Source organism: Meles meles, chromosome 9, assembly GCF_922984935.1.
Source record: "Meles meles chromosome 9, mMelMel3.1 paternal haplotype, whole genome shotgun sequence".
Lineage (NCBI taxonomy): Eukaryota > Metazoa > Chordata > Mammalia > Carnivora > Mustelidae > Meles > Meles meles.
The window spans coordinates 70,440,831-70,543,709 of record NC_060074.1 but is presented as its reverse complement, the minus strand read 5'-3'; the positions used below and the strand labels follow the sequence as shown (position 1 = coordinate 70,543,709).

Here is a 102,879-nt window from a genome sequence, read left to right as displayed (position 1 = left end):
CTAATTATGGCTTGGTCTTTCTAGGGGCCAGCCCCCATCCAGGAGCCCACCCCAAGTCACTTCATTAGAACAAAAGATGCTCCTATCATTTAGGACATTCCAAGGGATTTAGGAGCACCGTGTCAAGATCCAGGGTCAAAGACCAAGTATTTGAACGTGATGTACCTAGTGCTCTTATCCCACAGGAAATCATGAGAGTTTTAGGAGCTCTGTGCCAGGAGTGAGGGGCAGAGATCAATGTATATATTTTCTATTATTTTATAGGCTTCCAAATCCATGGCTTGCACTTGCTTCTCTTTTTAGCTCTGGGTTCAGATTAACGAGAGTCTCTTGGATATCTCATGGATATCCTCCTAGGTCCTTGTACCCAACACACCTAAAACTAAACTCATGGTTGTCCATCCCATACACATTCCCATTTTTTATATTCCTTATTCCGGTTCATCTTTCCAGTTACTAAAGCAGGAAAACTTAGTCATATGTGAATCATTCTGTCCTTCCCCTCCACTCCTTCAGTCAATCAGTTGCCTGGGCATGCTTATTTTACTACCTCTGCCATAGATTGATTTATTAATTTATTCTCCTTGTTAAGATAATGATTATGAAGTATTTCAAGTAAACAGTAGTAATAGAGGACAGCATCACAATAGCAACATATTCAACATAACTCAAGTAAACTTGCAAATTCAAACAAAGCCCCTTGAGAAACCCATTAAAATCTCATTCTCCTCTCCATGCCAAGGGTTATCACCATTTAAAATTTAGCATTTTTCATTGCCAAGCAAGACGTCATAGTTGTACTCCCCATCTAGAATATAAGTTGGTGGGTTTTTAAACTTTATGTAAGTAGTACTATACTGTTTATCCTGCTGTAACTAGCTTTTTTCACTCAATATTATTGAGATTTATCTGTGATGAATCATCTTTTTTCCTTTTAAATGTGGCTTAATGAATACACTGTAATTTATTAAAAATTATTAACTATACTATATTATTACATATGCATAATGCAAATATATGTATGTGTAGGTATAATTGCATTTATTTTTTACTCCACTTCTTGAGTTGAGATGGAATGATGACATACACGGTGCAGCATTTCGGCTACTTTAGTGTAACTGGAAAAATTCTATTCCTTCAAGGCAGGTAAAAACTATTTTCAATATTTTATACAGTTCTATCCAACCTTTTCCCTGCCACCGGATTCTTTATTTTTTCCCCTTTCTCTTACTTTCTCTAACAGGCCTTGGGTATAGTTGGCTCTTTTGGGACTACAGTTCACCCTCGAACAACATGGAGGTTAGGGGTGCTGACCCCTCGCGCAGTTGAAAATCCGCATACAACTTTGAATTCTGTATAACCTAACTACTAATGGCCTCATGTTGACTGGGAGCCTTCCTGATAACATCAACAGTCGATTAATTCATGTCTTATATAGGTATTATATACAGTATCCTTACAATAGAGTAAGCCAGAGAAAAGGAATGATATTGAGAAAATCATAAGGAAGAGAAAAAACATTTACAGTACTGTTCTGTATATACTGAAAAAAAAAAAATCTGTGTAAAGTGGATCCACATAGTTCAAACCCGTGTTGTTCAAGGGTCAACTGTATGTAGTTGATGTATGTCTGGATTACAGGATTAAAGGGTAGAAAAAAATTCCATTATAAGATAGTGAATCATGAAATAATGTATGAATATACTTCATGCTGAAGGTTGTTGCTCATCATTTAATGACACCACACCTTAATGGAATCAGGTAATTAGTATCATTTGCCAAGTAAGGCTACCTCATAAGTTTGCTAATTTATAATCAAGACAATTTCTAGCATTCTACACTATTCTAAGAAAGGTAGTTAAGAAAACACTTTCTAGCATTCAATATTCTTTGTAGATTAACAAGGTAGAAATACACAAGCCATCTTTTTTCAGAAAATTGTACTCAGAAATCTGTCAGTGCACACTAAGCTTCCTGGACTGACATGAAGATAGTTTCACAAGTGTCATGGGTAATTAGAAAATGTAGAATACCCAGGGATGTCAATAACCTCAATCAAAAGAATGGGATTCCTTGAATTATGAAAGGATGAGTCCTTTTGTATCATGATCATATCATTGGTGTGGAGCCTGAATGAAAATGAGGGTCTAACTCATTTGGGAAAAGTGATCTCGAGAGAGGTGAACTATTATAAGTTTGAAGAAATTTTATCACATGGTATTTATTGGTTAATTGTAGTTTTTTTATTCATCATTTTCCCACAAGATAATAGTCTTGACAATCTCCTTAGTATTAACCATCAACAATGTGTTACGTATTGGTGAGATCATTCAAACTACTATCCCTAACACAAGGAGCTCACATCCTAAGACTTGCTTTAAAAAATGATCTTCCTTATACATATGGACCTATTTTATCTACTTTATTGTGTATGTGTGTGTGTGTGTTTAATCACTATACCCAATGTGCGGCTCAAACTCACCACTCCGAAGTCAAGGGTCAGAATGTTCTACCAACTGAGCCAACCAGGCGCCCCTATTCTGTTTTTATCCTCTCTTTTTTCTTTTTTCCGTAATAGCTATGTGCATCTCTTAAACTGGTCATTTAAGTAAACTTGGTATGTTGATGGTGAAACTGCCAACATATGAGTTTGAATCCTGACTTTGCCTCTTACTTGAAAAATGACCCTGAACAAGTCCCATAGTCTTGCTGAACCCGTTTCCTCATCTATAAAGTGATAAACCTAAATTTATCTCCTAAGACTGTGAGGATTAAAAATGTGAAGTAGGTGGTACACAGTATAAGCCCCCAAATGTTCTTTTTGTAGATTAAGAAAAAATAAATTGATTTTTTAGGTGTATTTTTTTAAAAAGTAGGGAAGATGAAGTATGAATGGGGTTAAGTATGCCATATGTCAATGTCAACCACGATGTTTCTGAAATATGATAGTGATTATGTAAATAGAACAAACTTGATTTTGAAATCCAGTGTGAACAGGTTAAAGAGATCTGGGGGCTCGGTAAGAGGGTCACAATCATAGCAACTAAGGTTATGTCAAAGAGACATTGATTTAGGTCTAACTATAAAAAATCGATGATGGCAGAGTCCTGACAATTTCATATGGTCCACTTAACAGATACTCAGAGGAGGGAAGAAAGGCAGAAAGGGCGTGGCGCAGTTAACCAGGGCTGTCACTATTTTTAATACAGAATGGCTAGGCTCTTGCAGATGTGAATCAAGCATTTAGTAGCCTTTACTCTTTGAAGAGAAAAAGGGAATTGAAGAGTCAAAATTCATGTCATTGAAGGGTCAAAATTCATGTCATTGGGTATAGAACTCTGTTAGGCCCTTTGACATTCATGTTTCCAAAAGATTTAAGAAAACTACAAAAACACATTGAAGATTAAAAGAAAAAAGTTAGGAAAACTGAGGATAAGGGGAAATACAGTAACACCCAGATCTCCTATTGTGATATAAACAGTGGCTACCGCAGAGCCTCCTTCGTGAAATCCTCTTTGAAAGGAGAAAGTATACATGATATGAGCTTGGTGCTTCCCTTCCTGAGAGGCAGCCGCAGTTCTGGATTCTTATGTAATGTGGCAGTAGTTGCCATTGAGTCTGCCTTGGAGTGAGAAAATGGCTATCTTTTCATTAACACAAGCTGTGCTTCAAGATTTGACTACAGTACTGGATTAACTACAAAAGGTGTTCTGTCCAGGGACTATCTTCATTTTCAGCATTAATACTCTTTAGTGTGGTCTGCGAGGGTCCTCTGAGTCTGATTCTGTAGTAGTAGTACTTTTGGTATATATATCTCTTAACAGAATTACATTAGAAGCAGAATAGTTAGCTGTGGTAGATTCTTTTTTTTCTTTTTTTTTTTTAAGATTTTATTTATTTATTTGACAGAGAGAGAGATCACAAGTATGCAGAGAGGCAGCAGAGAGAGAGGGGGAAGCAGGCTTCCCACTGAGCAGAGAGCCCCATGTGGAGCTGGATCCCAGGACCCTGAGATTATGACATGAGCCGAAGGCAGAGGCTTAACCCCACTGGGGCACACAGGCGTCCCGATAGATTATTTTCTTTTCAGAAAAATTAGATGAAGTGTTTTTGCATCTTGTCAGAATGGTTTTTGGGACCAAAGAAGTTTGAAAAGGATTTCTTCATTCCATTTGTGAAGTGGTATCAATGAGGAAATAAATTCCTGTGGCCAAATACTTTGCTCTCTATGGGTGGCTGGACTAAGACTTTGTAAAAGAGGCATGGAGTTAGTATCTTAAGACCCATAAAACACATCACCATTCCTGGAAAAACAGCTGATGAAAATGCCTGAAAGCTCTCTTTTAGGGACAGAGCGATCCTCCATCCAACATATCCATGCCAGAAAAGTAACACTGTGCCTTCCCTTTATCTCCCACTCATTTTCACTTCTGTCGTCTTCAAGCCTCCCATTCCTCACCTCTCCAAATCAGCTTTTTCTATGATGCTTTAATTTTCCCTTAAAATTTAAGTATAAAATTATACAGCATTTATACTATTTACCTTTTATTCTTCTATTTAAATATGAGATCAAAGTTCTTACTATTAGGCAAGATCAACCCCATTCTTGGGATCCAGAATTTCAAGCCTTTTTTTTTTTGCATGTTTATGGTTTTTATTTCCTGGGGAAGTTCTGTCTTTTGTACAATTAAATGCCAAGTAACCACACAACGTTTTTGATCCTATATACACAGATCACAAGAACTGAGATGCAAATTTACTTAGTGTCTCACAAATGGGCTAAGAATTACTTTTAGTTAGCACACACAAAATCTAGTTCAGTTGCTTGGACTTTACAACGCAATTCCCCAGCACAAACTTTATCACACAAAATACAATAATCACAATAATTGAAACGCATATTCTTGAGTCAGCTTTCTAATAAACAGGGTTATTGTGGACTATATTTTCGCTTCTTGACTTTAACCTCTCTTGGCAATTAGATCTAAAGGTAATAGGCAGAAATGTCTTAGTTGGCAACACACATAAAGCCTGAGCATTCCTCCCAGACAACAGCAAGGTATCAAGGATGAAAAGGGCAAAGGAGTGTTAAAGTAATCCAATATGTGAAACGAGATTTTAAAGAATAACTAAAATGTTCCAAGAAAACAAAAAACTTCCCTGAGAATCACTAATTTAAAAAGCGTTGGCAATTGTTGATGGGCTTTCTCAGATGTCGACTTGTTACCAAGGCGATCAAGAAGCAGGGAATAATATATGTTTGAGCAGCAAAATGATTGTGAATGGATTAAAAAAAAGATTCTGTCTCTTTGAATATATATACTTGCCACGTACTAAATGAAATATAAGAGCCCGCTTTGGTACCACTGGCCAGAATGAAAGCTCTCCTCCAGTAAGTGAGGGGAACTGAGATTTTTGTTTTAAATGCCTGCCTCCAGGGTACGTACCAGTGGGAGACAGGTTGGAAACCTAGGGCTAAGGGGGATGGGAACGAGATGGCTCTGCCTGTGAACCTAAGAGCTGTTATGTGTGAGAAAAAATCCTCCTCCAGCCTCGGAGGGGGTGTCTCCCCCAATACCAGCTCCCTCCCCGCCCGGGCTAGTGGGGCGGGTCTGGTTTGCTCAGTAGCTGCAGCGGCCGTAGCAGCAGCCCCGGGGCTGAGCGGCGGCGGCCTCCTAGCAGCGCAGGGAAGCGGCGGCTCCGGGAGCGCGAGGCCCTGGGGAGATCCGGCGGAGATTGCCGCCGGGATGGAGGAAGCGTCGAGTGGAACCGGAGCCGCCGGGGATGGAGTTCCTCCCCAGCCCAGTTTCCTACAGCTTGGCTGGGCCTGCTCCAAGCACCTGCGAGGTGGAAGAGGCCTGCGTCTCGGGCCTGACAGCAGCAGCCGGCGAACGAGGCGGGCACAGCGGGGTAACAGTTGAGCCGTAGCCGCTCTCGGGAACCTATGCCGCCACGGCCGCTTATTGTCTCTCCCCTTCCACCCGGGGGCAAACAGGAAGCGCGCCGGCTGGCCGAGCGACGGACGGGTATCCGGGCCAATGAGCACTGGCGACTGAGAGTGTGGTGGCGAATGAGCGCGAAGAAGAGAGGCGGGACTTCCGGGCGGGCTGTCACCCTCTTCCCCCCTTTTGGGCTGGAGGCTCCACCTTTTGTGTTTCCCGCACAGTCAATCAAAATAGGAAAAAAAAATCCCCGGACCGCTCCGGCCGTGTCCGCCGCCGCTTCCCGCATCCTCTCCCGCCGCCGCCGCCTTCGCTCCTCACCATGTGTAAGGCGGCGGGGAGCCCCGCCTGAGGTGCCCTAAACACACTATGACCGGTACGTAAAGCCGAGAGAGAGCAACCCTTGCTGCTGCCGCCGCCGCTGCCGCCGCCGCCGACCACAGCCAGCCCGGGGCCGCCGCCACCGCCGCCGGCTCCCGGCCCCGTGTGTGCGACCGAGTGTCTGTGAGAGGCAGAAAGCCGCACTCCCCTCCGCCTCCCTCCCCTCCCGGCCATCCACCGTCCACCCCTTAAGCCCCAGCAACGCCGTGTCCCTGCCGGGCCCTGGGGCGGGCGGCCCGGTCCGCCGGGAGCGCATCCCCCCGTGTGCGGGCGCGGGCGGCGGGCGGGCGTGTGTGAGTGACTGACGGTGCGAGAGGAGCGAGCGCGAGTGAGAGCGAGCGGCGCGAAGGGAAAGGGGAGGAGAGGAGAGGAGAGGGGGCAGGGGCAGCGCGGGGAGGAGGAGGAGGAGGGAAAGAGGAGGAGGAGGAGGGTTACAGGCAGCGGCGGGCGGGGGCAGCAGTAGGAGGGGAGGAGGGATCCGCCGCCGCCGCCGCCGGGGGGCGGGTGGGGGAGGGGAAGGGGACTCGGTCCGGGCTTTCGGAGTAATTTCGCCTCGGCCCGCGGGCCCCCTCCCTCTCCTCCACCCGCCTTCCTCCCCACCCCCACCCCACCCCCCCCCGCGCTGTGCCTGCAGCTCCCGAAAAGCCCGTGAAACAAGAGGAAATGGCTGCCTTGGACGTGGACAGTGGCGGCGGCGGCGGCAGCGGCGGCGGCGGCCACGGCGAATATCTGCAGCAGCAGCAACAGCACGGAAACGGCGCGGTGGCGGCGGCGGCGGCCCAGGTGAGGAGCGGCTGAGCCCCGGCCCGGCTCCCCCCTAGCGCCGCTTTCTCCTCCCCTCGCCTCTCCCCTCCCTCCGCGCCTCTCTCCTCCCCTCCCCCCGCCCCGGGAGCTGCCCGCCCGAGGCGCCAACGCTCCGACCCCGCCCGCGCTGCCCCTCCCGCCGCCTTTTTGTGAGTGTGTGTGAGTGTGTGTGTGTGTGAGTGTGTGAGCGAGCCAGCGTGTGCGCCCTCCCGGGGGTGGGTTCCGGGCGGAAGGTGGAGGCCCGGCGCGCAGCCCGCCGCCCGCCTTCCCGCGGACGGTGGAGTTGGTGTGCGTGCGAGCGGGAGGACGCGAGCCGGAGTCGAGAAGGAGGAGGAGGAGGAGAGCGCGGGCTGGCGCTCGCCTGGGCTCAGCCTGCGGGGACCGAGGCGCACTTCCTGTGCGAGCGGCGGCCCGGCCCTAACCGCCACCCCTCCCCCTGTCTCCCTCTCTGAACCCGCCCATCGGGGGTAGGACACTCAGCCGTCACCGCTCGCCCTGCTGGCCGCTACCTGCAGCAAGATAGGGCCGCCATCGCCGGGCGACGACGAGGAGGAGGCGGCTGCCGCAGCCGGGGCCCCCGCCGCCGCCGGAGCGGTAAGTCTCGCGCGCTCGGCCCGCCCCCGCCAAGGCCCTGCGCCCGCCATCCCGGGCCTGCGGCGCGCCCGCCAGCCCAAAAGGCCTCCCCGGCGCCCGCGCCTTCCGCGATCTGCATGGATCGCGCTGCCGGGGCGCCCTTTTGGGCTCCTTCGCATGCCTGTGTGGATCAGAGGCCAGCCCAGGCTTTCTCTAAATTGTCACTGCGGCGCCTCGATCCAAATGCACTACAAAATGAAGTCAGAGAGGGCGGGGGTAGAGGACTCCAAAATGGATGTTTGAGCAATTCATATCAGTGCTGAAAACTCCTTCGCTGAACACTACAAAATTTTCAAGCACAGCCTATCGGCCATAGATAGTATCAACTACACAGGCAGTGTCTTTAGTTTCTAGTATTTTTGAACCTGGAGCTTTTTCTGCTGGAACTACTAGGTCTTACTGATTTAAAGCGTAAATTGCTAATAAGAAACCAAAAAAGGAATGAAGGTTTACTCTTTGAATTACCCTTTTGTATGCAGCAGTGAACACTTTGTGAGTGCTTTTTTTAGAGGCCATTGTAAATTGTTGTATTTTAGTTTTTGCAGACGACTTAAATTTACAGTTCTTCATAAGTGGAATAAGTGAAACATTCGATTAGCGATCGTTGAAATTGGCTAAGTTACTTAAATGATGCTTTGGCTTTTGAAATTGAGTATTAAGTGCCAGTGTTAGAAACAAAAGTACATGTAAGGAATTGTATTCACATGCATGCTAACGTATACCGTACTTACAGTTCAGTTCAGTTGACAAAGCTGTATTTTCATTTTATTGCGATTACTGGTCTGATAAGGTTTGGTGGGATTCTGTTTGTAGGGTTTTTAGTTTGGGGGCAGGGGGAGGAGCTGGTCAGTATGTTGTATGAGTGCGTAATACAAATTGATAGACAAAATTTTTAAGACTGTTAATTGTGATTTGTATCTGTGTGAATCATCGCTGTTGTATTAAACATGTAGACGTGTTCACTTATTAAAATACTAAAAAGCTGTCCCAGTCATTTTTGGTTTCTTCTGAGGTGGATTATAGGAATTGATTTGTGTAGTGGTATTTTGATTGGTCACTATAGACAAAAAAGTATGATATTTGCTATAATCTCCAGGAAATTATAGGTATGTCTAGGCACTAAAAGTGAAGCTGATGTTAAGCTGTACTGTTAAATATTTGTAATTTTAGAGCTTCAAATTATACTGTAGAGGGATATGAGTAGCTTTAATGTCTTAAAAGTATTCTTCAAAAGTTTTGTGCTTTTGTAAGCTGATTAAAATGTAAAAGTGTAAAATTATGTTTGTGAGAGGTATTGTTACTTCTAAACAAAACTTAGGGATTGGTAAGCCTTTTTTATGAATTATCCCTCTAGCCCCACAGTGCCAAAACAGATTGTTTATCTTAAAAACACTGCTCAAGTAAAAGTGCAAGGCAGATTGCTTCTACTTGTCTTTTACAGTATTTTCAGTTAGGATGAAAAACTTCTTGTGACTGCAACTTACCAAGTTTATATAGCTCACTGATGGGGGCGGGGAGAAGTGAAGGAGGAAGTATGGGTGAAAAATATGTATATGTCCTTGTATATGTGAATCTCAGCCCTGGGAATAGAAAACAGTCTCTGGTCTTATCCTACTGTGGTTATATACTTGTAGGGAGGTTGTTTCCATCCTCTTCAACTCCTCTCAGCTACGAAATCTCTACTGACATCACATTTCCCGCCAGATGAACATGAACTAGAATCAGTAGGAGCACTTTTTTTTTGTACGTTTGGTATGCATGCATAAAATTTTTCACTGAGTAGAATTAGTAGGACTGGCTTGAATATGTTTGCCTTAGCCACTTGGAAAATTAGTTTTCCAGTTTAAAAGTGAATTTCAGACATGTACATCCCCAAAAATGAAAGAGAATTTAAGTGATTTTTATGGACATTTTTTTCTATTTAAAAATGTGCTTAGATAATCGTACTGTAATCACTCAATTACTGGGAATCATGAGAGGTCTGGAGAGAAAGAGCTTTTTTTGGAGTTGTGATTTATTTTATTTTGCAATAATTTTTATTTATAAAAAAGTTGAAGAGGTAAAACTGAGTTACCTTCTGCCCTTCACCCAGCTTCCCCTAATGTCAGTATAACCATAGTGCATTTGTCAAAACCAGGAAACTAACAGTAATACAGTATTATTAACTATACTACAGACTTCATTCTTGTTTCACTTTTTTCCCCCACTAAGTCCCATTTTCTGTTCCAGGATCTAATCCAGGGTACTGCACTGCATATAGTATCATTGTGTTTAAAAGCAAATAGAAATATGCATATAAATTCAACTTTGTGCTAGTTTAGTTTGGTATTTTAAGATTGCAAGGGCATTGAAAAGCCAGTCAGCTGCACTGGAGATTTAAGTGTCTTGAATTTAGAATTAGCTATAATATGATATGGGTTCTTTCTGGATCCTGGCCAGGAATGGTTAGCTCCAGTACTGTGCTAAATAGGTCTGATCATAAACCATTCTCACCTATAATGTCCCACAGCATGGACTCCCAAAGTTGGTTTGATGGCAGGGCTCTTTTTTGTACTTTATTACTAAAAGTTGTATAGTTAATTTTAGTAGTCAGGAAATACAAGATGGGGAGTTTCATGCAGTAATAGTTTGTCTAATCTGTATTGATGTGAATTTCTGAGTTACTAATTTGCTTATTTCATTTATACCTTAAATTGTAATCAGTTAATTGGATAATTGTTTTTATTTGAAATTGGTTTTGAGTTCTTCATTGTTTCTTGAAGACTTTTAAGAAACTTGAGTAATTGCCTGAGATTGGTTCTTAGTTTGTTTCCACCTTAGCTTCATAGTTGTTTTTGTTTCCAGTAACACTCTGCCCTTGCCTTTTTCTGGCTTTCAAAAAGCCACTTGTGGAAACTGAGAAGTTAATAATCCTTTCCGAATGCTATGCAATAAGTGGTATGAATTTTTCTTTTTTCCTTTCCACAGGTATTATCTGAGAAGATAGCCTCTTTTTTTTTTCCCCATTCAATTGCCCCTCCCCCCTCCATTTTTATGCCTGGTTGCACGGGAGAATGCCCTTGTAATGAATTGCTATAGCAACGTCCCAGGGCTACTCTTGGTTTTGGTCCTTTTTACCCTGTTATCATGTGTTTATGTACAGAGGGAGACTTAAGAATATCTTCAGTTTCAACTTTTTACAATAATGCCAACTTCCATGTCAAATGGTGTTTTGTTAGTTGTCTGGTAAGAATATTAGAATTCCTGAAAGAAACACTGGTTGATTTTTCTTGAGGGTTATTTTGAACCTGAACCAAATACTAGTTCTTGCCTTAAATGTTTTTATGTCTCTCTTCTCTTATTTCTATAGTGTTTCCATAGCCTAACACCAAACATTTTTACAACTGTTCTTTGGTCTCAGATGATTTTCCGAGTCCTCTTTTAGTGGTGTGCTGCTGATAAAATTTCTCATACAAATGAAAGGGGATTGATCAGTTCTATCATTTTCTTTGCAATGATTTTAAAGTAAATACTTTTAAGTATTCATTCAATAAATATTTACTGGTCTTTATGCCAGAAGTTGTACTAGGCATTCAGATCATTCTGTGTTCTCATAATCTTACTAATCATAATGTTATCTTAGGATTGTATAGTGCTTTATAGTTTGTAAAGCATAACCCTTTCTTTTGGTTCTTAGGACCCCACTAGGTAATAATTTTCTCATTTTTAACATAAAAATGAGTCCTGCTCTAGATCACGCACAATTCCACAGTTCTAGCTAGGACTAGAAGTCAGTTCTGAGTCATTTCTTTTCTAGTGTAATGCATTCCCCAAGCATAATGGTAAAAATCACGAAGGTCTAATAGTTTTCTGACTTGGTGTTTTCTCTCCAATTCCATTAAAAAATTTAATACTTAGTAAAATTTTTAAAACAGTAAATTTATTTCATTTAAAAGATCCTTTTTGTTGCCTGTCTTTTTTGCTTTAAATTATTTGTTGCCGTTTTTCCTCCCTCTGGGTTTGTGCTTCATAAATATTTCTTGCATATGCATTTCACCTTGGGTTTATTCGGAAAAGTTCAAATACATTATGCTGTCTTAGGTTTGAGGATTTCCCTTCAATTAATGGCCTGCATTGTTGGGAAAAGTGGTACCACAGTTTATTTTTATTCAACTTCTGGAGAGGGGCTCTTGGGTAGTACTTAGACAGATTTGTCATTTGAGTAGCTATATTTCTTTTCACAGAATTTCTTGACTAAAAAGCTGTTCACTGATGGTTCAATATCTGCCCTTACTACAATTTTGGAAGAAAGTAATACTTTAGATGCCACAAATTTGGCTTTTTTTTAAGGATAGAAAAGGACAAAATGACAGTATTGTAAAATGATTTATACCTGAGATACTGTATCCTTTGGTATAAGTTGAGTAATTTTAAATTTTAGTGCTGGTCAAAAAAAATTCAACAGTCAGTTCTCTAGAGGTAAACAGCAACCTTAGGAAAATTAAGATTTTTTTTTTTTTTAGACATTATACTTTAGTGTAGATTTCAGTATAAGGTATAGATATAAATATTTTTATTTAAAATGCCAAGAGACTGAAGTGAAATATGAATTACTGTTCTGATATTGGGAAAGATGACTTAGGCTTGTAATTCCTGAACCAGATAGAAGTTGAAGAATGACATGGAACTTTAATGACTCATCTTTTCTTTAGAAATTTAAGTTTGATAAGTTTAAGTGTTTGTATTTAAAAGATGATTATTTTAGTTCAAGCCTGCACATTTGTATGGAGTTCCACAGTTTATCTGTCTTTAGTCTCTTCCGCCTTTCTTTCAGTCTCCTTCACAGGGCCTTAGTTTATAAAACACAGACCGGATTGCACCACTCACTTGCTCAAAAACCTTTTGCAGCTTTCATTTACTATCTGTAGGATGAAGTCCAAACTCCTTAGCACAGTCTTCAAAGCCATTAACTACAGGCGTTGATAAAATATCTAGTCTTGTTCCCCATTACTTTATTCTATGAATATGAGTCTTTTCTGGATCTTCTCGAACTCCAAACCACACATTCTTTAGTTTCCTTTTGTCTGTGGCTATTGTTTTTATACCTTTATTAATGCCTCTCTCTCTCTTTCCTAGCTGCCTATGGTGAAGTCATAAATTTTATTCTAAGATTACTTTATCTCTTGTGTGAAACCTTTTTTTTTCCCATCTCCATGTTCCTAAAAACCATTTTGATCATATGGCTAGTGCACACCACTATTCACATAGCAATAGCATGTATGTGTATATCTGCTTGGATGAATTGGGAACCATTTGAAACAGAAATTGTTTATTTCATGAGCTTACTCATACATTCATTTCTACTTGGCAAATATGCTCAAATCTCTTGAATCATTAAAATGTGGTTCATCCACTGAAATACATGCTTTTCAACCATGCATCTGCATGAAAATTAGGTAGTTCCTTTAAGAAACTCTTCAAATATTATAGAACGAGAAGATTTTTACTGAATTTTTTGGATTGGTTCCTACTGAGAGAACAGTGTATGTCTTTTGTGTGTTCATACACCTACTTTGAGAATGTGATGAAATCCTAGATTATCCCTCCATCCCCCAATTCCACTTTCTCAAAAAGTTGGTATGTTTATTTAGAGGATTCAGAGATCCTTTGAAGCCCAGGTGTGGGCCTAGGTTGAGAATGCTGGACTGGATATGCTTAAATTTTTATTGTGTAGTGATATGCAGAGTCACAGGAAGTTGCCTATAGATCTAGAAGGAAGTGGCATAGGAATGGCTTTATTTTGAGGGTGAGTAATTCATATAGGATCTCATTCCTCGTATCTTTACTCTTGGTCTTAGTGGGAGACAAGCTTAGTATAGAATTAAAAGGCCTGGCTTCTGGAATTAGACTTGGCCTAGTTTTAAATCCTGTCTTGGCCATTTGAGACCTGTGTGGTTTTGTTTCTCAGTTATTTCATTTGTGAAATGAAGATAGTAATAACCTGCCTCATGGGATTGTTGTAAGGCGTAAATGATACAAATCACTATCATGGTACTTGGCATTGAAAGAATGGCTCTGCTCTGCTTTCGGCTCAGGTCATGATCCCAGGGTTCTGGGATCGAGCCCCGCATCGGGCTCTCTGCTCCACGGGGAGCCTGCTTCCTCCTCTCTCTCTCTCTCTGCCTGCCTCTCTGCCTACTTGTGATTTCTGTCTGTCAAATAAATAAATAAAAATCTTTAAAAACAAAACAATGTAAAGAAAGAATGGCTCTGGTGTGAGACATTACTTTATTCCCTTAAAAAATTTCACTCTTTGACATTGTTGTATTAGATTTTATTGCTTCCTACTTTCCTTTGTTGGTATTTTTCCAGTGTTGCCTAATCCATAAAATATGAGCATGGTAACTTAGAATTCTATCACATCACAGAATGTACAGTGTATATGTCTATCATCATACTGCAAATTTAAATAGAGTAGTAGGTAAAACCATTGTCTATATCCTCCAGCTTTTAGAGTCTAGAAAAACCTTTCAAATGGAGTGACTTTGCCATGTGGTCATAGTTCAATAATCTTTCCTCATTAAAAATTTTTAAGGTCTCTTTCTCTCTCTCTCTCTCTCTCTCTTTTTGTAGTTCATGGGAAAAGTAAAGAATTTGATGGCTTGCTAATGGAATAGCCTTAGCAAAGAGTTTACTCTGGAGCACATTAATGCATGCCACAAAAGAGTAGTTTTTGACTTAAGGTTTACAGCAATAATACAAATACTGACTTTTCTAACTCAGATAACTTGATAATACTGTACTAGTTATGTTCCTTTTTGTATACAAATACAATGTACCTAATTAGTGATACGTATTTTAGTATGTTATATATATATATTTTTAACTCTTCAGTGTTTGAGATAATACTTGATTTGACCTGTCCTTGATTTTCTAGCCACTTACACTTCTGTTGATTTAACTATATGGATTAGAGATCATAGGTGAGGAATTAGAAGACCAGTTGGTAAAACAAAGATTACTCTGATTGAAATTTTTTTCCTGCTCAAATAGTTATCTTTGCAGTAACTAACAAAATTGGAAATAATGATTATTGTAGTTTATGTAGTACTGCTTCAGTATTTGAAGTCTGCTATGTAATTAAGAGAACTTTTAATTTCAGGTAGTAGAATTTCTGTCAGTTTTTAGATTTTTTTTTGATGACTGGTTTAAATATGCTGCAAGTAATAAATCATGTAACATTTTTTGTTTTCTTTATCCAGACAGGTGATTTGGCTTCTGCGCAATTAGGAGGAGCACCAAACCGATGGGAGGTTTTGTCAGCCACACCTACAACTATAAAAGATGAAGCTGGTAATCTAGTACAGATTCCAAGTGCTGCTACGTCGAGTGGGCAGTATGTCCTTCCCCTTCAGAATTTGCAGAATCAACAAATATTTTCAGTTGCACCAGGATCAGATTCATCAAATGGTACAGTGTCCAATGTTCAATATCAAGTAATACCACAGATTCAGTCAACAGATGGTCAGCAGGTTCAAATTGGCTTCACAGGCTCTTCAGATAATGGGGGTATAAATCAAGAAAGTGGCCAAATTCAGATCATTCCTGGCTCTAATCAGACCTTGCTTTCCTCTGGAACACCTCCTGCTAATATCCAGAATCTCATACCACAGACTGGTCAAGTCCAGGTTCAGGGAGTCGCAATTGGTGGTTCATCTTTTCCTGGCCAAACCCAAGTAGTTGCTAATGTGCCTCTTGGTCTGCCAGGAAATATTACCTTTGTACCAATCAATAGTGTTGATCTAGATTCTTTGGGACTCTCGGGCAGTTCTCAGACAATGACTGCAGGCATTAATGCCGATGGACATTTGATAAACACAGGACAAGCTATGGATAGTTCAGACAATTCAGAAAGGACTGGTGAGCGGGTTTCTCCTGATATTAATGAAACTAATACTGATACAGATTTATTTGTGCCAACGTCATCTTCATCACAGTTGCCTGTTACTATAGATAGTACAGGTATATTACAACAAAACACAAATAGCTTGACTACTTCTAGTGGGCAAGTCCATTCTTCAGATCTTCAGGGAAATTATATCCAGTCGCCTGTTTCTGAAGAGACACAGGCTCAGAATATTCAGGTTTCTACAGCACAGCCTGTTGTACAACATCTACAACTTCCAGAGTCTCAGCAGCCAACCAGTCAAGCCCAAATTGTGCAAGGTATTACACCACAGACAATCCATGGTGTGCAAGCCAGTGGTCAAAATATATCACAACAGGCTTTGCAAAATCTTCAGTTGCAGCTGAATCCTGGAACCTTTTTAATTCAGGCACAGACAGTGACCCCTTCTGGACAGATAACTTGGCAAACCTTTCAAGTACAAGGGGTCCAGAACTTGCAGAATTTGCAAATACAGAATACTGCTGCCCAACAAATAACTTTGACGCCTGTTCAGACACTCACGCTTGGTCAAGTTGCAGCAGGTGGAGCCTTGACTTCAACTCCAGTTAGTCTAAGCACTGGTCAGTTGCCAAATCTACAGACAGTTACAGTAAACTCTATAGATTCTACTGGTATACAGCTCCACCCAGGAGAGAATGCTGACAGTCCTGCAGGTGAGTCTTAAGTCATGTCATGCCATAGATCAGTGATTTGTTGACATGTAGGGATATTTTTTGCTTTAAGGTATTTTCAATACATCTGGCTATCTTTACAGGTGATGATACATTTCCTCATGTTTGTATGAAGTGTAGACATTAAGATGTCTTCCAGATTATTCTTAAAAGTTTTAAAGTCAAGGATTCATTTCTCCATTATGCCGTAAATTACGTGTTTAGTTTTTCCTTAATTTTGTATGTTTTCATATCTGATTGGTATTGTCAAGCATTACAGAATTTTTATTTGGCAGGTTAGGTATCTTGGTTTTGCTTCTTGTGTGTAAATTACATATTTTTGCATTATATTTGGTTGGGGAGTCAGATTGGCATGGTGAAAACATGGCACTGGGAGCCAAGACTATTTATGTTGTCTCACCCACTAGCTAGCTGTGTGATTGTGGTCAGATACCTTTTTTCTTTTAAGCTTGGTTTTCTCATTATATAAAATGGAATTATTGGACTAGGTAACTATATCCTAGAGTACTTTACAGACCTAAAATTCTTTTATTCTGTGAGAGTTTATTCTTCTAAGTGTATAGTGAATATTAAATTTAACTGTGCTAGATATATTGTTATTGATAGTATGGGTAGAAATTTCATAAGTCTACTCTTTGAATGTTGGCAGAAATTAAATAATATAGTTTAAAAGAGATGGTATCATCATTACCTTAATGTTCATTTAGATAACATGTTACGAATGTTTTGTTGTGCACTAAATTCTTAGTTTTATACTTCTTTGTATTTGGGTTCTTGTGACTGTAATTATTATAATCTTCCATTGAGTCCAAGATTCCAAGCTCTTACATTAGGACCCTTGAATTTGATTTATTGAAGTAATTCCTATCACAGTAGAGATTACGTTTTTTCTTTGGAGAAATTTGTCATCTATCCTTAGAAAATTGGCATTATTCTAAAGTCTCAGATCTGTACTTGGCAAGCCTTTAATTGCATTTGAGCTTTCTGAAGCAATGGTTCAGAGCACCCATTTTCAAAGCATGGTCTGTGGACTCTTGGTGGATCCCTGAGACCCTCTCAGAAATCTTTGATGTCAGATTACTTTTCTTAATACTGAAGTTATTTGCCTTTTTCATTGTGTTGATGTTTACACAAAATGGCTTGTTCCTTAGCAAAAATGAGATTAGTGGCACCAAACTATTTTGCTAGTTGTTACATTCTTCATGATCATGTATTTGCAGTTAAAAAAGAAAAATACTGTTTTCACTTAAGAATGACTTTGATGAACTAGTCAAAATAGTTATTTTTACTAAATCTTGACCCTTGAGTGCTGCATTTCCTTTTCTAAAAATTAGCTTTACTGAAATATATTCACATGCCATAAAATTCAAGCTTTGAAGTACATAATTCAGTGTTTTTTTTTTAAATGTAGTTACAGACTTGTACAGCCATCACCACTATCAAATTTTAGAATTTTTTCACAAAAAAACTCAAGCCCATCAGCAGTCCCTCCTCATTACCTCATTCCCCTTAATCCCTGGTAACCTTAACCTGTTTTCTGTCTCTTTGGATTTGCCTATTCTGGACTTGACTATTATTTCATATCAGTGGAATAATACGTTTTGTGGCTTTTTGTGTCTGACTTCCTTTATTTAGTATAATATTTTCAAGGTTTATCTGTATGGTAGCCTGTGTCAGTATTTCATTCCTTTTTTGTGGCTGAGTAATACTCCACAGTGAGGTAAATGAATAAAATGCAGTATATATATCCAGTTGAGGAACAGTGTTTCTACTTTTTGGTTATTATGAATAATGCTGTGAACATTTGTGGACAGTTTTTGTGTGGGCATAATTTTGTTTCTTTCGAGTATATACTAAGGAGTGGAATTGCTGGGTTGTATGGTAACTGTTGACATTTTGAGGGACTGCCAGACTTTTTCAAAAGTGACTACACCATTGAGTGTTCTAATTTCTCTACATTCCTACCAACCTTTACAATTGTCTTTCTTTTTGATTATAGCCATCCTAATGGGTGTGAAGTATCTCATTGTATTTTTGATATACTGTTCTTGGTACTTGTCTTTGCAATATTCTTTGTGATAAAATGGGAAGTATGCTTTAGCAAAGCATTTCTGCTGTATACCAAAGTAAGATGATTGTCTTAAAATTTTTTTCTTGATTGTACAGTTGTAGGAGTTGCAAGGTGAATTATATGCTGTTTTCATGAAAGGCTGTTTTTAACTTGAAAGAACAACTGACAGACTGGTTATTGAGAGATTTGTGTATTTAAGAGCAAATACTTTCTCAAAAAAAAAAGTAAGTGAGCTGGTTACTTAAAGGAAAAAGCCTTTTTTTATTTGCTACCAATGTTAAAATTTGGGTTTTCCAGTAAAAATTAGAATTTTGGAAAACTCAATACTACTATGAATTTGACAGCTTTTACTAATAAAATACTTTTCTGATGAGATGGATAGTGATATTAATAAATGGGATTTTTGGGAGGTGTACTGTATTATAAAGAAATGTGCCAAGATTTGGAAGATCTATATGATAACTCAGTGAACCAGTAGTCGTCAAATACCAGTTCATATTTCAAAATCATGCAGGGGTAAAAAGATCCATTCAGAGTTTGAGATAGACCAATAGCAAGCGTTTGGAAAGTTTTATCAATATGGTTTCAGGTTTTACGTTGCAACTGACCTATAAAGAAACTGCCACTTGTCAAGTTTGGTATATAGTATCAAAGAATGCTGAAAGGCAATAAAATTACCTCTTTTCCAACCATGTATATTTGTAAGACTAGATATTCTTTCTCTGCTTCACCCCAAGCCCCATGCTGCAAACAGAATGCGGAGGCAAAATAGGAGACTCTAGTTGTATTCTTTTAATCTAGACATTTTATAAGAGTTCTGGAAAAATGCAAAACATGGTCTTTCTTCTCATTAAGCTTTTGTTTTATATTTTTGGAAAATAGTAGTTTTTCATAAAAACGTCAATTTATGTTAACATGCAATGGATTTATTATTCTTAAAACAGAAAATTATAGTTTCTCATAATTTTTAATATGGTAGATACTAAATATGTAATCTATATGAACAAAAACTTTTGGAGACCTCAGTAGTATTTAAGAGTTTAGAAGGAGTTCTGAGACCAGAAAGTTGGAGAATATTGATAGATGGACATATTTCTAAAGATATAGCTGGTAGCTTTTTAAGCTTGGACAAAATTAATGTTATGGAGATCTATACATGTTAAAAGAAATCCTAGGAGTTTTATTTGTGATTTTTGTGGATTTATGAGATTGTTACAAATCACCAAATCTTCAGTACAGTGATTTATTTCTAAAATACTATCAAAATAGCAACATTGTATGAATTAGATACAAAATGGACTTTAAATTTTTTTTAAATTTTACTACAAATTTTAACATAGTTTCATTTTGTGTTTTAGAGAGAGAGCGAGCTGGTGTGGGGCAGAGGGGGCAGAGGGGGCGAGAGGAAATCTTAAGTAGGCGCCACATCCAGTGCAGAGCCAAGGCGGGGCTTGATCTCATGACCCTGAGATCATGACCTGAGCTGAAATCAAGAGTCAGATGCTTAACCAACTGGACCACCTAGGTGCCCTTAAGATGGACTTTTTAAAGTGGTAATATAGTATTGAATGGTGATAAGGAAGGGTAAAATAGGGATGTGCTCTGGGAGAACATTAAATGTGAATTTCGTCCCAGTTTTAAAAGGACTAGGGAAAAAATTGAGAAAATAAAAGTTAGGGGCGCCTGGGTGGCACAGTGGGTTAAAGCCTCTGCCTTCGGCTCAGATCATGATCACAGGGTCCTGGGATCGAGCCCCACATCAGGCCCTCTGCTTCCTCCTCTCTCTCTGCCTGCCTCTCTGCCTATGTGTGATCTCTATCTGTCAAATAAAATCTTAAAAAAAAAAAAGTTAAAGAGAAAGAACAAATGCTGCAAAGTACACAACAGCATGTTTAATAATGAAACCCAGGAAATTTTAATTTTGGGAAGATTTGGTGATAGGAGAACTGCCCTTGGTGTACTGTCTTTTTAAATTGGCAAGAAACAAGATAAATTACTTTAAGATGTATCTCACCTGAAAATAAGAATAAAAATTTTTTGTCTTTGTTAGAGCATAGTATGCCCAGAGGAAAGGCTTAATTAACACTTTTACATCATTGGTTTGAAATTTGTATTTGATAAGCATGGAAATAATGTAATATTTTTCATAATAAATGAGAAGACACAGATTTTTTTACTGGAACTCTGGAATTTCTTTGACTTTTTGTTTTTCTTAAGCTGCCCTTCAACAAAAATGACCTCTGCTTCAGCTTGTTTAAGGCAGTGAGTCTGACTCTGGACCCCTCCTCATGTTGGGTGTGTTTAGTGCCTCTGACCCTTTAGAAACCAGATCCCCATTTTCCTTGGGAGGTAGAGCAGCTCATCATGCCCCAAGCTGCAGTCCCACTCACTGTTAATATTTGTTTGTTTCTTTTTCATTGAGAAGATGCATGTAGATTTAGAGAACTTCTGTTTTTGAAGTTTTACTTTGTCTACCATTGCTGTGTGGTGGGAAGAGACAAAGTATGGATTTGTCTATCTTTCCAAAGCTTTTTCTAGTCAGAAAATTTCCCCAAAGTTCAAACCAAGACTTATTCAGTCTTCTCAAATTTCAGTCCTTTACAAGATTTTGTTTTATATGAGTACAAGTTTGTCCTTTAAGACTAGGAATATTTAAAATTCAGTCAGGTGTTTGAAGTAGGAAGAAAGGTTTATGGAAATCATTACTTCTTTAGAACAAAAAACCTGACGTTTGGTTGTGGACTTATTGGTAGCTGGGCTTTTTAAAATTAACAGTGAATGGAAGCATTACAAAAAGTTGGATTTTGGGGGTGCCTGGGTGGCTCAGTCATTAAGTGTTTGCCTTCAGCTCAGGTCATGATCCTAGGGTCCTGGCATCCAGCCCGGCATCAGGCTCCCTGCTCAATGGGAAGCCTGCTTCTCACTCTCACACTCCCCCTGCTGGTGTTCCCTCTTGCTGTGTCTGTCAAATAAATAAAGTCTTTTTAAAAAAAGTTGGATTTTTAAAACTTTTATAGTTAATTTAAGTATTCAGGAGCAAAAGGGAGAGAGAGATGTGTCAGCTACTGTATAGGTGTTTTTAGATATATCATCTGATGTAATTCTTTCTTGCAGTAATCCTGTTACTATTTAACATTTGGGTAGGGAAGGAAACTGGCCCAGAGCTTTTCACAACAGCCTTTGGTGTTTTGGTTGGTTGGGTCTTTTTTTGTTGTTGTTATTTGTTTTTTTGGTTTTTCTGGTTGTTGTTTTTCTATACCACACTGACTTGATGTTCTGCAATTTAATTTATATCAGTTTTTTTTTTCTTTCATTTTCTGGAGAAAGATATTAACTAGCCTTATGTATTTCTTTCATGGTAAGTGGAGGGAATGTCTTCTGGAACATCTTTATTGGTGATTCTAACAAAATAAACGTATTGGTTTTTGGTTTTGTCTAAGGAATCACATGTCAGAACTGGCTGATGATAGGAATGTACAAATACTGCTAAAAGGCCAAACCAAATGGTTGAAAAGCAGAGTGTATGGTGGAAATGCAGTATTTTTAGAGCTAAAGAAAGAATGGGAAAAAATGAATGCCATCCATGATGATTTAAAGTGATTGGTAGATCTTTTAGCCTTCTTACGCAAATAGGGGACCAATCTAGCTATTGTTTTATGTAGACCTTAAAGTTTTATTATTAAATACAACCTGAGAACCTTTTAGTTAGGTATTGTATAGTATATCCTGCTTTGTTCTAATTCTTAGTTCTTCATTTGGGAATCTGTACACTGTATATGCATGCCATGTTCTTTCACTAAATTTAAACATTTTTTTCTAAAAATTTCTAAAATTTTTATTTCAGAGCTTGAGAAAATCCTTCATATTCTGATTTTCTCAACAGTATTTTTTGTTCATTCAATTTTAGTGTTACCATAATTGTGTATTTTCCGTACTTTATTAAAGTTCACTTTATCTGGTTATAAAGTAAAAGATCTTTGTTATGGAAAATAAAAACATGAAAATTTTAATGTAGAAAGTGGAAATCTCTATAATCTCTCAGGAATCAAACTTGGTGTCATATGTTTTTAATATTGTAATTAATTATATTGCCTCTACAGTTCTTTTATCCTGTTTACTTTTTACTTTTTTTTTTTTTTTTTTTTAAATAGGATGAACATACCTGCTAAGTATTTAGGTCAGGAATTATAGCCTATTTAATAATCTGTTAATATAGACAAAAGTAACCCAATATGAGGAAGAGCCAAGGATCAGTCAGGTTCACTGTTTAAAACCAAGCTGGAGTAGGGCTCCCTTGTATTAAAGGGGAGCTTAGAAAAAAAATGGTGCTGCTTTATGTTACTCAAAGGTATGGCTTAAATGAGGCTTACTTCCACACTTACAGATGAGAAGAGGACACAAGGAAGTAGGACAGGAGCACAACCTGTGATCGGCATTTGCACCAGCCTGAAGCATTGAACTGTTAGCTCAGTGTCTGGATTTGTGATATCTCCATTATTTTCTCCAAAGCCAGTATAAAACCTGGGTCTGCACTGGGGCTAGAGAGACTTGATAGAAGAAGCACTTGTAAAAATTCCAGACATGGAGCTGTAATACAGAGGAAAATTTTACTCAAGATAAGCCTGAAAACTTAAATTCCAAAATACATGATAAAAAATCTATAAAGATAGCCAGTAAAATCAACAATTTGGAAATGAATTCACGTTGTATTAAAGAACAACGTATTGAAGTGTTTAATCATTGTTTTTGATTGTCAATCAGATAAAGCTGTAGCATTTTTAGAAAAGAAGTTGTAAAGCAAGGGTAGATATGTAAAAGAAACAATCAGAAATCCTAGAAATGAGAAACATTTGTTTCGAAAACACATTGGTGAACATATTGATATTTCTGAAATCAGGAGTACATGTTACAATCCATGGCATGTCAATGTTTAATTGACAGTGCTTTTTCTTTTTTTACTGCTAATTGTGTGTCTTGTCAGCATTGTCTTAGATTAGAGGATATAGAGAAATTCGCGGAGGGGTGAGAGGAAGGAGGAAACAGGACAACTTTTAGGCTAGACCTAGAAAAAGAGTGAGTCAATAGTAATATACTAAGGAATTTGCCCAAAATACAGAATAGAGATAATGAATGAGTAGTTAAGAGACTTGAAAGATAGAGAGCCACAACGCAGAAATTTTAGAAAAAGAGAGTAGATTGAATGGCAGGACAAGCAGTATTTGTTGAGATAATGGATGAGAATTTTGTGTTGAAGAAATATAGTTTGCAGATGAAAATTTTACTTCCAAGTATTAAGTAACATAAGCAGAAATAAGTTCACCGCTAAAATTATGGAGAAAGGTAATCTTAAATTTAGCAGAAAGAAAAGACAGATTAGCCACACACACAGATCCCAAAAGATGGTTTGGTAATATCTTCACAGTACCAACAGAAAATAACCAGCAGCCAAGAATTCTATATGCAATTAAACTTCTACTCAAGGGTTAGGATGTAGTGAAGACATTTTAATTCAAGGCCTGAGAATTTACAATTTCAAAGACCCTTACTAAACTAACTACTGAAGGATTAAGTGGAAGAATGTTTCCAGAGGAAATGAATGGGAAATGAGGAAATGATAGTGATCACAGAAGTGGCTAAAAAATTAAGTTTATTTTTTAATTTTTAAAAAGATTTTATTTATTAGATAGAGCGTGAGCAGGTGGTAAGGGCAGAGGGAGAGAGAGAAACAAGACTCCCTGCTTAGCAGGGAGCCGAATGGGGAAGGACCCAGAGATCACGACCTGAGCCAGAGTCAAGACACTTAACTGACTGAGCCACCCAGGCACTCAGAATTAACCGTTTCACTGACAATAAAATACTTGCAACTTTAAAAGTTGTAGGGAATTTCAAAAATACATAAAAGTAGAAAAATGTATAATGAACCTTAATGTAACTACCTTGCAGCTTCAACATTTATTAGTATTCTGTCATTCTTGTTTCCTCTGTTTCTGGCATTTAAAATTTTATTCTTGGTGGAGTATTTTATTTATTTTTGAAGATTGTATTTGTTAGAGGGTGTGTGTGCATGTGGGGAGAGAGGAGGCGGGTGGAGGGGAAGGGAGAAGGAGAGGGAAAGGGAGAGAATCTCAAGCAGACTGCTTGCCAAGCACTGCCCTCCATGGGGTTCAATCCCACGACCCTGAGATCAACCGACTGAGCCATATAGGGGTCCCTCTTGCTGGAGCATTTTATTTTATTTTATTTTTTTAAAGATTTTATTTATTTATTTGACAGAGAGAGAGAGAGAGATCACAAGGAGGAAGAGAGGCAGGCAGAGAGAGGAAGGGAAGCAGGCTCCCCACAGAGCAGAGAGCCGGATGTGAGGCTTAATCCCAGGAACCTGAGATCAGAAGGCAGAGGCTTTAACCCACTGAGCCACCCAGGCGCCCCGCTGGAGCATTTTAAAGTAGAATTTCAGAATTGTATAATTTTACCCAGAAATACTGGTGGAATGTTCAGTGTGTGGTTTGGGAGCCCCTGAGGCCCCTTTTTTGTGAGGTCAAAGCTATTTGCATAATAATACTAAGGTATTATTTGCCTTTTTTACTGTTGTGTTTTCCTGAGGCTACACAATGTGTGATAACACAACAGATTGAACACAGAAGCTGATAGGAGGATCTACTTGTTTACTAATAAGCTAGATATTAAAAGAGATGTGCAAAAACTTCCTGTTGTTTTTACTTTTTGAAAATCTATTTTCCATTAAAATGTTACTTATGTTACTATTTGAATTTGTTATTTTAAATTTAATAAGTACAGCTTTAAAATTTTCCCAGTTCTGATTCCTAACATGGTAATATGTATATATATGTCTACTTATGTAAACAAAAGCCCTTTGAAGTGTTCAAATATTTAAACAAGTTTTCCCATTTTTTATAAAGACATAATTTACATGCAGTAAAATGCATCGTTTTTAATGCATAATTCTCTACATTTTGACAACCACGTGTAGTTATATAATCACCACCATACTCAGGATACAGTATCATTTCATCATTCCTTCCAGTTCCCATGAGCCACTTCATAGTTCGCCACTCTCCCTTACCCTGTCCTCTGGCAAATAGGTATAATTCACATAACAAAAGTTCCTTGACATCCTCAGCAACTTTTTTTTTTTTTTTTCCTCAGCAACTTTTAAGTTAAAGTGACCATGAGTTTAGAAGAGTTAAATGTTTGAGACCTGCTCTGATGAATAAGGATTTTTAAAAATATTAACACAGTACCATTATTTACTATACCCTATATTTCTATTAATCTTTTAATATTACCCAATATTTTCTCAATGTTTAGTTTTCCCCAACTGATTAAAAAAAGTCTTAATAGTTGAAGGGGATTAAGAGGTACAGACTTCCAGTTGCAAAATAAATAAGTCATAGAGATGAAAGTACAGCATAGGGAGTATAAAATAGTAATGTTGTAATAACGTATGGTGTCAGATGGTACTAATTGTGATGAGCAATGAGTAATGTATAGAATTGTCAGAGCAATATATTGTATACCTAAAACTAATATAACACTGTCAATTATACTTCAGTTACAAATTTTTAAAAACTTTAAAAAAGGTGTTTTTAGAATTAATTTGTTCAAATTAGGATTTAAACAGGGACTGTGTATTTTATTGGTGTGCCTCTAGCTCTCTGCTTTTCAGCTAATGTATTACCAGCTTTTCATTGTCATTTGGATTCATTATTTCATTTGGGTTTGTAAAATGGTGATTTTTCTAAATTCTGAATCCTTTTGTGTTACAGCTTTGAATCTTCCAGCAAAAACTTTACCTCATTAGCTATTTGGTTACCCAAAAGTACAGTTTGTACAAGAAAGCCAGGATAAACTATTAAATTCATTCCTTTTATTTATGTTTTTGGAATGAGTTGTTATCCTGGCTTCTATCAGAGAATCTCCTTATTTTTTTTGGACTATCATTATGAACTCATCTTGCCAATTGTGTTTTAATATATAGCAGAATTCTTGGTAGTTAATGTTTATATTGTTGAAGAAGAAATGGAATGTTAAAGATGAAAACAGAGGAATCCAGGTGTGGGTAAAGGTCCTTGTCATTTTTGAGTAGTCTTTATAGAGAAACAGTTTGGGTTTTGTTTTTTATTTTTGTTTTTGTTTTTTTAGCAGAAATTTAAATTTTGATGTAAGCATCAAGAGAAAAAAATGCAATTTTTAACTTGTAAATTGGGGCAGGAGGTAGAAAATTATCAGTGCAATAGAAAATAGAAAAGGAGAAGAAATGTGGCAAGGAAAAAAAAATCATAGATACAGAAATTTCAGGACAGTTCTGAAAAGGAAACAGGAAAAAGATACTAGTAATACCACAGCCAGTTAAGTTGGTAAATTATTTGCTAGTATTCTGCTATATAATCTTCCAGTCTTTTTTCTGTGTATATTATATACTATTAAATGTCTTGATAAAATTGAGGTTATATACATAACAACTATGTAGCTTTTTTCCAAACAATGTATTGTGTGTATTTTCCCACAGTAATTTTCTACATGATTATTTGGTTTCATTACTAAGTATTTTGTATGGATGTTTCATGATTTAACTAATCCTCTATTGTCAGGTGTTTAGGTTCTCATTTTTTCTGTTACATAGAAATCTTTGCTCACATTTCTAATTACTTCTTATGCAGAAGTACTAGAAGTGGAATTGTTATTAGGTTAAAGAATGTTAACTGTTGAAGGCTTTTCTATATTTTGCGTAAATGCTCTTCCACCAGAGTTGTAGGAGTATCAGGTTTTCCATACTTTATTCATACTGGGATATCATTTTATCAAATGGGCAGAGTTTTGGAGAGTATCAGTGGAATCTAATACGTTCATTTATTATTGGGAAACTTGAACATTTTTGCCTGTTTATTGGCTGTTTCTGTTTTGTCATGTGATTTCATGGGTTTTTGTATGTTTTGCCCCCACTAATTTGTAACTTTTTTTTAAAAGACATTTTTATATGTTAAGGACATTAATTTTTGTTACCACAAATATTTTCTCCATTTGTTTGCCTTTAAGTTTGGGCGTGCTGAGTTTTGGGTACATGTAAGTTCTTACTAAATTTTATTTTATTTTATTTTTTTAAGATTTATTTGTTTGAGAGAGAGCAAACAAGCTCAAGCAGGGGAGGGAGATGGGGAGTGGGGGAGAGAGAATCTTAAGCAGATTCCCCGTTGATCAGGGAGCCCAACACAGGGCTTGATCTCATGACCCCGAGATCGTGACCTGAACTGAAACCAAGAGTCAGATGATTAACTAATTGAGCCACCCAGGCTCCCCTTACTAGATTTTTTTTGAGCAAAAAATTAGAAACGTTGAAGCAAAGTTTTCAAGGTTGTTTGTATTGATACATGGTCATCTGGTAGAATTCAAGAGTTTCTGTAAGACATTGGGAATTCAGATTTATAATTTTTATATCTAGAAAAATACCTAGAATATATTATATACCTTTCAAATAAAATCACCTTTAATGTATGTTTTTGGCAACACTTTTTATTTTCTTAGTATTCTATGGAAATACAGCGCTCACACATCCATGAGTAATTCTTTGAGGATGATACTTAAAGCCATCTCCTAAATCTTTAACATTGATAAATATAACAGCAGTATTGTTCTGTTGTAATTATACAGTTTAAATCATGCAATCTTATACAGGTCAACTAATTGAACTCATTAGATATATTTTGTTTTGTTTTGTTTTGAGAGCACACACATGAACATGCATACAGGCAGGGATAGGGAGAAAATTTCAAGCAGGTTTCACACTTGGGGGTACTGGATGTGGGGCTTGATCTCATGACCCTGAGATTATGACCTGAGCCAAAATCAAAAGTCAGAAGCCTAATGGACTGAGCCACGCAGATGCTCCTCATGAGATGCATCTTTAACAAATGGGGGCTCATGTCTGTTTTTAAATATTTATTTTTTAATAGTATATCCAATCTTAGTAACTGAAATTATTCCATAACATAGCCAGCAATAATAATGCAAGTTAGAATTCTGGATATAACAGAATGGAAATCACCTAATGTGTGATTTTTGTTAGTATGCTTTCATTGATACCTTGATCTATAGTGTCATATTTTAATCTAAGAGAATAACTTTATTAAAGCCAGCCTCTAAAATACTTAGTCATTTTAGTGGTTCTTGGAATAGTTTTTGTATTCAGCTTTATTTTATGAGGGTATTTGACGTGTGGTGCTTTTCATAAATCTCAAAAATTCTCTTCTGATAAATAGTAATGTCATCCTCCCAGCAACTTAGATAAGAGCAGTAGAGCAGTCTGTCATCATTCATTCAGTCAACAGATGCTTGAGGGTGTGCTGAAGTATTCCAAGTAATGTTTTTCTAGGTTCTTGCAGTAGTAAAGAGACAGTCTTCACACTCATGAATTTTGTGTTTTAGTGGATGAAGACAAATAGCAAACAGTAGTTTTAGATAACGAGTGTTGTGAAGAAAATGAAGTAGGGTTATGGAGTTGTAGGGAATATGGAAGAACTATGGAGGATGGTGGTTATCTTAGGTAGGATGCTTAAGAAATACCTCCTTATAAGGAAATGGAATTGAAGTACAGATCTGAACATTAAGAATGGAGCCTCTTATTGAGATCTAGAGGAAAGAGTATTCCTGGAAGAGAGAATGAATTAAGGTAGTTGGAGCTTAGTGAATGAGAGGTGTTAGAAGATGAGATTGAAAGTAGGCAGGGGCTGGATGATATAGGCCATGGTAAGGTATTTGGATTTTTATTTAAGATATTCTTGTTAATTTTTTATTCCAGAGAGAGAGCGAGCTCTGTGGGGAGGGTTGGAGGGAGAGAGAGTCCCAAGCTGACTCCACGCTAAACATGGAGCCCACAGATGTGGGGCTTGATCTCATGACCCTGAGATCATGACCTGAGCCAGAAGCAAGAGCCAGATGCTCAACCGACTATGCCACTGAGGTGCCCCTTAAAGATTTTATTTTTAAGTAATCTCAGGATGGGTCTCAAACTCACTACTTCCAAGATCAAGAGTCCCATGCTCTACAAACTGAGCCAGCCAGACACCCCTATTTATCTTTTTAATAGGAAAACAGTGGAGGATTTTGAGTATAGAAATTATGCCATTTTATTTATGTTTTAAAAGATCACTCTGGCAGATCCCTGTGGCAGGTGGGGTTGGTGGGAGTTGGAATGGCAGAAGTCAGCACAAGGTTCTTGTAATAATTAGGCAAAAGAGGATACTGAATTTGGCTAGGCTTGTAAAAAGGAAAGTCTGGGAGAGGGTAGGATAAAGGGAGAATTAGGACTTTTGTTTTGGCTTTGTTAAATATGAAATGCTTATTAGATATTCAAGTGGATGGCCTAGGTAAACAGTTGGATACTCTCTTAGGCTAGAGATAAAATTTTGGGAGTTGCTAATGTGTAGATGTGACAGGATGAAATTTTATTTGGCTGCATGATAAGCTCTGACAGGGAGCTTAAAAAAAATGCCAACAACTTGTGTTCACCTTTCTCCCAGTTCTAATGTAATTGCCATGCATGAGGTTGAGGAAAGATATATTTTAAAAGTCCCCAGGTGATTTTGAGGTACAGCTGGCTTGGAAATTAATAATGTAGCAGAGAAAGAATATAGCTAGAGAAGGGATTGGAAAGTAGTGTCATTCTGAACATCAAATTATTTTCCTCGATTTTTCATATGTAATGTTGAGCACAGAATCAAAGGTAACAGGGCATATGAGGAGAAGATCAAACAGCATGAGTGAGAACCGGCAGACAACAGAAATAAGATTTTTTGAAACTCTAGATACTAGAATTCTCCATAGACCAACACAAACTGTTTACTGTGGTCTACGTCTAAAGACAATCTTCAGCACTTTTTAACAGAGTTAGAGACTTTAACAATAATGACATGGCAGGTTTGTAAAAGAACCAAATAGAAATTCAGTAACTGAAACTTAAAACAGCCAAAATTGAGGGAAATCCTTGGAGCTGAATCCCATATATTTTAGCATTTAGGAGGTGAGGATTAGAGGAGGTGCCAGCAAAGCAAATAGAATTAACTTCCAGGAGAGAGTGAGACCCAGGAAGCCAAGTGAATAAACTGCTTAAGAATGGAGGAGAGGGGCGCCTGGGTGGCTCAGTGGGTTAAAGCCTCTGCATTCGGCTCGGGTCATGATCCCAGGGTCCTGGGATCGAGCCCCACATCGGGCTCTCTGCTCCGTGGGGAGCCTGCTTCCTCCTCTCTCTCTGCCTGCCTCTCTGCCTAGTTGTGATTTCTCTCTGTCAAATAAATAAAATAATAAAAAAAGAAAAGAATGGAGGATAGAGTTCTTAACTTTTCAGATATTGTGGAGGGTATATAAAGTGCAGAGAAATGGGATTCCCATTGTTGGTGACAGGTGGTTTCAATGGAGTGCTGGTGAGAAAGGCCTGAATAGAGTGACTGTAAAGGAGATTAAGGGAAGAGGAAGTACCAACAGTAATTACAGACTAATATTTAAGGTTTTTTTCTGTTAAGAGGAATTTTGAAATAGGAGATGGTAGCTGGAGGTGTACTTGAGGTCGAGACATTCTTGCGAATGTCTTAATAAAGAGTGAAAAATTGATGATGCAGAAAGAAGGTATAATAAAGGAAAATTTTTAAGAGGGCAAGTAAGATGAAATATAGGACCCAAGTATAGGAGCTGGCCACTGATGAAAGTAGGGCTAATCATGTTTTAACACAAAGGGTGTAAGATAGAGCTTTGGAGATGAAGACGTGTTGGTAGGAAGATAAGGTAATTTTTGTTATATTGCTTCTAATTTCCTTTTGTAGTAAGAAACAAGCTTAGATGGATGAGGTCAGGTGATAGAAATTTAAGAAGGAAGAAGATATGAAATGATTATCTGAGAGAACTAGAAAGTAAAATTATTGATGAAATGAAGAATTGCAGGGTTTACTGGGTGCCCACTTGAGTAATTAGCACAATTGTATTTTTTTTTTCTCCAGTACTTTTAGCAGCTTGGATGCTGGTGCAGGGTTAACTCTTCTCCGTTTCCCTATAGAAAGTTCTAAGTCCTTTTGGTTTTATCTCTGCCATATTTTTGTGATCTGTTCTTTGCCATTCTCATATTGTTAGTCTGGCTTTTACTGTTCTAGGCTATGGTTTATAACGTTTAATCTTTTTCCATACCTCAGTCTTTCCCCAGTGCATTTAAAGTTCTTTTAAAAAAATGTGTTTCTTGAATAAGCAGTACCGGCATTAGGCACAAATTCAGAAAGTGTAAAAGGATAATTATTGAAAAGTTCTTTTCCTTCCCTCCTTATTTTAACCCCCTAGTTCCCTATCTTAGAGGTAGCCATCATTACCAGGTTTTTTTTTTTTTTTTTTAAAGTTTATTATTGAAGTATAGATGATACCTTTTCTTCCCCACAGTGTATGGAATATCTGTAGTGGAATGATACAAACATTAACATACCTATATATTCTCTACCATTCTTGGAATTATACCATGCTATCCCCATTCTTCTGCATTTGAAATTTTGATGTTGGATCTCTTCATAAAAATATAAAGCTCTCACATTCTTAGCAGTGGCAGCAACAGTATTCTGTTGTTCTTGTCGTTCATTTAATAAGATCCTTATTGATGGGTATTTATTATCAGTCATACTTCAAGTAATATTGCTGTGAATATCCATATATATATATATATATATATATGTATTTTTTCTCTTAGAGAAAGTATGTATATCTGAAAGATATATATCTAGAAGCAAAATTCTGGAGTAGAGATTATAGTATATGGATTTTAAGTTTTGGAAGATACTGAAAATGGTTCCAGTATATTCTTTATTTACATAAGTTCTCTTCCCTAAACACAGGTCACACTGTTGATTTCCTTAAAATCTTCACTGACTTCTCTATTACTTTTATTTTTTCATTTCAGCAGTATTGTGTTATAATTGATAATGTAAAATTGTATTCCATTGCCTTTAAATTGAAGTCCGTTGAGTTCACAGATACTTAATAGAGTTCGTGCTGCTCCAGATGTTGGGGATACAAAGATGTACTAAAGTTTCATAATCTAATAGGTTAGACCAGTTTCTCAGTATCATCACTGATATTTTGGGCCTGATGATTGTTGTAGGGGGTCCCCTGGGCATTTAATTTTTAATTTAAAAATTTTTTTTATATGTTTAAAAGATTTTATTTATTTACTTGTCAGAGAGAGCACAAGCAGGGCGAGTGGAGAATCAGGCTCCTCACTGAACAAGAATCCCCGTGTGGGACTCATCCCCAGACCCTGGGATGATGACCTGACCTGAGCTGAAGGCAGACACTTAACCAACTGAGCCACCCAGGCGTCCCTCTCTTGTGCATTTTAGGATGTTCAGTAGCATCCCTCACGTCTATTTACTAAAATGTCAGTTAGCACTCCCTTCCTTATAGTCATAACAGTAAAAAATGGCTTCAGACATTGTCAAAGGTCCCCAGGAGGGCAAAACTCCTCTCTCTTCCCTTTGAGAACCATTGGGTTAGCAGACGTGTAGAAGACTGTAATACTACATGGTAATGGTATACTAATATTAAACTACAGTACTTTAGGAGCAGAGAGGAGTAAACCTGGTTGACATCTTTGAAGACTTTGCTTAGGTGCTGCCTTGTCCCATAGCTTTTTGTGACTCCTGCCTCCTTTAAATTATTGCTTGTTTACTAGCATCTATAACATGTTTATCTTCTTTTGGAATTTGGCAGTCATTTCATAATCATTTTTTTTTCCCAGTGTAGAATGCATCTTTATTTTTTTTTAAAATTTTGAATTCCTACTCATTTCTTACTCATTTCTATCTGCTTTTATTGAGAATGAATAAATGAAGAAATATCAGTAGTAGATACAGAATAAACAGATTTCTGTGGTAATATATAAGGTAAATTTTACCTGTTTGCTTCTGAAATAATTAACTTTGTTCAGATATTTGGGATGCAAGATACCTGTTTATTTCATACCACTCTGAATTGTGTAATTTTGTTAAACTTGTAGCTTTTCAGAGACTCGGCATTTAGAATTACGTTTCAGAAACCAACCTATAAACCTGTGGGGGGAAGGGGAAGCCAAGAGAAGCAAGGAATTTTAGACTTAGTCGTACTGAATGTGAGGGAGTTTAGAAGAATTAAGTGACTGCCTGAAGCTGAAGTCCTTTTTTTTTTTTTTTAAACACTATAGGTTTTGTGTATTTTAAGAATAACACGATGAAAGATTTTAAAAATATAAGTTCTCTATCTTTGAGCAATACTTACTGAAGTATTTGTGGATGAAGTGTTATACCTGGGATTTGTTTCAAAGTAATATGGAGGCAGTGTAGATACAGAAAAACCGAATTGTCCCAGAGTTGATTATTGAAATTGGGTGATGGGTACATTGGGGTTTATTACCTTGTTCTAATTCTGTATATATTTGAGTATTCTTTACTAAAAAGCTTTGGGAAATGTACGTCTTGTTCTGTCCTGTTTTTATTTAGGGAACGTTTTAGATGGCTAAGTTGTTTTTTGGTAGTTTGTTTTTGGATTGCTAAGTTTCTAAAAAAGAAATTTAATATGTAAGATGGGACTTAATTTTGGTGTCAGAAATCCTGTGATGTTTGGATTACTGAGCCTTGTTCATAGTAACAGCTTGGACAGGGTGTGAGAAATACTTAGTTGTTTCATAAGTGTCACACTATTTCAGTTATACAGGAATAAAATGCTAGACATTTCAAGAAGCAAATCCACAAGATTTGGTGATTAGCTATTGGAAATAAAGGATTAGTCCTTTGTTTTAAAAAAAAGTCATGTTGTTGGCAAGAGTTGGGAAGGGAAACTGATCTGGGGGAAGCAAAGTTTTTTGTTTTGTTTTTTTTTGTTTTTTGAAGATTTTACTTGAGAGAGAGAGAACAAGTCAGGGGGAGAGGCAGAGGAGAGGGAGGAGCAGACTCCCTGCTGAGCAAGGAGCTCTGTGGTGGGAGGGACTCTAACCCAGCACTCCAGGATCATGACCTGAAAAGGCAGACTCTTAAAACCAGCTGAGCCACCCAGGCACAGTGGGAAAGCAGTTTTAACGGATTGAATTTGTAATTCGAGGTTGAAATGACTGTTGGTAGCAGAGATGGAGGACTGGAATTCTGTAGAGGTGATGGACATGAAGTCATGAGAGTAGATAAAACTGAACAAGAGAGTTATTTAAAAAAAAAAAAAGGTGTTTGGGGAGATTTTTAGGGATGGGGAGTATAAGCTGCTTGTTAGCATCAATAAAACGTGTAGAAAACCATGTGTGTTTTCTACAATTTCTAGGACATTCTTGTAGGATTATAAAATTTTAGTGGGTGAGGGGCACCTGGGTGGCTCAGTCGGTTAAATGTCTGCCTTTGGCTCAGATCATGATCTTGCGGGTCCTGGGATTGAGACCCACCTTGTGCTTTCTGCTTGGCGGAGTGCGGGGGGGGGGGGGGGGACTGCTTCTCCCTCACCCCTGCCGCTTCTCTCTCTCTCTCTCAAATTAAAAAAAAAAAAAAAAAAGTTTTAGTGGTGATAATTTCTTTGGTTAGCAGAAAGACAAACATTTATCTGTCTCCTGATTTCTGGCATCAGATAATTTAGTTTGGATTCCATAGATTTGATTTGAGATGTTTTGTTGGTTTGGGTTTAGCGTTGTTTGATTTTTTTTCCCTCAGAAAAGCATCCACATAGATTGCTTATCAGTTCTGTTATCCCCTTTGCTTTACTTTAAAAGAGCTTATTTTATTCTATATTCTTAATTAATTAGAACACCAGACTTCAAAGATTTTGTAAAGAGGAACTAAATTCTATATGAAACCAGTCCACATATATACAAGTACATTTATTTCCTAAGCGAATTTGCTGTCTTACTTACATAAGCCCCTCCTTGTGATGGTTTTTTATAGCCTACCACATATAACTAATTCACTGTGATACTCTTTAGTTCCCACTATTTCATCTAATCCAGCCATTATCTTGGGTCCTCAAATACGCTAAAACTCCTTCTTTGGATGCTTATGTGAAGTTAGAATAGAATTTAGTAAGCGTTTATCTGTTGGAAGAAGAAGGTTTTAGCCTTAAACCTGTGAAAATAAAGCGTTGGGCTTGAAATAGTAATAACTTATATTTTGGTTAAATAAATAGACACTTGATTTTTACGTTACAGTGTTAATGGCAGCAAGTTAACTCACAGAGATGATAAGGAAATCTTTTTGAAAAATGGTAAAAAATATCCTGGGTTTCAAATAATATTATTTGTCTCCTTATTTTTCTTTCACCCCACTTTTGAGGAATTTGGCATTTCCTCTCCCATTTAATTTTTTTTCAGCCTGTACTTGTTTCAGCAGCCATAATCACTTAGGCTTGGTACAAGAAGTTAAAAAAGATTTGAAGTACTTGTTTGCCAAAATGAAGTAAAGGGAATAGTATTTGAGTTCTAGTCATATCTTTTCAGTTGCTTTTACCAGGTTCAGAAACCTGGTTGAAGAAAAAGTTATGTTCCATAGTAAGGAAACTATATGTATTCTAGGGTTCGAGTTTTAACTAGCTAGTAGTAGAAGTAGTTTACTACTTTATTATTTTGCATTTTGAAGTAGGTCTATATTGGCAAAAAAGAAAAAAAAATTAAAATTCTGATTCCTTACAGATGTAATTTGGAAATGTTTAAAATGTGATTTAAAAAAAAATGGAGCCACCCAAGTGGGTGGCTCAGTTGGTTGAAGGACTGCCTTTGGCTCAGGTCATGATCCTAGAGTCCAGGGATTGAGTCCTGCATTGGGCTCCCTGCTCAGCAGGGAGTCTGCTTCTCCTTCTGACCTTTCCCCTCTCCTGTCCTCTCTTTCTGTTTCTCTCTTTCTGAAATAAATAAATAAAAATAAAAATAAATACAATGAAAAATAGATATGGTAGTCATTAGTGCTACCTACCTAATATTTCTGATTTTCTTTCTGGGTACACCCAAGTTGGCTATAGCCATTTGGCTTACTTTGGCTGATGAAATATACCAAAGTGACTACTCTATTAGACTTAAACCCGAAGTGAGGAAAGCATGCAGTATAACCTCAGCTGACTTACGTTGGACGTGAATAAAAAGATAAACCACTGAAATTTCAGGGCTTACTTGCTTGCTACTACAACTTAATTTTGCCCTGCATTTCTAATATGGTAGTTACTAGCTCCCTGATACAGTTAAGCACTTAAATTGTGGCTAGACTGAATTCATATGTGAATAAATGTAAAATACAAAGTGGATTTGAAGATTTAGTATGGAAGAAAACTAAGAATGTAAAATACCTCAATTTCTATACTGTTTACAGGTTGAAATGTAATTTTGGGGGTGTATTGAAATATTAAAATTAATTCCACTGTTGTAAGTTTTTTTCTGTGGATTTCTGAAAATTTAGAATTTTACCTGTGATTTGTATTATGTTTCTGTTGGGCAACACCCCTGTGTAGCCTGTCCTGACTAAAATCAAAATTGATAAGTAGGGTATGCAATAGCATGCCCTAACAGAAAATCCTCAAATATGGTTGTCTTGGTTTGGGGATCAGGCAGCAAGGAAACTGATATTAGAGACTGGAAAGATGCAATGCAGAGATGCATCTGGTAAAACTTGCCTGCAGTAACTTGCATTTTTAGCTTTAGGGGATAAAGTTGGACAATGATTGTATTTTAACTGCTCTTGGCTACATTTGACAGGATACATATGGAGGAAGTGAGGTAGATGATTGGCTGGTTTGCACATAGGAATGAGAATCTATACAGAGGCCGAAATTTGGGGATTTGTAGGACTGGAAGAAGCAATTACTTTTCACCTTCAATCAGTAAGAGATGAGCTGAGAAGCCTTTGAGAAAATAATTAAAACTCTCTAATGGCAGGGATCCAAACAAAGTTATGACCATCATTCGATTGTTAAAATATCCAAATGGATTAAGGTGACTCAGAGTGATGGTCTGCTAATTCATTTTATGCAGGGTAAAGAGACTAAAGGTATGGATTCCCTACTAAAAGCAGGTAAAGGTAAGCCCAAGATACTCACATTTAAGTAGAGAGACGTAGACACAGTCTCATGTGACAGGAAAGCAAAGAAATCTAGTCAGTCTGAGAGATGTATTTAGGAAAAAAAGCCGTAGTCTCTATATTGGCACTTGGAAATAGCTAAAATCAAATAGATAAGAACTATCTTAAGTTTTTCAGGGAGTTTTGTAGCCAAAGAAACCACAAGAATGAAAAAAGGTGTGAAAAAAGATGGTAACTAATTGAGATTTAATGTTCTTGGTCCCTGCCCTCTAACCTGCCAGCAGGCTGAGAATTCTGCTTAGCTGAGGAGGCACACTCTGTCTACTTTACTTGTAGTGAGGAGGATAACAGACAGGGGAAAACCTCCTGGAGGACAGAGCTTAAGAAGCACAGAGAACACTGTCTGAGAAACTCCTCCCAGTGAGCAGTCAGAGTGTACCTGGTCCTCTGTTCAGCGGGGTTTATGAATTACCATGAATCACTGACTGTTGTGTCTTCTGTTCCTCTTCTTTTGAACAGAAGTATTTTTTAATATTTATTATACTCACCTTGTTTTACCTCATTTTTTATGGTTACTCTTACCTCATAAGTATGTTTATATATATATATATATATATCATTGTGTATTTTGTGTGTGGGCAGAGATCTGGACGTGATAGAGAGGTTATTTCCCTATCATCTACAGATCCTGATCTTTGAGCTTGATGCTTACTAGATGGGAGGTTTGGGTTATCTTCTGCAGGGAGGATACAGGTGTATTCCATTTGCAGGAAGGAGAATAGATTGAATGTTTGACCAGCAAGGGATCTTGGGAGTCCGGATTCTTCATAAATAGTCCAATTCTTTTCTCTTGCCTTTGCCTGTCATTTTGTAGTCAGGCATGGCCATGTGATCTATTATAGCCAGTAAAATGTGAATGGAAGTTTAAAAGCAGGATGTGATTTACTACATTTCCCTTTTATACTTCCATGTCAAGGCAGTCTTGGAAGCGTGTATTGGCTAGAGTTTAGGTTCCTAAAGGACTGATGAGCAGATCCCCCTCTGCCAACCTGAACTGGACATGTAAACTTAGTGAGAAATAAGTAATTTTGTTGTGTTAAGCCATTGAGATTTTGGGATTCTTTGTTACTATAGCACAGCCTTACTAGTCATGCTTGATGTGTTAGGTTATAATTTTAGTCACAGTAGGTACTCATTAAATGTTTGAATTGAAGACATTGGAATTTGAGGGCAAAGGAAAGTGTACAAATTCTAACACTGCTGAGATGTAGCTTTTTGGTTTATATTTCTTAAAATCGCCAAGCCCACGCAGTTGACTAAGTGCCCTCTTACATAGGTGATATGGCAAAGAGATTATGTAGGTAGAAGATAAAGGAAAACGTGGAAAACAATGAAACTTGTAATATACAACTAAAAAATGACTGTTCAAAGTTATGCATATGTGGTATGGTTTCCTATTTCTGATGATAGCAACTCAAATTAAGATAGTTGAAAATACAAAGAAAGTATTGTAAATAATCCTTGGGGGAAAATAGGCATTTCTTTTTTTCTTTTCTTTTTCCCTTTAGGATTTATTTATTTTTAGCGAGAGCGCGAGAATGAGTGGGTGCAGAGGGAGAGAATCCCCAAGCAGATTCCCCGCTAAGCATGGAGCTTGATCCCATGATCTATGAGATCATGACCTAAGCTGAAACCAAGGTTGGATGCTTAGTCAACTGAGCCACCCTGGTGCCCCAGAACAGGGATTTCTAAAACAGTTGAGGAAAGGCAATCTTTTGTTTAAATGAATTTTCTTTTTCTTTTGTTTTCTTTCTTTCTTTCTTCTTCTTTTTTTTTTTTTTTTTTTTGAGTGGGACAGGGGGAAAAAAAAACCCTAAACCATTTGTTTTTCTGCCCATATAGTGATAGCCGCATTAGGTTTAGTCCAGTGGTGAGTAGACATCCTTAAATGAAGTCTCAGTAGAACCCCAGTATATAAAACTGACTTTATGGGGCTGCTCTGATTTATATATCTTCTCTGCCAATGAATTTAAAGTTTATAATGTGCTTTAAGGATAGTTTGAAAGCCCCTAGAGTAGGTATAGGCACTGTATTTTGGGGGGTTTGGGTTTCTTAGGAGAAGCCTCAGATTCTTTAGGCTTAATTTTTCCAGTATTCATACCCAATTTTTAACAATCCTGGCTGATTTCCAGGTTTCAAATTGACTTAGAACATTAGAAAGGATGGTTGGTATGTGACTTGGGAGATGGAGAGAGTTGATACAGCTAGAGTTGGGAAGGAGGCAAAAAACCTGAATAGATACAAAAAAAACCCCAAAATTGGAATTCTGGACTTACTTTAGTGCAGTGTTCCAGAGGTTGTCTAATACCATAATTTATTTTTAATAATGAATTGGAGTCATTAAACAAAGATTAAATTACATTTTCAGGTGCCTGCCTAAGAAAGTAGGTAAGCGTGTAATTAATTCTGGAGAGATTTCCATTCAAAGTATGGTAGGTATCCTGTAGTTACCTCACAAACTACCATTCTAAACAGTTCATGCCCTGAAGGTTTTGAATTTTATAAGTTTTTGATGTTATTTTTAAAATGGTGTGCAAATAATTAAACATTGAAATAATAATAATACTCTTTTCCAATGTTTAAAAAAAAGCTTTTATAATTAAAACTTAATGAAAAGAGCCTCCAGGGTATTTAAATTTGAGAAAATGAATTTATATTATGCTATATGCTATTGCTGTTGTATTTAAAGAAGTTATGGTATTATTATGTCGTATCTAAAAAGCATAACTGAAATCTGTTCTGTGATGGCCCTTTTTTTTTTTCTTTCCTTTTGAGAGGAGAGGCGAGGGCAAAGAGAGAAGGAGAGAGAGAATTTTAAGTAGGCTCAGGGCTCAATGTCATGACCTGAGCCGAAATCAAGAGTCCAATGCCAAACTGAATGATGCCCCCGTAATGATTGTTTTTTTTAAAAAAGGAATAATTTTAAGAGATAATTGCAAACCATGTAATTTGGAAGAGAGTTGTCTTGCAACATGAAATGAGATTGGGTTAGTAATAAAACCAATACAGAGCTTTTTTTTTTTTTTTTTAACGTTCTTTTTAAGATTTTATTTATTTATTTGATGGAGAGAGCATGTGTGCACAAGCAGGGGGAGCAGTAGGCAGAGGGAGAGGGAGAAGCAGGCTCCCCGCTCAGCAGAGAACCCAAAGTGTGGGACCCAATCCCAGGATCCTAGGATCATGACCTGAGCCGAAGGCAGACACTTAACCATCTGAGCCACCCAGGTGCCCCTGTTCTTTTGCGTTCTTGATGAGTAACGTAAAAACAAAAAACAAAACAGAACAAAAATGTGTGTGTGTGTGTGTGTATGAACATGGAAGAAGATACATTTATTGGGTAGGTGGCATGAAAACTAAGAATAGGATTTGCCAGGTGAGGTTAAAAAAATACATATATAACTTACTGTTTGCTGTTTTTATATATCCCCCCCCTTTTACTAGACTGAAGAAAAAGATTAAAAAAAAAAAAAAGATGTATTTGAGAGTGAGAGCATGAGTTGAGGAGGGGCAAAGGGAGGAATCTCAAGCAGGCTACCCATTGGGCATTGGGCATGGAGCCCCATGGGGGCTTAATCTTACCCCTCCTATCCCCGACAAGATAATGACCTGAGCTGAAATCACAAGTTGGATGCTTAACTGACTGAGCCACCCAGATGCCCAGAAAAGATATTTTTTAAAGTGTAATTTTGTCCTTAACTACTTAGACTAGAAAGGTCTTTCCTTATATCAGGGACAGAATATTTAGATTAGGTGGTAAAGAGGTAAACTTCTGTAGGATCCAGTTTGTTATGGTCAGTTTGTTTTGAATGAAGAGCAGTGTTTTATCTCCCAGTTTAATTAATATTATTCATAATATGTGATTTCATTTCATCTTTAGTTGTATCCAAAAACTGAATCTACTTTTAGGATGCATGTTTTGGTACTGTTGAGATTTGAATAGTGAGAGTTGTGACAGCTCCTTGTAACAAATCACTTTCTTGTTGTTTCTTACTACTCAAGGATTATTGGGAACTATTATCCTTTTTGGTATTAACCTGGAGAAGTGGTGGAGAACAACTTTTTTCAAAACTTTGGAGTAACTTTAAAGTAGTCTTTTCTTAACCTGAAGGACAGAGGAAAACTAGTCTCTAAAACTTACAGGGGAAGGGACGAACCTTAGGAAGGAATACTGTCTGCAGTAATATACGATGTGTTCCTTTATGGTCATTCTCAACTTCTTATCTGTGACGTTGAAGATTTTATCTGTGAGGTTCTTATAATGAAGTCCTCTATGGTGGGAAGCAACAGGGAGATTTTTCCAGATTTTTTTTTAATTATGGTAAAAAGCACATAACATTAAATTTACCATCTTGACATATTTAAGTGTACAGTTCTGTAGTGTTTAAGTATACTCACACTGTTATGCAACAGATGTCTAAAACTTTTCATCTTACAAAACTGAAATTCTGTATCCATTTCCCCTTTCCACGTCCTAGCTCTTAGCAACCACCTTTCAACTTTGTTTCTGTAATTTTGACTACTTTGGATACTTCATATTAGAAGAATCATACAACACTTGTTCTTTTGTGAATGACTTATTTAACTTAGCATATAATGTTCTCAAGGTTCATCCATGTTGTAGCATGTAACGGGATTTCCTTCTTTTTAAAGGCTGTACAATATTCCACAATGTTGTATATACACAACATTTTCTTTATCCTACCCAGATTTTAAGTCACATTAATTTGATTACATATTCACATGTTGGGAGGCTAACTTAAGCTACTATTCCTGGGAACTAACCCTGGTAGAGAACTGATTTTTAGCAGTATTTGCAGTATGTTTTGCATAATTCTTTGTCTTATGTCCTGGCTCTATCCATCTTTTAATTATGTGCCTTCTAACTTCTTCAAACTATTAACCTTGTTTTCTTATGTAGAAAGTAAGGGAATATATATTAAGAGCTTCCAAGTAAATTAAAACAAAATTTTTTTATTAACATATAATGTATTATTAGCCCCAGGGGTACAGGTCTGTGAATCAGCAGGCTTATACACTTCACAGCACTCATCATAGCACATACCTTCCCCAGTGTCCATAACCCAACCACCCTCTCCATACCCCTTTCCCCCTGGCAATGTTTTATGAGATTAAGAGTCTCTTGTGGTTTGTCTCCCTCCTGATCCCATCTTGTTTCATTTTTTCCTTCCCTATCCCCAAGGCCCCAACTTTGCCTCTCAAATTCCTCATATCAGGGAGATCATATGATAATTGTCTTTCTCTTATTGACTTATTTTTCTCAGCATAGTGTCCTCTAGTTCCATCCATGTCGTTGCAAATTGCAAGATTTCTTGATGGCTACATAGTATTCCATTGTATGTATATACCACATCTTCTTTATCCAATCTGTTTTTCTTTTAAAGATTTTATTTATTTGACAGAGATCACAGATAGAGAAGCAGGCAGAGACAGAGAGAGAGAAGGAAGTAGGCTTCCTGCTGAGCAGAGAGCCTGATGTGGGGCTTGATTCCAGGACCCTGGGGTCATGACCTGAGCGGAAGGCAGAGGCTTTAACCCACTGAGCCACCCAGCCACCCCCTATCCATTCATGTGTTGATGGACATCTAAGTTCTTTCCATAGTTCTGACAAGTAAATCTTAAGTGCTGGTTATTATCATCATCATCTGATAGTGCTGGTTATTATCATCATCATCTGATAGAACACTGCTCCCTTAACAGAGACTTAAAGTTAATATTTTATTATTTACAGTGTATTAATTTTAAGTCATGTGACCTTTTTCTTATATATTTGTGGTATGGCTATAAAATGAGGTCTTCTATAAGGCATATTAGAAAATCAGTTCTTTCTAGTTGTGTTTATATCCATGTGTCTGTATTCTGTAAAAGGTTGTATTGTCTAGATTTACTAGGGTGAATAATCCTGTTGTATAATCTCCAATTGGGTAGAAAAGCTTTGAAGATAATTTGGAAAACTGCTATAAAAAAATAGAAGAGAGACTTTAAAAAAGATGAGTTGAGATGAAATTAAAGATTAATTTTAAGTAGGGGGAAAGGAGCAGTCATAGAAGAATAACAGTCCAAATCTGGGGAGATACGGTTTGTGGGAAAGAGATTGCTTCCTGTACATATATTTTGTTTAAAATAGGTAAAGGAATAAAATTTGGTTTTATAACTATCCCCTAAAGTGTTAACTTCTTTTGATTATGCTAGCGAAGTTGTATTTATGAGAATGCATGTCTATAATTGAAAACTATCTCCTTGAAAGAAAAATAGGAAAAAAAAGGTTTGGTAGCTCTGATATGTCCTTAGGAAGTTGAATAGTTATGAATGTGAAAATCTAATTAAAAGTAATATATGAGATCTTGTAGGATTTTCCTATAATTCTGTTTAGGTGATTTTTTTAATGGCAGGTGAAACTGATTAAAGGGAAAATGTAAAATAAACTTTAGAATCAAATGAAGTAATTTCATCAGGGCTTAAAATATTGAAGGCAGAGAATATGAAAGCCTTTGATAAGACCAACAAAATCCTAATGATATGCTATTGATAAAGGAGAATATCTCATTTTATCAACTGTACTGTAATTCATATTTATCTAGTGTTAGTTATTTAAATTAAATATGCATATTCCAGACTTGATAAGCCAGTTAAGAATGTATCTTAAATATTCTGTTAGCTCTATTGATAAATAATTAGCCAGTTAGTTTCAGGAGGAAGCATTTAGCGTTTTCTGGTAATATTTTTAATAGAAATCTAGGCATGCCCCGAGTTATTAATGCTTAACTAATATTGATTATACAGATTACTGTTGGTGCCTTTATTAATTCCACGTCAGCTGTGTTTGTGTTACATATGCGAAGCCTGCTCATTCCCTCACTTTATACATGCTTTTAGCACGCTGCTGCATATTGCTGTTTATATATGCTTGAGTTAGATGGATTTACATATTCTGGTTTTAACTGAGTAACCTTCATAGTGGACTTTAATATCCATGTAAAGAAACCATAGATTGACTAGAAAAAAAAATGGAAGTATCACCAAACAACAAGAAAATGGCAGAGTAGTTACTTTCTGTCTGGTTTTGATAACATTGAATCTTGTGCTAAGTATTTTGTTGTGTACTACCTAATATTGATCTATATACTTTATAATAAATTAAAATTGTTTGTCTTCTATTGTATTTGTTTCACAATATTTTATAATTAGTCAGAGTGTACATGCTTAATTAATATTAGTGGGGTACATGTTCACAGCTTTACTAATAGTGCCATACAGTGAGAAAGATTTGGAGGCCACTGGCTGGCTTTATCTTCCTAACACACAAAAGCAGCCAAATTCTTTAAAGTTAACAGTGCTATTTAGTGGTGGCTATGGGAAGTTAGTTTCATCTTAATCGTTATACTTCTGTACCCCAGGAGATTTTACTTCTATCACATTCTTTCTCCCATTTTGGTATTTCTGTACTTAAAGTGTATTAATGACATTTTCATCTGTATCATTCTTTCAGTTTTGTGTTTGTCCATAGGGTATGCAAGAAAATTAGTCTGTGTAACCATATCACATGTGTGTGTATCTGTGTCGTGTGTATTTCATCATGTAAAGTCCCTGTTTTCTCTCTTCCTTCAAGTCTTGCCCAGATACATAGGTAATTTTTTTTCATTTCTGTATCCCTTGGTTTTATTAGGGTAGGCCTTGAAAACAACCATAATCATGAGATAGTACTGTCATATACCAGGCCAGAAGAAAAGGAAATTTAAACATTTTGAGGTAGAGAGTAAATATAATTAAAAAAAAAAAAAGTACTGTTTATAAAAGTTCTTAAATGTGTATGCAAATCTATTCCATAGGCATTGCTTAATTTTTTTTTGCATTTAAACTTGGCTTTCCTTATGTACCCAAAGTCGTATTTAAATAAGCATACTCATTTTTTGTATTGCTAGTGTATATTACACATGTATTGCCACTAGACATGTTAAATCTGCCTTTGTTGGCTAGCTTAGGAATTTCAGTGACATTTTGATAATGCTTGCTTTCCCAACATAACTCTTGGGAAGTATTGTATATACTTGTTTCCAATTCATCTTCCATTCTTTTTTTTTTTTTTTTTTAAGATTTTATTTATTTGAGAGAGAATGAGGGAGCGCATGAGAGGGGGAGGGGCAGAGGGAGAAGCAGACCCCCTGCTGAGCAGGGAGCCCAATGCAGGGCTTGATCCCAGAACTCCAGCATCATGACCTGAACTGAGGGCCGTCACTCAACCAACTGAGCCACCCAGGCACCCCTCATCTTCCATTCTTTTGGATCTACTCTAGGCAGGCAGGGCTGTGTCCTAACTTCTTTGCTGCAACAGCTTTTGTCAAGGTCACTTGTGATTAATACATTTTTACACCCAAAAGTCATTTCTTAGTCTTCTTTTTACTTGACTTTTTCTTTTTCTTTCTTTCTTTTTTTAAAGATTTTATTTATTTATTTGACAGACAGAGATCACAAGTAGGCAGAGAAGCAGGCAGAGAGAGAAGAGGAAGCAGGCTCCCCACTGAGCAGAGAGCCCGATGCGGGGCTCGATCCCAGGACCCTGGGATCATGACCTGAGCGGAAGGCAGAGGCTTTAACCCACTGAGCCACCCAAGCGCCCCTTTACTTGACTTTTTCAAGCGTTGACACCTCTGATTATGTTATTTCTTGAAATGATTGCATCACTTGCTTTTGAACACTAGTTTCCTCCTGTCTCACTGGCTGGTTCTTCTTAATCTCTTCTACTTCTTAACTTTGAAGTACCCTAGAGTTTCCTCCTATCTGTACTCTATTCCAGGTCACTCTCAGTAACCAAGTATATATGCTGATGATGTCCAAATTTATAATTGTGGGCCATACTTTTACTTGAAATCCAGACCCATCAAGGGCCTGAGTAGCATCATCATTTGGTTATTTCTTCGGCACCTCATAACTTTTGTATTAAAAAACGGGACCCTGATTGGCACTCCTCTCCCACAATCTTTTCTACTTCTAGTCTGCCCTATTTCAGTGAATGACACAGGAAAAAACCCTTAGAATCGTCTTTAATTCCTTTCTTGTTGTCATACCTCACAAAAAACCCTGCTACTAAACCTGTTAGCAGTGTCTTTGACTCTACCTACAAAATACATACTTCCTCTGACCAGTCCTTACTACTTCCTCATTGATACCTTAGTTTTAAGCCACTATCATTTTTTGCTTTGGTAATTATATAGTAGCTTCCTAATTTAATTAGTCTCTCTACTTCTGCCTTTGCCTCCCAAAAGTCTCTTCAGTGCAGTAGCTAGAGTGATCTTGAGTTTATTTTAATAAAAATATAATTTAAAATATATTACCTCTCTACTCTTAATCCCTTGGTGGCTTCCCTCACTCTAAATGAAATGTAAAGTCCTTATAATGTCCTGTGAGGTAATATACAATATGTAACATCATATATAATCTTATCTCCCCCGTATTTTTACCTTTGTGATCTTATACTTAAACTGTAATTTATCCATAGTCATTTCATTCTAGTCACACAAGCCTTTTTGTTTTTCCCTGAACATACCAAGCATACATCCAACTTGCTTTTCCTTCTACCCAGAATACTTTCCTCCACCTTGATCCTTTGCCTCTAGGCAGTTTTCTCTGATCACTCTAAAACAGCTAGTACCTCACTCCTTTTACTTCCTGCCTCTCTCTACCATTTTCTCCCTAACACTATCACCTAAAATACTATGTATTTGTTCTGTCTTCTTCTAGCTTAAGGAGGAAACTTGATAAAGATATGAACATTCTTGGTAACTGTTTTATCCTTAGAACCTTCAGTAGTGACTGGCACATTGTCATCATTCACATACTTACTGAGTGAATAACATTATATTCTAAATTTCAATTTATGGACTTTTGGGAGCACACTCATCTTTTTTTTTTTTTTTTTTAATTAAAAAAAAATTTTTTTTCTCACCATTGCACATAACCTTCCCAAATGTCCATCACACAGCCACCCCATCCCTCCCACCCCCCTCCCCTCCAGCAATCCTCAGTTTGTTTCCTGAAATTAAAGAGTCTCTTATGGTTTGTCTCCCTCTCTGGTTTCATCTTGTTTCATTTTTTTCCCTTCCTACCAGTATAATCCTCTTTTGTTTCTCAAGTTCCTCATATCAGTGAGATCATATGATAATTGTCCTTCTCTGATTGACTTATTTTGCTTAGCATAGTACCCTCTAGTTCCATCCACATTGTTGCAAATGGAAGATTCCTTTTTTGATGGCTGCATAGTACTCCAGTGTGTGTGTGTGTGTGTGTGTGCGCGCGCGCGTGCGTGCGCATGCACACTCCATCATCTTTATCCATTCATCTGTTGATGGATATCTAGGCTCTTTCCATAATTTGGCTATTTTGGACATTGCTGCTATAAACATTTGGGTGCATATGCCCCTTTTGATCACTACATTTGTGTCTTTACGGTAAATATCCAGTATGGAGCACACTCATCTTAATGGTTTTGTTTTGTTTTAAATTCCTATGTTGGGGGAATGTGTTAAAATTGATTATATAGGAGCTAAAGATGAAGCCACAACAAAAGAAGTTGACTGACCCAGAATTCCTAAGTAATCTCCTATAGATCATATTAAAAAATTATTTAGAATGGGGGCGCCTGGGTGGCTCAGTGGGTTAAAGACTCTGCCTTCAGCTCAGGTCATATTCCCAGGGTCCTGGGATCTAGCCCCGCATTGGGCTCTCTGCTCAGCAGGGAGTCTGCTTCCTCCTTTCTCTCTCTCTCTCTCTGCCTGCCTCTCTGTCTACTTGTGATCTCTATCTGTCAAATAAATAACTAAAATCTTAAAAAAAATTATTTAGAATAATACTTACTGACGTATAATTGAATATACATATATTAAGTATGTAAAATCATATGTGTATAAGTTGATGAATTTCCATGAAATGAACACTTAGGAACAGTTACCACCCAAATCAAGTACGGTATTACCAACAACCCAGCAATCTCCCTGTACCCAGTCATTACCCCTTTTGAAAGGTAGGCAGTCACCATACAATAGTTTTACCTGTTGTTTTGAGCTTTATATAAATGGAATTTTGAGAGAGAGAGAAAGCATGTGCATGTGAGCCTTTTGTTTAAAATTATATTTGTGACATTCATTTCTGTTGCATATATATTGTTAATTTTCATTGTTTTAACATATTTTGTTGTATGAATGAATATATTATTTTCCATTCCAATACTAGGGGATATTGGAATTGTTTCATTTTAGGGTGAATTATACTTTTGGTGTCATGTATACAGTTTTGTTGGAGTAAAATTGCTTGAGAATCAGAGTATGGATAGACTTAGAAAATATGGTCAAAAGATTTTCCAAAGTTATACTGATTTACACACCCACCAGTAGTGTGGGAGAGTTTCAGTTCCACTGCTTTTCCAGCAGTTGGCCTGGTCTGTTTTGAATTTTAGCCGTCTTGGTGGTATGTAGGGTATCTCATTGTGATATTTTAAATTTTCCTGATACCTATTAATAATGGGAACCGTTTCATATTTGTGTGGGCCATTTTAATGGATTATTATTTCCCCTTCTTCTGAGTCTTTATAAATTGTTGATTTCTAAGAAAAGTAGGTACCACATGTAGGGCATTAATAGAGCACAGTAAAAAATATTTTCCTAACATTTACACTAAGATATTGAGGAAGATGTAACCTTGACCACCTAGTACTGGAGACTTATTTTTTTTTTTTTAATATTTTATTTATTTGACAGAAATCACAACTAGGCAGAGAGGCAGGCAGAGAGAGAGGAGGAAGCAGGCTCCCCGCGGAGCAGAGAGCCCGATGTGGGGCTCGATCCCAGGACCCCGGGACCATGACCCGAGCCGAAGGCAGAGGCTTTAACCCACTGAGCCACCCAGGTGCCCCTGGAGACTTATTTTTAAGGTGTCTGTAATTCACCTGGTATGCAGTTGGCAAAGGGGAATTATTTTGGATTTATTGGATTAATTAATACTATCATTAAGATTCTAAAATACCCCAGATTGTGCATGAGCAAGTGAAGTGATTAAAAAAGTGTTCGTGGGCAATTAATCTATTATTTTTAGTGAGCACTTTGTGGTCTTGTCCCCATGAAATGACTCTTAATCTTATAAAAATCTTCTTTTTATGTATTATTTGCAGATACAAGGAACATAGAAAAGTAGAGGGCAAAGTCTTTCCAGGTAGATTATTACCTATATTGGAAGTTCCTCCTTAGGGAAGGTTTATTCATTTAGTTAGATTGTATTTTCTGAGCACCTTGGAGTGAAGCGTTCATTATCTAAAGGGATGTATGTATGAGCCAATAAATATAACTCTACATATATATAAGGGAGATGGTATTTGAACTAGCCTTGAAGAATAAATGGAGGTTAGTTAGGGGAAAAAGAAAAGAACTAGAAAACAGTCTAGGCAAGACACACACACACTTAAGAGCGTGACATTGAGAAAGGGCATATATTTTGAAAATGATGAGAATTTTACTGTTTTTATTTTATTTATTTATTTATTTATTTATTTATTTTCTCCCGACGCTCCTGATGCTATCACTCCTACACTACTGAGAATTTTATTGTTTTTAATACTGAAGTTGGAAGAGCTGGTTGAGGCCAGATTGAGAACATTCTTAAATACCAAGTTAATGAGTTTGGTCTTTATACTGTAGAAAATAGAGAATTAGGGGGCGCCTAGGTGGTGGCTCAGTGGGTTAAGCCTCTGCCTTCAGCTCAGGTCATTATCTCAGGGTCTCGGGATCGAGCCCCACATGGGGCTCTCTGCTCAGCAGGGAGTCTACTTCCTCCTGTCTCTCTACCTGCCTCTTTGCCTACTTTGACACCTCTCTGTCAAATAGATCTTTTTTTTTTTTTTTTAAAGATTTTATTTATTTATTTATTTGACAGAGAGAGAGATCACAAGTAGGCAGAGAGAGAGGAGGAAGCAGGCTCCCCGCGGAGCGGAGAGCCCGATGCGGGGCTCGATCCCAGGACCCTGAGATCATGACCTGAGCCGAAGGCAGTGGCCCAATCCACTGAGCCACCCAGGCGCCCCTCAAATAGATCTTTTAAAAAAAAAATCTGATAAAATTCCTCATTTTTTTTTTAATTCCTCATTTTTATGGACTTCATACTTAAGCAACTTTGGATATGTGATATCCATATACTATGTCTTTTATTTAACTCATAAAGCTAGTGTGTATGCAGTATTTATGCAAGTACTTAACTATTTTGTCATAGTGATGCAAATGGATACCTGATTTTAAAGGAACAGAGGTTGGTACTCATTTATTTAGTGTATTTGGAGGAATTTTATACATAGTCAAATTCTTCATCCTTTCACTGAGGAAAGAGAAACCAGTTTTCCCCTAATTTCCAACTGTCAAAATCTGTCTGGGTCTGGAGTCTAACACAGTTCATGGCACATAGTAGCTAATTATTTACTGGACGAATGAATGTGCTTGTATCTTACCTCATGTAATAGAGGAAATTGGGGCTGTGCTCTCTCAGTTAAACCTGTAGGTGCTGTGGCTCATCATCCCCTCCTCACATTTTAGGGACTTCAGTCCTGTATGTTCAACCTGACTGTCTGTAATGGATCTTTCTCATAAGCATTTAAACATGGCCAGGTTTTTCCTATCTTTAAAAACAAAGCACTCCTCCCCTTAACTCTCCTTTTTGGTCCCATTAATCTACTGCCATGTTTTTGTCTCTCAAATCAGACTTCTTGAAAAACTTATCTATACTTATTATTAAACACTTTCTCACTTCTTGCCGTGTTCTTAGTTTAGTTTCTTCATTTATCTGCAGTATTTTATGTTGACTACTTTCTTCCTTGAAATACATTCTTTCCTTTCTTTGATGTAGCACATTTTTCTGGATACTAATTTCCTTTGCAGGTTCTTCCTCTTCTACCTGTTCCTTAAATGTTTGTCTTCCTCATAAGCTACTTTCTTTTCTCATCCTATTAATAGTAGTGGAGTGATCTTACCTACTTCTTTGGATGGATTCCATCACAGTATCTGTACTGAGAATTTTTTTTTTTAAGATTTTTGTTTATTTTAGAGCAAGTGTGCACAAGTGGGGGAGGGGCGGAGGGGGGGGAGAGAATCTCCAGCAGACTCCCCACTGAGTGGGGAGCCTGATGCAGAACTGTCTCATGATCCTGAGATCATGACCTGAGCCAAAACCATGAGGACTGAGCCACCCAGTGCCCCTATACTGATAATTTCTATATCTCTAGCACTTGCCTCTTTCTTTGAGCTCCAGAGTTGTAGATCCAACTTCTTTACTTCTATGTCTCATAAACAGTTCAGACTCCATGGACTTGAACCTTGAACTTATTAATTTTCCTTTACCTCTACTTGGACCTTCTCCAGTATTCCTGTCTTAGTGAATGGTACCACTATCTGCCCTGTTGCCCAGGCCAGACTCCCCTTTCTTCCTACTTTTCTCCCTGATTCTTAGTTGTGGTTATTCTGATAAACTAGTTTTAAACTGTTTGAGGCATTTTCTTGATTGTTGAGTATATATTCAGTTTTCATTAGTTTAAATTCAGGAATTGCTAGGCACATTTGGTTTTTTTAAGGCTAGTTTTGCCCCAATTATTAGTGACTGATACAGGTCTAAAATAATAAGTTATGTTATGATTTTTAGTTTACATAAATCAAGATAATCTATAAGAATTTGTTTTACCAAAGATGGTTTCTATTCAGTATTTGTTCTAAATCCTGTATTATTTCTTTAAAAAAGTTTTCTGAGAGGAAAAAGCTCTAATGGTATCATATCATTATCAATATAAATAAAGATGATTGGGTCTGCCGAGAAAATGACGTACTTGCTGCCATGTCCGCTCTTCCTTACCATTGCATCCTCATTTTGTTTCCCAGTCTGGTTTGTAATAAAACTCCTTGAAAATAGAAACCATCTCTCATATTTCTGTCCCCTCTTCACAGTGATATTATGGCCATTTTAGATATTTTAGTAATGATTGACTTAATTTAAACCTTAAATTTGTGATAACAGACTCAAATGAATGACCCCTGCTTTTGCATTCACGTAGTACCTATAGATAGGGATAATTAATTTTAATACAGGTTATGAAAAAGAGGTTTAAGGCATTAGAATCTGTTCTAATCTGAATTGACTGTTGGATTTATTGACGAGTTGAATAATTTATTATTGAAGTTTCAGAATTGATTCAGCTTCCTCAAAAAAAAAGTTACTCGTTCTTCTTAATCTTTTAAAAAGCTAGCTCACATGCTGGTGTTATTCCCTTTTTTGACTGAATTATTTGATATTTAGAATAAAATAGAAATAGTTTTAAAAGAATAAGTCACAATAAGTACCAATGGTTATATTCCAGAAACAGGAGTTTTGACTTTTTGCATAGTATTCACTTTACCTTTGAGAGGCTCAGATCTTATGGTTTTTGGGCCAGTGGGCTGCTTCTCATCTGTATTTGCTTTTTTCTTTAGATATTAGGATCAAGGAAGAAGAACCTGATCCTGAAGAGTGGCAGCTCAGTGGCGATTCTACATTGAATACCAATGATCTAACACACTTAAGAGTACAGGTGGTAGATGAAGAAGGGGACCAACAACATCAAGAAGGAAAAAGACTTCGGAGGGTAGCTTGCACCTGTCCCAACTGTAAAGAAGGTGGTGGGAGGTATGCACACATGAAACATGTTTGTTTGTTTTGTTTTTTTTTACGTCTGCTAATAACATCACCCTGATTTTTGAAATACTGCATGCTGTATCACTTAATTATGGGAAATTATTCATTACACGATCATTTTGTGTGTATGTCTGTATGAGTGTGGCAGAGTTAGAACAAATATATGATAGAATTAGCAGATCTAAATGCCTTTTTAAAAACTAAAGTTATTTAATTTGCCTTAAAAAAAAATAGCAGATGCCATTTAATAGGCCCATATCAGAAATTAGCCTGTTTGCAAAACAGCAATGAGATTTGCTTAAATACAGATAAAGTTGATTTTTAGCTTGAGAATAGCAGTTATATAAAAATAAGAAGTTCAGAAATAGTTGATAAGCGTAAACATTTTCTAAACACTTTCTATTTTCAACAGAAATGAATAATAAGCCTAATGATGGAATTTTTTAAAAAAGTGGCACTGTAGTATTTCAATTCAGTCTTTAAAAAAATAAACATTAAGACAGAATAACATGATGGAAAAAACTAAAAACAGATCACTGATTATATTAAATGTGGATGGATTAAGCTTAATAATTAAGAACTTGAAACTCAGATCCTATCTAAAAAAACAAAATCCAGCTTTAATGTTGATTATAAGGAACATCTCAAATAAATTGGCACAGGAATGTTGTGAAGATAAAGGGATGGAAAAAGATATATTAGGCAAATGTTAACAAGAAAACTTGGATAGCAATGTTACTATTAGGCAATGAAGGATTAAGGTGAAAATAGTCAAATGAATAAATAGGGGTAGGTTCCTTAATAATAACAAAGTTTTCACCATAACTTTGAAATACATAGAGCAGAAACTTACAGAACGATGTAAAGACATAGAGATCAAATCCCTAGTCATAGTGAAAAACCTTAATATCTCTCTCTCAGAAACACTGCTTGAATAGACTATACTATTAATTCAGTTAATGATCTTGATCTATTAGAAATAGCCTTTCTATTTGCCTTTGAGTTGTTGCTGTTTGTTGATTTGCACATTGGCCAGTCTATTCGCAATGATGGTAATAATGACTAATAACTGCTATATTGGGAGTTTTAGACAGTCTCATAATTGAGGCACAGAGAGATTGAATGACTTTTAAGAGCAACATGCGAGTGGGCTTTGGACCCAGTGTCTTACTGCAGAGTCTTAACCACTATACTTATTGCCTCACAAGTGGATTTGCTTCTGCATCTGATCCTTAGGTATTTGTATTTTTGGTAATTATTTTAATTGTTTGAAATATTATTTATTCTTTGAAATGTTTTGGTCAGTTTAAATAAGTGAATGTGAATTTTGGTTAGGTGATAACTTTTCTGAAATTTACCCTCATATTTAGAATAATTTTCAAGATAAATAGTTCATGAAAGTCATATCTAATTGAGGGTCAAAGTCTGACCAGTGTTTTACTTTATTCATTTTATTAAAAATGAAAATCTTTTAGATTGGTTTTTATTAAACTAAACCATGCTCATAAAACTTGAGAAACACTGAATTATATTAAAAGAGTACCAAACTTCTATCCCACATCAAGAAAACCATTATAACATTTTTTTTATATATCTTTCCACACTTTACGTATCTATTTTTTTTTTTTTAAAGATTTTATTCATCTATTTGACAGAGATCACAAGTAGGCAGAGAGGCAGGCAGAGAGAGAGAGGAGGAAGCAGGCTCCCTGTGGAGCAGAGAGCCCGATGCGGGACTCGATCCCAGGACCCTGGGATCATGACCCGAGCCGAAGGCAGAGGCTTTAACCCACTGAGCCACCCAGGCGCCCCACTTTACGTATCTTTTAAAGTAGAATCATCTTATTCTTTCTGTTTTACATGTCCGCTCTTATTTTGAAAATTTTTGTGACCATATTTCCAAGACTATAGAGTCTACATCAATTTTTTAATGGCTGTTCTGTTACTGTATGGATGCATAAGAATTTAACATCTTTTTTGAGAGTTTGTTATTGTCATGCCAATCCTGACACATACATTTTTGCACATTTGCCTGATTACTACATCAGTGTAAGTTGGCAGAAATGAAATTGTTGGATCAGAGGGAATTGTCTGCTTTTTATCTGTATCAACTTACACTCCTACCAGTGGTGTATGAAAGTATCTGCTTTCCCACACCCTTGCCAATAATGGATTTCACATTTTTTAATACCTTTTAAAGTCTGACAAATGAAAAATAATTCCTCATTATTGTTTCATTTAGTATATTTTTTGTTACATTGTGAGATTCATTTTTTGGTGTGTTATTTTAACATTTTAAAGTTTCTTTTGTGAATTATTTGTCTTTTGTTAATCTGTTAACCAACTTGTGTGTTTAACTGTCATATATGCAGATATTTTTTTCCTAGTTTTACAGTGTCTTTCAACTTTGTCAGCGGTTTGCATAATGCATTGTTAACACAAGTAAAAGAAGAGTTCCATCACTTAAATTTTGCAAACTTTGTTTTATGCACAGAATTTTTAGTTGGTCAGTTTTTATGAAATACCTTATAAGGAGACTTAACTTTTTTTCCCCTAGAACTTTTGTGAGTTTGTTTTTTTTAAAAAACTTACTTATTCTAAGCAATCAAAGTTGAAGTTCTTAAGAAAAAACTATATTGTTTCTTAGAGCTCATTTGAACAGACTTCAACTAGCATACATGACAGGCACAATTGTATCATTGGCAGTTGCTGCTTCTAATTAATAGACGCATAGCATATAGTAAATCTAGCACATTCCAGAGTGTTCTGCAAAGGGGAAATAGGCAGTACTTTAAAAATTTTAGAATATTGGCCTTTTTCCCTCAGCCATATTCTTTATATGTATATATACATATATATATGTGTATGTCTAAATGTATATATGTGTATGTATGTATGTATGTATAAAGTGGCATCTCCGGAGGACAAAATTTTGTTTACCTTTTTGAGCAAGGTGTAAAATATAATTAATATATTTTATATTTATATTATAAAATATAAAATACTAAATATTTTAAAATTACATTCATCTGGTCATTTAACCAATATTTATTAAGCAGAACCAGCCTTCAGAAACGTTTTACTCTAGTGGGAGGGACAATTTTAATAAAGTCAAGTCAAGTCTAAAGGCATTATTGTTATGTGGGTTTTGTGTGGATTAAACATCAGTCCATATTTTAAAAATTTTCTTCGTCAGCATGTCAGTTGGTGTCTCATTTCTTCCATCCCAAGCAAAAGAAAGTACTTGATGTACTTACCTTTTCTTAATTCCCATACTGAGAATTAGCTTTATTTATTCTGTGTCACTCTGTCTTGGCATTGTTAAATTACGGAGAACAAGTTTAGGCGATCAGGAATAGAAACTTAAAATTGTTTGTTTTTTCTAGATTGTATAGTAGGTTTTAGTGGTCTGATTATGTAAATCAAGAAGAAAACTTACGGCCAAATCTTATATTACCTTTTTATTTGTTGAGAAAGTCAGTTCTCTTCCTTTTATCATATGGCATAAATCCATATCTAGCATATCTAGATTTTCTTGAATAAAATTTCCTTTTTAAATAGAAACTTGGACCCGGGTATTGGGCTTTTCCTTTCCTTTACATACATTTATGTGTGTCCCTGACCCATTTTTTTTTTTTTCCTTAGATGCCGATCCCATTTTCAAATAGTATTTTCTGTTTTCTTATGATTCAATTGAAAATAACTTTCCTGGGAGTTTTGGTTCTTCGAGAACCCAGATTCATTACTGTAATTTGTTAACAATCTTGTGCTTTGTTAGTGCTCTTATGCTAAATTTTGCTAAGTTAGTAAAATAGCACTTTTGAGTTTATAAAAGCACATCAATTCACTCAAGTGGTATGCTTAGCATTGAGGCAAGAAGCCATGGGTATAAGAGTGAAGTGAATTGGGTTCTCTGTGAAATTGCTATGGTGAACACAATATGTAAAATTGTTTTGTACACCAATAATCACAAACATTGCTCTTTTTCTTAGGGCTATTTGAGAATAAAATTTTAAAAGCTAAATTAAATGGAAATACTGGCTTTGGTTAATACTTTGGCAGGTGAGCCAGAAAAACCTGTTTCACTCAACTCAGCTCTTGGAAGAGAGTTGTAGAAATTGGGGGTGGACTGGAGCAGAAACTAGAATTGTGTTAGATTATGACATCCTTGCCCTTAAGACAACAGCATGACTCCTCCTTGTCTTTACTTATGCTATTCCTCTGCCTGGAATGCCTTCCCTCCTTTCTATCTAAATCCTACCCACCTCTTCCACGAAGCCTTCTCTAACTACTGGAGCCCACATTGATGTCTCCCTGTTCAGAACACCTATGGCATCTAACAGCCAGCACTGCACCGTTTAGCACTGTTTGTCCTATGGCAATTTCACATGCTACTGAGTGTGAGTACATTAAAATATAAATGTGGGGAAATATGCATTTTTCCAGTAAAATTTGAAAAACGATAGGTGTAATATATAAAGGAGGATTTGCAGGCTTATGGAAAGTTTATAGGCTATACCTAGACTGAGAGATTGGGGGAGGAGGGGAAGTCGGGGGTCTTAAATGTACCTTTTTTAATCTCAGAGAAATATTGCAAAGTGTATATGATTTCGACAGTCAGTGAGTCTAAAATGTCATGTTTTTATAAACTCATTTATTTTTATTCGGTAAATAGCCTGATTTGTTTTGTTTTAGAGCTTCAGTAACATTTTCTGTACTGTTTAATACTTACTTGAATATCAGTTCTGGAATCAAAAAAGTTTTCTTCTTGCTTAGGCCAAAATACTTGTGTTCATTCATCTAACAAGCACATATCCCCCAGACCTTGTTCTTGGTATCAAATACTAAAATGTAACAAATGTCAAATTTTGCACTGTGGAGAACTGTAATTTTATTATATCACTGATTTGTAATAAGGGGTATCTTTGCAAGGTTAATATGGAGGGAATTTTAATTGTAAAGATAATTTTGATTTATATTTATTTCATACAGTGCTAAGGGAGTTGAGACAATAGCTTTTTCTAGATTTTTTCCTTTGATTTTTCCCCAAGTCAGTGTACACTCAGGGTGTGGCTATACAAATATATGAATTAATACGCTTAAGTCATGTTAAAGTCTGTTTAGGTGCCTATTTTTTTTTAATTGTACCTGTGATTAGTTATGCAGTCATTTCTTGGTTTTAATTTAATTTTTAAATTAGCTGACATGACTTTAAATAGACCATTATTTCTTATATAACTAACTTAATGTGGATTGGGCCTATGCATCAAATTTGTGAATGGTTCTGACAGAATAATAGCTTTATTTATAAATTCTTTATGAAATGTCCTTTTAAATTATGTAATTCTTGAGCACATTTACATTTGGACAGCAATCACATTAATTCTGAAGTAAAATTAATATGTAATACATGTTTGAGACATAAAAATTTTTATTAAATTGATTTTAAATAGTCTTGGTTTCTGATTGACCTCATGGTGATGTCTTCTATTTGAAATTCAGCACAGGAATATATGATATGGTAATGTTTGTTTGGTATGGTAATGTTTGTTTGAATATTTTCACATAAAGATATATTATTCTTTGTGTTTTTTAGAGGTACCAATCTTGGGAAAAAGAAGCAACACATTTGTCATATACCAGGATGTGGTAAAGTCTATGGGAAGACCTCACATCTGAGAGCTCATCTGCGTTGGCATTCTGGGGAGCGCCCTTTTGTTTGTAACTGGATGTTCTGTGGTAAAAGATTTACTCGAAGTGATGAATTACAGAGGCACAGAAGAACACACACAGGTTACTAATATTTACTTTTAACAGACAAAAATGGCTACATGCTTATGGCTACATACTACCTTGAAGGTTTTTTTTAAAGAGCATACCTTACTGATCTGGATCTTTTTTTTTTTTTTTAAAGATTTTATATATTTATTTCACAGACTGAGATCACAGGCAGGCAGAGAGAGAGGGGGAAGCAGACTCCCTGCTGAGCAGAGAATCCCATGCGGCGCTTGATCCCAGGACCCTGGGATCATGACCTGAGCCGAAGGCAGAGGCTTTAACCCACTGAGCCACCCAGGTGCCCCTTGATCTGGATCTTTTAAAATACGATCAGTTATATCCAGTTTTTATCTTCAGCAACACCAATTTAAAAACAATAATTCCAGGCTCCTGTGTGGCTTATTCGTTAAGCGTCTGCCTTTGTTTGGCTCAGGTCATGATCCCAGGGTTCTGGCACCAAGCCCCACATCGGGCTTCCTGCTCAATGTGGAGCCGCCTCTTCCCCCTTCCTCTGCCTGCCACTTCCCTTGCTTATGCGCTTGCTCTCTCTCTCTCTCTCTGTGTCAAATAAATAGAATCTTCTTAAAAAAAAAAAAAAAAAGAAAAAGAAAAGAAAAACAGTAATTCCAAATAAGCCAACATGGCTTACCTTGTAAAATAACATTTTATTTTATGCGGAGTCTGGCTAGCTTTTTCCCCTTTTTTTAGTTCACTTTTTTTGTTTTGCTTTAACATCATTGAATGTCTTAAGCCACATTTATGTTATTCCTGTTTATTATGCTAACAATTTAAAGATTTATTTATTTCTTTTAGAGAGTAGGAAGGGGCAGAGGGAGACAGAGAGAGGGTCTTAAACAGACTCCTCGCTGAGCACAGAGCCAGACTTGGGCTCAGTGCGGAGTCAGCTGTAGGGCAGATCTCATGACCCGGAAGTCATGACCTGACCAGAAACCAAGAGTTGGCCACTTAACTGGCTGCTTAACTGGCTGGACCACTCAGGCGCCCCTCTGCTTTTACTCTTAACCTTTCTTAAATTCTTCTTCCTCAGTATTACAGTAAAGAATAAATCCTTTTTTTTCTGACAAACTCAATCATTTCACCTTTTCTCATTTTAATATCTGTGAAGTAAGCAAAAAATATTGCATTTGAGGAATAACCAAGGTGTTAGTGATGGAAAGACTCTCTTTGATTTGTTTTACACCATATGTAAAACAAATCAATTTATGTGGTTTATATGAAACGAGCCTTGGGATGACCCAAACTAAACCCCAAGTTAATATATCTTAGAGATAGTTTTCTCCTTCTACCTTATAATGGTCAAGGTGTTTATCAGTCTATGCTCAACACTGAAGGATTGAAAAATACATATTTACAGTCACTAGAGAGCTTAGAAGGAAGAAGCGTGGTAAAAAGAAAGACAGTATTGGTTTTGAAGTCACCTAGATCTGGATTCAAATCTAGATTCTCTGTTAGATTAGGCCAATATGCTGTCTCTGACTCAGCTTTCACACCTCCTACGTTGTCTTTAAATATATAACACAACCTGTCAAGTATGTAGTAGTATATATATTACATGTTCTACTTGTTTTATTTTCTGTCTCACTTGTTAGTAGGTAGATGAGTTTATTAAGCTGTTTGAAACTGCAACAAATAGTGTAAGAAAGTAAAGTATGCTCAGAGGCAGAGATCATTATTGCTTGGGATAGTAAGGCATTGTTGGGCAGTGGGTTGGGATAGTAGACTTTAAGATGGCCTGATAACAGAATTTTCCTCTGTGGAATTTGATCAGGTTATAAAAAGGAATAATGTAAAAGGAAAAACAAAGTCTGATCAAATAAATGTGGGAAACACTTGGTTAAACAGGGTCACTACACGTACCGAGGTAGCACCTCTTAGGACCTTTAATTGAACGTTAACAAGACTGGATCTCTAAGTGGGGAGAGATGTAGTATGCGTAGCATTTCCCAACCTCCTCTGATTGTTGTGCCATTTTCCATGGAGCTTCTCTCAGATTGATTCCAAGAGAAACTTTGGGAAATACTTTTGCAGAAGAATAGAATAGTATGTGAATAGAAGAGGTAAGAGACCATTTGCCATAAGCGAAAATGAGATTCTATAGAGCACATTTCTATTAATAAGTGGATTGAGCCATATAGAAGGCCTTTTAAGTTAGGCAATAGAGAATTTAAACTATTTAGTTATCTGCAAGTTATTGCCATACCACTTAGTATAATGGTGGAATTTTGCACTGTAATACAATTTGGCATTTTAAAGAAGATTTGTCTGGCATTGATTAATTGGATTGGAGAGGGAATGACTTAAGGTGTCGTCAGAGCATAGATCAGACATGAAGTCTGGTGAGGACCTACTTAGGGTGGAGGTGCTAGAATGAGATAGGTCAGAATTTTGAAATTAATTAATTAAGAAAATTGTAAGACTTGTTTATTGAATGATTTCTCTCTGGATTCCCTTTAGATTGGCCTTTTGGTTTCTGTCTTTCAGTAATTCTCTTACACAGTAGGTCTTTGACTTTTTTTTTTTTTTTTTTAAAGATTTTATTTATTTATTTGACAGACAGAGATCACAAGTAGGCAGAGAGAGGAAGGAAAGCAGGTTCCCTGTGGAGCAGAGAGCCCGATGCAGGGCTCGATCCCAGGACCCTGAGATCATGACCCGAGCCGAAGGCAGCGGCTTAATCCACTGAGCCACCCAGGCGCCCCGGTCTTTGACTTTTTAATTTGACTTTCAGGCTGTCTTTTGTATTTAAAAAACCTATTTTATTCAGACTGGGAAGCATATTTAGGCATCAGGGTCCTAAATTAACTTTACTGTCTTGATATGTTAGGCTTGCTCTTGACTGTTCTAGCTAAAGTCAAGTCATCTAGCCATCTGCATTATTTCTGGGATTACTCATTCTTAATGGACCTCAAGCTTGTGTTTTTGCTTTAATCTATAAGTATTCTGCGTAGTTACTTGAATTCATATTTAAGAATTGAAGGTTTAGTATCATGGATTTGACATGTTATTATCTTAAATATAGCTTAAAACAGTATACTCTTGGAATGCCTGGGTGGCTGCCTTCACCTCGGGTCATGATCCCAGGTTCTGGGGATCGAGTCCTGCAACCAACCATCCTTGCTCAGTCGGAAGCCTACTTCTCGGTCTACCTGCTCTGCCTGCCCTGCCCCCTGCTTGCCTTCTCTCTCTCTGACAAATAAATAAAATCTTAAAAACAAAAACAAAAAAAAATAGTCTACTCTTTAAAGAAGTATGTTACAGGCGGTCATTTTTTAGCTGTATGGTATCTTGTAACAGATGTTTCAAAACAAACTATTGGCATAGTTGAAATATTAAAGTCTAATCCGAGTATCAGTTTATAATGTTTGAAGATAGCTTTTCATTGAAAAGTAAAGATGACAGATTTATTTTGAGGGAAAATAATCTAGGAGAGAAATCTTGAAAAGGCAGCTAACGAATCTAAAGCAGTTTTAATTACTCTCCTTCCTGTCCCTAGCTGTCAAGTTAGGTTGGCTTGCTTTCTCAGCAGATGATCAGTCTATTACTGTTGAATTTAAAAAACTGAGTAACAATTTTTTTTTAACAGGTGAGAAGAAATTTGTTTGTCCAGAATGTTCAAAACGCTTTATGAGAAGTGACCACCTTGCCAAACATATTAAAACGCATCAGAATAAAAAAGGTATTCACTCTAGCAGTACCGTGCTGGCATCTGTGGAAGCTGCACGAGATGATACTTTGATTACTGCAGGAGGAACAACACTTATCCTTGCAAATATTCAACAAGGTTCTGTTTCAGGGATAGGAACTGTTAATACTTCCACCACCAGCAATCAAGATATCCTTACCAACACTGAAATACCTTTACAGCTTGTCACAGTTTCTGGAAATGAGACAATGGAGTAAATACTACACAAATACTTATTCATTGTGGTTATTTTTATACAGTAGTGAGAAGAATATTGTTCCTAAGTTCTTAGATATCTTTTTATTGATGTGCAAAAATTTTTGGATTGACAGTAACTTGGTTATACATGACACTGAAATGCCTTACTTTGTATGATATTCCATAGTATATTAAAAATGGTAAAATTGCATGGGTTTTGTAGGTACTTTTGGAATCTAGAAGAAATGAAATTTTACCAAGTTATATAAAGAGAAAATTGAATTTAACAATGCGAATGGTAGTCTAACCAAATGCATCAATCCTGTGTGGTTTAGTGTAAAAATGAGAACATGTTGGTATTTATCTATTGTAAGATAAAAAAAAAGTTGGTGGGTGAAAGAAATCATGTTATGATAAAAAAAAATTTTTGTAATTTTCTTGATGACTGGAATTTTTATTATGCATAACTGACAAATCAAGTTTCCAAGCAAATGTTACATAGTGTAGGCTTTACTTAGCTTATCAATTTGTCATTTTGAAGCTAATTATTTTAATTAGGTTAACTATGTACAATATTTTAAGCATTACTCTTGTAAGATTTTGAAAACTACATTTTAACATGGAACTCTAGGGATAGTCACCTTTTAAATCCTGTTGAAAAGCCATGTTTAAGATTTAATTTGCCAAAATAATGTCTTGTTAATATTCTTTCAATAACGAAGTTGGGCAATATAACCAATGTTTAAAAAAAAAAGTTTAAAATGTATAGGTTGAGGCATTTGGGTGGTAAGAAAATGTTACAGTGAATTATCCCTTTTCTTGAATATTGGAGGACCAAAAAAATAAGGTGTATTGCGTCTTAGCAGTGATTTTTTTATCCAATCTTGTTTCCAAAAACCATATGTCTGCCAGGGCCTTAAAAGCCATCATGTAAATTACCAGTAAAGTATAACATATGCAAACATAACAAAATCACTTCCATAGTGACGATACTCCAACCATATGGATATTAGTCATAGAAAACTAGAGGTTTATGATATTTTTTTAAGTCTCTCTCTCTCTCTTTTTTTTTTTTTTTTTTTTTTGTCTAGGTAGTCAGTCTGCACTTAAATATCAACCATTTTCCTTTTTTGCTTCTTCCCTTTAAATTTATATGTATCCAGTACATTTAATTGAGAAATGTATGTTTTTTATTATGCTATATTTTCTTTTTATTTTTTAATTATTGTTTATATTTTCAATTATTAAAAAAATGTACAAAATAAAGTTTCATTGCTGGTCTTGTAAGAGCTATACAATTTTCCTAAATGTATACCTATAACTGCAGCAGTTCACCTATTTCAAAAATTTGGAATTCTGTTCATTTGTTATTCTTAAGACCACCTCAAATTTAAAGGCTACCTTATTGTACGTTTAAAGTGTATTATAACAGTGTGGTAGTTAATAAAACACTATTTTTTTTCTTTTGAGTTTGTTGTATTCCTATGCATTTAAAATACTTGTAGTGGTATGGGATAAGAAAAATCTGGTTTATTTTCTTCACCTTAGCCTTTTGTTCACAGATTCTTGATTTCAAACACTAAAATTATTGTGAGCAGGTATATTTACTTGGAAAGGTAAGAATAGAGGCACTAGCAAATTACTAATATTTCACCTGAGAATGATTTAATTATTAAATAAAACTTTCGAAAAGCATCTTTTAACTCTTAAGTCCACATCGATTCATGTTAATTTGTAAGAGTGTCATTTTGCAAACCTTGATTTTTGTTTCCCTTTTTAAAGCAGTGCAGAATATTTTGATTTATTAAAAACTTGAATTTACATGACAATTCTTGAAAATGGTAACATGTTTTGGTAAACCATGGCAAGAACTATTTGAAGGTTATGTTTTGGGTTTGTGTATGTCTAATGATAAAGGCAGAGTAAGAGGAAGGGAGAAGTTAAAAATAACTATACCTTAGATATTTTAAAATTAAAAATCCAGTTACTTTGCACATGTGTACAGTGAGGGTAGAGATTAAGATTTCCATTGTCTGTTTTCCAGGCCCAATCTGACATTGTCAATAATATCTTTGAATGCATGGGACAACTCTAGATACACACAAAAACACAGGCAAAGTTTTCCTAAATATGAGACTTTAGCTTGTGATGTGCAATAGGAAGTATTGCTTGAATTATAGAAATTAATGGAATGTACAATTATTTTGAAGTTACAAGGATTAGAATTTGAATCTTTAAACTCCAGATAATATTTAGAATTTTTTCATTATTGAGAATGTGTGAAGATTATGTGAGAGGGTTGCTCACTTGAGCAAAATATCCATTAAATCAGGAGATTAAAAATCTTTTTAGAGTGTGATCGAAGAGATGTTTTAAAATAATACTGAAATTTTCTAGAAGTTTATAGAGTGTTTTTGATCCATGAGCTTCCGTGCATATTTTATCAGTTCTTAGAGCATGTATACAATGAAGAAAGTAAGTAGTCCTGAAAATTATTTAAGTAAGTTTTTGGATTTTAGAGTGCCCACTAGGAATATATCAGTGAGCTTTGAATCTTTGCCTAAGCAAAAAATCAGTATTCAGCCTCAGCCTACGTGATTTCAAATATTTCTATTTTTGTATTTAAAAATGCTGAATATATTGATACACTGTTTTTTTTCTAGTTACAGAATCCTAGTATTGAGTATATTAATGCAAGGATACTCTTTAATAAGTGTTTCATCAGTTGCTTTGCTTTCATGAATTCTAGAGTGCATATGCAGTGTATTCACATAAAATTCCTGTTTATCAGAACATACTCATCTAGTAAACTAGATGTCTATACTCTGAATACTTTAAAGAAAATACCACTTAAGATTTCTGTATCTTGAGACGTGATGACTTTGAGAGGTAATTCAGTTAACCAAAAAGCACATAAAACCTTAAAGGAATACACCTATTGCAAAAAGTCAGGTGTCCTGTAAGTGACTGGGCAAAACAGTGGGAAAAATGCTTAAGATATTTCAAAGTAGTGAAAATGCTTAAATAGTAAAAATATGTGTATGTGTAAGTTGAAGGCATGTCAAACATACTTCATAGAAAATAATGCTTAGCCAATATTGTTCATGAGAAAATGCTGGGAGCATTGAAAAAACATGCACAGGTCTCCCTGCATTCTTGACCTACTAAACTCTACATTTCTGGGGATGGAGAATATATATGTGTTTTGTAATCACTCGATAAGTGGCTCTGATAAACACTCCTGAATTAGAATCACTTAAAAAGAGCAAGCATCTTAGTATCTTAATAGTTCAAATCCTAGTACTACTCTCATGCTCCCAAAGTTTTTGTTCTATTAAAAATTTTGTATTCAATATTTTTCTCAAAATTTGTGATTATTATTACTAATAACATTGGGTTTTAAAATATGTAAGTTGATGTGTTGGTTGTGCTACCCTATTAGACAATGTGGTTTTTAGTTTTAATTAAGTTGTTAAGAATTGTTTTCAATGTAAAAGAACTATTTGTTTCACTAAATAGTATGTTTAAAACTTTTTGTCATAAATGAGTAGTAAGTCTTTGTTGTCTGATAATGAGCACAAAACAAGTTGGTTGATATCTTGGGAACAAGATTTGGTATTTTAGTGAAATCACCTCCCCTAGTGTTGGAGATACAAAGATACTGATTTGGTCCTTTGTTTGGACAGATTTGTATATAATCAAATACATTGTGGTAAATATATACTAGCAGCAGATGCAAAGTGCTCTAGAAATGTAGAGGAGGGAAAATTCTGCATGGAGAAATAGGGAAAGTCAGGCAGAGGAAATGGCATCTGCAAAGGTACAGTGTGGTTTGTTATGGATTGTAGGGGAATTTGTGAGAGTTGGAGGAGGGTGGTCAAATTGCAAGGGAGTTCAGAATTTAATCTTTACCAGTGATTCCTAAAACTTTTCAGAATCCTAGGTCTTAGAAAAATGCACATTAGCTCTCATTCAAATCCAGGTTGTTCAAACACTACGTGGGGATATTTGATCTGAAGTCTGAACCTTGGAACACGGTTGTCCTTACGGAACTGGGGGAGAAAGAGGAGTCATCAAGGAGGCTGTGAGAAACCGTAGAAAGTGTCACGGCGGTGATGAACATTAAGTACAATGGAGAGGTTAAGTCATGAAAAGCAAGAAAAGGCTATTGGTTTTGGCAATGCGGAGTTGCCTGCTGATCTTTGCAAGCAGTTGATGAGAGTATTTGGGTAAAAGACTGGTTGAGGGCACAGAAGAGGCTTTGGGGACAAGAAGTATAGCATATTCTGTTAACATTTGGTGGTAAAGACCAGAAGGGGGCAGATGCTGAGTCAGGAAAGAAAACTGTTCAAGTTTCACATTAGAAAAGTACATTTTTATATAGCTAAATATTAAGAGTAAAAATTTAAGTGACCTTGAAGCTGGAGTTGGAATTTTTGAACAGCTATCTATGCTGTCATATATTCTTAACATTTTATCACTGTATATTTAAAGGCAGTTTTTTTGGTGTTAAAAATGCTGAGTGGGAGGTCTCTTTCCTTCAGCCTTTCCCCACTCCCCAGCTTTTAAATCCCTTGCTTCTCTTCTAAAGCCATATTAAGCTGCATGTGAAAACAGATGAGTTTCTTACCTTCTTTTCATCCTCCATAAAAAGGGGATAACTAACAGTGGTAACCCTCATAGGATTGTTGTGAGGATTAAAATGTAAGCATTTAACATAGTGTCTCTGGCTTATAGCAGCAACTTACTTTTTTCCTCCTCCGCATCTGTTACTAACTGAAGACTTCGTGTTTCTGTAGTCAGGGGGCGGGTGTTTGGGGGTTTCCATTGTTTGACTATGGCTCGTGCATTGATTTCCTCCTTCAGAAAGGGGGTTTTTTAAATGAAAAAAAAAAAAAAAGATGTGAAAAGAAAACTACAGAATCTAAACTGTTGCGGACAATGTGTGATGTGATGCGGCATCAGAAAGGGTGGAAATAAGCAAAGAATGAAGCACAGAAAAGTGTCATCTAATACTACACCCTGAATTCCATCCCTATTTTAACATTTCTTGGAACCAGCCAAAGAATCTCGGTTCATTTTGATAGAATTTAGCATTCAGTGGTTCCAACCTTAAGAAACGCCGCTTATTTCTCCAAGAAAAGTCTAAGCCTCCAGTAGACAACAGAAATAAAGGAAGTGTTACGTAGATAACATTTTGTGCTATTTTCTGAGGATTTCTTCTGCCACCTTCAGGAAGGAGCTATTCAGAGAATTGGACAAGGGTTGGACATCTGGTCAAATGTGAGCCAAATAGGTGATTTCTTCTGAGAATTTGGAATTGGAAAATGGATGTCCTGGGAAGCTGCATTTGGAACACGGATAAAGCAAAGATGAGAGACCATACAACTAGAAGGAAAAGATGAGAACAGCTTCCTTGATTGTGGATCACTTACATTTTTGTTCCAATGTTTTGTGTCTGTCTGCATTGCCTGCTCCGTGGTTCCATTAGCTGCCCTTAAAACCTTACAGGGAGACTCCCCCACTTCCACCTTTAGTCCTTAAGTTTGGGAGACAGTTACTTGCTACCAAATGCCAACTAAAACATCTGCAATACAATTCCTTTTTGCATAAAATACAGTGGTCTAAAATAGTTGATGACTTGGTCCTGTAAAAATACCACAAAAAATCACCGTAGTGCCAGATGAGTCAGGTTTCGATGAGGGAGAACTTAGTTCAGAGCCTGAGTGAGTCAGAAAGGGTGAGCCTTGAAGGGCCAGTAAAATGGACCCAAGGGGACTGATGAAAAGGCCTGAAAGTCCACCTGCAGTCTGAACTCTTCCTGTGAAAGAAAAGTGTACTGGGGGCTAAGGGATACAGGTTTTCTTATCAACGCCAGCTTTGTTGTTAATGTTGCACTCCGTATGTTCTTCCCTGTGTATTTGTGTTATGCAGATTCAGGTTCAGTCTGGGCCTCACTTTCAATTGTGTGTCCCCAATTAGCCCGTCTTCCTTACACTTTGATCCCTTAAAAATCTTCAGTTAGTTGCATCTGTCCCATTTTTACTCTTGGTAAATTCCTGTGGCTTTTTCGTCTTGAATCATTTAATAAAAATGAAACTTTTCACATTGTAACACAGTGCACAGATTTTGGACTTAGACATTCCCGGGTGTATGTCCTGACTCTGCTGCTTACTCGCTGTGTGATCTCGGACTCTATCATTCCACTCGCAGCCTCGGCTTTCTAATCTGTAAAATGATAGTAGCATTATCTTCATAAGGGTGATGGAGGAGATGAAACAAATGAGCGCATGAAACCCACTTTCCACAGTGCCTGACACATAGCTAAGTATTAAGTAAATGGAAGCCCTGGAGGAATCAATACTCTTCCTGCACTTGGAAATAATTATCCACGTCTCGTATTAATGTGTTTATCCACTTTGATCTAGTTAGTTGCCTGTCATTATTCGTATTGTGCCTTTTTATTATGAAGCATTTCAAACATACAGAAATATGGAAAACAATATAAATGAATACCCGTGTATCCACCATCCTGCTTTTACAGTCTTAGTATTTTACACACTTTTGTTTCTTTCTTTTAAAAAAGTTACAGCTACAGGGAACTCTAAAGAGCCTTATTTCATCCCATGTCTTTCCCTTTGCCCACAAAGGTAACCGCTGCTCTCAGTTTTTCTGTTTATCAGAATGATACCATGAATGGTTTTATATGCTTGTATATATGCATATCTAGGATTATCTTCATATTTTAAGCTTTATATAAATGGTATCATACTGTAGATTAACTTTATTATGAGACCTGTTTTTTCACTCATGTTGAGATGTACCCATGTGAACACCTGTTTCTCTATTCATTGAAAATGTTATAGTTCATTGAATAAGTGTATCACAGTTTCTCCTTTTTTGTGTTGATGCATGTTTCAGTTATTTAAGATTTTTCCCTATAAACAATGCTACAATGAAATACTTGACATGTTTCCTTGTGCACTTGTGTGAGTGTTTGAGGTATGTATCATGAACTTGAATCACTGGTCAATAGAATATTCTTCAAGTGATCAGTATCGCCAAATGATCTGTACAGTGTACATACCAAATTAAGCCCTACCAGCAGTGTGTAGGAGTTCACATTTTCCCATACCCTCTCCAACCGTTGGCCTTGGCAGATATTTTGTCCGATGAAGAACCACGCAATTTTATTTTGGAATTCGGCAACATGATTTTTGGGAGAAAAGTAAGTGTAAGAAGTCAAATAGGAACTGGAAAACTGAAGCCAGGTATATATAAAGAAATTGATACCAGTAGGCATAAGCAGACATTTGTCAAGTGTAGCAGAAACAATGTGTGGTTTTCTTATGGGTTCCACCTTTTAAACTCTCATTCAGCCCCTGCCCTGGTATGCTGCTCCCCACAGCCTCTTACGTAGAGGTCTCTACACAGTAGACCACCCTCTTGGATCGAATATTGTAAAGAAGGCCCTAGCCCAGCTGTCTTCCATGGTGTTCCCGTCATCTGGGGCTGGGAGTATACACTGTTACTGCACTGGGGCCTCCTGACTGCCCTGTTCTCTCCAGTTCTTCCCCTGCACCCCTCCCACTCCCGATGGAGTGGCCTTAGCTGATGGGTCTGTCAGCTGCATAAGCCAACTTCAAACTGGGGAAACCCTTTCTTGCAGACCCCCAGTGTTGCCCTATATTCCACACAATGGGTGTGAAGTAACTCATGATTTTGATTCTCATTTCCCTGTATTCTGGTGAGGTTGAGCCCATTTTCACTAAGTTTACAATCCACTTTCCCTCTGAAGGGAATTACCTATTTGAATCCTTTATCCTTTTGCCTTTCTGGTTATTTACATTTTTGCATTGATTTTTAAACATTTTTAGCGAATTCCAAGTATGTATTATTTTAGAGATAGAGGGGCTAATAAGATCTTTTCCCAATATGGGGCTTGTCTTTTTGCTTTATGGTGTTTTGTGTGTAAGTTGTTGCTTTGTAAGAGTTTTATTTACTAAAAATTTTAGGATTTTGTTTTTCAGTTTAGCTTATTAATCCAATTTAAAGGTATTTCTCATTATGGTGTGACGTCTAATATTTTCTTATGAATGTCTTGGCACATTAGTGAATAGCCCAACCTTTCCCCCACTAATTGTAATGCTACTTTTTTTTTTTGTCATTTGTCAAGTTTCCATTTGTGCGTGGATCTGCTCCTTCAGTCCTTTCTTCCCTTTGCTGGGATCGTACAATCCGTACCGTGCCTTTCATCTCCATATCTGGTAGGGCAAGTCTCTGCTCACCCCTAAGCTGTCCCTTCAAATAGTCTTAACTATTCATGAGCCCTGGCTTTTCGTGTGAGTTTAGGATTAAATTGTCAAGTCCTGTTGAAAATCATATTAGGATTTTTATTGGAATCATGTTTAATGTATATATTAATTTGGAGGAAGAATGTTATGTTCCTCTCCACGGAGAGGCTGTATCTTCACTTTAATGCTCTTTTTATGAACTTTTCTCTTTGAAAGACCTTAAACATCTTTCTACATTTTTTTTTTCTCAGCAGCTTCGTTTTTGTTTGTTGCTGTTGTTTTTAGTTGTTGCTGTGGGGACAGGTTTTTTCTTTTTAAGTTCAATATGTGAATTGGTTAATACTGATCCATATGTATGCTATTGAATTTTATAAACTGATTCGAAGAATCCTACATAATTCTCTGGCTAGTTCTAATAGTTGGCCTATGGATTCTGTAAGATTTTTTTATGTTGATAGTCGTACTGACCTCAAATAAGAAAAGTTTTGTCTCTTCATTTCCAATTCTGACACCTCCACTTTTTAAAAATATTGCATTGCATTGGTAGCTTGGTGTTAACTAGACATCTCTGCCCTGTTTCAGACTATCATTTACTTTTCTTTTCCACGTGTAATATTATTTGATCCTTGTGCTATGTGCTTGGCACTTGGGATAAACAGATGATTGATTCATAGTTCCTGTCCTAAAGGATAATAGAGAGGCTGATGACATTCTGACTGCAATGGCCTTTCTGACTTTTAAAAAATTCTATCATTAATCTTATTTTCTGTACTTTTCCCATTATAACAACATATTCCCTTTATTTCAAAGTTAGGGGAGGACTTTTTTTTTCTCCTTAAACTTTATCCTCCAAGAGCTCCAGCATAACCCTGCTAAGTGTCCACAGATGTGACATCTGGAACATTGTACCCCAAGTATGTAAGAGCCTGAGTGTAGGCCCTCTGCCTGCTTGGCACAGAGTTATGTGCACGAGGGCACCTAATAAACCTTTTATGACGTTCAAAGAAAATATAGGGGCTTACGTGCTCAGGCTCTAGCGTTAAGCTCAAGACTTGCTTGATATGCCAAATTCGGGATGGAGGAAAAGAACAGAAATTTGCTTTTGAGGGTCTTTCTGGCTCAAGTCTCCTCAAGTCGACCCTAATCCTGGAGACAATGAGTCAACCCTGAAACAGAAAAACTAGAAACCACGAGGCAGCAACATACACATGCAAACAACATTCTAGTCACAGTTCTGGAGAAAGGAAAAACTAATATTCTCCCCATAAAATCATTGTATGGCCGATGACATACACTGGAAGGAGCAGTCGGTATAAACACCACCCAGAACCAGGGGGCTCGTATTATCTGGGCTCCTTTCTGCTGGACTATTCCTTCTTTGGCTGGCAAAGGATAAAGGGATAGTTGTTGGTATTTCTTGAGTCCCAAAATTTGAACTGAGGACACAGGGAGGAGAGGCTTAGAGGAAGGAGGTGAAGAGTGAAGAGGAATGTGCAGGAAAATTATGGGGTGGGGCTCAGCCTTCAGTGTTGACGCTGGGTGTCCTCTGCCATTGCTCACAGAAGCCATTGGCTTGCTCTTTCTCTAGAGTCTTAATCTTATTCGAAGATGGCATTCTGGATTCTGCTCTATTGTGATCAGGACACCTTCTGTGTCCTTGAGGCTTTCCCCCACAACTTGAAAGCTGCTGGGAAGAAAGCTGCAAACTAAAGTTTCTCCTTGGTTTTGCTCTGCAAGGGCGGAGAACATTGTCCCTTTGCAAACAGTCATAAAATTAGTGGGCTTGTGGTGTGGCTCTTGTCAAGTTGCTGGACAGTCAGACCTCCAGCTGCAGAAGGACCTCAGCCTGCTTTACATTAAACATTAGCAGCACCATGTTGCTAATTTCCTTGTTTTTGCCGGATGGGCAGCGAGGGTGAGTGATGTCGGGGTGTGGCTTATCTCATGATCACCGATCACCGGCTGCACACCTTCAATGGTCAGCTTCTTGAAAGAGCTGTCCACATTTTCTCCATCTCCTCTTCTCTGTTTACGCTCATCTGCTTTCTGCCCCATCACTCCTCTGACAAGCTTTGGAAAAGGTTGATATTGACGTCCACGTCATAACCACGTAACACTGAAACATTCATGTCCCATTTGACCTCCAGAGTGTTGAGCATCTTTTTCCTTGAAATCCATGGCCCTTCTGAGCTTCCTTCTACCTTTTTCTACTTCTCTTCCCCTTTGCTAGCTTTTCTTCTTCTACCTGACACTCAAATATTGGGTTTTCTCAAGGCCTGATCGAACTGAATTCTCTCCCCATTTTGCACTCTTACTGGATGATCTCGTTCACGCTGGTGATCTCCTTCTACTCCAGGCATGGACAGCAACCAAGTTTTCTATCCCTGTCTGCTCCTCACTTGAATTGCAGCCAAGATATTGAACTCCCCATTTGCCATCTCTGTTGGAAGTTTCACAGGTACCTCAAAATGTTTACGTTCAAAACTCCTTTTCCGAAGGTCTGCCCCTAATCGTGGACCGTCAGTGTCTGTCTTAACGAAGAGCATCCTCCTATACGCCCAGATGCTCATGCCAGAAAAGGGAAAGCTAGGCCTCGACCGCCCCATCCTTCTCACCCCATACCCAGCCTGTGGACCTCCCGCGTGTTTTGGAACCACGCATCTCTCCACACCGCCTCTGCCGGCGTCCCAGCCAGCAACCATCATTTTCTGCTTTATTCCACATTAGAGCAAACCCTCTGATTTGGGTTCCCCATAGCCACTCCTCTTGACCCCTCACTAGTCCACTCTCCAAAACAGCAGCCCAGAGTGACTTTTCAAAAAATGCCAGTCTCCTTAAGACTCTCTACTGGCACTTCAGATGGCATCGTGAGTCTTCGCCGTGGCTGCTGCCGGCTTCTCCAGCCTGCTCAGGGAGTCTGTCCCTCATCCGCAGCCTTCCGGCCACTGGGCCTTCTCTCTCTTCCCCATGTATCTCAGGCTCTTTCCGGCCTGGCTCTGGCTTTGCGGAGTCCGTCAAGGCTTCATGACACCTCTGGGCCGCACTAGGGGCTTTTGCCTCAGGGACCCCTTCATACATTTTCTGAAGCGTTATATCTCATAATAATACTGGTACACATAAATATAATCCAGGTTGGATTTGTTTCTTTTTTCTCTCAAGATAAAATTCATATAAATTCACCATTTAAAAATGTGCAATTCAGTGACATTTAATATGGTCCCAAAGTTGTGCAGTCACCACCTCTATCTGGTTTCAAAACACTGTCTGAAAAAGAAACCCTGTACCTAGTGAGCACGTACTCTCCATAACCCCCTTCACCCAGTCCTTCGAGAACCACCCGTCTGCTTTCTGTCCCCATGGATCTCTCTCTTCTGGATACTTTGGGTAAGAGGAATCATACAGTAGGTGGCCTCCTGGGTCTGGCTTCTTTCCCCTAAAACAATGTCTTGGAGGTTCACCGGGAAATATTATCAGGACTTCATTCCTTCTCACGACCAAATAATATTACATTGTATGGATGTAACGCTTCTGGTTTATCCATTTGTCCACTGGTGAGCACTGGGCGGTTTCACCGTTTTGCTCTTGTGAACAGTACTGCTCTGAAGGTCATGTGTAAGTACTGATTCGAATGCGTGTTTCAGTTTTGGGGGTAGACACTGGGTTCCTTATTCACCTGATTTGAAAATGAATTAAAAATATTTGCATGGACCCCAAATGTATTGTGAGTCTAGGCGCTGCGCTGGGGGTCCTGTGCCTGATAAGACTAAGTGGACCTTGCTCTCTGTTCCTTCCATCGGAGATGCTTCTCTTGCGTCTTTGCTGCAGCACGGGAGGGTACAGATTGTCCACTGGGAAGAACTACTGTGCCTTGCAGAGGAGACGGGGCCCACTGAGTAAGATGGTGAGTGGATTATTCTCAATTTCCATCCCAGGGCGAAAGAAATTGATGGTGATAGTCATTCTGCATTCAGCGAAGAGCTGCTCTGCACATCTGTGTAATCAACTCACTCTCCACCTCCCTCAGTTGGAGCTTGTCCCATCTCCCTGGCTCTTGGCACCAGGGTCCTCTTGCTTCTCACACTTTCACCCCAGCTCCCAGCTTCCCCTTGGGGAGCTTGACTTGAACAGAAGAAAACTAACTGATGCCTCTGGTCTTGGCTATGGCTCTGGTGGTGTCACTATAGATAGTAACATACAACAACTTTATTCTGACCTAATTCTTCTTTTCAAGACACTGGGCTACTGGGGGCACCTGGGTGGCTCAGTCGGTTAAGAGTCTGTCTTCGGCTCAGGTCGTGATTCCAGGGTCCTGGGATCGAGCCCCACATTGGGCTCCCTGCTCAGCGGGAAGCCTGCATCTCCCCACCCACTCCCCTTGCTTGTGTTCGGCTCTCGCTGTCTCTCTCTGTCAAATAAATCAATAAAAATCTTAAAAAAAAAAAAAGACATTGGGCTATTGGAAAGTCTCTAGTAAAATGTGAACTTTCTGAAGAAAGAAATTCCAAGAAGAATAAAGTGTAAATAAATAAAGCCTAATAGGGAGCGTGGTGAGCTCCCTCACACTCTTATCACAGATCCCCAGGCTACTTTTGCAGGGACCTGGTGGTGGTAGCTGGGGAGGACAGCCATGTTTTGTTTGAGCGCGGTTTTCTCTTTTTATATTAACCTCAAGTTTCTTTATTTTCCTCCTCTTTGCTTCTTTTCTCTTGCATGCTAATTCAGCTAAAGACTGAAGGGGACTAGTACAGGGTTTTAATCAAAGCAGATGAAGTATCTAAATCTACCAGCCTTCCCACCTAGACTCTCTCTGTCTTTCTCGCTGTTTGTCTGCGTACCAGGTGGTTAAGAGGAAGAGCCAGGACAAATCTGCCATTGCTTCATCAATACTTCCTTAGGCTGACATTTGTAACAAGAGAAGATTGTAGTCAGAAAAAGTCCCTACCCAATTTTCTTAGGCAAACCCACAATATTTTCCATTCCCCCTTTTAATTACATCTGCTCTGTGGTTTGGGTAAGCAGACCACATTGCTTGCTGCCTAAATTATTTTCCAACTACCAAATCGCTCCGTCCCTGCACACATCCCCAAATCATCTCCTACATGTTTTCAGGCAAGCTGTCTTTTAGGACGTTGAATTGTATCCTCTCTTATGATATATAATCACAGCATCAATGTCTATACACCTTTTGTTACAAATATATGCTAATTATTTTTGCCTATTTCAAGATTATTAAAGCAGTTCTTAGGCATTAAAGGATCCTGTCAAGAGAGTCAATATTGAACAGAAGATTGGTCGGGGAGAGAACAGAAGTGTCCATAGATTAGCCTTATAACTTTACATTTGCCGTGATGCTTCTTAATATGTTTTTGACAGTTAGTAATTGGTGGATTCTCTCTACTTCCCTTCGAATTATTTTGTGAATGGGTCATTATGAAGCCTAGATACTCAGTAATCTTATTTTATTTTATCATGTCAAAATTAGCTCCATTTGGAGATGTACAAATTGTATTTGTCAGTACTTAGCAAATGTTTCACTGTGATGGAAAATTGCCTCTACTTTTATCAAGAGCTCAAGATTATAATAAACACCACGGTGATACAGAATGGCAATGGGTCTGGAAAACCTGAAGAAATGGGCCAAGATTATCATGGATTTAAGGGAAAAAAATGCAAAGAGGAGAAAGAGTAAAAAGGCTTCCGGAATCCAAAATTCTGTGAATTTCCCCAAGACTCCCTATTTTATGAGAGAAGCTAGGCATAAAAGGTTTTCTTAGCCTGTTTGAGACTTTTCCCCCTCTTCTTTAGTTTTCCTTTGGTTCTCCATCTTTCGCTATGAATTATAGGTCTGGTTTCAATTTCAAATTTTGAACCTAGCATCTTAACAGTTTTAATTCTCAATTACAGGATCTATTTACCAAAATCATTCTGATGTCCCAGGAATGGGGAGGAAGACCTGAGAAGGTACCCTGTTCAACTAAAAAATAAAATCTAGGCTAGAAGTCTCCTGGCAGGAAGAGCTCTGGCTCTTTGCCTGGTGATTCTTGGAAACTTGGATGACGAAGGCATTTGTCCGTGGGAGCAGGAGTTCATGGGGCACCTAATGAAGATAACAAAGCAGAGCCTCTCAGGCCTTTGCTGGGGTTAATCAGCACTCCCCATTGCCTGATGTTTCATTACCTTCTAAAGTTTCTTCTGGAAAGTCTCTCAAGAGGTGTTTTATGAACAAGTTGTAACTATTTTTATGGATTTTAGTGATTTAGACCAGATTCATGACCCACAACCACATTTGCCATTAGGAGCAATATAGACTTTATTTTTTCCAGATTTTGTGCCATGAATATCAATTTTTCCCTCCTTTGAGGAGCACTTAGGGATGACGTTTTAGGAGTTATTTTATGTGGTCCTTTACAACTGAAATGAAAATGAAAGGAGATGTTGAGATGTAAACTGACCTTTGGCCCTATTTGAAATCCTGGGAACTGGGAATTCCCTTTGAGTGTTAAGTGCCATAGCGGTGCGCACAGAATGTTATGGGAGACTAGGAGAGGGTCATTGAGACCAGGATTGGGGCTTATGGAAGGCTTCCCGGCAGAGTGACAAAAGCTGGAGGTGGAAAGGGCTGGAGAGGTAAGAAGGGTGAATAGGACAGGACCCTTCCTGGGTTTGTCTTGGTCATCACTGTTTCCTCAGGGCTCAGCAGAAGACCTGATTAAGTATAATAGGTAGTCAACAAAAAATTGATCTGTGATTGAGGAAAGGGATTTTAAGGTGGTGTCAGGCTTGCATGTAGGGGAAACTTAGCCCAATGCAAACATTCTGGGCAGCGGCGGACTCCTGGGAGGAAGAGCTCCCAGGCAGATGGTGCCTCCAACAGAAAGTTCTTAGGGGGCTGCCTCCTCTCCCTTCAGCATCTGCATAATGTCACTGATGAGGAATATGGAAAGGAAAACCCGAAGAAGTGGGCTGTCACTGGGGGTCTCCAAAGGGGAGTGGTGCTCCACAGAAGCGGCCCAGTCCTGGCGGGAGAGCGGATGAGACTTGGCCTTAACTACTGGCCAGAGAAAAAGCGGCCGAGAGAGTTTGGGCAAAACGAAAATGAGCATTTGAGGATTGTCCTCATGAGCTAAGATACTCTAAGGCCGGGGACGCCTGGGGGTCTCAGTCGCTGAAGCATCTGACTCTTGGTTCCAGCTCAGGTCATGATCTCAGCGTCGTGAGATCGAGCACTACGTCCGGCTCTGTGCTCTGCGCGGAGTCTACTTGGAGAGAATCTCTCTCTCCACCCGTCTGTCCTCCTCCACCCCCATCTCGTTCTGTCATATAAGTAAAAGTCTTTAAAAAGAAAGAAAGAAAGATAGATAGATAGTCTAAGGCCAGGTGTTTTCTCTGAGCCTCTCTGCTCTGCTCTAAAGGGATAATGGGCTAGTTTGCCACTTTTTCCCTGTCAAAGTATATTAGAAGCAAACCTGCAGATTAACACTGTCCTGAAAGCAAGAGGGAGAAAGAATTTCCAGGACACGGTGGTTCCTCTAACTTGGGCGAGTGGTTTTTGTTGTTGTTGTTTTTTGTTTTGCTTTTTTTGCAGTCAATAATGTGGCAGGGAAAAAAACAAAGGGATAAGTAATTCTTGACTTTTGTTGAGGATACTAGTAGAAGGGAAGCCTTCTGCCATTGTCCCTCTCCGGTGACCGCCTGGAGGGATAAATCGCATATAAAATGTTTCCAGCACAGTCTTTGCTCTGGTAGTTGTGTCACTGAAAATAATTTGATAACTGCTGCTGCTTTCTCCAGAACCAGAGCCCCTGTTCTGCCCTGTGTCAGCTCCCAAACAAGCCTGAGCGTTAGGAGCGTAACTGGGTGACAGTGGCCTGGGAGCCTGGTTGATGTGGAAGCCAAGAGGATCTCTTGTCCCACTGCCCAAAGTGGAAGGAGATGGTGCCACCAGAGAGTCTCAACACACTCTTGTCCCTCCAGAAAAAAGGCTTGAAAATTATTTTGATGCAAGGCTGCTACTGCAAAATATTTAGATCAATTGTAGCAAGACGTCCCCCTTGGCAGATGCAGCCCCCTCCTGGACTCACGGCTTGGGAAGAGCCACTTGGGCTGGATTTTAGTCCCTAACGGTGCCCCTGTCTGGGAGCAACCAGCACAACTGTACATGGCGGCCATGATCTAATGTACCCCTTAATGCTTCTGTTCATACTGTGAATGTGGCTGCAGACAGGAACCCCGGGCACGTTTGTTCTTGGCACTGCGCCATTCTTCTTTCCAATGACCATTCCTTTCTCTGTGCTCCTCCCCCTTCTCTCCACCTGGGACCTTCAGGCTGGACCCCCAAAGTCTCAGCACATGATCCAGGTGTCCCCTCTTATACTTCCGATTCTTCCCTGGCTTGGTTCCTTCATTACAAATCATGGATCCTCTGTCTCATTCCTCTGAGCCCGGCTGAGGGGGCGGAACTTAATCTGGTTCATAAACTGTGGCTAAATTGTTAATCATTGATAAGGTATTACTCTTCCAGATAGAACCTGGATGAGTCTTTATAGACGCGCCACAGGATTTACATTTTAGTAGAGATCTTCAGGGCCTTAACCCCAAAGGAGCTGGATGCTGTGAATTTCATGAACTAAGGCATGGCCAATGGGAAGATGCTTTAGGGTTGAGTTTTCTTGCCTTTCTCAGGCACACTAATAGGTAGTATCGCTAGACAAAACATGAATTCAGCTTGATATCCTGACGTGGTATTCAGAAGTATGGGCCAAACTGGAGAAGCATACTTGCAAACATTTCTTTCTTTCTTTCTTTTTTTCTTTTTTTTTAAAATACTAATGATGCTATTTTAACATTTGGTAGAATGCAACTGTTATCTTCTTTCCTTGCTCTGGGCTTTTCTTCTTTCTTCTCAATGCCTGGACATTTGCTGTACTTATTTAAATGTATTGTTTGGTAGAGTCCATTTATTTGCACCTTTGTCCAGGAACAACCAAAAAAGTCCCGGAGTAAATTAGCTTCAGTCAGAGTTTTGTCCAGGAGCTCCTATCTCCAGGCCCTGGCTGCTCTCTCCTCCTGCCCCATTGCCCTGTAATCTTCAATGACTCTTGACTTAAAAACAACAACAACAACAACAACAAAAACTTGTTAATTAAAAAAAAATTTAAACTTTTGAAAATTTGTTTTAATCTTTGAAAAATTTAACTGAGATATAATTGACATATAACATATTCATGTCAGGTGTACAATGTAATGATCTGATATTTGTATATATTGCACAATGACCATCACCTTAAGTCTAGTTAACTTCTGTCACTATTTATAGTTACAAATGTTTTTTCTCGCGATGAGATCTTTCAAGATCTACTCTCGTAGCAACATTCAAGTAAGCAATACAGTATCGTTAACTATAGTTCCCATGCTGTACAAAATAGCAGAAAAACTCTTTTGAAATGATCTTAAACTTGTGGAGGAGTTTCAAAAACCATTCAGAAAGTTCTTGAATACCCTCTATCCAGCTTCCACTCATGCTAACTCCTTATGCGACAAAAGTACAGTGATCGAAACTAAGAACTGAACACTGATCCAACAGAAAGACTTTTGAGTTTTGCTAGTTTTTCCTGGAAAATCTGCTTCAGCACCCAGCTGGGGATCTCACATCTTATTTCCATGTCCCATCTCCTTAGGCTCCTCCATTCTGGGACATCGCCTCAACCATTTTTGTGTCTCATGACCTTGATACTTTTTAAAAAAGTACTGACTGGTTATTTTGTAAAACATCACTCCGCTTGAGTCTGTGCCATGTTTTCCTCTGATTAGATTGAGATGATGCATTTGTGTTAAGAATATCTCAGAAATGATAGGCTCTTCTCAGTCCGTTGCATTGTGGGTCCGTGAGGTCAGGGTGTCATGATCCTGGCGATGTTAATCTAACTTGGTGTCATTTACGTTTCTTCAGTGAAAAATTCACAATATCTCCCTTCATATTTATTAAAAATCTTAGGAAAGATACTTTGAGGCTATATGAATACCTTATTTTTTTTTTAAGATTTTTTTATTTATTTAGCAGAGAGATCACCAGTAGGCAGAGAGAAAGAGAGAGGGAAGCAGGCTCCCTGCTAAGCAGAGAGCCCGATGCGGGGCTCGATCCCAGGACACTGAGACCATGACCTGAGCTGAAGGCAGAGGTGTTAACCCACTGAGCCACCCAGGCGCCCCATGAATACCTTATTTTTCCTCAAACCTTTGCCCACTAATTTTAGAAATCATCAGTTGATCTTGCCTGCAATGCATATGATTATATTATTCTATTAGTAATTTCCTAGTTGCTTCATTCCATCTATATTTATTCCTTGAAATTTTTCTGTAAAAAAGCTGTCCTTCTCCATCGACTTACTCAATTATGTATTGGTATCATTTTGGACTCACAGACACTCATTACAATCCAATACTCTCATTATTTATTTTGTCATTCGAATTGTTCCTCTTTGGATATTGGAAGCCCTTTCAAGTCCTTTGATAGGCCTCCTTCATTATATTGGAGCACTTCCCTACTTTCTGGCACCTTGAGATGTTACAGACTCATATTTTGTTTTCTCTATCATAGTCCTGGAATCCATCATGTCTCCTGGAAGCCCTGGTTCCTTGTATTGGAGAATGGTATTCACAACCCAAGATCTGGGTGCTTAGGAGTACGTATCCCCTCTGGGGTGTCGTTTCAGAAGACCAAGCTAGGAAACATGCCAACGCATGCATACACACTCATATCTTTATCTCTTACTATGTCAAATCCATCCAACTCTTTGGGTACATATTTAAAAACCACAAAATTCTACCAGTACCTCCAATTTCAACCCAAAATGTTGGGGTTCATTTAACCTCCCTTCTTTCCTGATACTTTTAACATTTTTCTCTGACAGCGAGAAACCTGGCTCTCATTTATCCACAATATATTTGCCTATTTCCTCAAGCCTGGCAAAAACATAGGAAGTTGTCACCGAACTGCTTCTTTCTCTTTCCTAGGAGTTTCCAGAAAAAGTTCCAAGACGGGTTCTTACTAGGCTGGTTCTATGCTCAGCCTTGACCCATTTACCATGGCCCAAGGAATGGAATGACCTGACGAGTCTGGCCTGAGCTCCTTGGCCATTCCTGAGCGTGGGCGGAGGTGACTGTCCGTCTAAACCGTGAACGTGAGTGTGGATGAGGGGTGGTTCCCAGAAAACTAGAGTCCAGTTATCAGAAGTTATCCGTTATCCACATTGGTTAAAACCACCAATGTCTGCTGCTCCCTCAAGTGGGACAGTGGTGCAGCGATGTCAATCCTGCGGGGTGCTGGGGGAGGGGGGTGAAGTGTAGGCACCTGCAGACATGCAAATGCCTGTCAAAAGGTGAGGGGTTTTGGTTTTGGTTTTTAATTACGTACAGTTGATATGAACAGGAATATTGCTCTAGTTTGTAAGAACTACTACCAGGCTTGTTGGTTTGACCTAATTTAAGAAGAAACGAGAGAAACTTGATTAACATGATGTTTTTGTCCAATTTCATGCAGAAATTCCATGACATGGCCTCGAGATTCTGCTTGCTTCCAACAGGCTACTCTACCCAGGACCTGAGAGGCTGCCACAAGGACGCCCCATGAGATTGCAGGGGCCAGTCGAGCCCTCTTGACCTGCTGCCTGCAGATTTCAAGATCAGTTTTTTACGTTCCTGATCAACAGCTATAACTTAAAGCTTCTAGCCAGTAGAAAAACTTCAAAATTCAATCTGTTTTTGCAAAATTGGAGAGCCACAGGAAACTTATAAGTAAGTTGGAGAGTTCTTTTGTTTGTTTTGTTTTGTTTTAAAGGTACAGGGTTAATGACTGCCCTTTAGTCTTGGGCTGTGAATTTGTTCTAAATCTTTCCTTCAGGCCGGGCCTCTTCGGGTTTTACTTGCTCTGGTATCCAGCTCTGAAAAGAAACCAGTGGCTGTCCTGAGTTTGAGAGAGAGAGAGAGAGAGAGAGAGAAAGAGAGAGCCGGTGTTCCAGGGACAAACATGGGGCTATTAGCCTCTAGGCAGCGCTGATATTTTCCTCAGTGAGCTTGGTAGCCAGGCTGTCCCTCTTTTACTGCCTTTTGTCTTATTTATACTTCATTTGCATAGAAACTTCTTTAATGAAACATTGCACTTCTTTAAAGGAACATGCTGTTAAAAATCACATTTTTGTTTTTTTTTCTTTAAAGATTTTATTTATTTATTTGACAGAGAGAGAGATCACAAGTAGGCAGAGAGGCAGGCAGAGAGAGAGGAGGAAGCAGGCTCCCCACGGAGCAGAGAGCCCGATGCGGGGCTCGATCCCAGGACCCTGAGAGCATGACCTGAGCCGAAGGCAGCGGCTTAATCCACTGAACCACCCAGGCACCCCTAAAAATCACATTTTAACAAGCCTATCTCCCAGCCTCTCTCTAAAAGTCAATTGTCTCTTTAAAGGGGCTTGGCCCTTTTTCTCTTCTGAGTTGTTAGAGACTGTCTACCCTAGAATACAAGTTTTTATGCAGCTACCCCGTGGCTTAGTCACAATGCAAAAACAACATTGCTAATCTGAACAATCTACATGGATGACAACTCATTGAAATAACTATCAATTAACAGCGTAATTGTCATTTGTATGCTGCCAACATTAAAATAGGCAATTGTTACTTCTATGGGGCTTTTGTGTTTTTCCCCCCCTTCTCTTCACAGGGTGTGGATATAGGGCAGGGACCTGGGTTGAAAACTTCAAACGGGGCGCCTGGGTGGCTCAGTCATTCAGTGTCTGCCTTCCACTCTGTTCGTGATCCCAGGGTGCTGGGATTGAGCCCAGCATAGGGCTCCCTGTGCAGTGGGGAGCCTGCTTCTCCCTCTTCTACTCCCCCTGCTTGTGTTCCTGTTCTTGCTGTGTCTCTGTCAAATAAATGAATAAAATCTTCAAAAAAAAAAAGAAAAAAAGGAAAAGAAAACTTTAAACAGATGTCCAAGTTGCCTGTTGTTTGAATCATTGGATCATCTTTCATTTTTTTAAAAGATTTTATTTATTTATATGACAGAGAGAGAGAGAGAGAGAGAGAGAGAGATCACAAGTAGGCAGAGAGAGGTGGGAAGCAGGTTCCCTGCTGAGCAGAGAGCCCAATGCGGGGCTCGATCCCAGGACCCTGAGATCATGACCTGAGCCGAAGGCAGAGGCTCAACCCTCTGAGCCACCCAGGTGCCCCTGGATCATCTTTCTTACAGTTGTTCTGAAGTAAAACAGTGGTGCTAGTCATAAAATTTTATGCCAAGCTTGGCAGGTCTCTCTTGCTTTGGTTCTGAAATCTCCATGGCATCCAATGCGTTGCCAGGGCAATATTCCCTCTAATCAGGGGAGACTGTAGACAGAATTTTCTCCCATTTTGTTCCAACAAGTTCATGCCCAAGAAAACCCGGCCTCTGTATGAAGACAGAGTCTGCTCTTGCTAATGCAGCTGGTAAGAATTTAGCCGAGCATCCTCAGGATAATGACCTCCGTGTCTTCCTATCTCCGCTATTGCCACCTAGAGACCAGAGCCTCTATAAGTGAGTGGGCAAAAATAGCGGAAGGAAAAGAATCAGGATTTGGTGGAGGCAGGACACTGTGAGCATCAAAAGTGCCACGACCACCTTACATGGGTGGCTTCTGTTTCTTGGCAGAAAACTGGTGTCAGGGTGCAACCAGATTCCCGGTCACGCAGAAACACCATCAGGAAGGACTGCCTAAAAGACTCTAGCTTGTGTTTGGGCACAGATCGCTTCATGGGGAAGCATTTTCTAGCAAAGCCCTGGAACTAGCTGAAATCGAAATTAGGAACATCCATCCAACGGCTCTTTTGCACTGGGCCGATTGATCTGCGCTTCATCAGCTGGTACGTCTCCATTTGCAGACATGAGTTTGACTTGGAACTTGCAACAAGTACTCAGTCCCTCCGTGGGAGCACCGTAGAAGAGCAGAGACCCCGGCTTGGCTTCGGAGCCAGACACCAGATATTGGAATAGCAGAACTCCAGCTCCTGCCAGGGGGTGACCAGGTTCCTTTCTTGGGTCTCTAACTTCTTACCACTGACTCGCTGAGAATCCTTCCACTTTGCAGGGTTGTTTCCTCTCTTAGGGGCACTGATGGTTCTTATAATGGCCGGTTGCCATTAAAGAGATGGTGCCAGAGACGCTTTTACTGACCTAAAAGTAATTTAAGTTAACGAAGTAGCTTTGCTACTTTGATCTTAATGGAAGGGAATTTAAATTCTTAAATTTCTAAAAAGAATCATCAATGAGTGTTTGCATTGTAGCACCCACTTCTGAAATTCAGTGGGCTCTTACTGTTACTACTACGCATAATCACTTCATTAGTCATCGACTTCTGAACCAAGCCTTTCTGCGCAGCTGGATAGGTGCTGTTTTAAGGGAGCCAATTCTGCAAATCGGCTGTGCTGTGCGGGGTACAGATGGCATTGAGTAACGTTATAGCAAATATCCTTTGTCTTTCCCTCCTGGTTACATCATTTGATTGTTTGTAGTGTATTTAGCATTCCAAAGACAGCAAGAACTCTTTATCATCCTAATTTAACAATCACATCTTGGAGAAGACAGAGCTCTGCTTTTTCTGCCCATTGGCTTATGGTGGGGGGGGGTGGGGTGTGGGCGGGGAAGGCACTTTCTAGGTGCCAAAGAACAAGGTTTCCATTTATTTAATAGTTTGTGTATTTTTCTTCTCTAGATGCTTCCCCTGCCCCAGCTGGTGGTTGTGCTTGTCACTGACTACTTGGGTGATTCCTGCCGCTTGTATGCTTCTCCGGCTGTGTGGGAGACACACTTCACCTTGTGGCTCCACCCTACAAAGGTTACGTTTGCCGCCGGGAAGAGCAGTCGACTCTGCTGATCGGGAACGTCTCATTGCACCCCCTTTCCACGCCATCTGTCTGACCTGGACCCATTCCAAACACTATGGCTTTGCTGGCAGAATGGTCTTCCTGCTACAGAAGTTTTGTAATCTGCTAATTGACAGGGTAAGGAAAATTTGTATTTGGGTTACAGCTGAAAAGTTGAATGTTTCTTTGATGGGGCTTTAAATACTGACATATGCTGCATTGGTTTTTGATTTTAGGCATCCCGTTCGTGCGCGATCACGCACTCTCCCCAGTGTTCTCTGCCTCATTGAGAATATGGCATCCTTTGGAGAAGAACACCGATATGATCTACCAGAGAATTATCCTCTACTTAGTTTACTCATTAAGCAATGATTTTATTATTATTATCTCTTTGTAGCATGAGACAGATGGCAAAGAAGGAGCTTGCTTTGCTGAACAAGATGCAGTGTTGGGCATAGCAAATCTCCCAAATGGTTAGTATCTTGGGTCATCGTTCTGCCTAATGAATGTCTTTGCTTTTGTACAAGGAGTGGTCCTACACCCCCCTTTTAATTTAAGTGCAAAGTTGTTATCAATCCTCCTTTTGTGCACAGAGGCTAAGGGGAGAAGAATCTGAGAGAAGGCAATACCATTAAAATCGTGCTGTTCAAGTTCACATTTGTGGTCGTCCTGATTCTGAAATCTTGGTGTGAGCAAACCCTGCATCAACAAAGGTGTTCGTCCGCAGTGATCAGACCCACGTCCCTAGAGCACGATCCTCTCTACGCAAGAGCTACAGGCCCATGTTAGGGGCAGTGCGCGAATGTGGGATAATCCTGAGACTCTGGCCTCCCCAGCCTCTTTCTCATATACCCCTCCACCTGCGGTAAGCAACGCTCGGCTTGGGGAAAGATGAGAACGAGAGAGGATTTCTTCCCTACCTTTGAAAACTTCAAAGAAATTGTTCCCAGTCTGGTTCTGATGATCCACGTCTCAGTGCAAAGCATGCAGGAAGATCTGAAATCTGCAGACTGATCAGAAATTGTTTTTTGGAAATTCGGATTTAATCCCATGAGCCAAATGATCACTACCAACAGGGATCCAGGAAAACCCAAGTCCACAGCAAATTTTAATTTGGCAAATGCATAAAATGTTCAAAAGAGCAGAGGTCTCATTTACATTCCTCCTGCTCATATGGGATTTTCTTCCCTATTAGTAATTAAAGGGTGCACGTTCTAGAGTGCAACTATATCACATAATAGCCATCGGGGACACACTAACAACTTCCTTGAAGTAACGCACACTAGGGTGTTTATGGTTCAATGTCACATAGACTCTCTTTGATCTAAATTAGGATTCATTGGCAAACTCGCAATAGGCTCCACATGTACCCCTCTCAACCTCTTTCTTTTAATCATGGAAATTAGAGATGGAAAATACCCATTAAGTCACTTAGTCCACTTTCCTGCCAGGGTGAAATTGTTGCCTGGGTAGGGCTTGGTACAGCTTCAATTTAAAGGTCTCAGGGGATAGGCAGGCTCCTGATTTTATATTTTTCCTTTTTCACTTAAAATTCAGAGAGGGGCAAAAACATAAAACAGAGGAAGAGATTTCCTCCCCTCCCCCACCCCATGTACTTGGAGGTGATGTGGGTGTGTGAGTGAAGGCGCTCATGGGGTGTCCAGCTTTCTGGAAACCACACCTTTTACTGTGGCAATTTCATTACTCATAAGCGACAGTTAAATTCAGCCGCCATTCCCAACATGTTTTACTCCAGCTCAACGGAGCTATGCAGATTCCTGGACTTTTTCTGTCAACTCAAGCGAACAAGCACCCCAGGTTCGGTGGGGGCAGTGAGGCCCAGGGAAGGAGAACCTACCTGTTTTCGGGTTTCTGGTGGATTCGTTACAAAGCGCCCAGGCCCTCCTGGTTAGAACGTGATGTCACTGACGCAGCCTGAGCTCATGAATGGAACACTGCCTGTGTTATTCTGGAGAGTGCCCCGTGGAGGTATTTTTATACATTGAGCATTTGGCATCCGAAAGATGAGAAATGTGTGCTGTTGCACAATGAATTCTGTCCCTGCCTTGTGGTCAGCAACAGAAGACCGGCGCTCAGCGTCTGCCCTCAGCTCTGGCTGTTGAAGTCAATTCCATGGGAAAGCAGCAAAATCCCGGGGACCACCTCTCCCAGTGTCTCTCTCTGAGTCACAAGAAGGTGGCTGAAACTTCCAGAAGAAGCCGAGGCCCGTGATGACGTTAGCATTTGGGGTTTGTTTCAGAGGCCTGTTGTAATCTGTCGCCATCACCAGCGAACTTGCGTTAAACTCAGGAAAGTCTGATAAGTGAGTCTTTCAAATCTGGAGGCAGATTATTCACATAAGGTGGAAGTCTCTCCTGTCCAAATTCACTGCAAGTTTCATTACATACTTAACTCTCCTACTGCGTTTGAAGGAGGATCAGGTTTGCAAAACCTGGTGTATAACGGTGTCTTAGGAAGACCCCTATTGTGGTTTCTATTAGGCAGAAAATGTTTGCCTTTTGGGAGGACTGTATTAACTACACATTCACAGAGATATTTTCCAGGGCTTCTACGAAGGACAATGTATTCCTGGGATGATTCTTACCTCTGAGTGGTAATTGATCATGGGTCTTTGAATGGGGGTGGGGGGGAAGACCAGAATTAGTTACGAGTTGATGATCTAGAATAACAATTCTCCTGAATGCAATGCTAATTCTGAATTCTGCTTTGCTAATGAAATTTGCAAATTTTAAAGCGGATTGTGGCAGAGGCTTCTTGCTGTTCTCCCAAACTCCATATTCCCAGACATTTAATGCCTCTGTTCCCCCTCAACTGGCTCACTCCCCCAGGGCAAGGTGGTGAGAGGGGGGAATGACGAGGAGCCCTTTGCTGTGTGTGCCTAAGGGACGCCACCCCTTCACAGTGTCCTGTACCATCAGCCTGGAGAATGGACATGGTGCTACAGATCACAGAGACGAAGACCGCTCCTGGGAGTGACTGAAGGTGGCTGAGTCCCAGAGAATTTCGTGGAGCTGCCTCTGGACTTCGAGACTCTAGAAGCTCCCTCTAGACTTCTTTTAGAGGAAAGAATCAAACGTGGTGTTTGTTTGTTTATTTTTAAAAGACTAGTCTTTTTTTTTTTTAAGATTTTATTTATTTATTTGAGAGAGAGAGAGAGAGAGTGTGTGAGAGAGAGCACGAGAGGGAGAGATCAAAGGGAGAGTGGACTGCACCTCCCACAGAGGTGGGAGCCCGAATGCGGGACTCAATCCCAGGACTCTGGGATCATGACCTGAGCAGAAGGCAATCGTTCAACCAACTAAACCACCCAGGCACCCAAAAACCTAGTGTTTAAAGTTACTGGTTTTTGGGGCACCTGGGTGGCTCAGTGTGGCTGCCTTTGGCTCAGGTCATGATCCCAGGGTACTAGGATCAAGCCCCAAATCAGGCTCCCTGTTCAGCAAGGAGTCTGTTTCTCTCTCTTCCTCTGTCCCTCCTCCTGCTTGTGCAAGCATTCTCTCTCTCTCAAATAAATAAAATCTTTTTTTAAATAAAGTCACTGTTTTCTGAGGGTTTTTGTCATCAAAGCTAATTCTGATTGGTAAATACTTAATGTCCTGTCAAAGTCTAAGTATTTCCATTTTAATTGATAGTGAATGCCAGCAGACCCTGACCTTGAAATGTCTGGAGACATAGGTATATGGAATAATCCAAAGGTTATTTCCAAATCTATAGATCCCCGAATGCATGATTAGCTAAAGTAACAGAATGGACATTGAGAAATGTTCTCACACCATTCCTTGTAGCCATCTTGTTCATGACATGTAGGAAGGCACACTCTAGTTCCATAAAGAATTTAAGGGACCAGAAATAACGGTTAGTAGAAATAAAAATAGAGTGACTGCGAGGAAAACACAGGAGGAGGAGGTCAGGACCAGGATAAGGGAAAATGGGACGGAGGGGAGAGATAGAGCCTGTTCCAGAGGGGTGTGCATCAGATCAATTGTGGGACTGAAAGAACACACGTTAGAACGTTCGGTTAGAGACATTTTTCATCTTATCATGCTTAGTGAAATAAGTCAATCGGAGAAAGACAACTATCATATGATCTCCCTGATATGAGGACATGGAGAAGCAACATGGGGGGGGGGGGGTAGGGGGATAGGAGAAGAGTCAATGAAACAAGATGGGATTGGGAGGGAGACAAACCATAAATGACTCTTAATCTCACAAAACAAACTGGGGGTTGCTGGGGGGAGGTGGGATTGGGAGAGGGGGAGCGGGCTATGGACATTGGGGAGGGGAGGCGAACCATAAGAGACTATGGACTCTGAAAAACAACCTGAGGGTTTTGAAGGGTCAGGGGTGGGAGGTTGGGGGAACAGGTGGTGGGTGATGGGGAGGGCACGTTTTGCATGGAGCACTGGGTGTTGTGCAAAAAGAATGAATACTGTTACGCTGAAAAAATAAATAAAATGGAAAAAAAAATGAGAAGCATCACGATTTAGTAATAGCTAACATGCGTGCGTCATGTGGGTCCCTCGCCGACCCATAGCACTTCTGGAAAGTGTCCTGAGGCACGTTATGGGCACACGTCCCACCCCCAGAGGCCGCAGAGGCCCCTCACTGGCCGGGTTGCTTCTGGAAGACTGTGGCATCGTGCCGTGCATATGGATTCTGGTTTAAATTATCCGTGTTTAAGTTAAGTCACTGAAGGAGGAGAGTAACTTAAAAATATTCCTGCAAAAAAACTGCTGGGTTGGCCTGTCCTGCTAGTATCACCTTCAAGCCAAGAAGAAAATGGCCAAGCTGATGCTTCTCCTGGTGGCTGGCCAAGCTCTTCGCCGACCTCGTTAACTGTCAATATAATGGCAGTCCAGTCTAGTCAGGGCTCGAGTTAGCCTCCTCTTCCAGAAGAGGCTAAAGCAATTTCAAAATCATTAGAAGACACTTTGAAACTTGGATTTATATCCTTAGGCATTAACAATGAACTTTGGCTGCTGTGTATATGTGCTTTAAAATATCAGGTCATATAAAACATTTTTAAAAAATCAGGTAATACTATATAATCAGGTACATGCATATAACTTATAAATAAGGAAATAAATACACATCTATCAGGGGATTGTCCTTAAAATTTTCCCTAAGGTGATGGTGAGATGACAAAAGATTTGCAGCCCCACGTGTAGAATGAAAAGGCCCATACCTTCAATTTCAAGTTTGACTCCGAGCTTCCTAGAAGCTTTAAAAAGTGAGAGGGAGATAGGAAAAGAGATGGAGAGACAGAACATACATTTTATGCTCAGAAATGACAAAACATACTATTTCCTCAAGATAAGTAGAATTTATTTGAGCTTAAAAAAAAAAGGAAGTTTTTTATGGGGTTTTCCTATGGGGGCTGGGTGATACAGTGGACAATATCATCCGATTTTTTTTCCTACAGCAGAGGCTGTAAGAGTTTCATTTAATTGCTTTACAAAAGATTTTTGCTAAATGTCGGCAACAAAATATCTAAATGCAACTTAATGGAAGAAATTCTGAGAGGGAGGAGAATGACATAGCACGTGTATTTGGCTTTCTAGTGGTCCGACTAAATGCAAGAATGGAACCTAGCGTAAGTCTATCTTTCCACAAATGCGACTCCATCCAGTGGGAGTTTGGGTCGGAGCAGGCTGGCAGTCAGGCTGACCTTGGGTTCACTGATGAAGGCTGGAGTGCCAGTTACGCGTGGGACTAGTTGGGGAGGATAAGCACACTTGGGAAATTACGTAGATAGGGCTATCTTTTTGAGAAAACAGAGTTCACGGGGGTGCCTGACTTGCTGGAGAACCATCCTACCTGTGCCAAGAGGGTGGTACCAAGGCCAAAGCCATGTTTGTTAAACTGGGCCCTAGCTCGCACGGCATTAACGCCCACGGGTGTGTTTTTCATCTGTTCCCATGATTTTTGCATCCCCTGTGTGGGCAGCCGGATGGAAAATGTCCCCACCCATGATCTTGATCGGATTTCAGGCAGCGGGACTCTTTAACGCTTTTAAGATCTCGGGGAATGCTTTCCTTCCACTCTGACCTGGGTGTTTCTTAAACAGTTATCAGCAGGCCAGAAGCAGGAGTCCCAGGACCGGGCTACAGAATTCTGAACTCCTGGCTTTACACCATACTCTGAGATCTGGGCAATTTAGATCAGTTCTATGTGCCTCCGATTTTTCATTTCAAAAACAAACAAACCGGCAAACAAAGGATGAGAAGACCATCTCAGCACAATGAGAATTAAGTGAGTGAATACGTGTAAACCACTTAGGACAGTGCGTTGGACATACCAAGGGCCCAGTAAACATTAGTGCTCACTATGATGAGCAAGACATAAATACAAAGAAATGATGGGTCCTGGAGTCAGGCTGCCTGGAGTCAAGGCTGCACTCTTGCACGTACTGGTGTGGTCCCCTTAGCTCCCCTTTTGTGGCCCCCTGCTCTTGGAGTTGCTGTTACCCTGTCACTCTTGACTAAGGGTTTGATGTTTGGCTTGAAATTCAAACCAGGGTCCCTTACCCTTTTGCTTGGCGTCGGTACAGGTGATGGAGCCCCTCTCGTTGGGCTCCGATTTCTTTACATATGTGCCAGGGTATGGCATAAATGACATGTACATATCAATCCGTGTTTTCCTTGACAAATTTGTATCCCATAATTTGGTCAATGTCTCCGAAGCAGCAAAGTTGTGATTTGTTTTCACCGAACTCTCCTGAGACTCCCAGCTCCGCTGCAATCCCCAGAGCTTCCTGTGGACCTCCTCCTCCTTCCCCCTCCCTCCTCTCTCCTCTCTCTCCCCTGGCCGAAGGAAAACTTGGAACACTGCAAGAATGAGCTACTCCTGTTGGTTATGTTTTGGGTGTGTTTTTCCCAGCACAAATGTGAAAGTTGAGATACATTCAGGCAACGTTTTAGGAATCTCTCCTCCTCTCTCCCTACCACTCTACCCACTGTGTTCAAGCGCAACAATTATTTGCCTCAGCTTCCCAAGGGAGCTCCCAGGATGGCCTTCCCCTCGGGGGAGGGGGGCCTCCATGTCCTCCCAGATGCAGTTAGATTGCTTGTGCTGGTGGCCCAGTTGAGACATGCTGGGACCTCATTAAAGATGGGTTAAAAAGGATGCCAAAGGGCTTTAAAATCTTTTTTAATCTCCTACACTGCAAAAAACCTTATGCTCTGTATCGGCATGGGGTTAAACTAGGACTCATCTTTTGCTGGTACACACTGACGTGCACAGAAATCCTTCTGTGCCCGTTGGTAGACTGCCCCTGCCCCACGCTCCTGTGTGGCACTCTCACCCTTCCCACGGCTGCTCTGGGCCCCACCGGAACACGCTCCTCACCCCCCATGCTTCCCAGGGACGCAGAATGTCACACCTGGATTAGACCAAATGGTGAACTTGACGTTTGAAGAGTCTTACGTGCTGCAGGTGTGGCCCCGGCAAGCCTCGGGCATCTTCCTCCTGCCCTCTCAGAGTCTCTTTTCTGTCCCCTGACACCCCTGATCCCTCTTAGCCTGTGCGTTTTTTTTTTTTAAGGTTTTATTTATTTATTTGACAGAGAGAGAGAGAGAGAGAGAGAGATCACAAGTAGAGAGGCAGGCAGAGAGAGAGGGGGATGCAGGCTCCCTGCTGAGTAGAGAACCCAATGTGGGGCTCGATCCCAGGACCCTGAGATCATGACCTGAGCTGAAGGCAGCGGCTTAACCCACTGAGCCACCCAGGTGCCCCTAGCCTGTGCGTTTTAACAGGCAAATGTTTCTGACACACAGTGATGTGACCATGGGCAAATTTGTAGCTTGTCCTTGACCTCAGGCGGCCCACAGCAACAGAGGGACACAGTGCGAGGTTAGGGAAAAGAACGACCGGGGCCCTGACCTTGGCCTATGGGGACCTCTCAAGGAGGTTAGCTCTCCTCCTCCTCCTCCTCCCTTTCTTCCTTTCCTTCCCGACATTGTCACCATCATTCTGTACCCAGGGACCCAGGCCTGCTATTTACCAAGTCGCTAGGGGGTCAACGTTCATTAAAATACTAGTAGTGCTCAACTATGTTCAGAAGGGTCAAGGGGCCTTTATCCTTTCTGTTCTGACCGATCTACTTCTTGCCGTGTCTTCAGCAACATTGAGAGGATGAGAGTGTGCTTCCAGTCATCCAGTGACTTCTGGGAAGCAGCTTCCAGTCATTTTATCCCATAAAGGATAGTCTCCTAAACACCCGTGGCCCTGAACACATCTTCTGAAGTAGTAGACAAATGAAGAAAGCTCTTTGCTGGGCCCGCTCTCCTTCAAATGCGTGTTTCTCAAACCCTGCAATAATGTGTTCCGCTAACGAAGGCGCACTCTGTGTACGCACTGGTAGATGTCTATGAACGTTCTTGGGCTCAGGAGGATTTAATGACTTGCCCAAGATCACAGAACCAGCTTTTCAGTGATTGGCTGGGACGGAGCGCAGGTTACTTGGTTCCTGACCCAGGATTCAGGATGAGTGCCCGCCTCTGTGCTTGCCCACAGTGCCATGCCATCCCTAACAGCACCCTGGTGCACTCTGTCTCTGAATGCTGATCCTAGGGTCTCCCAGATGCAATTTAGGATAAGAACACCTGACGGGGTTGAGCCCAAACCTGTTGTCTTTTGTCTTTAGATTTAAGTCTGACATAGACCTTGATTCCCAAAGACTAAAGATGCCAAACCATGTAGAAAAGCATTCCATCAACTCATTCACTCATTTATTCATTCAGACACAAATCTATGGAGCCTCTTCCATGTATCAGCATTGTGCTTGGTCCCAGGGAAAAAGTATACAGCAAAGTCCCAGACCTAGGCGGGTGTGTACACATTAAATTGCAGCAAGAGGCAACCTTTGCTTAAAGTGCTGAGCCAAGTCCTGAGCCTGTAAGTCAGAGCTTAGAGGAGAGCACGCCCATGTGCCAAAAGAGCGGAGAAGCCTTCATGGAAGGAGTAAGTCTTAGAGCCGGGATCTGGGCTGAGTCAAAGCTCCAGGGAGTGGGATGAACCTGGCCGGTGTGAAAATTCAGCTGTACAAGACGCCACAAACCACAGGTGATGGGGGGTGTGGCCACCGCCTTCAATCACCCACGCTTGTCTGGGGACATAGAAACCCCCGGAGGTAGGTGAACTCCAGGCAGCCATCAAGACATCACGGTCATTTACAAGCTGGGGTACAGATGACGTGGGGAATATGGAAGAAAGAGATGAGGACAAGGAGAGGGGGTAGAGTTTGATTCTGTGAAAACATTAAGTTTCATATTATTTTATCAAGAACAGATGCTGGTATGAGTCTAATTGATTCAAATGCTAGAAACGCCAAATCTTAGATGTATGAAAGTCTTTTGGGAAAGCCTCGGGAAAACTGGGAATTTTACAATCTACTGATTTCAGCGTTGCGTTGGTGTGGAAGTCTTACCGAAGAAATGTGGAATTTGAAGTCTATTTTTCCTCTCATAAAACTTAAGGACGAAGTGTATGAGGGAAGACAACATAGGGAACATTTTTGTAGAACGAGGAGTAAATTCAAGTTATCCTGGTGCACAGCTGGGTATGGTCATTGGCCTGACTCCAAAAAGTTATAAAGGGAATAGGAGCAAATGCAGCTTTTGCTCCTCGGAGTTCATCAACATCCAAATCTTTTACAATTCTTTTTATGTTGGCCCTAAAATGTTACTTGACTGAAATAATCTTCCCCTCGATAGCAGAGACTGTCTTACAAGCTACAGATTAATTGGTCAACTTGACATTCCAGGCTCCCAAAAGCTAATACTGCCTCCCCTTTTCCAGAACATGGATCTTGTGGGTGATTTATGGGTGGGAATGATTTAAGGCTCAATTACCCTCCTTTTAACAACTCCTATAATGCCTTTTACTTTGAATTGTTATAGCATTTCTCATCTGGTTCCCTGTGCTCCAAAAAATTTCCTCTCCATTTTAATGCGCTCACTTCTTCCTTGACTTTAAGACTCACCTTGAAAGAAAAATGAACATTTCTTGATGCTTCGTATGGACTAGGTGCTGCACCAGCCATTAACATCGCTTATCTATGTAAAATCAACAGCTCTTTGAACAAGGTGTTATTTTTACCCCCTCCCTGAACTTTTCATTCTATGACAAAGAAACCAAGGCTCAGAGAAGTTAAGAAACTTGCCCATTGCCCTGCATCATGGTAAATGTGAATTTGGGTGATCCAAGAGCCCTCTATGATGTCCCCTTCTCTGAGAAAAGCCCCCAATATCCAGAGATGGGGGTAAGCCCCTTGCTCTTGTCAGAGCAACCAAATCATTCCTTGGGCTTTTTGCAACTGGAACTGGGGAGAGGGAGCTAATCTCTCCCTGATGGTTATGCTGAAGTTGAGGAAGAGTTCAGGGTTTCCCAACAGGGACAACACCAGCATGGGAGAAATCATGCTGCCTCAGAGGGAGGTGGAGAGGGAAGAGACCAGGGCTTGCGAGTCCCTGGTCCCAGCTGTCTCTGAGGCCCAGTGGCATTCCCGCTCTTCCCCAGATGGGGATGTTAGCCTTCAAATAAGTTGGCCTTTTTGCTTAAGTTAGCTTGGGTTTCTGTCATTTACAATCTAATTTTCCTAGTGAGCTAGACAGAGATTCCAGAATGCATGCCTCTTGTCTGCTATATGACATGGTCAGAAATTGTCCTTATCAGGCCTTCCAAGGTTTTGTCTCGTGGATAACCTGTAAGTGATTCCAACTGGTTACTCCCACTCCATGGCCTTCTTCTCTGGGAAATAAGGAAGAAATGTAAGAGTTTGACAAGGCAAAACTAAATTCTCTGCTATGATCTGAGCAAGTTTCTGTTCCCATGTAAGTTACCTGAACCCAGAGACCAGGACTTCTGAACTATTATATATGGTAATAGAACATTTTACCTGTAAACACATTGAATAATGTGACTTTGAGACTGAATCTAAATGAAGTCTTACAAGAAAATCTGGAATTAAACTGTCTTTGAGTTAACAAACAGATAAGCAAACAAATGTCCAAGTTCATAGAATACTCACAAGGTTAAATTTGGTTGAGAAACAGGAAAAAAACAGTCATTGGAAAGGAGCTAACAACAAGAGCGCCTGGGAGAACACGGGAAAACCCAGTGCCTCGCCCTGAACGTGCATCTGTCTCTCTGTGCAGCTTCCTGAGAAGCAGGAACAGAGTACGTAAGGTGGTCCCATCTGCAGGAGCTCTCGGTCCACGTTTGGACAATGAGGGTGGCTGAGAAACATGGATTGAGCAGGCAGGCTCAGGGTTCAGAGCGTGGGGATGGAGAGACCTGGCGAGGCTAGACCTTCTCCGTCAACTCCCCCTTAACATCTCTTGGCCCTGGGCTCCTCTCGGGGAACACGGAGGTAGTCATAGAAGCTGGCTTCCAGCTCCAAAATGCAATTGTTCTGTGAGCAGCAGTGGAAAGGCAGAAAAGCCCAAGTAGCTCTCGAATGGCATCCCAGTGGACATCTGCTTAGATAATGCGTATATCTGCCAGAAGAGGCAGGGGAGACTCGATGAACATTGCCGCAGCTCTGCTGCATCGAGGCTGATGGAGGAAATGCACGAATGGGAGCCAGAGAGACAGTGTGACTCCTATTATTTTCCATGACTGAGTTGTCTTTGTCATCTGCGTTTAATTAAAAAGAAAAAAAAAATTGCTCCCCTCCCCACCCCTAGCCCTTTGTAAGGAATAAAATCACATCTAAAAATAACAGGAGGGGCAGGCTTAACTGCCAGGCAGGGAAACCCTGGAAATGAGAAGGGGAGGGCGCAGCGTTGAAGCCAGAACATCGCATGGGAATGGCCCGAGTTGGAATGGCCGGTGCAGCACATGAGCTCATCCCGTGACCGCGGGGCTGCGTTCAGGTTTTAGCTTCAGGCTGTCAGTCGAAAGTGGCTGCTTCCTTCTCTGGTGAAGGAGAGAGAGCATGCAGAAATCCGGGTGTTCTTTTATGAGGAGACAGCAAAGTAGCATCTTCAAGTCCTGAGGTGGTTCTTAGTCTGCTTTTGAGAAAAAATGAGCCGTGTTTTGAATTCACTGAGTGGACTGGAAAGGAGCAAGGAGGCCAGCTAAACCGGGAGAGTAGCCTGAGGGAGCTGGCTGGTGAGTGGACGTGAACTTCCTGGGAGGAGGATCTTGGCTACCATAGGGGGTTACCATGAGTTATCTTCCTGGAATGCCCAGGAATGTGAGTGGGAAGACCATGGTGGTGGGGTGTGCAGAGCTGGGCCAGCAGAAGGGGTGTTGCAGGAGGTTGAAGTCGCCTCCTGGAGGAGTTCTGGGTTTGTGCTGCTAAATCTACGTGTCCTTCCCCAGAGTCAGAAAGTAGGGCTTGCTGGAGAATGGGCCGAATGTTTATAGCTGGTTCAGATGGCTCGGAAGCAATGCCAGCTCAAGTCATTAGATCCATCAGGATGCTGTCGAAACAAGCAATGCCAAAGTCAGTGGTTTAACACAGCAACCTTCATTTCTGGCTCTTGTTACATGTCTCCCTCAAGTTGGTAGGGGGGTCTGCTCCACGCACACCAAACCATGAAAATGGAGCCCCCCACCCCCCATGTAGATGCTACCATCTGAAATACGCTGCTTTCTCCTTGCCCCAGAAGATCCCAGAAATGACACTCCCTTCTTCTCACAGCCCCTTGATCAGGACCATCACGTGGCCATGCCCAGCGTCAAGGGGGCTGAGACTTGAGAGCTCTTCTGGGCACGGTAGTCAAAGAGCACTGAGGCTTCATAAGGCATGCCCAGCTTTGGCCGCTGGGCAGTGCTGGAGGTGTGACATCTCAAGGGACAGTTCAGCATCATCTCTGACGATATGAAAGAGATGGCAGGGATGGGTAAGTGGTAGGAATGTGCACCAAAAAAGATAGAATATTCGAAAGGGTCACTGACAGGCATCAGACTGGCCGTTTGGCAGGTGGCATACATTGGTTGTGTGTTTGTGACTTAAAAGGGCAGGAATCCAGGCTAGAATAATTCCTATGGTATTGTTTCAATGGATACTCCTGGAAACTCACATAGGTAATTTGTAAGGCGTTCAAGTGTTTGTTTTTTGTGTTTGTGTGTGTGAATGCTTGTTTGGAGTATGGAGAGTAACAGGGCCTATTTTTATGAAGAACACATTGTTTAAGTTATTTTGGGTTAATATTGAGTGGGTATTCACATGACTGGGCACTCTGCGGCACTCACGTTTTGTTTTTTTTTTTTTTTAAAGATTTTATTTATTTATTTGACAGAGAGATCACAAGTAGGCAGGGAGGCAGGCAGAGAGAGAGGAGGAAGCAGGCTCCCTGCGGAGCAGAGAGCCTGATGCGGGGCTCGATCCCAGGACCCCGAGATCATGACCTGAGCCGAAGGCAGTGGCTTAATCCACTGAGCCACCCAGGTGCCCCGGCACTCACGTTTTTGCTCCCCACCAAAATAAGGAGTAGAGGAGACACTTAAATATAAAAGCAGAGATTAAATCTACAACTAAATAACTCTTCAAAGAAATCAAGTATTCGGTGTACAATCGAACTCTTGAGAGAGAGCATAGTAGTATGAAGGGTGAAGTTCATCTAATTTACCGTTGCACGTTCCTAGCTAGTCTTTGCCGATTTTCCAAATGCTCTAGTAATTTCAACGTAGTTTGCGTTATCCTTGGATTAAAAAAAAAAAGAAAGCAGTGATTGAGACATTCTACCATTTGGTTGTTTTGGTTGGTGGATTATTAAGCAAATATTCTCTATATCTTGTCATACTATTTTGATGGTAATGCATTGGGGGTACCTGGTGAATTTAGTGTTAGTGAGTCTATTTTTTTTTAAGTTAACCATTTAACGAATATTTGTTTTGTTTTGCTGAATGAACCCATTTACTATTTTTTTCTACTAAGAAAATTCCTCTGTAACATTCAGTTAAAGCTAATAATGAACATGATCACTTTTTTCTTTTAAAGATTTTATTTATTTATTCATGAGAGAGAGAGAGAGAGAGAGGCAGAGGGAGAAGCAGGCTCCCCACTGAGCAGGGAACCTGATTCGGAACTCGATCCCAGGACCCAGGGATCATGACCTGAGCCAAAGGCAGATGCTTAACCATCTGGGCCAATCAGGTGCCCACTTTTTTTTTTTTTTTAAGATTTTATTTATTTATTTGGCAGAGAAAAAGAGCACAAGCAGGGGGAAAGGCAGAGACAGAGGAAGAAGTGGGATCCCTGCCTAGCAAGGAGACTGACATAGGACTCTGGAATCAGGCCCTGAGCTGAAGGCAGACGCTTAACTAAGGGAGCCCCAAACAACTTCATAAACTTTAGCTACAATAATTCTTTCCTCACATATTTATTGAATACATCCTTCATGCCAGCCTTACAGACACCTTATTCTTAAGATTAAAAAAAAAATTAGATATAGAAGCCTTTAAAAAGTGAACATGAAGCAAGGAAAGAAAGACTTAGAGAAACAATGCAAGTGTTTCAGAGCAACTTTAAACATTCTCCATGAGGGACTCCATTATGGTCAAAATGGTGTCAAGTTGCTAATTTCCTTATGGAGCCTGAGTATTCCTGTTTCCACATCACTGGGGAGGCTGATGCCCATGAGGATGTTCTTTTTCTTCTTGCAGCGTGCCTCCTTGGCCATCGGCGTGCAGGCTGGCTCCAAGATGACCCTCAGTCAAACTCTCTTCCTTCTAAGAAACCTGAAAGATCGTCAAAGGGCTGGTGGGCTGGAAAGTAGAGGTCACCAACACTGATATATTTTAAGGTTCCTATAAAAATAAGATATAAAATATAATGGGAAACTTCTCGACCCTTCTCACCTCGTGGCACTGACAAGGCCCACAGAATGCTGAGCAGCCCAAGTGGAGAAGATGCTGCGTGGTATGGCTACTCTAGATTGTGCTCCGGAGGGCGAAGCTTTGCTAAAATCTCACAGGTCGAAATAATAATCAGGAATTTGGGATGTTCCCAGACAGATACATAGTGCCTGTCAAATATAATTTCAATTCTGTGTATAAGAAACAAGTACAAAAGTTCTTTTTCTACAAGATCTAGTGGACCCCTGTCATCCGTAGGCCTACCTGGAGCTCGCTCCCCACCATGCCGTCAGCCAGGCCATCAGCAAGGCCCTGGGTGTCAGGAGCGGGGAGTCTTTGTTTCAGCTCTGCCCCTAATGAGCGGTGTAACTCCAGCTAATCTGTTGACTCTTTTTTATCTTCTCTAAAATCATTCAGTTGATGATTTTTAAGGATTCCCAGTGCTGAAATGGCGTAACAGCCAAATGTTCTTCAGAAGACTGTGTATAAAGTCACTGAATTTTTTTTTTTTCTAAGAGGACAACCAGATTGGACATGTCAGGTGGTCTTGGCACATTCCTTGCTGATTTTCATAAAGGTTTGAAAAAGAGATCTCCAACTGCCAAGAATCCTCAACGGGGAAGAGAGAGTCTCTTCAGTTTTCCTAGCAGTGGAAAAACTGGATATCTACATGCAAAAGAATGAAATTTGGACCCCTCTTGGTGCCACTCACAAAACTTAACTCAAAACGAATTACAGACTTAGCCAAAAGAAAGGAAGCTATAAAACTCCTAGAAGGAACATAAGGGGAAAGGTCGTTGACATCAGTCTTGGCAATGATTAATTTTGGAGCACGAAAGCAAAAACCAAAAGCGCAAGTACTAAAGCAAATATCAACAAGTGGGACTCCGTCAAACTGAAAAGCTTCTGTGCAGCAAAAGCCATCATCAAAATGACGAAAAGACAACCAACGGAATGGGATCAAATATTTGCAAACCTTGTATCTGATAAGGAATTAATATCCAAAACATATAAAGAACTTACACAGTGCAATAGCGAAAAACCCCCCTCCCCCCAAACCAAAAACCAAAACAAAACAGAACTCAGTTAATTAAAAATGAGCAAAGAACTTGAATAGACATTTCTCCAAAGATGACATCCAGGTGGCCAACAGACCCATGAAGAGGTGCTCATTTTTGGGACAATGCAAGTCGAAATCATAATGAGACGTCACCTCACACCTGCTAGAACGGCCATTACCACAGCAAAACCAAAGCCAAAACCAAAAACCAAAAACAAAACAAAACAAAAACAAAAAAACAAAAACCAAAAAAACCAGGAGCTGACAAGTGCTGGCGAGGATGTGGAGGACTGGGAACCCTTTTGCACTGTGGGCGGGAAGGCAAACTGGTTCAGTCGCTGTGGAAACAGTATGGAGTTTCCTCAAAAAACTAAAACCAAGACTACCCTGTGATCCAGCAAATCCACTTCCGATGTATATCTAAAGGAAATGAAATGGCAATCCTGAGGTGATCTCTGCATGCCCTGCTCCTTGAGTGTTACTCACAGTAGCAAAGACATGAAACAACCCAAGTGTCCACTGATGGCCAATCGATAAAGAAAGTGTGGTGTATGTATACCAAGGAATATTATTCAGCCATAGAAAAGAAGGAAATTCTGCCATTTGTGACCAAGTTGGTGGATCTTGAGGCTAAGTGATGTAAATTGGACAGAGAAAAGAAAGACAAATGCCATTTGACCTCATGTACACGTGTAATCGAAAAACATCGAACTACAGGAAGGGTGGAATGGTGGTTGCCAGGGCCCAGGGGATGTGGGGAATGGGGAGATGTTGGTCAAAGGGAACAAACTTTCAGTTACAAGATGACTAAGTTCCAGGGACGTATAATGTAGAACATGGTGACAATACCATATTGTCTAC

The 102,879-nt window shown here is 39.3% G+C and overlaps 1 protein-coding gene across 1 annotated transcript; it reads left to right on the top strand.

The window, feature by feature from the left end:
- The first annotated feature begins 6,188 nt into the window (after positions 1-6,188).
- SP3 (Sp3 transcription factor) lies at positions 6,189-64,418 on the top strand. Its single transcript, XM_046019278.1, has 7 exons — positions 6,189-6,318; positions 6,958-7,106; positions 7,599-7,721; positions 15,002-16,361; positions 53,069-53,261; positions 58,867-59,063; positions 62,653-64,418. The coding sequence occupies exons 1-7, from the start codon at positions 6,312-6,314 to the stop codon at positions 62,967-62,969; spliced, it is 2,346 nt and encodes a 781-aa protein (XP_045875234.1). The 5' UTR covers positions 6,189-6,311; the 3' UTR covers positions 62,970-64,418.
- Positions 64,419-102,879: the final 38,461 nt, after the last annotated feature.

Bases quoted from the DNA above. Each gene is read 5' to 3' on its own strand.
- SP3 (XM_046019278.1), top strand. The intron at 7,722-15,001 runs GTAAGTCTCGCG...TTCTTTATCCAG, and splicing joins CCCCCGCCGCCGCCGGAGCG to ACAGGTGATTTGGCTTCTGC. The intron at 53,262-58,866 runs GTATGCACACAT...TGTGTTTTTTAG, and splicing joins TGTAAAGAAGGTGGTGGGAG to AGGTACCAATCTTGGGAAAA.